The following is a 111,731-nucleotide window of genomic DNA, read 5'->3' on the forward strand; positions in this document are numbered from 1 at the left end:
TCTGATCGTCACTTATGATAACGGTAGAAGAAAGAGGAAGATCTGCCTGCTTGCATTTATGTTTAGGGTTTCTCGATTAAGAGTACTATATATCGTAAACGGTGGAAAACACTTGATATTTAAATTAGTATCGACACAAACTATATTAGTGTCGACACATTATTTAGACATATTCTCTCATAAAACCGGTATAATTGTACCGGTTAGATTGAAAAATTACATATTACATTATACTTTTGGGTTCGATGATTTTGGGATCGACACTTTTTATATATGGATCGACACTTTATGGGTGCACCTTGTTTTCCATTCATTCTGGGAAAAAAGTATCGACACAAACTATATTAGTGTCGACACATTATTTAGACATATTCTCTCATAAAACCGGTATAATTGTACCAGTTAGATTGAAAATTACATATTACATTATACTTTTGGGTTCGATGATTTTGGGATCGACACTTTTTATATATGGATCGACACTTTATGGGTGCACCTTGTTTTCCATTCATTCTGGGAAAAAGTATCGACACAAACTATATTAGTGTCGACACATTATTTAGACATATTCTCTCATAAAACCGGTATAATTGTACCGGTTAGATTGAAAAATTACATATTACATTATACTTTTGGGTTCGATGATTTTGGGATCGACACTTTTTATATATGGATCGATACTTTATGGGTGCACCTTGTTTTCCATTCATTCTGGGAAAAAAGTATCGACACAAACTATATTAGTGTCGACACATTATTTAGACATATTCTCTCATAAAACCGGTATAATTGTACCGGTTAGATTGAAAAATTACATATTACATTATACTTTTGGGTTCGATGATTTTGGGATTGACACTTTTTTATATATGGATCGACACTTTATGGGTGCACCCTGTTGGCCATATTGTAAATTTGCCTTTTACTTCCAAGTATCGACATGACCCTTAATGTGTATAAGAAACATGTACAACAACATACTGCTAACTTTTCTCATCTCATTCATAATTATATTCACATACAAAAATATAAATCGTATACAAAATTATAAATCTTATACAAAATTAACTCGACATTTACATCATTGCATCCTTTTGTTATTCTTATGTAATATTGCAGCTTTTGTTATCTCCTGTCTTCGTTCATTTTGATTGTGGCTTACGAGATCGTTTAATACTCGCGATCGATCCCAGTCTCCAACAACCTATATTCAAATTGTCAGAACGTTAAGTATTGTCAACTACAGCATTCAATCTACGACTTTTAACAATTTTACCAAAAACAATTTTTTCTATCCACTTACAAAATCACCAGTTACCCCTGTAGAACCGATCGATTCCATCCACATCATCACATACATGCCGCAATCATATCTGTTACAAAATTTGAAAACCACACATGTCAATTATGATGAATACTGCATAAATTAAGCTTTCTATTTGTGATAACATCTCATACCCATTCAATTGCTTATTCTTCTTATGCTCCACAAATTTGAAATTTTTCAAGGGATACTTTCCTAGAGATCCACATGACTCAACCCAAATGCGTTTCTTATTATAAGAATCTAATATTTTAATCTGCATTAAAATAGAAGAAGTTATGCACCAAAAAAATTATGCATTATAATTTACATAATGTCCTTTCATACAGACATACATACCAATCTCTTAGCATCCTTCACTCTCTGTTTAGCTGCTTCAGTTGTAAACATACTATCATATATTGTTACAACATGATCTACCATATCCAACACCAACAGATACCAATGTGAATTATGGTAGTTTATTGTGATCATTATCTGCAACAAATTTCACACCCAATTTGACAAAATTCAACATTCTATATCCGAAAACATCATTTGCAATTGGTATGGTGTCTTACCTTCTCACAGTCGGTGAATTTCACATAGTTATCCAATATGACACCCCAGAAGGTAGAAATATTCTCAACACTTTCTTTGTTGTTGGCTTCCAACGCCTGTTGCTGTAATTACGCAACAAACATTATTAATTTACCGTCTATAACACTACTTTTCAATATTTATTAATTTAACTCACCACTAAGAGGTATGGAAGGTAGCCAATCCTCCGGTGTGACTTTTGAGAATCGTAGCATATGGTCCAGGCGAGCAAATCGATAACCTAACAAAATTAATTACACAATCAGAACATATTCAATAAGTTTTATTTATTTTCTACTTTCTACTTACCACACCGCCAACCCATTCCGTAGGCTTCAACGTTGCAACGTCGTATACAGTAGCGAATTGATTTCCCATTGATATTACAGAATATCTGTATGAATCATTAGGATTAATATCTTGTCATGAAATATTTAAATATCACTCACAAAACAATATATTTCACTTACCCCGATTCTAACTCGCTATTCCATAAATAATCACAAATTGCAGCTTCGATGTCATCAATTCCGGTTGGAATATCCGCTTTTTCAACCTACAATTTTGCATACAAATTTTTGTCACAACAACATAATAAAAATCAAATTAAGTATTCTTTTATTAAACTTACCTTCTGCTTCTTCTTCTGGGGTGCAGGACATTCCGAATCCAAAACTGCTGCTATAACACTCTCCGGTGTATAAATGACATCGACTTCCTTCCTCCTCATTTCTTCCATCTCTTCTTCTTCCTCCTCCCTCTTTTCTTCTTCATATTTTTTCAGTTCATCGTACTTTTTTTCTACATAGCTCTTCATATCTTTTATTTCACCCTTCAATTGAGCTCCTTCATCCGAGTATTTATCAACCACCCCCTTCACCCCCGTAAGTTCACTCCTCAAATCAACAACCTCCTTCACCACTCCCTCAAATTTTTCTCCCGTCACCATCTTAATATCACCCCTTAACACCCCAACTTCTTTCACCACTTCACCCCTCAACACCTCTACTTCTTTCACCACTCCATCTATTTTTCCTTCCACTACCCCCTTATTCCTCTCGAGTGTATCTTCGACTCTCTCGAGTTTCTCTACGACTTGATCAAGTTTCTCTTCGACTCTTGATTGTCTTTGCATGATTTCAAATTGGATTTTTTTGATATCAGCCAATTCAGACATCAAAATGTCGAAGTTACTCTGTTTTGCTTCACCGTCGTCCCACTCACCTTCATCCCCCAATACAACCATCCCTCCTTTCTTCTCCTCTGCCTCCACTGCCTCCTCTACATCCTTGCCAATAACCTTCAAAAAATTAAATTACAATATTAAGACATTGATTATATTCTTAATATTATTTAATTACATTTATTACCATTTCTTGCTTCTTCTCTCTATCCAACTTCAACTTCACCATCACTCTAACCACCTCTTCCTTCCCCCATGCACGGATGCGTGCCACTCCGGTTCTTTCATAAGCCGGCACTGCCTCACAGCCCGACCAAAAATCGAACAGTGCAACCTGCATTTATAATAAAATTTATATTTTTATATAAAAACACAAAAAAGTGATTCAACTCATTTACCTCTAAGATTGCTATGCACCCTTTGAGGTATCTCTGGCTGCCCTTTTTAAAGGTGATTATTGATTCAATCAATCTCGAATGGATATATTCAGCCCAATTGAATTCACCCTTCAAGCCTTCATCGCAAATGAGCTTCATATATTCCTTGTTCGTTGACGTATCACCCGTTGGACAAAGAAATATCCCGACAAGGTACAATAGAACTCGGGCCTTCAGCTCATCCCCAAAGTAAGATCCACTTTTGATATCCTCTTCAACTTCAGTATATGTCACCTTATGATTCAAACCATATTTGGAGGCAAGTGCTTTCCAGTTCTTACTCCTACAGACTTCTATAACACTTTTGCCTTTGTTTTGTACCCCCAATACGGCTGCAGCAGTCGATACCCCCAGAGGGAATGAATAATCACCATACTTAGCCATACATTGACTGACGTCAAATTGTGCCATCAAGGATCGACACAATTCCCTCCGAATAGGTCGATCCCTTACTCCGATCAACGATCCAAAACCTATTTCTCCCAGCACATTCAACTGACCCTTCTCCTTAAGGTGTTTAATTAATAAATTCACCCTTTTAATGCTGCATCTTGTCGACACTTCCTATATTTTTTAACAATATATAATGTTATAGTTCTTATATATTTTGTATCAACGTATTTACAAGTTTAATGAATACCTTATTTTCATGTGCTTTCCTCCGTTCTTTGTATTCTTTACTATCATTCCTTGACTGTGTGATGTAAGGTTCCTTTTCAGCATCACTCATTGAATTCCATTTGGACCTCACATCTTTTTTCACCTAATATTAAACATAAACGTTTCTTAATCAATACATTAACACTAAATACTAATACTACTCAATGTCAATTTCATTTTACATACCGAACCGCTCTGTGTGCCATCTCCCTTCATCCTTTTGCATTCGGCCATACTGTTAACATTTAAAATTTGTAATCAATTTAAAGTTTATCGATACTTTAATCCAATTACCATTTCAACAATAATAACAAAAAGACATTGATACTTACTAGAAGTACATATATCCACCCTTTGGTTGCTTTCGAGTCTCGGCCTCAATTTCAAAGTCATCTGCTCCACCAACAATTTTCCAACCCATTGACTCCATTTTTCCTTCATATATCAGTTTACGCAAATCAAATTATTTTGTTACATACACTTTTCAATATACAAATATAGATAACTACTCTTGTGGTAAAACAGTTTTCTTCAAAAGAATTTGAATGGCCACACCAAAATGTGCCGGCACATTTATACAATCTATAATATCATTTTATACCTATAATATTTAATAAAAGTATCGACATTTATATTTTTCCTTGAATATCTATTCCTACCTGCAATCGGTCCCAAATGCTTCCTTACTCCAAAACCCCAAACAACACATAAAAAACCCTATCGCGATTACTGTAATAATAAAAATTAGGGTTTCGACAACATACTTTTCGATTCGACTGCAGCAACAAACAAACAAACTTCGCTTTAGAAACGCCTTCTGAAATGCAGCAACAATTACTCTTCGATTTCAAAACTCGTCCGTTCTATCTTTTTTCAGAGGATATTTAGCTATGGCCTTTATATTTTCATCGGATATGTTATTTATATTTAATCGATACAAATACAAAAGTGTCGATACTTTTATGTCAGGTGTCGATACTTTTGAAAGGATAATTACCTATTTCTTTGAAAGTGTCGATAATTTATTACACGTACTTACGAAAGTGTCGACACTTTCAATATATCCGGTATCATTTTACCGGTTTTATCATTTTGTTACCGGTTTTATCATATTTTTACCTGTTATATCGTTGTGGATCGATATATTTTTTAAAGTATCGACACATTATAGGCGCTATAACTGCTTCTCTTTTAAATTCACAAAGTGTCGATCCTTATATAACGTATCGACACTTTTAAATTTACCGGTTTTATCATTTTGTTACCGGTTTTATCATATTTTTACCTGGTATATCGTTTTGGATCGATATATTTTTTAAAAGTATCGACACTTTTTAGGATTTAAAACTGCTTTTAAAGTTATGTAATTTATGTTTCAATTTATTTAATAGTGTTTCATGTTTTCCACCTACAATATTAATTTAATAATTTAATTTACACAAATTATATTTGATTGTTTTGATATTTTATAAAATATTATTTAGAATTTAAATTTAACAATATTAACCAAATATAATAATAAATATGTTTTCAACAGTGAAATAAGTATGGACACTTTTATAAAAATGATATATACTTTTTTGAAAGTTATGTAATTTATGTTTCAATTTTTTTAATAGTGTTTCATGTTTTCCACCTACAATATTAATTTAATAATTTCATTTACACAAAAAATTATTTGATTGTTTTGATATTTTATAAAATATTATTTAGATTTTAAATTTAACAATATTAACTAAAGATAATAATAAATATATTTTCACAGTGAAATAAGTATGGACACTTTTATAAAAAGGATAGATAATTTACAATATAACAGGTAAAAATATGACAAAACCAGATTCATTATGACAAAACCGGTAAAATTTACTTGATATGTTAAACGTATGGACACTTTTATAAAAAGGATAGATACTTACCGATAACCAAAGTTTACCGGTTACCAAATTTTTTAATAGTTTTTCATATTTTCTACCTAAAACATTATTAGTTGTCAACATAATAGGTACCGCTAAACCGAATTTATTAAATACATTTTAATGTATCCGGTAATGCTGTATATTAGCCGTATATTAACCCGCCTTTCCTGAGACAATCCCGACACATGTTGTGTTAGGTTATTTTGATTATTGGACTCTAATCAGGTCAGGTCAGGTTCAGATAAAATCAGTTCGGGTCATTTTTTATATTGATTAGACATAAATTCAATTCGGGTTTAGATTGGGTTAATTTCAATTCGGATTAATATCAGTTTAGGTCAAAACGGTTCATGGCCGAAATAGTTAAACACCAGGTTAATTCAGATTCGGATGGACTTTATTCAGATCTCGTTAGGGATGGCAACGGGCCGGGTTCGGGCCGGGTATTGGTCCCCCCGTCCCCGTCCCCGTTTAAAAAACCGGTACCCGTCCCCGTTTAAAAAACCGTGGGGATTTAAACGGGGATCCCCGTCGGGTAATCGGGGAAAACCGCGGGGAAACGGGTATCCCCGTTTAGCACAAACGATTATTTAAACGGGTATTGGGCCAAGTATTGGGTCGGGTATTGGGTCGGTATTGGGCTGGGAATCGGGCCGGGTATATATATATTTAAATTAAATATATATTTTTTATTTAAATTAAATTTATTAATATTATATATATATATAAATAATTATTTTTAATATTTATCGGGTCGGGTATCGGGGCGGGTAATCGGGGCGGGGATTACCAAACCCGTCCCCGTCCCCGTCCCCGTCCCCGTTTAAAATAAATGGGTTTTCCCCGTCCCCGTCCCCGTCCCCGTTTAAAATAAATGGGTTTTCCCCGTCCCCGTCCCCGTCCCCGTTTATTATCCCCGAACCCGACCCGTTTAATTCGGTTTTCGGTTTTCCCCGTCGGGTTCGGGTTTTTTTGCCATCCCTAGATCTCGTTCAAATCAGGTCACATCATTGATAGATAAAATTCAGGTCGGATCTTTACCGGATACGGATTAACTTCAGGTCAGGTCATTTTCTATTTTTGGATTAATTATTTTTCGCCTTTCGTAAATGTTTAATAGAAATTTGTAATTTAATATGATTTATAGTAAATTACTAAAAATATAAATAATTATGGATCAATTTTGATAAAAATATGATTTTAAGGATAAAATTGAACCAATATGAAATTAAAAAAATTAAATAAATTAAACAACATGCATTGACGAGGGACAAAATCAAAATAATTTTAAAATGTGAGGTTGAAATTAATATAAAAAAATACTAGATTATACCCATTTAAAAAGTTATGGGTCAATGACAAAAATATAAATAAGTAATAAGTATGGGCCAATTTCATATACAAATATAATTTTAAGGACTAAATTGAATAAATATGAAATTAAAAATAAAAATTTAAATAAATTAAACAACACAAAGGGATCATATCAAAATAATTATAAAATGTGAAGAAAATATGTAAAATAGACTAAATTACATTCATTTCAAAAGTTAAGAAAAAAATTAAAACAATTATAATATATTAATTTATAATTATACATAAATATATATAAATATAAACTATATAGTTTATACTTATATACTACTATGCATAAACTATATACTACTATGTATAAACTATATATGGTTTAGGGTTAATTTATATAATTATTTATAGTTTATACATAGTAGTGTATAAAATATATATAAACCATATATACTATATATATAATAGGGATGGCCATGGTACCCGAACCCGATGGGTTCCGACCCGATCCAACCCGATTAGGTCAAGTTTTAAAAAAATCGGGTTTGGGTCAAGTTAGGTTAGGTTTTTTTAAAGGTGATGTAGTGGTCGGGTCAGATTCTGGTTTAGGGTGAAAAATACCGACCTGACCGACCAAAATAAATATAATTTTATCTTATATATTTAGGAATAATTACAATAATAACACTCTATATATATTTTCAATTAAATCATTGTTTTTATTGAATAAAAATAATATTTTTTATTATTTTAGGTTGGGCCGGATCGGGTTCAGATTTTATCTAAAAAAACATGTCGGGTTAGGGTCAGGTGGAGGGTATGTATATATTTTTCGGGACGGATCGGGTGAAGGATGTAAAATTTTTGGGCCAGGTTGGGTTGACTGAAACCCGACCCAAGCCTATCCCTAATATAAACTATATATATATGAGTTATATATATAAACTAATGAACTATATAAATTATATATAAACTAAATAAATTATATAGTTTACATATGAATTATATATATAAACTAATGAACTATATAAATTATATCTAAACTATATATGAAATATATATAAACTAATGAACTATATAAATTATATCTAAACTATATATGAAATATATATAAACTGTATAGTTTATATTTATATACTATATATAATTATAAATTATATATACTATGTATAAGTTATATTATTTATTAACATAAACCATATATACTATATGTAAACTATATATATAAACTATATATACTATATAGTTTATATATGAACTATATATAAAAATTATATATATAAACTATATATTATAGTTTATATATATATAATATAGTTTATATTTATATAATATATATATATACATATATAATATAAGTATACATTATAAATATATACATATAGTGCTACCCCAAATTTTGACTAGTGACTAAAATGTAAGTTTTGAAAGTTTAAGGGCTAAAGTATAAACTTCATAAAAGTTTAGGAACCAAAATTATAATTTTAAAAGTTATATATTTCAGCCCCTAAATTAACAGTTTGTCCTAAAATAATGATTTTTGTGGGAATCCGATTTTTAGTACAGGATTTGTGTTAAAAGCTATAAAGCGATAAAGTTCGGTATTGAAATCGGATAATCGAATCGAACAATAATTTTATGAAAATTTGAAGGATTTTATAAAATGGTTGGAAATATTTTGTCCATATTTTATATTAAGTAATTTTAGCTTAGAACGATGTAACTTTTTAGATTTGGTTAAACATTGAAAAATTAGTGACTAAAATGAAATTTTCAGAATTTGCATGGCTAAAGTAAAAAGTCAAAGCCAAGTTGATTCATCTTTTACTAAGGAATATTTTATTGGAAGAAGATGCAACGGCATTTGGTAATTTTCAAGTTTCATTAATGGTATTTTTGGAAATTCTCATTAATTGAATTTTAAATTCAATTATTTTATAAAAATGTCAAGTGTACAAGTTATTAAATACTAGAATAATGTAGATAAATCAAAATTTTCAGATTGTTATTTTCTCTTGGCCGAAACCTACATGACTATCAAGGTATGATCTTTAATTTGATTTTTGAAGCTTTATGGTTGATTTTTGGATTAAGCTATTAGATAGAGAATTAATCTACATGAAATTCTCTATCATTTGGTATAAATATTACAAGGTATTCATGCTTATTTCATGAGATTTGGAAATTAATGTTTATGTAAGGTTTAGGAATTTTGAAGAATTGATGAAGGATTTTTATGTTTTTCATGTTAGTGATTAATCCTAAGGTATGTATTATGATTAAAATTAATTGTACATGCTTATATGATGTTTGGCCATGCTAAGGTTTTAGAGAGTGATTGGATTTTGATGTAATTTGATGCTATTGTGATTGGAATAGCATGGATTTGATGTTAGAAAGTTGAATTCATGTTTGAAATTGAATAAAAATCATGCCTAAAGCTACTTGAAATATTCGGCCATATGAAGAAATTAGGGTAAAATTATGGAAAAAATTCCTATGGCCTAGAAATGTTATTAGAAGTATTCTATGAGACTTGTAGACCAATTTGGAAGCTTGAGTTGGTAAAAAGGGCTAATATACAAGTCAAATTGTGGGACATTATTGCAAGAATGTAATATTTGAAGGGTTAATGCTAATTTTTTATAGTTGAAAATGCTGGAAATTTAAGTTGGAAAGTTGTTTGGAACCAAATTGCAAAATTGATAAATTTGAGGGTGGAATTTGAAAAGTCTCAATATTATGGGGACTTAATTTTTAAGTTTATTAAATGTGGAAGTATCATTTGAGTAAATTATTGTAATGCTGGAAATTTATTTAATATGCTGATTTTTGGGTTTAATTCTTAAGTTGAGATTTAATTTCAAGTTTATCAAGTTGTGTGGTTGAATTTGGAAAGTTTAGGATGAAATTGCAAGCTTCTGAATGTTTAATTGTTGATTTGAATATTTTATTGAGGTGCTGTAAATTTTAATGTGAAATGACAATAATGGTGAAGGTCCATTACGGATTGAATAGGAAAGTTGATACGAATTCTAAAAGGAATTCATAATTAGTGGTTGGATTATGAAATTAGTAAAAGTTGAAGAGTTGATAGTGAAACGAAATATTCATGGAATTTAAGGAATATTTTGAGAAGTTTGAAATTACAATGGAAGTAAGATTTAATTTTATATCAATTTAAGTATCAAATTTATTTTTATCGAAATTTATATTTAAGTTTAGATTATGTTAGTTCGATACTAACGAATAGTTTGAATATTCTATGTTACTATATGACGTCTCAATACACGATAAATTTAGTGATTCAAGTAGCTTAAAAGGGAAGGAAAAATTGTGGGATCAAGAAGATTATCATGGAGAAGATTCGATAATGAGGCAAAGGTGAGTGCATTTCATTTGTATATATGTTTCAACCAAACATTGGCTTGCGATGAGCCAGTGTCGGAGTTATGTTAAGAAGTGACTCGTAGTGTTATGTGAAGTGTAGTTCAAGTTTATATGTTTATTTAGTAAGCTAATAGAATCAGTGAATAAGTCAAGGACACTAGTTGGTAAAATCTGCATAGAAATTATGTTTTGAATAGTAAGTTTAGAAAATCATCAGAAATTCTTAAAAAATGATTAGATGATGAATCTTATACCATTGGATTTTTCTATCAGTCTAGTTTCGTTTAGAACAAACGAAAACTAATTTAGAAAAGTACACAAAAAGATATGAATCTATAATCAGTGATAGGTCAGAAAACATAATAGCAAATTTTGTCTAAAACAACTTCTATTAGTCAAATTTGAAAATTCGCTATAAATTGCACAAGTGGAACTAAACGAAGTGCCTTATATGGTTAGATTTTTATTCAAGTATAGTTTTTAGTGGTGCAAATATAATAATTTTTAAATATAAATATTAATACATAATAATATTTCTTTAAAGGTAATGCAAATTATCATAATATGAAATTTCAATAAATTGTGTAGTGAAAGCAATTTTTTTAAGCTTAGCGGGGCTTATAATTGATTTATAAGTAAATTGTTCAAATGAGTCTAATTTATTTATTTAATTACTCTGATCGATGATGACTTGCGATAAGTTAACCTCATTTTATTTTCTATTATGATTTATAAATTTCCAATATGGAATATTTCTATAATATTTTTTTATCAAGTTTTATGAATGATTTTGGGTATGAACTGCCCAAGAATAATATTTATGATAATGAATTCTATATGTTTACAATTATTAGACATTTCATAGTTATAAGATATTTATAGTTATTAGATGATTTTCAGTTATCAGATATTTATAGTTATTAGATGATTTTCAGTTATCATATATTTACAGTTATGAGATGATTTCCAGTTATCATATGTTTACAGTTATTGGATGTTTTATAGTTATCAGACTTAGATTAATAAATGATTTTATGATGATAAATATAAGCTCATTGTTTGTTGAATTGAGAGTCGTAGGTACATTTGACATGCTATTAAGTGAGTTCTTATTAGTTATTAATTATCAATTATCAGTTCAGCTTTGGTACATTCGTGTACCAATGTTCAGCACCGTTGGTGCTCAGATTATGATTGCACTAAAGTGCATCATATTATAGTTTCAGTTATGATTCGACATTATATTGTGCATAATGCGCACTTTATACTCATGTACGTTGTATTCTCTTCCATATACATTGGGCTATAACAGTAAATGTGAAAGTTATGATAGTATATGAAAGAAAGAAATATATAATTAAAAAGAAAGTTCTGAAATATGTTCGAATGAAAAGAATAAAAGTTATTTATGATGTTTGATGATGAGTTATATGATTTTTGATAAAATCATGAGATGATGATTTTCAGGTTTTCAGAAGGGAAACGACTTGACTTGATCGGTTTGAAGTTTTAATGTTTTTATTTAAATTACAGTTTATTGCCTATATTTTATGAAATTTATGTTTTATATATTCTTTTGCCTCACTAAGTTTCACTTAGTGCGTGATGATTTTTATGCGTAGATTCGAATAAAGTAGTGGACATGAAGTGAGGAGCTTGTCAGCATCTTGTGAAAATCAAACTTACCGGCTGTATCAATAAGACATCTTAACTTTAACTTATTAGTGGCATGTACATTATATCCTTTGGGTTGTTTTATTAAAAGTTATATTAAAAAGGGTCTGAAATAGCAATTTAGAACTATTTTAATGTTTGGTTCATTTTAGTTATAATCATATTTATAAATGAATATTTTAACTGGTATTAAATGGTTTTTAAATTAATCAGTATTTAGGCAGTGCTATATATATTTATGAACAGTTCTGAACTGTCTGCTTATTGATTGAAAATTGATTTGTTTTTAATGATTAAATTTATTTTACGATTTCATATAAATAAGATTAAAGTTTTTAAATTGAAACAGAGAAAGTTAAAAAACTTTAAAATGAGATTTTAAATATTTATGCTCATTAAATATTTGTTAAGTTGATGTGACGTCTATGACTCGTATATCGAGACATATATGGGCTATGAGTGTTACAATATATATAATTATATTTTAAATGTATATATATGTGTGTAAACTTATATATACATATATAATATAAGTATACATTATACTTATAAGTATATAATATATAAGTATAAAGTACATATACATAGGACTAAATAAATAAGTATAATACACACACACACATATATATATATATATGCATAGGACAAAATTAAATAAATACAAAATTTCAAGCTGAAATTAAAAGCAATTAAATAAGATAAAGGATTAAATTATAGCTGAAATTAAAAGCAATTAAAATAAGATAAAGGAATAAATTGAAATAATTTAAACTTAAGAGACAAGACTATCGTCTCCATAGAAGTGCTGGCCTAGAAGCCTGAATTAAAATGTAATATAAATACAATTTTTACTATTTTCAATTATAATTTTCTCATTTTCTGAATTCTCTCTCTAAATTATTTCTCTCGAAAAAATTTCTCCCCTCTCTAGAAAAACATATTTTTTCCATATTTCAAATTTTTTTAGATTAAACACCTAAAACTCATCAGTGTTCTTCATTTGTTCTTCCAAAAAAAACCTATCCGAGCCAGAAAAACAAAAGCTTTCATTATTTTTTGTGTTTTTTTGGATCAAAACACAAATTCATTCATCAGTTCTTCATTATTTTTTCCGGTCCAAAACAACATAAAAATCGTTCATTTCTTATTTTTTTTAGATCTAACGCATAAAATAAGCATTGTTCATCAGGAAAAAAACTCTGGAATCCTTCACCTTCTCGACTCCTCATCTTCGAAAAAAAATCGTTAATTTCTTTTTTTAGATCTAACCCAAAAAATAAGCATTGTTCATCCGGAAAAAAATTCTCTAGAATCTTCTACCTTCTTGACTCCTCATCTTCTATAGTTCCATTATTCATAAAACCCAGAAAAGAAAAAAAAAACAATTATTCATCCCAAAAATAAATAACTATATTTTTCAATCGAATCATTTCATATTTTAGGGTTCAATGGATTCTCATTCGTATGAGATAAATTTCATAGGCAAAAGACATATTTTTTACTTTTTATTTTATGTTTTTAAGGTTCTAACAAATAAATAACTATATTTTTTTCTCATACAGGAAACCTACAAAAAAATCAAAATGATCAACTAGCAGAAGGAGGTAAAAAACCACAATGTTTTATTTTTTATTTGATTTTTGTTTTCTGTTTTTTATTATTTCTTTTCGCTTTCTGTTTTTTAGTGTATGTTTTGTTTTATGCTATATGTTTTCTGTTATTTATTATTTGTTTTGAATTATTCGTTTTTAATTCTGAGTTGTTATGTTAAAATGTAATTTCAGGTTGTTATGGGATCCGATTCAATGTGTTTGTGCTACGAGTCAGTTTGTTTTAACTTAATTGGCCTATTGGTTCAATTGATTTAATTTGATAGTTCAATCTTATTAAAAAAAATAGAAAACATAAATTAATAAAACAATGAAAATGTTCTAAACTAATAAAATTTGACAAATCTAATATTAGTAATTTAATATATGATACTACGAGAAGTTTAAGCCTTTGAACCAGTCACTTCCAAAACTTATCAATTGACATAAAACAATAACACTACACAAAAGCTATCCAGGAACTAGGAATTCAACTAAAGTTAATAAAATCTCAAGTAGAACACAAACATGCAGGACCATAAACTTAAAAGAAAATAAAACAGGGAAAATATACTATATGATAATCATTTTTTATATATGTCGAAATTATGTGCATACTTTAAAAAATACTAATATGTTACTTAAAATTTCTTAAATATCTGTAAACCTCAAAAAATTAAAGAAATTTGATCTTTTTTATTTGTTTTCTGTTTTCGTTTTTTTATATATATATATTATGTTCTAACAAATGATTATTCGTTTTTTTCCTTTATGGTATTCGTTTTATTTATTTTTTATTTTTTAAGGTTGTAACTAACTAATGACTATGTTTTTTTCTCTTTGTTTCTCATGTAGGGGACCTACAAAAAGATCAAAATGACCAACAATCCCAAAACGTAAAAAACTAATGTTTATTATTTGTTTTTCTATTTGCTAATTGTTTATTGGTTTTTATATGTTTTTTATTTTCTATTTTCTTATTGTTTTTTGTATGCATTATATGTTTTTATTTTATATTTTCTGTTTTTATATTTTATTTGTTTTTTATTTTTTTTATTTTCTATTTGTTTTTTTATAAGTTCAATCATATTTTCTATTTTTTTTTTGTTTTTTACTTGTTTTATGTTTTTATTTATTTTTCATTCTTATGTTAATGTGAAGGACTTTGAATTAGCTGATTCTTATATTGTTTTATGTTTTTATTTGTTGATGGGAAGGATATTAGTTGATTCTTATATTGTTTTCTGTTTTTATTTGTTGATGTGAAGGATATTGGTTGATTCTTAATGTTAATGTGAATGATATTAGTTGATTCTTATGTTAATATGAATGACTTTGAATTAGCTAATTATTATATTGTTTTTTGTTTTTGTTTTTTATTTTTTTTATTATTTAGTTTCTATTTTTTTATTTTTTTGTTATTTATTTATTTTATGTTTTCTGTTATTTATTTATTTATTTATTTATTTTTGTTTATATTTACTGTTTTAACAAATGATTATTTTTTTTGAAGAGGATTTCAATGATCAACAATATGTTGCAGTTGATGACATTATTTCCTTTAAGAGGAAGGCTTCATCAGAATTTGGGAGAAGAACTTCTCTTGTTTGAGACCATTATACCTTTATCAAGTCTCTCGAATGTGGTCTCTATGCCAAATGTAAGTATTGCAAAATCAAAAGGTATAAAGTTGATTATTATATTAGTACATCTAACCGTAAAAGACATACTGATAAATGTCAAGCTTAGAAGGATTTCCTGGCTGAAAATCCTAATATGGTAAGTTTTTTTATTTATTTATCAAAATAGATATTGTGAATTATTTGTTGAGGCTATTCTATGTCATGGTTATGCTTTGTGTATGGTTGAGCACGATAAACTTAGGGCTTTACATCATTACCTTAAGGGGGTGTTTGGTTCAAGGATTCACATTTCCATGTTTGGTTGACCGTGAATCTCATTCCCGGTAATGTTTTATTACCAATAGTAGATTTTTTGAGGTATATTACCGGGAATGTCATTACCTCCATTCCCTTAGGTATTGTAACATTCTAGGCGTTTTGGACTAAAATGCCCTTAAATTTTTATTTTTTTCTCAAAAATATCCTTCTTCTGTCATCGAATAATAAAAATTCTACGAAGGTTAAATTACAAATTTATCCTTAAATTATTTTAGATTTACAAAAAAAGTCTATAATTAAAATTTTATATGAAGTTCAGGGGTTAAAAAAATTTACCCTTTCATTAAACCTTTTTTTATATTTTTAATTTTATAAAAAAAAATTATATAAATATTATGAATTTAATTTTTAAAGAAAATATATAAATATTTTACAATTTGTAATATTATACAAATATATAATAAGGACAATTTGGTCAAATATACATTCCAATAATCTTTTATTCCTTTAACCAAACACGGTAATCTTAAATTCCTGCTAAACCAACCAAACACAAAATACAACATTCTCAGTAATCCTATTCCCTGATAATCTTTTATTCCCACTGGTAATCTTACATTCCGTGAACCAAACGCACCCTAATGTTAATGTGAAGGATAGTTCGAGGTATACTATTACTAAGTTTTGCATGTTACAACATGAAAAGCAAAAGAAATACCTATTTGATTCAATGTATTTTGTTTCAATTGGTATTAAAAAGGACCAAAACTGATAGTTTATATACTAAATGCGTTAAGTTTTTAATGGCATGATACTAAAATGAAACAAAAACTAAACGTTAGGCATGGTTTTGATTTTGATTTTTTTTTAAAATTTTAGGAACTAAAACGGATCAAAACTGATAGTTTTGGTATTAAATGTGTAGTTTACCCTTGATTTTAAAAATAAATGTCTCCATTTATATATGACTTGATTCTAGTTTAGGTACTAAATGTGTGGTTTAGCCTTATCCAAAGCTCAACCTACATTTTTAGATGAAAACTCACATTCATAAATAAATATATATATATATTAATTATTTATAGTAGGTAAAATAAGGACCTAAATAAATAATAATAACAATACAAAATTGATATTATTGTAATTATCTATAAATTTATAAGTAATAATTATAATATTATATTAGATCGAGTCGAGTCAAGTCCTTTTTTTAAGCAAAAACTCAAACCTAACCCTAATTATAGATATATAAAATGAATCATTTGGGTCGAACGAGGTTGGAACTAATTGGGCTCGGGTTATGACCATAGTAAAATTAATTAATTTTAATGATATTGTTTGTGTGGTCTAATAAGATAATTTTATAAATTTTAATTAAATTCAGTAAAGATTATCTTTATAATTACTTTCCAATTTTGATCCTAATTTTGTCCCTGATTGTAGATTATTGTTAAGTATAATATTATAATTAGTATTTATACTCGTGTAATATATAAATTAATTAAATTTAATAAAATTCTAATGTTATTTAATTAGTTTTTTATTTAAAAAATTAAAGATTTCATTAATATTATAATTAAGAAATTAAAAACTCGAAATATTAAATTTATTAAAAAATATAAGTGAAAATAGAATGAAAACAAAATTATCGAGAAAATAATCGATTAGACTCATTCTCGACCCAAATTAATCTGAAGATCCAAATATGGACCTAAATTGAAAATTAACTAATCTAATATTAACCCGATTCGAAAATAAATTGATCGATATGATGTTTAACCGATTCTATTATTAACGTGACCCGACTTACCATAGACCCAGACTAAATTTAAATCAAAATAACCTTACCCGAATTAAACCTAAATCGAATAAAATCCAGACTCAAAATGACCCAACCTGAACGACTTGATTATCATTTATATTTATAATTCTAACTGAACTTGGTGTCATTGGTTAATTGGCTACCAATTCAGTCAAAAATATTAATATATATATATATATATATATATATATATATATATATTTATAAAAATAATTAATATTATATAATGATATTTTTATATAATTTCTTATTACTTCACCTACTTTCATTATTGAATGTTGTTTTTTTTAATGAAAAATTATTAAATTTTTTATAGAAATATTGTTTTTAATATAAAATATATCTTTCATATCCTTTATCAATGTGACAAAATCTAATTAATTTGTATGACATTATGTGTGGCCTAATAAAATAACTCCTTAACTTCTAATTAAGTAATCCCATGAGGATTTTTATTTTATTTTATGAATTTAACTTAATTTTTTAAATTTAATCGAGTTTATAAAATTCGAGTTTCTCATTAAATTTAACTGTATATATTAGTTTCAATTTAAATAATTTTTTCTGATCATATAAAATAAACATATACATTTCTTAAAAAATAAATCACATGTGTAAGTAAGATTTATAATATTATTTAATAAATCAAGTAATATTTAAAATTATAAAAACATGGTTGTGATATTATTTTTAAATAAGACATTTTTGTGGACAAATTATTGATAAAAGTATAAAGGCGTCAAATAACTGATGGACAAAAAATTCACAAAAGGTCAATCAAAGGATTAAATTAAATAAAATAGGACTAAATTGAAAAATATATATTATTAATAATAAAAATTAAAATTAAAAAATAGAAAATTACTTTTCAAAAATGAATTGAAGTTATATATGTATTCTATAATGATTTAGAAATGTGTAATTCAAATTTAATAAAAAAACTAAAATAAAAATATCATTTTGATTGAAATATATATGTTTAACTTTTTCATATAAGTTTTAAAAAGATAGAACTTAAAATTAAGAGAAAATAATTTAAGTGACCGAAAATGTCTTATGATATACGATTTTAACCAATTTTTTTTGGATTTGCAAAAATAACCAACGAATTCGCAACGCGATTTCAAATTCGCAACACGAACTCCAATTTCGCAACATAGTTTCCAAATTCGCAAATCAGCTTTCAAATTCACAATTCGAATTCGGATTTCGCAACTCAATTACCGATATAGGTGAACACGGTTGCGAAATTGGGTTGCGAAATTGGCGAATTCGAGTTGCGGATTTTTCCTACAGTGTTTCCCCTATATCAGTAATTGAGTCGCGAAATTGACGAATTCGAGTTGCGGATTTTTTCTACCGTGTTTACCTATATCGGTAATTGAGTTGCGAAATCCGAATTTGAGTTGCGAATTTGAAAACTGAATTGCGAATTTGAGAAATTCGCGTTGCGAATTTGAGAAATTCGCGTTGCGAATTCATTGGTTATTTTTGCAAATCCAAAAAAAGTTGGTTAAAATCGTATATTATAAGGTATTTTCGGTCACTAAAGTTATTTTCTCTAAAGTTATTTTCTCTAAAATTAAAAAATACTTTAATACTAAATATATAAAAATATATTTTGGGTACTTATTTTAATAAAAATATTATAAATATTTATTTTTACTAAAATAATAACTTTAAATATTTAATTTAATGAATATTATTTTAAATACCTAAATAAAAATAATATATTTTAAATATTTATTTATAATATAAACTTGTACAAAATAAGGCGTAATATTTTATGCTTCGTTTTCTTGTTTCTAGAATGGAATAACCGAATTATTGAAATCCGACAAATTGAACACCGTATCAAGACCGTTGATGTATTTTATTATGCTTATCGTATTTACAAAATGCCCCTCTTGACTTTTTGATTTTTCGTTTCGGGCCATAATGGAAAAGGTTATTCTCATTCACACCCTTTAAAGATCTCTATAATTTAGATTGGTAATTTAAATACTTAATTATTGAATTTTAGACGATATTTTGTTTATATCATTGAACTTTTGATTATTTTTAAGTTTTAAATTAAATTTTAATTTGAACTTCAATTATGTTATTGGACTGGTAAAATCCAAACATCACGATGACATGGACAAAACGACATCGTTTTAGTACAAATATTGATGTTTGAAACTACGTCGTTTTTAGGCATTGAACTTCAAGGGTGTATTAATTTTGTCATCAATTTTTTTAAATGGTTACGAAACACGGCGGGGACATGTGGAGGCCATGACCCTCCAAAATTTAATTTTAGACCCTTAAAATTTTCAAAAAAAAAAAGTTTTATTAAGCTTTAAAATTTTTGAATGTACTTAATTAAACCTCTCCCATAATTTTTTAAAAATTCACATTAGGCCTCTCAAATTAAAAAAAACAATTAGACCCCAATTTTTTTTGTGAAAATCTAAATTGAACTATTCAAAGTTCTTAAAAATTTAAATTTAAAGCTCTAATTTTTTTTATAAAATTTTAATTTGACCCCCAAAATTCTACCTCCAAATTCCATCACTGATGAATATAATCTGACCATTGAATAGAAAAATCGTGGCCAAACGAAAAGGTAATCAAAATTGGCGGGTCATTAACCGAAATACGGAGAAAATAAGGTGCAAGGACTGAAAAAAATCATTGTATGACCACGGCGGCTGGTAAGAAAACGAGAGCAGACCATTAAGACAAAGGACAGTTGGTGAAGAACACAAGAGAGCCGATACAAATACTGCTTCACGAGTCATAAACTCAACACCAAACTCATACCGAACCCCCTTTCTCTGCAATTCCCCAGGCTTCAAGGTATGTTGGATTCGAATTCTGGGTTTGTTTTTTTATTGGATTTCGATTTCAAAGCCTGTTTATTCATGGTGATCCATCCATGCAATGAATTTTTTTTTGTTTGATATGTTTTGTCTTGCATGTTATCGATCAATCCGTTGAATGCTAAAGAAACCTTCGATTTTCATGTCTTTATCCAGCTCTCTCACATTTCCTTGAATTCAGATCATGCAAGAACCAAGACAGAACATCTGAACATGTTCTTGTTGACTTTAATTTCATTGATTTTCTCGTTTGATATGAATTCTGTGTCGGGTTTTTAGGTTTTAGTTTGAAGTTCCCATTTTTTTTTCTTTTTCTGAATGCAGATCATATTAGAAAATGGGATCAGGTGAATGGTGCCTTCAAAAAAGAGAGAGTATTAGGAACGATTCGTTTTCGGGCACCGAGAATGTGCCCGAAATCGGGTGCCTCTCGATTATCGTTCTCGGTGCCTCTGGTGATCTTGCCAAGAAGAAGACTTTCCCTGCTCTGTTTCATCTTTATTGCCAGGTTGAATTTTTGGATTCATTTGATCAATTTTTCTTCTGTGGGGGCTAAGTAACCTTACATGGTAATGTTATGTTTGCAGGGATTTCTACCGCCGGACGAGGTGCACGTTTTCGGCTATGCGAGGACTAAGATTTCGGATGATGAGTTGAGAAATCGCATTCAAGGGTGAGACGTCGGTTACTCTTTTGGCCAAATGCATTGATTTTGAATAATGTCAATGGTATGGCTTGACAGATTGTAATCGAAATGACAGATATCTTGTGAGCGAAAGGAGTACTTCGCGTTGGAAGATGTATCGAAGTTCTTACAGCTGGTCGGTACAAGCCTAGTTAGTTATACAGGGATTTCTACCGCCGGACGAGGTGCACGTTTTCGGCTATGCGAGGACTAAGATTTCGGATGATGAGTTGAGAAATCGCATTCAAGGGTGAGACGTCGGTTACTCTTTGGCCAAATTGCATTGATTTATGAATAATGTCAATGGTAGGCTTGACAGATATGTAATCGAAATGACAGATATCTTGTGAGCGAAAGGAGTACTTCGCCGTTGGAAGATGTATCGAAGTTCTTACAGCTGGTCGGTACAAGCCTAGTTAGTTATACTTTAACATGCTTCAGTCCTATTATTTTAACTGTCAATTGTTATTGTTTTTAGATTAAATATGTAAGCGGGACGTATGATGCGTCGGAGACTCTTTTATCTTGCACTCCCACCGTCGGTGTATCCGTCTGTTTGCAGGATGATCAGGAAATATTGCATGAATAAATGTAGGTTACTTATGCTTCATGAACAATGGTGCTGGAATTTATCATTTTCACATGATATATTATAAGGCCTTTTTCAGGAAATAATTTTATTTTCTGTGCTTTCTTCATATTTGTTTCGTTATTCACCGAACTGCGTAAATTTTCCATTCTATATTCTCATGATCAGAAGCTTTAAATGGTTCTGTCCCGGACTTTTTATTGAGGGACACAATATCTTGTCTATTGGAAGACAATATCTTATGTATTTCGGGTTTTTCCCCAGCGGATCTTGGTGGATGGACTCGAATTGTTGTTGAGAAACCATTCGGCAAAGATTTAGGCTCTGCGGAAGAATTGAGTTCTCAGATCGGAGAGTTGTTTGACGAACCACAAATTTACCGCATTGATCACTACTTGGGAAAGGAATTGGTCCAGAACCTGGTAATCAATGTGTAAACAGGGTGATTTGTATTTCCTGATTTCTTTTTCGGCTCGGCTCATATCTGGCTTTATGTTACTTGCAGTTGGTTCTTCGTTTTGCTAATCGCTTCTTCTTGCCCCTTTGGAATCGTGACAACATTGATAATGTACAGGTTAGTATCCTTCTTTTGCAGATGTTTGGAAATCATAGAGTGCTACAGGGTGTTGATTAGTTTACGATTTATGTGGATGTTTATCGTTATTGGACTGGTCTTCGATTCTTCTGGCAGATTGTATTCAGAGAGGATTTCGGAACCGAAGGTCGTGGTGGATATTTTGATGAATACGGGTACGTTCCGTAGCACTTATTTCCGATCCACATTCTATAGGAAAGCTTATCAAGAATCACTTTGTATGTGATTTGAACGTTGAATATTCGATTCTTAGTTCCTTTTCCTTTTGTGCAGCATTATCCGCGATATTATCCAAAATCACCTGCTACAGGTAATTGCTATAAACCGAGCGAAAACAAGCTGTAGGAAGAACATGCTACGTACCATTAGCCTACTCGAGTTATTTATCGAGTTCATACCAATTGCAGGTTCTTTGTCTTGTTGCCATGGAGAAGCCTGTCTCTCTTAAACCCGAGCACATACGCGATGAAAAAGTGAAGGTGCACGTCTTTTCACTACACACTTTAGGAAGTGACTACTAGTTGTTTCGTATCTATTCCCGCTAAACAGACCGATTAAGTTTCGATCTATTTCGTAGTGTATGGTTGATGCAATACCCACCTTTTAAGTTCTTATTTTCCTTCTACTTTAGGTGCTCTTAGTCAGCCCTTTCTTTACTATATGCTGATTATGAAATCCAGGTTCTTCAATCGGTACTTCCGATTAAAGACGAAGAGGTTGTACTCGGACAGTATGAAGGTTACCGAGATGATCCGACAGTTCCCGATCACTCAAATACCCCGACGTTCGCAACTGTTGTTCTGCATATACATAACGAAAGATGGGAAGGTGTCCCATTTATACTAAAGGCTGGGAAAGCATTGAATTCGAGAAAGGCCGAGATACGTGTTCAGTTTAAGGACGTTCCCGGTGATATATTCAAATGTATGACAATAGAACTTTAAGATTCTTTATAATTTTGCATATACAATAGCTTGGTTCTTCGATTAAATCATGATGAAATGCGATGATCTTCTGTTTAGCTAAAAAGCAAGGGAGAAATGAGTTTGTCATACGCTTGCAACCTTCCGAAGCCATGTATATGAAGCTAACGGTGAGTTTGCTAATCTTATCGTGTCGTCTAAAATCTATTAGAACTAGAATAACAACGACCGAGGATCTTCGTGATGGTGATTTCGGATGTTTCGTTTATGTTTATAAATTTTCAGTGGGACGAAAACTGCAGACGTGTTTGTTTGCTGAAATTATGAGATCTTTGTGCTTGCATATTGACTTGCAATTCGTCTCCGATGCAGGTGAAGCAGCCCGGACTGGAGATGTCAACTGTGCAAAGTGAGCTAGACTTGTCGTACGGGCAACGCTATCAAGGTGTTACGATCCCGGAGGCTTATGAACGTCTTATTCTCGACACGTATGATCCTTTCCCTTGCTCCGATCCTTGAAATATTAATGTCTGCAATGCATACTATTAAGGCTAGTCGGTCCGGTTATGCGGATCAGAACTATGATAACTAGTTTCGCTTTTGGTCATGTAGGATAAGAGGTGATCAGCAGCATTTTGTTCGTAGAGACGAGTTGAAGGTAAGAATTCGTATTTACTCAAGAAGACGATAACTCATAGGGGATTCGAACTAATGTTCGTGTTGCTTCATACATCAGGCGGCATGGGAGATTTTCACGCCTCTTCTACATAGAATCGATAACGGTGAAATGAAGCCAATTCCGTACCGACCAGGTAGCCGCGGACCGGAAGAAGCAGACGAGCTTTTGGCTAAAGCCGGTTACGTTCAAACACATGGATACATCTGGGTTCCTCCCACCTTGTAGAATCTTGCGGCAGTCCGTCATGGTCGCCATGTAAGTCGAGTTTTCGTTAAAGGCCTGCGTGTAACACATCGAATAACCAGGCCTGCCGGTTATAGCTAGTTAAGGTAAGTCCGAGAGCTTGTATTTGGAAAGTTTGTTGTGGTTACGTTTTCGATTTCGACTTCGGTTTCGGTTTCGGTGTTTTCGATTTCGACTTCGGTTTCGGATTTTTCGATTGGCATGAATCGGGTTGGCTTGATCGTGGAATAAAATCGGTATATGAACCATCTTCTTTACATTTATTTATATACACTGTTTCATTCACCCTCCTGTGATCAAAATCATGACATAAGTACTAAATCGATGTCTCTTGTTATATAGGACCTAACCTTTTAAAATGATCAAATAAAGGCCAACTATTTTTAAATTTACTCAAATAAAGGTTTAAACTTTCAAAAAAGTCGAATAAGGGTCTAATGTTTTGGAGTCTAATCAAACAAGGATTAAATGAGTTTTTATCTGAAATCGTTTTAAAAAAGTTTGACCTTTATTTAAGCAAATTCGAAAATGTTATGCACTTATTTGACGGTTTTAAAAGGTTGTACTTTTATTTGAGCATATATGAAATATTAAGTCCTTATTTGAGCATTTAGCCAAAAATAGAAAATCAATTTTGAATTTCATTTTCCTCTAATTTTAAAATTGGAAATTAAATTTTGTATTTTATATTTATCTTTGGTTTTTTAGGATAAAGTACACAAATGATCTTCCGACTATAAGGTATTGCTTTATTATTAATCTTCTCGGCTATTAAAAGTTACAAAATGTTCATCCGACTATAAAGTGTTGCTTTGTTGAGTCAAATAAGTCAAATTCAAATCAAATAAGTCAAAGCTTGGATAATTGTACAATCCTCAAATTATGGGAAAATTCTATCGTTCGACACTCTTAATATAAGTTTAAGGTAAGGCGTTATCGGTTTTGTTATTATTTTTTTAACAAAACCGGTAAAAATTATCTAAAACATTATTATTTTTACCTAAAACATTAATGTTTTTACCTAAAACATTAATTTTTTTAACATTTCCGGTAAAGTGCCCAATAATAACAAAACCGTTACTGCTTTACCGGATATGTTAACAAAACCGGTAAAACGCCTAATAATAACAAACCCAGTAGAAATAATAATGTTTCCGATAATTTTTTCCGATTTTGTTAAAAAAAATAATAATAAAACCCGTAGCGCCTTACCTTAACCTTATATTAAGGGTGTCACACGTGAGACTTTCCTCAAGTTATGATAAGAATAGAATTAAATTATAATATATATTATTGAATTTGATCTTCTTTTTAAATAAATTATAAAATATAAATTTAATTATTAATAATTTAAATTATTAAATCATTCTAATGATAACTTTTTATTTTCTTGCACTAAACTTTTAGGAAAATTGTTTTTTTAATTGTGTAAGAATGAAATCATTACCAGTTTTATTATGGTTTCGTGGGGAAATTCTAGAATGCATGCCGATTCACCACTAATTTTATAGGGTAAAATCTACATATGGTCATTAAACTATATCAAAATTATCCTTTTGAACATTTAACTTTTAAAAGTTACATAATGAATATTAAATTTTAATTTTATTATAGAGAAAATAACTTCAGTGACCAAAAATCCCAGATAATATACGATTTTGACCAACTTTTATTGGATTTGCGAAAATGACCAACAAAATCGCAATGCGATCTCTAATTCGCATTGCAATCTCCACTATCGCAAATTCGCGTTGCATTTCGCGTTGCGATAGTTGGAAATCGCGTTGCGATTTTCCATTTCGCGTTGCGATAGTTGAAAATCGCGTTGCGATTTTTCATTTCGCGTTGCGATTTTCCATTTCGCATTGCTATAGTTGAAAATCTTCCATTTCGCGTTGCGATAGTTGAAAATCGCGTTGCGATTTTCCATTTCGCATTGCGATAGTCTACAATGTCGTTGCGATTTTCCAAATTCGTTGCGATAGTCTACAGTTGTCGTTGCGAAAGTTAAAAAAAAAGATTTTGTTTCTTAAGAATTTTTTCTAAAAAGATAGTATCCGCACGGACGTGTCGAAGACACGTATTACCACGACCACGACCACGACCCGACCCGACCCGAGACGAGACGGACGGACTGCGGCGGCGGCGCGCGAGAGTCCCTCTTGTTCTCTATCACTCAACAAAGAAGTGGGAAAGCCAAGCCTTAAATACCATTCCCAATAGTGTTTCCAATACTATGTGGGATTTGAGTATTACCAACACTTGTTCCCAATACTATGTGGGATTGAGCCTTAAATAGTGATATTATTTTTGAATGTTTTGCTTAAAATTGCAATAATCGCGATTGATTGTAGATTGACTTTTAATTATGACATATTTAATCGTATAATACTAATGCAATTGGTTGCTGATTCAGTTGTTTTAAGGTGCATGATTGTTAATTGTTTCCTGAATAATCACATTGTATTGGAAACAAGTGTTGGTAATACTCAATCCCACATAGTATTGGAAACACTATTGAGAATGGTATTTAAGGCTTGGCTTTCCCACTTCCTTGTTGAGTGATAGAGAACAAGGGGGACTCTCGCGAGCCGTCGCCGCCGTCTCGTCTCGTCTCGGGTCGTGTCGTGGTCGTGGTCGTGGTCGTGGTCATACGTGTCTTCGACACGTCCGCGCGGATACTATCTTTTTAGAGAAAATTCTTAAGAAACAAAATCTTTTTTTTTAACTATCACAACGAATTTTCGCAACGAATTTGGAAAATCGCAACGACAACTGTAGACTACCGCAACACGATTTTCAACTATCGCAACGCGATTTTCAACTATCGCAACACGAACTGGAAAATCGCAACGCGAAATGAAAAATCGCAACGCGATTTTCTGGAAAATCGCAACGACAATTGTAGACTATCGCAACGAATTTGGAAAATCGCAACGACAACTGTAGACTATCGCAACGCGATTTTCAATTATCGCAACGCGAAATGCAACGCGAATTTGCGATAGTGGAGATCGCAATGCGAATTAGAGATCGCATTGCGATTTTGTTGGTCATTTTCGCAAATCCAAAAAAAGTTGATCAAAATCGTATATTATCCGAGATTTTTGGTCACTGAAATGATTTTCTCTTTATTATAAAATAGACACAAAATCATTAAGAAATATCTCATTTGACCCTTCAATTATAATTAAAATCTAATTTTACTTTTAATTTTAATTTAATTAATTCTGAGTAGGTTCGTAGAATTAAAAAAATAGATATAGATTAAATACATATCATCTTTAAATTTTATATTATAAATATTAAATTTGTACCATATAAATTAAAAATTATTTGATATGATATTATAAAATTATGGATGTATAGTTTTTAAATTACATTTAAATTTATTAAATAAAATTTAAATGCTTAAATCACATCATTAATAAAAAATAATTTTATTATTTCATTGTTTGATAATTGAATTTTTTGAAAAATATTTTTTAATTTCAAAAAAAATTATTTTCATATATTTTAAAAAAATCTAAAATTTCTAATTTTTTAGAATTACTATTTAAAAATGTTGAAAAATATTAAAATGAAATTTTGGTTATAATTGAGGGCCTAAATAAAATTATTTTTCATTAATTTAGTATGTTATTGACCCCTTAATAACATTTAAAGATTGTTATTTATTTTTTTAACGAAGTTCAAATTTTAATGTCTATTTTGTAATTTTTAAAATTTCAATGATAAATAAAATCAATTTAAAATGTTTTGTGACTATTTATAAATTTTACCCTATTTATTTTAGCGATGCATTTCAATAAATGTCACTCATTGTAGTCTTATTCCGCTTTCATCTTTATAAAATAAGAATATTGATTTATCTTTTTTCGTTAAAACGATTAAACATATTAATATATAACATTTAATTGAATTAAACATATATAATTTATGAAAAGTTAAATATAAATTAAATGATTTATAATATGGATTATTTGTAATAATAATTTGTTTTAAAAGGTCTTAAAAATTAAATCCTGACTTTCTAAAAAAAATTCAAGAGCTTAAAAAATAGAATATTTTTAAAAGGTGACTAGTTAAATTTTCAGTACCTTTAAAAATAAATTAATTTTTTTAGAATATCACGAGTTCGATTTTTAGGACTTTTAAAAAATCAATAAAGTTGACATCACATTAATAGAAGGATCAAAATGGAATGATACTGATAATTGTAGGACTGATATAGAATTTTTTAAATTTTATTGATCAATTTAGAATGAATGTCATAGTTTGAGGATTGATATATCATGTTTAAAAAGTTTGGAACTAATTCAGAATGTGAGTCATATTTTAGGGACCTGATGTGAAGTTAACTCATACAATTAAGATGAAAATTCTCTTTGAAATTGAGTTGGCCTTATTTAAGAACAGTACTCTCCCCTTCATTTGTTGTTGCCGCCATTGTTAAGCTCTCTGTTTATCTTCAAAGATTTCATTTGTTTTCAACAAGAACACGAATCCATGGAGAACGGAGAAATCCCAGAAAACGCTAATGAACGTATGCTTCTCCCCCTTTTTTTTAGTCAAAATTTTGAGGATTTTTTTGGTCGATTTATTAATCTTCTTGATTTCTGTTCAGATTGTCCGGGTCCTCAATCGGATTCCGCTGGTAAATCCGATGCATGCGAAGGTTGCCCTAATCAAGAAGCTTGTGCCACCGCCCCCAAGGGCCCTGACCCAGGTTTCTTCTTCCCCATATCTTCATTATATTTTTTGGGTTTAGTTTTTTTATTTTCTATTTCATTAAGTATTACTTTCATGGTGATTTTGTGAACTGTTTTTTGACGGCTAGAATTAAAATTTTAGGTTTCTTTGGCCTTTGAAGCTTTACTCGTGAAGCTAGCTGCGCTTAATATTAATGGGGATGTAATTTTCATGTTTTGAATGATACGTTAGCTCAGGGTGAGCAAAACTCGACTTGACATGAAAAACTGATCTTTTAAACTTGAATCGTCTCTAAAAAACTAACTCCGATTAATTTTGAATCGCAATTTCATAAACTTAACTTGGTTAAGAAAAAATTTAAATTCAAGTCGAGATATAAAATAGAACTCGGATAATAACTTGAATTAGTGAATTGATTTTTAAGTAGGGGTCTAGTCTCTCGTCTCCGTATGATATACAGTGGCAGATGCAAGGTTTGTCTAGGGTGGGCACAAATTTCTTTGTATTAGTTGTTCCTTTTACTATTTGTGTTCACCCTGAAATTTTATTTCTGCCTTCCCATTCGAAAAATTTCTATTATTAATATATATGTGTCTATTTTAAAATATATTTCTGGATCCGTCATTGATGATATGTGTATATCATATATTAAAAATATGAATAAATATATATATTTATTGTATATGGTTATAGAAAATTGTTTAAATTATAATCAAATAGTACCATAATAATATAAATGTTTACGATTAAATTTAAACATAAACTCGAAAACTCGACTAAAAAAATTTCAAATTCAAGTCAAGTTATAAAATATGACTTGTCAACTTGAATAACTCGAAATTTTTTGACTCTTGAACTCTCACCCCTAAGGTAATGCCTCAAAAGTTCTAGTATTTTATGTTAAGGAAGCTTACTCATGATGCGGGTTGAATAGAATGGTACCTTAACCGGACTTTTGAGTAGGAAGCTGAAACTTCTAGCAGATGGTTTTGAATATTGAGTCGTTGAAGTTGTTATGCTATGATTGTAGTTCAATGGTTCCCTAGTATAGAGTTGCGGAGGGTTTTGAATTTTGACTCGGGTTATTACCCTTTAACTGTCCGGTGTTTTGGTTGTCCTTGTAATTTCTTATTATTTTTAGTGCTTGTTTTAAATTTTGATAATGATCTTTATGAAAATGATCTTTCTCAATTGCTTTGTCTAAAATTTATCTGTGTTAATGATGCATTTTGATTAGTTGAGTTAGATTTTACCTCATATCTTAATGAGTAAAATTGTTTGTGGTGAACATATCTGGCATAAATGAGAAGTGATGAATACTTTTGGGCCATGTAATATGCCTCTCTCCATTTTGGTTTTAATGTTGCTTTTTTCTTTTCCATGTGTTCAAATTTATATATGGCATATTTTGGGTTGATTATATTCGTATGTTTAAACGCACATTCATTCGGCTTGACCGTGTTATCCGGCATATGAGTCTATTATCTGACATAGTAATTATTCAATCCGTTGCATTCTGCAGATTTGGTTGCAATTGCAGAGAGAATGGCTACTGTTAAGCATAAGATACTAGTTTTGTCGGGGAAGGGTGGAGTTGGCAAAAGCACTTTCTCTGCCCAACTCTCATTTGCACTAGCAGCTAAGGATTTCCAGGTGGGTCTACTGGACATTGATATTTGCGGCCCAAGTATTCCAAAAATGCTTGGCTTAGAAGGTCAAGACATTCACCAGAGCAACCTTGGCTGGTCTCCAGTTTATGTTGAGTCCAACCTTGGGGTAATGTCGATTGGATTCATGCTTCCCGATCCTGACGAGGCTGTCATTTGGAGAGGACCGCGTAAAAACGGGCTCATCAAACAATTCCTCAAAGATGTATACTGGGGCGAGCTCGATTTTCTGGTTGTTGATGCCCCTCCCGGGACCTCTGATGAGCACATCTCAATTGTTCAGTTCCTACAGGCTACCGGAATAGATGGAGCAATCATCGTCACTACGCCACAGCAAGTCTCTTTGATTGATGTGCGTAAAGAAGTTAGTTTCTGCAAAAAAGTCGGAGTACCCGTTCTTGGTGTTGTCGAGAACATGAGTGGTTTGTGTCAGCCATTGAAAGATTTCAGGTTTTTGAAGGCGACAGAGAACGGTAAACATACCGATCTCACGGAGAAGGTCATTGAGTATTTGAGGGAGAAAGCACCTGAAATGCTAGATCTCGTCGCTGCCACTGAAGTCTTTGATAGCAGCGGTGGTGGTGCAGCAAAAATGTGTACAGAAATGGGAGTACCATTCCTGGGAAAGGTGCCATTGGATCCACAGCTTTGCAAGGCAGCTGAAGAAGGCAAATCTTGTTTTGCTGAAATGAAGTGTCTTACTAGTGCTGCTGCATTGAAGAATATTGTTGAGAAACTGATGACAAATTATTGGCTTGAAGAAATGCATGTGGAACAGTAGCCTAGGGTGAACTGATGTTCAGCTTTACTTGGATATCTGTGTTACAGAGATTTGTTTGCATGTTATGTAATCTTATAATTATGCCCAAGTTTTAGGAATTTTCTGTGTGGTACAATACTTGAGTTATAGAAGTTCAATACCCTCTGTTTCTGAACACTGAAAACTTACAAATCAGGACTGTAATCTTTTTGTTAATTGTGATTTTATTTTTCGAAATGTATGCTCAACTCCTCTATTATACTGTTGAATCAGGAGGGACTGGGGGTTGACATGTTAACATGCATCAATCCCCAACTGTCCTTATGGAGAGTTGGATTGATGTCGATGACCTTTGCAGATGCTTTGAGGAGTCTTGTGTAAACGGTTACATGCTCTTATTCGACATGAAATTCTTCATCATTCGGCTTACAGCAGGTTATCAGTCAACAGATAACCTCTGCTACAGCTTGTGAAGTTCATCTGGGGCATGAAGAGGACCCCTGGAGAGGGATGCTTCCTGTTTTTAATCCAAGTAAGAATTTCTAGGATTTCTTCTCTCCTTTTCACTTTTCTTTTTGGAACTTGATCAGAATTTCAAATTGTGGTTGTAGTCAGTTTTTTGTTGCTATGCTTCATTTCCTGGTTTTATAATGTGGTTGTGGACTGTTTTTACTTGCTTTTGTTAAAGCTATTTTTCTTATCAAGATGAACATCTGATTCATGTCATGATTCTAAGATCAACTCAGCTTATATAACAAATATTATTACATAGTATTTAATCGAGTTGAGCTCAAATAGTAACAAATTCAAACTATAACTCGATTTTGAGCTCAGAGTTCAATTTTGATCATCATTTTCTATGATTGAGTTTAGTTCAAGATGTAATCAAACTACTTTTGATCATTTGTATGGTTGAGCTTTATTAGGCTTGCAAACTGCTTGAATCGGGTATCACGGCATTTGATCCGACTCGTCCAAGCTGCTCGAGACCTAACTCCACTCAATAATTATCGAATCAATCGAAATTCCTTCAGGTATCAACTAGTTAACACCAATAATGATTCAACTAATTCCTCTGAAGAATTCTATTAGCAATAAGAAACCAAGCACACGTGTAGGATTAAGGAGTAGCTGGATTTACTTAGGATCTAACTCTAATATCCATATGTTCCCCAACTGAACATCCAAAAACCAGACATGTTCCTCAAAAACTTTATTTATACTTGGACACAAGACGCTTTAGAACATCAGAAAGTACCCATCGACGATGCAAGAGATATTCCGAATTCACAACCAATTGAGCCTCCTTCCATGTCATAAGTTCCTGCAACAACATGAAGGCAAAACAAAAGCAGAACCAGTGAACCAGCGGTAAAAAAACCGTAGTCGATCTATCAGCGTAAGGCCCGAATCATGAAATGAAGTATCAGACATACAGCCTTCCATGAGGGTACGTACCATAATCACGTGAGCCTACATCAATTTTAGGAGGGCAGATGACTGCAGGCATTCATACTTCTATGCTACTAGGATTCACTCGAGGAAAAGCACATGACATTCGTCGGTTATTAGGGTATCAAACAGAATATTCAGGTATCGTAGTTGGTTAACACAGGAGATTATCGAGTAAAGATTATAAGAAAAGAAGTAATGATCACAGTAAATGACATGCAAAATATATAGGAATTGCAGGAGGAACTTACCATCATGGCCTAGACGGATTCATAGCGAGAAGCATGTTTTGCCCACAGGGAATGTATGCCACATTAGGTGTCCTAGCAAGAGTAGCAGCGATTTCCCTCGATGCCTCTATCCTCCTCAGCTCGATCAGCCCCATACCAGCAGTCGGGGTGGCTTCAGAAATCAACTTCGCAGCCTAACTTTCACCTTCTGCTCGGATAACAGCGGTGCGCTTCTCCTGTTCAGCTTTTGTCACAACGTACCTCGACCGCTCCGCCTCCTGTTGTGCCACCTGCTTCTGCTCCACCGCTCTCGAGAATTCAGCACCATAAGACAAGTGCGTAATCCCCACATCGGCTAGCTCGATGTTAAAGTCTCTGGCGCGCTGTGTTAGTGAATTCCGGACCAATGCCGACACTTGGGGGCGTTCGGTGAGAAGCTGATCGGCATTGAACTGTGCGACCACAGCTTCAGGACCTCGTTTCCAATGGAGGGAAGAACCTTCTCATCGTACTCGAGACCGAGGCGTTGATAGATTTCAGGAAGCTTATCCACCTTTTTTCACAAACAAACACCAACGATTAAACGCTAATCTTTGAAGAACAAAACCAAACCCCTAACATTCATCATACATACATACATACATACATACAAACCATACATACATTCATCAGGCATACATACATACATAATCAGGCATACATACATACATACATACATACATACATACATACATGCATACATATCATTTCATAAATTCATCCAAAAATGACATTTGAAATCAAAATTTAGTTGTTCTTATATGAAAAAGAAAACCCATTTACCTTGGGTTTAGAAAGGACACGAAGAGTAAGGTTAACCATCTGGAGATCCTTAGTTCCAGAAATGGAGGAGAACGTGTGAGGCTTCATACGAATATCATAGATGAAGGGCTTTCGAAGCCATGGAACCAAAAAGTGAGTCCCTTCCTCCGCCGTTTTATCCAACACTCCCCTCAAACGATCAAAGATCACAGCTCTTTCGCCGCCGTCCACCGTGTACATTGAGGCGTTGAGGACGGTCGCGGCGGCTCCGAGCCCAAAGGCGGCGCGTGCGACGTTGGTTAAGAAAGAAACCGCCGCTTGACTGCTTCCCATTTCCTTGGAGCTCCTTGTTTGATTAATTTTGTTTTCACTAACGAGGGTATTTGATTTCTTTTGGGAGAATGAGGGTTTTTAGTTCAAGGGTTTATGTAAAGTTTTATCTTTATTTTTAAGGGTTAACTACATATATGGTAATTTATCCTTGTGTTTTGTCCACTTTTTGTCACTGATTTCAAAAATTATAAGATATAATCACTTTTGTTTTTATTTAATTAAGAAATAGTCATTTATAATTTTATTTAATTAAGATGTGGTCATCCCGAGTTAATTTTCGTTAACAACAATTAAATATTTTTTATATAATCACACATTTGGTCTCTGTTATTTACATATTCTATCAATTTAGTCATACTTTTAATAAATTAAAATAAATTTAATCTTCGAATTGAACGATATCACAAGTCATGCCAGTAAGATTGTAAAAAAATACCCGACCCGATTGAGCTGACCCGTCAACCTGTTGACCCATTTAAAAAATATCAGGTTTTTATAATAAAAATATCGATTTTTCGGGTCGGATACCCAGTAGGGTTTTTGGGTCGAACATGGTCACAAAATGTTAGTTAAGCAGGTACCCTCCGACCTAGTATATGTGACTATAAGATAATATCTATTTAAAGATTTTTAAGCCTTTGATAATGATTGCTCATATCCTTGTATACGTGACTCAAATATGAGACTTTAAAAAGTAACAAAAAAATACCTTAACCACTAAGGTCGTTTAGTTTGTACATCAAATTATATTTTTTTTTATTAAGCTAAGGTGATTACAAAGTATTATATGTTCTAAATATACTCTCAACCATTTGACAATGAACACTCAATCACCCTGCTGCAGCCCCTGATGCTCCAACCCGTGACCTTTAAAAACAATAATAATTCCTTTAACCACTAAGTTAAGTTGATTTGTACTGTAACATCCTCAATACCGGGTTAGTGACTAAATTGTAAAGTCTCATAATTTGGTGATTAAAATTGAATGATTGAATAGTATAAAGATTTATTTGTAAATTATTGTATGGATTTAAATTGAAAGGAAGAAGGAATATAAGGGCAAAGAGGTCATTTCTAAGGGAATAAGAAAAGAAGGGTTATATATGTATCCACGTGGGTTGAAGAGGGGAGAACACAAAGACTTCCAGAGTTCTTTTCTTCTTCTTTCTTCCTTGTACGTGTAAAGCAAAACAAAGGTGAGTTTTCTGATTTTTGAGTTTCTTGTTAAATTTAAGATTGGGTTTTGATTATTAGATGATAACTAAGCTTAAGGAAAGCTTAGGTTATCTTAAAATCAAAGGATGATGGAGTTAGAATAGATTAAAGATTAGAGGTTCTTGAATGAAATCTTGGAATAGAGTTCACATCTAGAATTGGAAGTTAAATTTGACTTGTCATCAATCTAGTTAAGACATATTAAGGGTTAGAAGTGGAATTAAATCATGTTGCAAAGTTGGTATAATTCTTGGATTTCACAAGGATGATAGAATTCTGAGGTTTAAGATGAAATAAATGAGTATAGATTGGTTTAAGTATGTGTACTGGAGTTAAGAATATAAAAGGGGATGAAACATGAAAGATTTAAGCTAAAATGGATAAGTTTTCGGGTTCAAGAAATGAATTCTGGGCAGAGTGCATCGGTGCACATTCAACGTGTACCGATGCATCAAGAGAAAATCCCAGAATTTGTTGTAGGTGCATCGATGCACATGGAGTGTATCGATGCACTCATTTAAAATAAATGAACATCGAATGCCATTAGTGCATCGATACACCTGCTTAAAATACAAACATCGAATAGGATTTATGCACCGATGCATGGGTAGTGCATCGATGCACCCGTCAAGGGATGCGTCGATACATGGTGTAGTACATCGATGCATACCTTCAGTAAGAGATGGAAATAGCTTTCTTTTAGCCTAAGGATTAATAGTTTGGAATATATCAATTCGTATGCTGATAAGTATCAATGTATTACTATGTAGATTTAGAGTGTAATCTTATTCCAGAACAATCGAAGGATTAGAATCGAATCAAAGCTAGGCTAAGGTGAGTGCATTTTATAGTTAAAGTGTATAGAGACAAGACTTGTGATAAGTCTATCTCTGATAGTTGAATTAATGATTTCATACCCATGTATATGCATACATATACTATTGTAATAGTGATTGCATGCATAATTCATTATATGTTCATATGACATTGAATGAACGAATATCATTGCCAGAGAATATAATCCAGGTATGTGAAATAATGGAAAAGATTATGTGTTTATATGAAAAGTGATGAAAGAGATATGAAATGAGAAATGTATTCATATTAAAGCCCATGTTATATGATACGAGAGCTATAGGTATAGTTGGCATGTCAAGAGTCGAGGGTATATTAGTCCTTTGGGACGTATCCAGTGGTCCTTCGGGACGTATCCAGTGGTCCTTCCGGACATAATGGTCCTTCGAGACAAATACTGAACAAATGTTCAGTGCCCCATGAGGGAATTTATTGAGCTGTGGTGACAGCATTAGTGCACAACCTCAATGTACTCAAATACCTCTGTTCTCAATAATGTACATGGGAAATTGAAAGATAAATTAAGGTGAAAGTGATACAATAAGATAAGTTTCATATGTAAATGACATGATTATATCGGTTATAGTGAAATGTGTACATGCATATTGAAATGTCATGATCAAATGGTAAGAATGCATATTCATGAATCTATAGCTATATGTTTATTTATTACCTCACCAAGTCTATGACTTAGCGTGTAAGTGATTTACACGTAGGTACCAGGAAACAAGAAGAGCAGTACTAGAAGTGGCAAGAATAGCATCACTATTAAAAGATCAGATCAGAAGTAATTGGCAAAGTAGGTATTTTGGGTTATGTATAGAGTGTTGGCATGTAATAAGTTGTTAATTACGAATGCTCTGGTCGATTTTGTATTTCGTGATCTCTTTATGTAAATTAACGTATTTTGTTTTAATGAAGTTTAAAATTTCCATGTTTTTCTTTAAGTGGCAAAGTTTGAAAAGTCAATGTGACACATCGGACTCATATTCGAGTCGGATACGGGTTAGGGATGTTACATGTACCATCACATTATATTTTTAATTGAAATGGTAAAGGAAGTAACGTGATATACAAAATGAAAATTAAATAGTCAAATAGACTTAGGGATGGCAACATGTTGGGTTAGAGTCGGGTTTTTTATCAACTCGACCCAATCTGAAAATATGTATATTCCACTCGAACTCAACCCGATCAAAAAATTATATATCTTTCATTCGACCCGACCCAACCAAAAATATATATATCCTCTACTGGTCCAACCCGAATTTTTAGAGTATAAATTCGACTTGACTTGACCCGATCCAATATAAAATATGGACTTAATTAAAAAAATAACTTTTTAAAGAAATTACATTATTATCCTCAGGTCAGGTCAGAGTTTTTTCACCCTCAAAACCAACCCGACCTCACCCCTTTAAAAATCCAACCCAAACCCGAATTTAAAAAAAAATATATAATCATATTAGATCGAATTGGGTCGAAACCCATCAATTTCGGATTAAATCTCCATCCTTAAATAAAATTAAAGATAATAAAAGGATTAAAGTGGAATTTCCACTATAATATAGAGTCAACATGTCCATCCGCATGGACATGATGGACATGTTTAGGGAGCTGGATACGTTGATTGTTACCGTATGGTACGAAAATTGGGTTTGTGGTTTGTGGATACCCTTATCTATTGATGCCAAGAGATAATGTACGTCATAGATATTGCATTCAAGGGTGTTGTGTACAATGCATAGATTTCGAGCCTCATCCTCAGTAAATTAGAGGGATGCGAGAGCTCCGGGATATAAAAATCTCTGAGTTGTACTATAATATTTATCATAGAGTAGAGAGTGAGTATACGAATATGCTCACTATATTATTTTATCAGTTGTTTGAGCATATTAATGAACTCATGTTAGTATGATTCTGCTTCGAATTGCTTTTTCAGAAAGATTTCTTTTTTTCCCACATCAGCAGGACGTTGATGTGTTCTTTTCCTTTTTTACCTTTCCTATGATAAATTGTTGGATTTGATTTTTTACTAGACAAGAAGACGTTACAGGTGGCCAGGGGTGCTTATTGAGTTAGTCGATTGCGATTGGACAATGCTCGACTCGTGCTCATTAAAAAAATTTGTTGCTCGACTCGACTCGTTGCCCGTTAAGCTCGTTAAAATTTTGTTCGACTCGTGCTCGTTAACTCGTTGCTCGTTAAGCTCATCACTAGCCTCGTCGCTCGTTAAACTCATCGAAATTTTTATTTTATTTTTTTAAGTATAGATAAAATCTACTAATACTATATAGAGCTTAATATAAACATAGATTAATAAATTTAACCAAAACAATTATCAAAAGAGAGTATGAAACAAATTCAAAGTCTAAACATTCAAAATAACAATCCACAAATACATTAAGATAAATTTCTTGATCATTCAAAATTTTTATTTGCTTTAATTTTGGATTTATGACTAAATTGAATAAATGTCAATTTTGAAATTACTTTCTAGAAACTTCTAAAAGTCTAAGGACTTTCCTTGTATTTTAACCAACTTACTTTGTTTGGAGTTCCTTTTCATCAAAACCACGAGTTTAAAATTTGATTTGAAATTAAATTTTTATTTTATAAATCCTTTAAAATCATTATTTCCATAAAGAAGAGTTTTATTTTATTTTTAATTTATATTTTGCATACCACTTATTTTAGAGCTGATCATTAAATAGGATTTATATCTATATCTCTATTTTAATTTAATTTAATCTTATCAATTTATAAAATATATTTTATTTTTTCTAAATCCTATATATTACCACGAAATACAAAAATAACAAATTTATCTTCTCTCTTATTTTACGTTTCAAATTCTACGACTATAAATTTAGTTAGTTTTTCTAAAATCGTATGGTCTCTATCTATTAAGCCTTCGATTGAAGATTCTGATCGCAAAAGTCTTTGCTTGTTAGTATATTTATTATTTAGGGTTTAGGATTAGAAAAAATGTCTTGTTAGTATATTCATAATTTATGATATGCATTCGGACAATGTGAAAATGTAAATTTTACATTTGGATTGGATCGAGAATCGGATATATGTTATGTTATCATGTCACACTGGGTTAGGATTGATGGGGAAGTTAAGTGTAATCACCCAACGGGGTGAATTTCACTCCAGATTCAATGGCTCATGTATTTGTGACGGATCCCACTTTGGATGGTTCTAGTAGAGAATGGGGGAACCTATTATTCGATCGGCATAAGGTGTATTATCCATTTTCATTTGCATATTTATTTCTCCATTTTATATATTTCAGAATGTTAGGATCGGATCGACATATCGAGTATCAAAGTTTCAAATTTAAATTACATTTTTTTACAAAAATTATTTTATGCAAAGTGATAATAATTGTATAAATTATTTGAAAATATGATTTCAAATCTGTTAAAATTTTTTAATTAATTTTTGGATCACTTTAGTGATCAATGTAACCTTCTAGATTTTGTTGTAACATTTAGGTCAGATTTGGGGTTATAGTGGTTCAATTAAAATGAACTTGAAGAAATTCACCTTATTTATTGTAATTATGAGCTATTGTAAAAACTCTTAATTATTTCATAGTTCAGATTTGGGTGATTTATGTTGAGATAGACTTGATGAAATAACATACGTAAGTGAGAAGGATTAGCCACCCTCTATGAAAAACGTTGAGTCGTTTTTCTAATACACTTACTATAATCCTGAAGAAAGAGGACTATATATATACATTAGTATATATACTTTGTAGACTCATTGGGTACTTCGTTGGATAAAGAGGTTAGTTGTGCGTTATGAGTTCATCCTAATCTTTGAATGTTCAAGATTTGTTCACTTATCTAAGAGAAGAATTACTCGTCATCACTATGTATCATATACATTCACTTGTGCTCAGGGCCGTGGTTGGGTTTTTGGGGGCCCTGTACAAATTCTTATAAAGGGGCCCCTATTTTCTAGATATATTCGATTTCGGGGCAACAATAGTGGCATCTTTTGACAAACGCCGCGATAGATCCATCTATAATGGCGTTTTATCAATAAAGCCACAACAATAGTGGCAATTTTTTATAACGTCGCTATAGATCCATCTATAGTGACGTTTATTGGAAAAACGCCACTATATATATACTTTTTTGGGGCCATTTTTTGGGGGCCCTGCGCGGTTGCGCAGTTCGCGCCGCCTCATCCACGGCCATGCTTGTGCTTAAGCAACTAATCTCGGTATTGTTCTTATTGTGTTTTAACTTCAATGCTCATTTTTAACGAAAGAATTATTCCACTATTAGGGGAGAAGAAAATGACTTTTATCTTAATCTTTTCTTCGCTCTTTAAAAGCTCTATTATTTCTGAGTTTTGAGAAGAGAGTAATACCTCCTAAGTTCACTCTATTTTTCGGGAGTACGGAATTTGGAGAGTCGTGTTAACTCCGAAAGGTCATTAGTCTATTGTAGCGATTACAAACATCGGGACGAATTCACTTCTAAGACAGTGGTTCGAACCACAACACATCATTCTATTTGTTCACTATTTATTCTTATCCTACCGTTGATAATTTAATTCATTCCACGTAATAACAATTGGAACAAATTGAATATTAGAGAGAACAATTTGATTCGAATTCGATAATTTTTTTCATCTCCCCTAATTCAATAATGTTGATTTTTTGTTGTTGAAAAATATAAAATATAATAGGGTTTATAAAGAGTGAGGTCAGGTCGTATTCGAGTTTAGGATGAATTTTTTTACCTTACTTGACCCATGATAATAGTATAACTTTTATCTATATATTTAGAGATAATCGTTATAATATTCTCATCCTTGTGATTTTTTAATTAGGTCTCTATTTTTCTAAGTAAAAATAAAATTTATTTTATATATTTGTATCGAGTCGAGCCATGAATCAAGTCGGATTTAGATTTTACCTTAAAATTTAGGTTTCAAGTCAGATAAGACCTCCCTATACTCAAGCCTGATTTGGGCTACGAGGTATGTTTTTCGGATCGGGCTAGATTGCTCAAAAACTCAACCCAAGTTGACATTGTCGTCATCCCTACTAAATATCAATTGGTCAAGTGAGACGAGATGTCAATCCCTTAATCAAGATCAATGGTTTCAACCCAAAATTTTAAACGAAGAAATTGAGTTAGGATGACAATCTCTATAATGGATCTTTCTAATATCTAATTCGAATTAGTCATCATTAGATCGCATACCAAAAGAACTATTAGGATAAATTTTAAATAAAGTTTTCGATTGTTATTTTTTTGTTTATTGCAAATGAAGTAAATAAAGTAATAAACAAAGAAGAGCTGACTAAAGGTTACATGGAGGATAAAATCAACGACTTGGATTGAATTTTAGTGTCCAAATTGCAAAGTTTCAAAGATTTGATTTGGCCAATTTGAGTCGTAAAGTTATCAAACACAATATATTTTTAATTCGATAACGGATTGCATAAAACGTTTCACTTTCAAAATCTTTCCATTTTATATATTATTTCAGGGTAAAGTACACAAATGGTTTCCCGACTACAAGGTGTTGTTTTATTAAGTTCCTCGACTTTTAAAAGTTACAAAATGATCCTTCGACTATAGAATATATCTTTATTTAGTCGCTCGACTATTAAAAGTTACAAAATAGTCACTCGGCTATTCATTATGTTCCAAACTTGTTTTGTTTGTTTGTTAAAAACGGTTGTTGTATGAGCTAAACGTTAATATGATGACTGGGATATGAGAGCCGTTTGAGATTTTTGGATCAGATTTTACCATAGCATAGTCAATATGTTAGCTTTTAGCTTGGACTGTCATCAATTTTTAATGGAAAATGATGAGTTTGGAATATAATGAATAATCGAGTGACCATTTTGTAACTTTTAAAAGTCGGGGGAGTCAACAAAACATCACCCCATAATCGAGGGACCATTTGTATACTTTACCTATTATTTTAATATCTAATCGAAGTTAATTGATTGAATAATAAATTGAGTGTACGATTGAATTGATCTCCTGTTTAATTTTTTTAATATTGGATGTAGATGCGGAACGTAGTCGCGGATCCAATAAGGCGTGAGAGTGAATAAATGTCTATTCTGAAATCTAATTTTTTTTAGTTAATTATCAAACTAAGTATTTAACGTCTCGATAAACAAAATGTTATAAATCAATAACATAAGTGATCGAAATATAATAAATAAATAATTTATACGATTAGAATGTTATTTTTTAAATTCAATGACAAAAAATAAATACGTATGAAATGCTCAATTTATAGCTTATCTTTAAAGATTATTGAAATGTTTACGTTATGAATTGTTTACTATTTAAAAATGTGGAATTTTGTCAAAAAATACTCATTAACTATTTTCGTCTAAGATGTGGCCATTCCTATCCATACAATTCTCTTCATTAAAAAAAAGTCAACTTCAATATGAATTAATATTTAATACCTTCATCTTTCTCTTATTACAAATTGGTCCAATTATATATATGATAGGATCTTGTTACATAATAAAAAATGCTTGTAGTTTTACACATATTTAGGACCGTTGGATGAGTGAAAATAGATTGTTGAGATTAAAAGTAGGAAATGTGAAGATTTTCAATGAAAAAAGAACAAGAAGTCAATCAAAGCCGTCTATTTTCACTCACACAATGGTCCTAAATCTGTGTAAAACTAAAGATTTTGTATTATGTAAGTGGATCACAACCTTGTGTGTGTGTATATATAGGGGTGTGCAAATCCCGGTCGGTGATTTCTCGGCCTGTGTCCCGACCCGGATGTTGCGGGTACCCGATAATCAGGTACCCGGTTTTATTCATTTTCAAATTATTAATTTTAAAAAAAATATACACAAATTTAAATGTTCGAAACTTCAAATTACATACTCCAACATCCGAACATAAAATTTAAAAGTTTGAAATATAAAATCTAATAATTCATAATATAAATAATTCATTATTTATATATATAATAAAAAAAAATAAAAACTAACCGGGTTCTAGGGTAACTGGGTACCTGGAAAAACACAATTTTGTGACCCGGGCCCGACCCGGGAAATGTCAGGTAGGGTACCCGACCCGGTCGGGTAATTTTTTTAAGAAATTTTTTTAATGTTTGGGTTGGCGAGTCGGGTCAACAGGGTCAAATATTTTTGCACACGTATATATATATGCGTGTGTGTGGAAAGTGGATATTATGAATATTTATTATTATAAGTTTATAACACATGGTTTTGGTTCAATTCTTAGATATGATATTTTTTAAGAGGAATTGTAATGAATTTTATATCCTAAATTCTAAACAAATACGAAATATTAAAAATATGATGTGAACTATAAATTCTATTATTGAAGTTTAGTGACATAATAAAATAATATCGTTAATTAATTAGTGACATAATAGCAAACAAATAAAATAATGTCAGACTGAGAAATTAAATTACATTTTTTAAAAAAGTTTAGTGATCAAAATAAGAATATTATTAAAATTGAGTGATGAAAATTTGAATTTACCCCTAAAAATAAATATGTTTTGCTGAATTTTCCTAGACCACGGCATTAAACGAGTCCCACACTCCACTATTAGTGTGAGAACATGGAAGATTCGACCCATAATCTGAACGCAAACATTTGAGTTTTTCCTACTTCATGCTTCCGTTGACCGTTCACATCAAAGACCATATGATATTAATATTTTTTTAATTAATCACTAGTATTCGATCTATTGACCGACTAATCCAGATCGGGTACTGCAGAGGCGAGAGCGACCCTCCCAACCCAGTTTTCTCCGTTCGCAAACGCCATAATTCGAGCCTCTGACTGTACTTAAAGATCTAATACTTCATCTCACTAAACCAACTGGTTGTCAATATAAAAAAATATAAAATAAGATTTCAGGAAGAGAGAAAGAATATTAAATTGATTTTTTAATAATATACAAAAAGTCAAACTTTGCCCAGTCGACAACTTTCCAGCATTATTGCTTTTTATATAATCAATTTTGGACAGCTAAACATTCAAAATCAAAGAAAATAAAGGAAATATAAGTTCTCTCTCAATATTTTTGTATTTTATTCTTCTTTTCTTTTGATTTTTGTTTACTCGGTAGATATATCAGTCAACAAATTAACGTTTAGCTCAAATTACCATCAATTTTTTTAACGAAAAGGGACGTGTTTGGAATATATGAATAGTCGACGACAATTTTGTAACTTTGAATAATCTGGAGACTCAATAAAATATCACCCTATAGTCGTGGATCATTTGTGTGCTTTACCCTAAAATTTTTAGTTTTACACTTTTTAGTATTGGTGAACGAATGAAAACGAGGTTAATAATAGGAAATGAAAATATATTCCAAGGAAAGAAGAACAAGAAGATAATCCCGACCATTTATTTGTGCCGATCTTACCATCCTAATAAAGTACAAAAACAACGAAATAATCTCAGCCTTTTAAAACGTATAAAAACTATATTTTTTATAATATATAAACCGCCTAAAATATCGAATGTTTAAACATATTTGATTACACGTCTTACAGATAACGATATCGATCGAATTAAACTCGATTAATATAAACATGATATTTTTTAAACTTGGATAAAGTGTGAGGGCGTTCTTAAATTATACAGGAACATCAAACTGTTGGAACTTTCTTGTTTTTATTTGGGCTATTTGATTACGAAATGTTTTTTTTTATCTATTCTTTGATATTTTGACTATTTTAGTGCAATTTTAATTGGTCCAACCCAGCAGAATAATTTGAATAAACACTACACATTGGTGACTGTAAGAGAGTTGAAAATTCTTGTATGGAAAGTGGGGAAAAAATTAGGCTTCGTTTAGTCTTAGAAAATAGGGTAAAGTACGTAAATGATCCTCCGACTATAGGATATTATTTTATTAAGTCCTTCGATTATTGAAAGATACAAAATGGTCCTCCAAATTTACGGTGTTGCTTTGTTGGGTCCCTCGACTATTAAAAGTTAAAAAACTGTCACCCGACTATTCATTATATTCCAAACTCATCATTTTCTGTTAAAAAATTGAAGGTCGATTGATATGGATGTTAACTCATTTTGTTCCAAACTCGTCATTTTCTGTTAAAAAATTGGAGGTCGTCTGATATGGATGTTAACATAATGATTGGGTTATGATAGTCGTTTGACATTGAACGCTCACACCCCTTGTATTTCTGGTGCTCGAACCCAATACTTCAAGGAATTATTTTGTTATTAATATATATGTGTCAACCCTAAAAAATATTTATGGATGTGTGAGCGTGTGTGAACGCTTTGACATTCAACAATGTTTTATTAATAGAAGTTAAACCTGCCATTGAATCAATATACACATATATAATACGTAAGCTGCATTGAAAAAACCGGTTTTAGCCAATCGAATTTGTAATTAGGGTAAACTACATAAATGGTCCCCTGGCTATAGAGTAGTGCTTTGTTGAGTCATCAGATTATTAAAAGTTATAAAATGATCCCTCGACTATAGTTACTACTTTGTTGAGTCCTCCGACTATTAAACGTTACAAAATGGTCACTCAACTATTCATGTCTCTAACTCGTTCTTTTCCAATAAAAAATTGACGGTCGTCTAAGTTGTACGTAAACCTGTTGACTTGGATAAATAAAGTATGATCCCATAATCGTTTGTGTTGTGTAGTTGTTTGAGATTATGGGATGAAATTTTATTATATCCAGACAACAGGTCAACGTCCAGCTCAGATACTACAACAATTTTTTAACAAAAAATGACGAGTTTGGAACATATGAATAGTTGAATGCCCACTTCATAACTTTTAATAGTTGGAGACTCGACAAAAGAATGTCCTATCGTTGGAGGACCATTTTATAACTTTTAGTAGTCGGATGAAAGAACCGATGTTTAAAAGAACTTCGAATCCACTAACGATCAGTTGGTCTAGTGGAATGAAACAAATTGGGTTGAAAATAAATCGGAATCCTACACTCAAACTTGATTCACAACCCCTATCCAGCTAAGAGGGCAGTCAGGAAAAAAAATATCTATTTTTTCATGTTCCTGTAACAAAGACTTATAAAGTCAAACAAAAACAACAGCTGAAACATCGTCTTCAAGAACTCCACAAGCCTCTCGTTTTTATCGTTTATAAATTCTACAACCAAACCACTTGCAATTTTGTGCAGTGTTTGAGTTTCTTTCTAGCTTTGGTTCTGTCTTATTTTTCTGGCATTTCAAGACATGGGGACTGAAGCTTCTTCAGACAGAGATTATGGCAGAAACAACAACAACAGTGTAAGTAAAATTCTTTCATCTTTTTATGCATGTACCGTTTTGTCTTCATTTCTTCTCAGTAAAATTCTTTAGTTTTCAGTAATTTTTCAAACTGACCAATAAATTTCATGAATATATATATGATTATGATCTATTTATACAGTGTAACACTCGTTTAGTTTTACGTAGATTTAAGATTTGGGTTAGTCTAAAGCTTGAAAGAAAGATAATCATGGTTCAATGGTTTTCAATTTCATATCAAGGGTTCGTCATTTTCTAAAAACATGACTATCTTATTCAGATAAAAATTAAGGAAAAACTACATGTTTAGTACGTAAACTATTACTTGTGCTTTGTTTTGGTACTCAAACTTCATTCCCCCCCCCCAAAAAAAACCATACCTAACATTTAGTTTATGTTTCATTTTAGTAGTCCTCCATTAAAAACTTAACGAGGATGCTGATGTGTCATCATAATATGATGTCACATTATCATTGAAAAAAGTAAAAAAATATATCACGTCAGTAGTTATGTTAAGTTTAAAACAACGGGGGTACCAAATTGAAACTAAAACTAAATGTTAGGTATGGTTTTGAAAAAAAATAAAATTTGAATACCGAAACAGAATAAAAGTAATAGTTTAGGTACTAAACATGTAATTTACCCCAAAAATTAATTACTTTTTTCATATGATATTTAGTCTTAAAAGTTAAAACTTGAATAATCACACTTGGTTATCTAAGAAATTGAAATTATTATTTTAATTGTTGAACCAATTTGCATTTATTTTCTTTCTTCATACATTTAAAATCGATTTTATTTTAATTTTTGAGTGTTAAATCATGAATGAAATAGTAATATGATACTCGATTATATTGGTATAGACGACATAAATTCATGTTCCATTCACGTCATTTCGTTTTTCCCCCTCTTTTATTTTCTTCATCCAAAAATGAAAGTTTTATAGTTTCATATATACGTGTTACGTTAGCGTTGTAATTACCATCATTCTACATCTTCTTCGACCACTTAAGATACAAAGAAACTCTTTTTATCGTCTCTTGCCACTCTATCAACGTCATTTAATCAACGTAAAATTAAGATATACAACTCAATATTGAGGTTTGAAAGAATATACTTTATCGGCGATAAACTAAAAAAATTCTAAAACCAATGATTTTTTATGGAAAATAAAGAATGTTTAGGGGTGTATTTCATTATTTTTAAAGAGAAATATATAATCATAATATTTTTAAATATTTAATGTCAAAACGATTAAAATAGGAACGAATAGAAAGTTCATCGAATAAATTAAAAGTTTTTAAATTTTTAATAACCAAAATAAGTGTGAGAAGTAAATTGAATTTTTGAAATTTATAATTTATCATTGAATTTAGGGTAATTACATGTTTAGTTCTTAAACTATCAGTTTCGGTCTATTTTACACTTTTAATATCTAAACTTTAAAAAAAATCAAAATCACACTTAATTTTTCAAATCCATGTCTAAGGTTTAGGTATTAAAATAAACTAAAACTGATAGTTTATATATTAACCTCGTAATTTACCCTTGAATTTATTATTGTCTAAGGTTAAGATTTAGGGTTTTGTGTTTATATTAAATCTAGTTTACAACTTGGCTTGGATTTATTATGGTAGAGCACAAGATTCTTAATCTTGAGGTCGTGGGATCGAGTCCCATGGAGGGCATTTCATAATTCGGAGGTCTCCTACGGAAGCTGCTCTCAACCTAGTGTTGCGGGCAACCTACTATCTTAACTCCTCCTTACCCCATTACATATGGGAACGAGGGACAACCATTTCTTTGGAAAAAACCAAAAGCATGTAGTTGTAATTGTCTATATTCTACGAAAAATTTAATTACAGATCCAGAAATATTTTTTAGAGTGGGTACATATAGACTGTTAATAAAAAAAATGATTGGGTCGGTACAATTAAAATTTTAGGATAGACACAAATAAAATTTCAGGATAGGCGCGATCAATAAAATAAGAAACTAATTAAAAAAATTTCAGATTTCAGATGGGCACGTGCCCACCCTAAACCCTATATAGCCCTGCCACTAGATGAAACAAGAGATGATTTTGTTATCGAGTTTCGGATTCAAGTATATTGAATGTCAATGGTATTTGACTATTTATTGTCAAATGAGTTGAGAGAATTTTAAACGTATAGTGACTTATAGTCGCCCTTATATTAATTAAAAAACAAGAGTTGATAGTTCACAGTTATTTTTAAAATAATATTTAAGTCGGAATTATATTTAAAAATAAGATAAATTACACGTTTAACACCTAAATAATTAGTTTTGTTCTATTTTAGTACCCCAAGCTTTATTTATTTTTTAAATCATACTTAACTTTTAGTTTATGTTTCATTGTGGTGCCCGCCATTAAAAATTAACAATGATATTAACATGTCACCATAAGATAATGTTACGTCATCATTGAAAAATAAATAAAAAAATATTTCTTCTATTAATTTTTTAATGTCAGTGTATCAAATTAAAATCTAAAATAAATGCTAGATATAATTTTGATAAATAATAAAGTTTGGGTACCAAAATAGAATAAAATAATATTTAGATATTAAATATGTAGTTTATTCTTAAAAATATATCAAAACATATTAAAAAGATAGTAGATGAAATTTCATATATTTTAGATTTTTAATGTATTTTATTAAAAATTTGTTATCGGGCCGGAATTTTGTATGCAGTATAACGACGAGCAATTAGCAAAGCAGAAAGCAATTGATGATTGGCTGCCAATCACTTCATCAAGAAATGCAAAATGGTGGTATTCAGCTTTCCACAACGTCACCGCCATGGTTGGAGCTGGTGTACTCAGTCTTCCTTACGCAATGTCAGAACTCGGATGGTATGCTCACCAACTGTTCACTCAAATTCCCCAAGCAAATATGAAACAGAGAAACTCAACGTCCCCCCCCCTTTTTTTGTTTGGTTTCAGGGGTCCCGGTGTGGTTGTTCTAGTCCTATCATGGATTATTACCTTCTATACGCTATGGCAGATGGTCGAAATGCACGAAATGGTACCCGGGAGACGTTTCGATAGATATCATGAACTGGGTCAATATGCCTTTGGTGAAAAGCTCGGCCTTTACATCGTGGTGCCTCAGCAACTTATCGTTGAAGTCGGTGTCTGCATTGTTTATATGGTTACGGAGGCAGATCGTTGAAGAAGTTCCATGACACTGTCTGCAGTACGTGCAAAGACATCAAACTAACATTTTTCATCATGATCTTTGCCTCTGTTCACTTTGTGCTGTCTCACCTTCCCAACTTCAACTCCATCTCGGGTGTCTCCTTGGCCGCCGCAGTCATGTCTTTGAGGTTTCAAATAGTTTAAATTGTCATTTCCGATAAATTAAATCGATCTCGATGTTAATGTTTGATGGTTGCCTTGACATACAGTTATTCTACTATTGCTTGGGGAGCTTCAGTGGACAAGGGAGTTCAGCCAGACGTGCAATATGGGTACCTAGCTAAGACTACAGCAGGAACAGTTTTCAACTTCTTCAGTGCTTTGGGGGATGTTGCTTTCGCCTATGCTGGGCACAACGTAGTCTTGGAAATCCAAGCTACCATCCCTTCTACGCCCGAGAAACCGTCGAAGGGACCGATGTGGAGAGGCGTTATCGTTGCCTATATAGTTGTGGCCTTGTGCTACTTCCCTGTCGCTTTAGTCGGGTATTGGATGTTCGGCAATTCAGTCAAAGACAACATCCTCATTTCATTGGAGAAACCAGCATGGCTTATTGCTATGGCTAACATGTTTGTTGTTGTTCATGTTATCGGAAGCTACCAGGTTTGTATTGACCATTTCCATTGAAGATTTCGTACTCATCTCCTACAAGATAGTTGATTAGATTTTGGGTTTGACTCGAGTCTTTGGCTATGCAGATATATGCGATGCCGGTTTTCGACATGATGGAAACCGTATTAGTTAAGAAGTTGAACTTCAAGCCGAGTAGAACACTTCGATTCATCGTCCGCAACTTTTACGTCGGTAAGTGAAATTCTTCTTATATTTCATCATGCTGCAACTGAAATTCATCGGCATTTTTATTTATGTATCGAATCTTCATTGCAGCAATCACGATGTTCATTGGCATCTGTTTCCCTTTCTTCGGAGGTCTTCTCGGATTTTTCGGAGGATTTGCTTTTGCACCAACAACATACTTTGTAAGCCATATTATTTTTCATACCATTTCATATCTTTCAAGAGAATGCATTTCTCTTTGAAGGATGTAAACTCATTTTCACTGGGTTGATTTTGTTCTTTAGCTCCCTTGCATCATGTGGCTTGCCATTTACAAACCAAGAAGGTTTGGCTTATCTTGGTGGACTAACTGGGTATGTAAAACTTGATTTAGATTCTATTAACCTTATCGTCTCGATGTGTTTCGAATCGGCTTTTATTTGGCTTTCCTTTTTCTTTCTGCAGATCTGCATTGTACTAGGTGTTCTATTGATGATTGTATCACCAATTGGAGGGTTGAGGCAAATCATCCTCCAAGCCAAGGACTATGAATTTTTCTCATAGGTGTGATCTACTTGATCAAGAATGACATGAAGTGCAACAAATTGCAGAGTAACAACAAATGAAGAACATGATAGTTATAGTTCGTCTGATGAGGACGTTGACGACCTCGGAAAATCGAAGTTGCAACCTTAAACCATGTATAAATACAAAATAGTTTTTCCTTTGTTTTCAGTTGTTTTGCTGCTTGTGAGAAGAAAAAAAAACTGTTACTACAGTTATATAATGGTCGTCACTTAAAAGTGTATTGGCTTCATCTTTTTGGTCAAGATTCATAGGAAATGGTAGCAAAACCCAAGTTTAGACATGGAAAGCTAAGCACATACAGATATAAGATGCCTGTCAAACTCAAAGTTGAACCTCAAATACCAAACCGAAAAATCGTGTCCGATGTATGTTCAAAATGTATATAGGATATAACACTTCAGGAACTTTCAGATAGACAAGAAATGAAAATGCCTACATTGAACATATGCTTGTATCTAACTCACATGCAAGTTCGAATGATATAGCCTTGAATCGTGGCCAATAATCCTAAATTTAATTATTACAAACTATGTAATAAGGATAAGTCGAAGTTGCATACGCTGAGATGATGATGATGATGATAAAACCCTGTACTTTCTCTACACTTAATTACACCCTTAACCTCTAGCTTATAATTAAACAAGCTCCTAACCTTCTATTTCACCTTAAGATAAGGGCTGACCTGGATACAACACAAAGGATAAAAGTCTTACTTGAGTGTTGGAAAAGTATAGGGGCCTATTTAAATATCAAACTGGTATTTCTTGAATCTATGTTGTTCAAGTACATGTTTGTGGCACCTGTGTCCCAAAAATATTCAGACATGAATATGGTATATATATGAAGGACGGAACTAAGATCAAACATTGAGAGAAACCATATTTGGTCGATATTTCAACTCAAAAAAATTACTACTACAACAAAAAATTTGGGAGGGGCAACCGCCGTTCCCACGTCCTAAATGGCTTCGTCCCTGTACACATACTCGCATTACTCGTATCCGACACGTCCGAGTTCGTGTAACATAGCTTTGAATCATAACCAGTAATATGCAGACAGTAACAAGAGCTGTTAATGTCAAATGATTGAAGCTTTGATAAGTATAAATTGGGGAAATGTATTAGAAGTAAAACTAAATCAAACCACACAAGAGACTAATGTTATAACATAAATCATCCAATGAGTAAAACCAAAACTTCGTTGCGAAAAAGTAATCAATTCTGATCTCAAATTCCTCATCAAAGAACAAAGATGAAATATTAATCCCCCTCTTCAAGCACCTTCTAAAGATCACAATTCCTTCTCCAATTTACCCTTTTTCTCTCTAAACAATTCAACCCACAAGTTAGAAATCCACAAGATGCTAACACCAATGGCGGAAGCAACAACGAACATCCAAGAATCCAAATCTGGGGATGACATCATCAGCTCCCATTAATGTAAAACACCCCATTTGGTACATGAAAAGGGCCCAAAATTCCCCTAACAACGCTGTAAAAGGCGTAGAAATAAGGGGACAAGAAGGAGTAAACCTTTGCGGCCAGCTGGTTGTCGTGTCTCCGAGCAGTCGCCAGAGTCCAAACGTTCTGGCAAAAGCTGGTGACCTCCGCTAGAATCAAGAGGGAGAGTATCGAGAACGAGCCGTGGTAGACGACGTAGCGGCACGTGACGAAACGAAGAGAGTCGCCAAATGATGAGCGATGAAGAGGACGTCTGAAGGCAAGAAGACAAGGTAGTGCAGTAGATCTGTGAGGAAATAAGCGATGCTGTAATCCAAAACCAAATTCTGGGTTCTTGTGTTCGGCGAAGAAAACCCAACGTTCGGGTCGGAAAAGATGGCGAAAGCGGCTAAGAAAACGGCCGGCGTGCCATGGAAGAGAGAGATGAAGCAAGAAGAAGCTTCGGGCCGGATCTTGGGACTCCAGCTACGGAAAACAATGAAGTAAGCAATCAAATATAGGATAAAAAACATGGAGAAAACAAAGGGAGATTGGGATTGAGGAGAAACGGGAATTTCCATCGAAATTTAGCTTTTCCCCCCCGTCTTTTTCGTTTTCTTTCTGGGTTGGGTAGGAAATCGAAAGGAAATGGAAAATTTCTAAGAATCCTGGAGACGGGTATGATTTGATTTTGGGGAAATTTTGGTGAAACGGTAGTGTTGACGAAAAGAATATCAAACCGAATTAGACCTAATTTTAACTCGAAAAGAATATTAAATCGAATCTAAATCGAATACTATATAATATATAATATCATTTATAAATATATCTAAAATTATATTATTAAAAATAACAGGTATTATTATTATTATTTTAAATTTAATAAAAATATTATATTATAATCAAACATTAATATTGAATTTAAATTTTTAATTGATAATAAAAATTATAATTATAATTTTTATTTTTTTAATTAAATAAATCGTACAACAAACTTTTCGGTCTGGATAAATAAAAAAATACCACAAATTCTAATATACATTATAGGACAAGTTTGAGTTAAATTATAAACCTGACAATTGAATTTGATTGAAATTGTACTCAAATAATAAAATTTAAAAAATACATGTTTTATGAAAAATATCAATAATTCTATATATACTCAATTTGACTCATATTTAACTCAACTTGAATTGACACGAACATCTAAAGTTGACCCAAGCTGAAAATAATTGATCGGATATTGACCCAACCCAAAAATCAATCGATCTGATTTATCATACCCGAAATCAATCGATCTGATATTGACCATATACGATACCCAAATCGACCCGACTTATTATAGATCCAAATAAAACCAAATCCGGAATGACCCGACCCGACTTACTATAGACTCGAATAAAGCTAAAACTGAAATGAATCGAACCCATCCCGAATTAAGACTAAACCTAAAATAACCTAAACCGAAAAAAAAAAACCAGAATGTTTATATTTTGGGATCAAAATGTAAAAAAAAAAAGTATAGCGGCAAGCTAAATATGAGCATACATTTTATCTTATACTAAACTTTATTCTTTTTTACATTTTAATCCATTCACTTTCATTTATTGTATTATATCCCAAAAGAGAAAAGAAGAAGAAGAAAGTGAACAAAGTTTACACAAAACATCAATTCTAAAACCCTAAACCTTGAAAACACAAACTCTTAACCCTAAATAAAATACAAGTCGCATTAAAGTTTACACAACTTATATATCACATAATTTTTCATATCTATCAAAAAATGTTTGGATATCGAGTCCATAATTGATAAGGGTGCCGTTTTTCAAAGAGTTAATTGGATTACATGTTCTCATATTATGATTCTCATTCTAAATTAATCCCTAAACTTTTAACATTCTAATTTCATCCTTAAACTATGATCATCGTTCTAAATTAGTCCTCAAACTTTTGAACATTTCAATTCCTTCCCCAAACTATGGCCTTCATTCTAAATTAGTTCCCAAACTTTTTAAATATTTTAAAATAAAATTTAGATTAAATTATGGTTGAAACTAATATATATTTGAATGAAATAGTGAAATTAATATTCAAAAGTTTGGGGACCAATTTAAAATTCGGGCCATGGTTTGGAAATGAAATTGGAATGTTCAAAAGTTTAAGGACTAATTTAAATGAAAATCATAATTTTTAAATGAAAATGGAATATCCAATAGTTTAACGACAAATTAAATCCAAAATTTAATTTAATTCATTCATAGATTCAACTTTAATAAACATCACTCAATCAATTTTAAGGCCTACTTGCTTATACATACATACATACATACATACATACATACATACATATATACATATATACATACATACATACATATTTAATATTATAAAAAATATTATAAAAAGCGAACGATAGCTTTTATAGTTGGTTATACAGAATTACATATTCATAAATTTTGAAAGTAAAAAAAATGAATAAATGCAATTAAGGATGGATTTTATGATGAGTGTGTAAAAATTTAGAAATAGCATAAATTTATGAGGGGCAAAAATTAAAAACTTATGGCGCATAAAACAAATCATTAATAGAAAATAGAAAAGAAAATAATTGTACTATATGAGAATATAAAATTTTCAAGAAAAACGACCGTCCCAACCCTATCGTTGAATGTAACGTGCTCGATAGATATGATATTGAAAATGTGATGTAACAAAGAGAGCTAAAGCTAATTAGACTTGAACTAATGTTAGCAATCACTAAGTAGGCCTTAAAAACATGTTCAAATATTTTAACCCAAATTTACATGCATAAGCCTTTGTTTTGTCATTTGGTAAGGTTTGAATGATGTTTCGACCAAAACCTCAACTCTCAAGCCTTGACAATTATTCAACACGACCTTTTTCACAATCCCCTAAGGTCAATACTTACCATGCTTCTTCATGCGGTCACGCGCGCATACATATATATATATATATTCATACATACATGCCAGCTTTCGTTCTTTTCTTTTTGGACCTTTGATGTCGAACGGCCCTCGATTAGAAAACCTAGACATAAGAAGAAGAAAGAAACTGTTAGAAGTTATAGAGGTTTAGGGTTCATTGGATAGTGGATAAGCTCAATTATGTATGCATGTATGGATAGTGGATAAGCTCAATTATGTATGCATGTATGGATAGTGGATAAGCTAAATTATGTCTGCATGTATGGATAGTGGATAAGCTCAAGTATGCGTTCATGGAAGGATGGATAAGCTCAATTGTATGCATACATGCATGGGTAGTGGATAAGCTCAAGTATGTGTGCATGCACGGATAGTGGATAAACTCAAGTATGTGTTCATGGAAGGATGATCGGTAAGCTTAAATATTTATGCATACATGAATTGGTAGCAGTGGATATGTATGCATGCATGGGAAGTGGATAAACTCAATTAGTGTGCATGCACGGATAGTGGATAAACTCAAGTATTTGTTCACGCTAGTGTAATGGATAAGCGCAATTATGTGTGCATGCAGGTTATAGTGGATATGAATGCATAATGCATGCATGTAGAGTGGATAAGCTCAATTATGTATGCAAGCATGGAATACTAGATAAGCTTAATTATTCTTATCCAACCACATGTATTCATGCCATCCAACACAGCGCGTTTGCACTTCGATGCGCTTAAATGCTTACATCCTCAGTTAGAGATTCTAGTATATTAATAGTAAATATGCTCATTGTTAGTGGTCCAACATCATGCATGCATTCCACAACCTATAAGCTAACGATACTACATACATTCATGCATGTCAGTGAATATAAACATTCCATATCAATCCTCAAACTGTAAACATATATTCTGATCCTCTCATTAACATGTCGTTAAATCTATTGGTTCGAAAATTTAATGTTTTTGAAGGTCTTGAGAATTAAACACGTGACCATTTGAAAAACTTCCAGACCTTCAGCCATATAGTATTAAATTCTTAGATTGCCACAAGGTCAATTTCCAATAAATTCGAACATATATGATTTTTTTAAAATGGTTGCTAGTTCAATTTTCATGACCTTAAAATACTAATAGAGTTAACGACATGTTAACATAAGGATCAAATTGAAACGATATTGATAACTTGAGAATGATGTAGATTGTTCTAAAATTTAGGGACTAATATAAGTTATGAGTCATAGTTTAGGGACTAATAAAGAATATTTTAAAACTCAGGGACTAGTTTAAAGACCTTGTGTAATTAATCGTAAGAAATTATTGCCCAAATGAACATGCATACTATTCAAGCTACTACTATACGTGAATGAACTAATCCACTTAGATGCCAAACCGATCATAGTACTAGAAATCTTTACGGAAAAACAATACATACGAAGGGTGTAATCATGTTATTGAATTTACTGTGTACTTAAAATTTTGTTCATGTTGGACTAAAATTTAGAAAAAAACGGATTTTTTTTAACGATCAAAGCTATATTACTAATAATATTAGCTTCGAAATTCGAATTTTTAATTCTTTTCTAAAGGTATAATGTATTTTATCAAATATGGTCCTAGCTCTAGGGTGCATGCCTCAAAAACTCAACCCAAGCATAAAGATAAAAATATCTTGAACTCAAGGCAGTGAGTCATAAAGATAAAAATATCTTGATCTCTAAGGTTGATATCTTGAACTCTAAGGCATTGAGTCATAAAGAAAAATATCTTGAACTCAAGGCATTGAGTCATAAGATAAAAATATCTTGAATCAAGGCATTGAGTCAAAAGCCCAATCCTCATATCATACCACAACTACGTGCCAAAAACAACATACACCAACAAAAACATTACACATCAACCCATTGCTATTTTTCAATATCTCTCTGTCTATCTATCTATATTATTTATATCTTGATTAACACATAGATAGATATATTAATAGGGACGAACGTGATTTTATATTAGGAGGTAAACTAGAATTTTTTAAAACTTCAATGGATTGAATATGAACTTATAAAATTTCAGTAATAAAATTTAAAAAATAATAAAAAAATCTAAAATCTAAAATCTAAAATATAAGATATTTTTAAAATGTTAGGGTGACTTCCCCCACTCCCTCAGCCGCCGCCGCCACCTTGCACTTAGATATTAACTCTAGAAACTAGACAAAATAAAGCTAAAATCCAAGAGGTTAGAGTTCTTAAGAATATTGTGTAGAGTTCTCTTGTTTATGGTAAAATAAAGAGTATGCGTTACTGATTATTCCACTACTTGGCCTCGTTTTCCCATTTATTTACTTGTTTGAATCCTCATCTGCCCTTACCGGACGAGACTGAGAGCAGCCACGACGTCCAGCCGCCACGCGAAACCACCGTCCATTTTCCAGACATCACACGGCAGCGTTCTCGAAAGCTTCTCCTTGTTCCACATGTACTGCAACCTTACCTTGCACGAAAATGCAGTGCAAAACCTAGGCATTTCTTGTTTCAACACAAGCCGCACCGTTATCTCGGTGGTGGGGATGGCGGCTCGCCGCTTCATTCGCTTCCCTACTGCCATCAGCATCTTCTTGTAAGCTCGTTAACCACTGGACCCTATACAATCCATCGATATGAATCCGGACACGTGTCGGCCTCCAGATTCTTTATCCTTTCCATGTCCGTTCTGCCCAACTTCCTACCATGCAACCGTCCGTCACGCACTCCACCGTCACCCACGACTCCATTTCCACCGCCGTTGCCTTTCTCCTTTGATTCATCAGAACCGTTCGATCAGGTTCTTCAACAATATCAATCCAACGGTTGTTGAAGTTCAAGTCCAGAACTCTACCGTTTTGATTGTTAAACGATCCGTCCCCTTCAGCTTTCTCGGTAGCAACTGCAGAGTAACAATATTTTCACGATTCTTAGAAAGCTTCATCATGATGAATTGGATCTAATTCCGATGATGATCTTTTCTTTCTCCTGATATTATTCTTTCGAACGCTAACGTACTTTCTTTTAGCTCTCGGCGCACAAAGCAACAAGCTCTTGTTATCAATCATATCCCATCGGATACGACACGTCGGTAACCGGTTTCGGAGCTATCGGCCGGAATCTTAACATTATCGGAGTGATCACCGTTTATTATGTGCGCCACCTGTGTAACCAACCTTGCTACCTTCCCATCAAATCGTTCATCTCTCCGCCTCCGCCGCTTGAACCTCCGCCTCCAGATAGATAAAAAAATCGAAGCTCCTCTTACTTCTTTGTCCCTTCAAGCTCATAAATCTCTCATCCTAACTTTCCGGGGATGAGGGTTTTGTAAGGGAGGCGATAAACAAAGCGGCGGATAGGGTTTTGATTGGCTGAATGTTTGATAGGTGGGACCCATATGAAAAGCAGATGGGCCTACCCTGAAGCGATTGTCCAGCACCGCGAAAGAGCATAAAATGAAGGTTCGAGAAATGGACACGTGGTCATATCTCATTAGCTTGTGACATGTAAATTTAACGCTGCGATTCTCCGCATCCCGCCGTGACATTCACCTTCCAGTTATCCATACCAGCAAAGTTGTTGGAAAATAACATAAAAATACATTTAAAAATAAATTGATTATTATATATATAATTTATTGTATATATATACAGTACTAGTAAATCGTGATTTTCATTTCTAAAATATAGTAAATGAAGGTTCAAGTGGGAACATGGCGCGTGTAAAAGATGATAATGAAAGGGAACAAAGAAAGTGGGAAGGACGCGTGGCGGATCGATAAGCATGTGGGTGTAGATTTCTGACGTCATCGGATTTGATTTAAAGGTATTTTTGGATCTTGGGATGAAAAATTATTGATAGACCGATTCATCACGTTTCAATAAATTTTAAAATAACATTTAAATAATTATATATATTTATTTATACGTAAAAAATAAGTAAAAGTTCATCTTAAAAAATAATATGAATAAAATTATTAGTTAGAATCATAAATGACGTAATGAATCAGACGTTAAATCTTAAATTTTAAAATATACATACGTTGTTTCAATCTGAAAAGTACGTGCCCTCATTATCTAAACAAAGCTTACAGTATATTGTTATTATTTATCAGATTTATAAATGTTTATATGATTTTTAAATAGAAATTTATTATTTTTTTATATATTTAACCCTATTAGTGTATATATATATAAGTATGAAACCTACAACGTTATTCTTTTTAAACCCCTATAGTTATCTATTTTGTTTCGAAAAAATGTAGAGAGCTGAGATTACCTGAAATGGCTCACCATTGATAGAGTCCCAAGCTTAGGGCTGGAGTCGGTGAAGGTCTCCACCGACGCCCGCTCTCCGGGACCGTAACGCTCGTCCCGGCGGGGTCATCATCAACGCCACCGTCTGATCCGATACCTTATCGCTTCGTGATCTGCCGCAACTCTTCCCTCCAACTTCGAGCACGGCGATGGAGGATCCGTCGGGCGAGACCACGATCAAGAATCGTTGATCTGTCATGATCAACGCTCTCCGTCCATCTTCTTTCCTCCTCCTCCTCTTAGTATTTTTCTCACAAACACTAACGTATTTTCTCTTCACTCTCTCGCTTGTAACCCCCGAGTTCTTGTTGCCGAACGTCGCATCACCGGAAACTGGATCTCCGTCCACCGGTTTCGGAGCAATCGGCCTGAATCTGCATTATCCGGTTGATTATCGTCTTACCTTGTGCACCGCAAGCGCATTTTAACATCCACCAAGCATCTCCGGCCTCCATTTCCCGTCTTAAAGATATTGAAAAAATACTAACAACCCCTCTCCTTGTTTCATTTGCATTTTTTCCCCCAAAGGGCAATGGCTTCACCGGAGGTGAAGCGATAATAGCGGCAGCAAACGTGTCCTTCGTCAGAGCAGTCCACGTGTTCGGTAAAAGATGGGTACACGTGGTTGAGCCTCGGGAGGCGGCATACATATTCTGTTTTGAAGTGGAGCAGCCGAGCAGCTATTTTTTAGTTATTTATTTTACGTATAATAATTATTCTGAATTTATTTATATCTATTTCATTTAAAAATTTTATATTATTAATATATATTAAACAATATTTTTGTACCTATCACTAATTAAACGGAGGTAAGAGCACGTTGGTTCAGGTGACAAAGGGACTGCCAAGAAGGAAGTACATCTTTGGTTGGGTTAAAGAGACCCTGTACCGCAGACTTGTATTCATATTTATTTTCTAAAGTGTCTTATATGAAAAATGGTGAGTTACTCGAGATCGATTCAGTCAAGGTTCAATAAATACTCGAATCGAATAGACTCGATTCGAGCTCGAGCTCAACTCGAATTCTTAACGATTAGAAATGAGCTATTTGATACTCGACTCGAAAAACTCGTGAGTACCTCGAAAATAATATATTAAAATTTTATTTGTTTAAAATTAAATTATTAATATATTAACATTTATGTGTTGAATTTTTATAAAAAAATACAGTAAGACTTTTATGTTTTAAGGTTCTAGTTCGAGTTTGAGGGTTCAATCTAGTTAAGTTTAATATTTTTTTTTTATTTCAGCTTTTTCAAACTTCTCACGAGCTTCAATTCCGGATTTCGAGTTCGAGTCGAGCTTAAAAAATAATATATTAAAATTTTATTTGTTTAAAATAAATTATTAATAATATTAATTTATGTGTTGAATTTTTTATAAAAAAATACAGTAAGACTTTTATGTATTTAAGGTTCTAGTTCGAGTTTGAGGGTTCAATCTAGTTAAGTTTAATATTTTTTTTTTATTTCGAGCTTTTTCAAACTTCTCACGAGCTTCAATTCCGGATTTCGAGTTCGAGTCGAGCTTAAAAATTTTAAGCTCGCGAGTTTTCAAGTTAGAGCTGCATTTCAGAGTTTTCGAATCGAGTCGAGCTCAGCGATACTCGAACTCGACTCGGCTCATTTACACCCCTATTCGTAATATACATCTAAAAATAAGTTATCGGTTTTTTTTATTCTTTAAATAATAAATAAGATAAAAAAATTATTTAAAACATTATTATTTTACATAAAACATCAATTTTTTTTAATATTTTCGATAAAATTTCTTAACAATAACAAATCGGTACAAAAATAACAAAATCGGTAAGCGCTATTGGTTTGTTAACAAATCGATATAAAGAAATAATAATGTTTCCGATATTTTTTTTATCAGTTTTGTTATTTAAATAATAACAAACGATAGTATCTTTTTTTAATCATATTTAAAATTTTCGTACGTGATCATGCCCTGAAAAATGGGTTAAGTTTTAAAAAAGGGCTAGATGTAAATTTACATGTCATGTCCAAGCTAAAAAAAATTCAAAACCAAATTAAAATCAAATTAATGCCTAGTTAACTAAATAAAATTTTAAAAAAATGAGTGATTAAATTAAAAAGATAAATATGATCAAAGTTGAGTGACAAACTATGTCAAAACTCTAAACCTTCTTTTTAAATACACAGTTTGATAATGTTGAAAAAAATCTTAAATTAAATCCAAATTTAATTTAATCAATTCATAGAATCAACTTCAAGAAATATCACTCGACATCAAATTTATATCAAATTATGCAATTTTGGGGCCAAAGTATATCATCTCTTGAAGTTATATATTCGAATATCAATGATTTTAATAAGATATTAAAAATACATAAAATATTATAAAAAGGCAAAACTATAACTTTTATAGTTAGTTTACATATTCATGAATTTTGAAGTAAAAATTAACGACGTAAGATTTTATGTTGAGAGTGTAAAATTTTAGAAAGAGCATAAATCTATGAGGTGCGGAAATCAAAATTTTATGGGGTGCAAAGCAGATTATCAATAGAAAATAAAAAAAAAGTATATATACTATACGAGAATATATAATTTTAAGAGGAACGACCGTCCCAGCACCTGTAATTGAAATAATGTGCTTGTATATAAGATATATTGTTAAAAGTTGTTGATGTAGCTAAAGCTAATTTACATGCATAAGCCTTTACTCTGTAATTTGGTGAGGGTCGAATGATGTTTCGACCAAAAGTCTCAACCCTCAAGCCTCTAACATTATTCAACACGACCCTATGCTCAATACTTACCATGCTTCCTGCATGCATATATTTCTTATCATATGCACTTGCCAACTTTTGTTCTTTCCTTTTTGGTCCCTTGATGTCGAACGGCCTCATTCAGAAACCTAGACATAAGAAGAAGAAAGAAAGCTAGAAGTTATAGAGGTTTAGGGTTCCTTGGATAGTGGATAAGCTCAATTATGTGTGCATGCCTGGATAGTATAAGCTTAATTGTGTATGCATGCATGGATAGTGGATAAACTCAAGTATGTGTTCATGGAGGCAAATGGATAAGCTCAATATGTGTGTGCATGCATGGATAGTGGATATGTACTGCATAATGCATGCATGTAGAGTGGATAAGCTCGTTATGCATGCATGGATACTGGATACTGGATACGCTCAATTATGCATGCATGGATAGTGGATAAGCTCAATTATGCATGCATGGATAGTGGATAAGCTCGATTATTCTCATCCAACCACATGTAATCATGCCATCGAATGCAGTTGCGTTTACATATGTGCGTAAATTCTTAATATGCAGTTAGAGATACTAAGTATATTAGTAGTAAATATGCTCATAGTTAATGGTTCAACATCATGCGTGTATTCCACAACCTATAGGCTATATACTACATTTATGATGTATGTGAATATAAAACATTCTATATCAATCCTCAAATTATAAGTATATTCTATTCTGATCCCCTCATTAACAAGTCGTTAAATCTATTAGACTCATTCATTCATTATCGTTGACAGCAGATTTAATTTCTAATTCTTATATCTAATTAACATGTATAGTAAACTAAACAGTCTGCATTACCTGATTAGTCTACGAATTCGCCTCGTCTTTCCCCTTTATTAATCGTTTGAATCATCATTCCTCCCGGCCGAGACTGAGAGCAGCATCGACGTCCAGCCGCCATGCGAAACCACCGTCGATTTTCCAGACATCACACGGCAACGTTCTCGAGAGCTTCTCCTTGTTCCACATATACTGCAACCTTACCTTGCATGAAAATACAGTTGAAAACATAGGCATTTCTTGTTTCAACAAAGCCGCACAGTATCTCCGGCGGTGGGAAAGGCGGCTCGCCGCCGTCTTCGCTTCCCCTACCACCATCAGCATCTTCTTGTAAGCTTCGTTAACCCACTGGACCCTATTCAAACCATCCGATATAAATCCCGGACACGTGTCGGCCTCCAGATTCTTATCCTTTCCACGTCCGTACTGCCTAATTCCCTTACTTCCGTGCAATTGTCTGTGACGCTCTCCACCGTCACCCACGACTCCAGTTCAGCCCGTTTCCTTCCTCCTTTGATTGATCATCAGCACCGTGTGATCAGGTTCTTCGACAACATCAATCCAACGGTTGTCGGAGTTCAAGTTAGATAAGAAGGTACCGTGATTCTCATCCAAACCCTACCGTTTTGATTGTTAACCGATCCTTCCCCTTCAGTTTTCTCCGGTAACAACTGCAGAGTAACAATATTTTCACGATTCTTAGAAGCTTCATCATGATGAATTGGATCTGATTCCAACGATGATCTTTTCTTTCTTTCTCCTGATATTATTCTTTCGAGCCCTAACGTACTTTCTTTTAGCTCTCGGCGCACAAAGCACAAGCTCTTGTTATCAATCTCACCCCCACCGGATCCCGACTCGCCGGAAACCGGTTTCGGAGCTATCGCCGGAATCCTAGCATTATCTGACTGATCACCGTTTTATCATGTGCACCACCTGTGTAGCCAACCTTACTCCACTTCTCATCACAACCGTTCATCTCTCCGCCTCCGCCGCCGCCGCTTGAACCGCCGCCGCCAGATAAATAAAAATCGAAGCTCCTCTTATCTTCTTTTCCACTCCAAATACAGAAATCTTTCATCCCTATCTTTTTGGGAACAAGGGTTCTGTTCAAAAGAGGCGATAAACAAAGCGGCAGATAAACATATGATCAACGCGTGCTAGCGTTTTTGATTGGTTGAAAGTTTAAGATATAGGACCCACGCATATAAATGAATTATTGTTTTTCGTTTAGCACTACGAAAATGAAATTTTGAACGTCCAATGTTAATAGTTAAAATTTAATTTATGAATTAGCATAAGTTAAATCGGGTCAGATTTTGGACTCATTTGATCTGTCTCGAAATTATAAATTTTTAGTATGATTCGAAAAATATACATCTTTTATAACCCAAAGTCAACTCAATTTTTTTAAGATAAAATCTAATTTATCTTACCCAAATAATATATTTTTAAAGATATTATTTTTACTCAATAAAAATAAGAATTTAATTAAAAAAATAATGTATAGAGGATATTAATATAATCATCGCTAAATATATAAGATAAAATTATAATTTTTTAGGATCAGGTTGAGTTTGGTATATTTCATCCTAAACTCAACTTTATCTGACTTAAACATAACCTTAAAAGAACTCGACCCGATCTTAAATTTTAAAAAAATCGATCTGATTAGATAGGATCAGATCGAAAGCCGTCAGATTCGAATATCATGTCTATCCCTAATTATATTTAAACAAATATGTTTTGTACTTACTAATATTAATCGGAAAAAAGAGATGGCCCCATATAAAGTAATGGGCCCAAGTCGAGTCAGCACTGCCAAAAGGGTAGACACGTGGCAAAGTCTTGAGGGTGGAGTATCATTCACAGTTGAATGAAATAAAAAATAGCATATAAAGGGGGGCCGTTGAGGAAACGAACACGGTCCTTTTCATTAGCCCGTGGAATCTAATTGAACGCTACAACTCTCCATACCCCGCCGTGAACTTCACCTTCCAAATATTCATACTCGCAAAATTGGTGGGATATAACATGAAACTATATATTTTAAAAACAATGGATAATTTTTTATATATGATAAATTAGAAATTGGCCGTAAATTATTCGAGTAATAAGGGTGTAAAATTATATAAAGAAAAGTAATAGTAATCGTGATTTTCGTTTCTAAAATATAGTAATGAAGGTTCACGTGAACATGGCGCGTGGAGGTGATGATCTAACGAAAGGAAACAAAGAAAGAAGGAAGGGGACGTGGCGGATTCGATAAGTATGTGGGTGTAGATTTCTGGGCGTCGCCTGATATTTTTAAAGGTGTTTTGATTGTGGATTCGGACGTTGCCCTCTTTTCAATATATCTTTAATAATTAATAATATTTAAATTGTAAAAGAGATATTTTAAAAAGAAACAAATAGGCCAAGGTGTTGCACAAAAAGGAGCAGCCTAACGAACCTCGCCATCCAATGTTTCACCCAAATCCACATGATACACCGTCCAATCCATATCCGTTCATATCCATCTTCTCCTGTCGCGTTAGGCGATGTAAGACATTGTCCAAGATTGTTGTTGGTGGCAGAATTGTTTTGACACAATTAAATTGTCGTAGCACACGATCAACAGTTGAAGTATACATTGTAATAACACTGTCATTGTAAGGTTCACATGAACGATAATATTTTTTACACTATATTAGAAAAACTCGAATAAAAATTATAAAATTGATTACATCGTTTGTCATCTTATCAATCGACAATTTAAAATCACGCAGAGTGTAACATACTTATATTTTTGTCATTTGTCAAAATTTGGGGTATTACATATATCTTATTAGATGTTCGGACAAGATAGCTCCCGAAGTGAAGCGGGAGATGATAGATTAGCTGAGAGCATTAATTCACCTACCCTGATCAGGCAAGGTGAATGACAGACACCTTCTGGAGTGCATGTACAAGACCAAGACGTCTTCTTCAGGACATTGGACGCTATTTTAACGTGTTTCTAACCTCTTGCCTCCTCAACTCAGAGGACTAACATAGCTAAAGAGTTAAAAAGATTATGAGCTCCTGAGTTTAAAGGCGAAGCCGAAGAAGGTCCTGTTGCGGTAGACCTTTGGCTCAACTATGTAAAGATCATGTTAGAGGGACTCCACTATTCTAATGTGGAGAAGTTAGACGGGGTAGTCTCCTTGTTTCATGGACAAGCGATAATTTATTGGACAAATGTGACTTTGAGGATGACAAATGATCAAGTAACATGGTATTTGTTTTTGTAGAGTTTAGGCAAAAGTACAAGAAAATCAATTCATAAAACAAATGAAGCAAGAATTCTTGAACCTAAAGCAAATGAACTGCAATGTGTATAAATACGAGTGCGAGTTCAACAAGTTAAGTCGTCTTGTGGCTGAGTTGATTCCAACAGAGATGAAGCATGTGAATGGTTTGTTGAGGGCTTGCGCCCGAGGTTGAAGGAAATGTTGATCGTCTTGGGAGCAATGATCCCAACCGTCTGAAGAACTGGGGCTACATCAAGTTTTTGCACCACCTAAGAGAAGCAGAGATATATGTTTTCGGTCTCAGGCAAGGTCTAAATCGGTGGCATCCTCCGCTAGAGGATCAAATCAGATGAGAGATAGACAGACTCAATCAGTAGAGTCTGGTGATGGAAGATCACAGCAGAGACACTGTCAGACTTGTGGAAGATATCACGTGGAACATGTAGAGTTAAATCTGGAGCTTGTTTACGATGTGGGGAAACATGACATTTCATGAAAGATTGTCCATTGAGAGACATAAGAGTACAGTCGGAGCGATATGATTCGATTTCTCAAAGAGGAAGAGGTAGAAGAAGAGGCAGAAGTCAACCATAATCCTCTACTCAACAAAAAAATTCGCTCCACTGCTTGAGTGTATACCTCAAGACCATGAAGACCGGGATGATTCAGATATAATCGCATGTACTTCTATATTGTATGATAAATGTTTATGAGGTTGATTAATTTGGGGCTTGAATACTTATATATTAGTAAATTGGTGAGAGAATTGAGAATTCAATTAGAAGTTACTAGTAGGGCATAGTGCTTGACTAAATAAGATGCGTCGAGTGTATTCCATTGGAATTTAAGGATTTGAAGTAATAATGGGAATGGATTTGTTAAAACGCTATCATGCAAATGTTGAATGTGGAGTAAAAGGATAACGCTAATCATTTTAGACGGATTGGAAATTACAGTGTTAAAGGATTTGTATGTTGACGGAAGTTAAAGATTGACAGGAAATTTAAGATGATATAAAGGTATAAGTATTTTGTGATTTCAATAAGGATTTTACAAAGAATAAAGTTTGTGCAAAAAGTGTTAACTATCAGAGTTATGAAAATCCGAGGAGTGTTGTTTAAGGATAATTATAAGTGATATGAAAGGTTTATGGGAGCATAAGGAAAAAATATGATCTAGGACAATGAGATATTGATTTATGAAGAATTAAATAGATAGAGAAATTGAATGAAAAAAAGTATCGAGTGTGGATTATAAGTTGATAGAGTAAGGAAAAGGTGTAAAGTGTGGTGAAAAGGTGTTTGATTTAGGGAAGTGTATGTCTTAATCATCTATGATGAAGATTTAAGATTGTGATTCTTAGTTAAATAGACGTAGTCAAGAGATAAAGAAATTTGTTATATTAAGAAAGTTTAAAATATAATTGAAGGATTATTTTCTCTTTGGTTTCAGTATTAAAGGACGGGTGTGTTTTCTTAAATGATATGGATGAATAAAAGGAAAAGGTAATATTTGAATATGAATAGGAAATGTGTATATAATATCTTCTTCTAGGATTGTAAGTGAAAATCCGAGGACGGATTTCTTAAAGGAGAGGAGATTTGTAACATCTTCAATATCGGGTTAGTGATTAAATTGAAATATTTCAGGATTTGTTGGTCAAAGTAAATAAATTAAAAGTTTGGGGACTTATATTGTAAATTTTGTATAGGATTAAATATCAAAGAATGAGAAATGGAAGGGAAAAATGGTCATTTGACCTATAAATGAATTAAAAATGAATATGGAGGATATATATACACATGGAAAATGAGGATTAAAAGTCTCCAGAAAACTCTTCCTTCTTCTTTCTCTTCACCGTGAAACCCAAGGCATAGGTGAGTTTCCATGTTCGTTGGTTATTTGTTGAATTCAAGGTTGGTTTATGATCCTTAGGTGATACTTAAGCTTAAGGAAAGCTTAAGTTGTCTTAAACCATAAGGTGAAGGAGTGAGAGAGATTAAGATAATGAGTTTTTAAATGAAATTATAGGAAAAAGTTGTAAGTGGATTTTGAAACTAAATTTTACTTGTCAATTGTTGAATTAAGAGATATGAAGTGATAGAATTTAATTTAGAATAAATAGAAAATTTGGTATGATTCTTGAATTCCATATGGAGAATGAGAGTTTGAGGATAAATATGTGTTAAATGTCTAGGAATTTGTTTGAGTATGTATCCTTGAGTTAAGGGTATTAAAGTAGTTAAGTTATGAAGAATTAGTTAGAATGAAGTAATTTTTGGCTTGAAAAGTGATTTTCTGGGCAAGGGGTACCGGTACCCATTCATCATGTACCGATACCTCAAGAGTAAAAACAAAGAAGACATTTAAAGGGCATTAGATACCTGGGAAGGTGGTACTGATACCATAGGTACCCATACCATAAAGGATATCGATACCAGGGAAATATCAAATGTAATTTAGGTACCGATACTCGTCTTGGTACCGATACCTCAACTAGGAGTAGTATCGATAGCCTATAGGGGTACGATACCACTTCAAAGGGACATGAAATAGTTATTCTTTCAGTTTAAGATATGAGAAATCATAATATGTTATTTAGAATACTGATATGTATGATGTTTAATCATGTAGACATCGAGGGTAAGCAAGTTCCGGAACGACCACCAGTTAGGAATTCGGTTAAAAGAAAGGAAGTCATAGGAGTAAAATTGATAGCAAGTGAGGCCAATGTGAGTGTATATTAGTGATGTATGATGAATGGAAATAAGACTCACGATGAGTCTATTTCCTATAATAGTATACATGAATCATGAATATGAGCATGCGATTGATATGATGATATGTGATTATATATTATACATGATTGTGTGAACATATTTAATGTATGGAATCTATGACATGATAAATGACAATAGAGACATAAGGAATTGTATAAATGGGTGGTATGTGACTTTATAGACTAAATGGTATATGATAACATAAGAGGACAAATTATAAACTACATGATAGGATATAAGTAACTTCCTAATAATAAATTATAATTTAGGAAATATTAACATAGATGAGTATATGAATAAGTCAGATAAATTTTATAGGAAGTTCTTTGGTAAATGGAATTATGATATAAAATATGTAGGGTCCTTATTGATAAAATATAGTACAAATGATATAGGAAATCATATGAGAAGGTTATAGGAATTGAGCAATACAATAAGTTATAAGAATAACTGGAAAAGTAAAATAATAAAGGACATGGCCGTAAATTATATTATGGATCAGTGATATAAGAATATGATACAAATTGTGCCATAAGAACTTATGTGTTATATGATATGAGATAATATATATATATATATTTACATAAGACGATATAATATTAAATGACTATGAGAATATGAATGTGAATCATATGAAAATGCTCTATATGGAAATGAACCATATGTCCTTATGAGTATGTGGAAATAAGTGATATTATTACATGATGTACAAAATATAAGCTTGTTAAAGAGACATGTGGTTACATGAAAGTATGATATGAGTTATGTGATGTGAATAGATGAATATGTGAATATGTTGAAATTAAAAGATAATGCCCATGATATGAGTTATGAGAGCTATAGGTATAGTTGGCATGCCAAGAGTCGAGGGTTACCTATGTCCTTTGGGACATGGACAGTTACTTATGTTATTCGGATGGATGTCATTCGGACATAGATTTCATATGCCACTTAGTGAATTTTATACGAGCTGTAGTGACAGCATATGTGTGCACAACCTCAAGTAATCATGTACCTTGAGTCATCGATAATATACATGGGCTTATAAAGGAATTAAAGAATTTGTGCATGATTTTATCTTAATACAATATTATCATTACATTGATTCATATATGGTATGATTAATTTGTGATATGTTGAGCATAATTGCATTTGGATAGTAGACTGTATGTTCATATTTATAGAAATTCTTATTTATATTTTATGCCTCACTAAGTCTATGACATAGCGTGTAAATGATTTACACGTAGGTGCATGAGAACAAAGAAATCAGCCCTAGGAGCAGTAGAGCAACATATCTCAGTGTGACGATCAGATCAGAATACTTACACAGTTTGTTTATGTAATAATGTGTTGACATGTAAATAGAGTCGTATAATACACACACCTTAAAATATATAATTATATTAATTATATATAATAATATTTTTAAACATCTTAAAATAAATTAACAAAGATATACCATAAAAACCATGGTTATCAAAATCGGACCGGTCCGACCGGTTCAACCGGTTGAACCGTGAACCGGTAGCCTGTCCGGTCCGGTTATCTCACAAAACCAGTCTGGCAATGAACCACTGAAAACCGGTAGAATCGACTGAAAAACCGGTAAAACCGTGGTGAACCGGCTAAACCGACAAAACCGGTTTAAAACCGCCGATTCACTTTTTTCTTTAAAAAAAATTAAACCAAACACGTCGTTTTTTCAACGACCAAGTCAAATTCGAGTATTGATGAGCTTGACTCGAACTCAAAACTTTAAAATAAGCTCAACTCGACTCAAAAACTCACGAGCTAAAATTATCAAGTTCAACTTGAACTCGAAATATAATTTAAACTTGAACTCGAAAAGGCTCGAACTCAAAAATTAGAAGTTCGATTGAAGCCTAAAATTTGAGCTCAATTGAAGAAATAGTTTCACTCTGTGCTTACCAAAATGCTCCATGATTTTGAATGTCAAATTACCTTTATTATTTATAGAGTAAGTTGGGATGCTCTTCTATGTTTCTTAGTCATGTGAGATTGTTTTGTTCTCATATTTTTACTCTTTAAACTTTTGGGATGCTCTTCTATGTTTCTTAGTCATGTGAGATTGTTTTTTTTTCTATAAAAAAAATTAAACCAAATGACATCATTGTTATGATTTTTTAAGCCCAAATTTTATTTTTTTTTTGTTATAGTTATATAATTATATTTATTATTTAATATGTTTTACCTTAAATATTACGTTGTAGTTGATTTGAATCATTTTGTTTCACTTGATTTTATGGTTTTTAATTTATATATGTTATGACTTGTGATATTTTTATATCTTTTAATATTATAAACTTAAAAAAAATGTTACATATATATTAACATTGCTTTGAATATTATGTAAAATTAAAAAAAATATTATTTTATATAAAATCCGGTTCAACCGCGGTTGAACCCAGTTAAACAAGTGAATCAGTACCTTCAACGGTTCAATGTCCGGTCCGGTTTTAAAAACATTGCTAAAAACTAATATCGGTCTGATAAATAACCCTACTTTACAAAACTCATTTTAATCCATTTAAACTTTAGGATAAATTACAAATTTAGTATATAAAACTATTAATTTTAGTCAATTTTAGTATTTAAACTTTAAATTTTTTAAAATCATACTTAAAATTTATTTTTTATTTCACTTTAATACCTATTCAAATTTTAATATTAAGTTTTAAAAAACAAAAGTTGTTTAGATATTAAAACAGACCAAAACTGATAATTTAATTACTAATCGCATTAAATTTTTAATGATAGATATTAAAATGAGACAAAAACTTACCATTAAGTATAATTTAAAAAAAAATAAAAGTTTAAATATTATAAGAGACCAACACTTATAGTTTCTAAACTTTAATTGAAAAATAATCTTATAAAATTATATCAAATTAAACCGTGTTAAATCAGCACGCCAAAAATTGACGGCTTAGACTGATCTTAAATCTAACCGTCCGATCATTTTTATACTTTAATCCAGCGGTCATAATTTCTCTTAGGGAAGCAAAAAGCCCTTTTAAATGGCGAGAAGAAGACCGACGGCCGGCTGTTTTGCTTATCTCGCTAATAATTGTTTTCTCGATCCAATTTTTTTTTAATTTCCAATAAAAAAATTGTTCCTTTTTCTATTTTTAATAATATTAATAGTTAATTGGTCTAGGGTTTCTGGATCTACAGCCCTTTTGTTTCATTCTCCTGCGTGTCTCTGTGCTGTTTTTTTTGTTGTATTTCTTTTACTTCGTCGCCGAAATGATTTAAGGAATTGAAGAAAGGGTTTCCGACATTGGAGGAACAGTGAGCGAGCACTGCTATACTGGTAATTGGTACTGGTTTCTTCTCTTTTTTTTAAAAAAAAAAATTGGATCTAGTTTTGGGTTTCTCTTGTAGAATGAGGGGTTTTCATATTGGATTAGGGTTTTGTTATATCAATCTTCTTCTGATGTAAAGATTTGGGCTATTGTCTATTTAATGTTTCTTAATTTTCTCAAAAAGTTAAATCAGCAAGCTAGTTTTTCTTTACTTTCAATTTTAATTTTCCATGCATGATTGAAAAATTATTAAATGTGAATTTCGGGGTTATTTTTCTTTTTGGCGTTTTATGTGGTTTAATCTGTTGGATTTGTGGTTCTTAAGGATGGGTAGTGTAAATAGTTTAACGAGATGGGTAAAATTCAGTATTTGGGTAAATGCATGCTGGAGCTGCTTTAATTCAACTATGAATAAGTTCAATTTCTTTTCCATCGTTGGAAAAGCTTTACATCCAGATGTATTCGCTGTTTAGTCCGACAATTTTGATTCCCATAAATGTTTTCTAGGGTTTGTTCTTGCGAATTTAGGTATTTCAAAAGATAAATAGTTAAAGGAAGTAGACAAAATGGTCAAGAGATTTTATATTTGGGTAAATTGCTGAGAAGAGTTAATCTAAACTTGCTTGATAAAACTTTTACCAACCTTTACTCTTGTAGTTGAAGTTAAAAGGTGGCTGTATAGTTGCTGTAGAAATCAATTTGGATAATTTTACTCTATGGTTGTTATATTCAGAGTGCGGTGATTAAATCAGCAGCTCCTTTTCACTGAATAAAGGGATACAAAAAGAAGTGGTGTTTTGGCTAAGATGTTGGCAAAGGGAGATACGTTTGCAGGACAGTATTATTGTGGTCCATATGAGCCTCCAGGTGAATCAGAGGGATCTGGTAGCTCGGGACGAATTGATGCTGAGATTACTGCTTCAGAAGGGTCAAGTGCTCCAAAGAGAAAATGTAGCAGTTTGAACCCTGATAAAAACGACACTTTAGGTGTCAGTATGCAGGTTCTTTCGTTGTCAAAAATGTCAGAGTCTGAAAGAAAGGGATTGATACATAGGTTGAAACATGAATTGGAACAGATTCGGATGTTTCAGAAGAAAGTTGAGTTGCAAAGGACAAATGGGGTCACTGTGTCATCTTCTAGTAATATTCTTAGTTGCAGCAATGGACAGGTTTTACCTCATGCACAGGATTTTCAGAAATCGATGGCTTCTGGATCCAGGAAGAAGGGGAATCCTTTGAGTGGAAAGGCACGTGGTCTTAAACGGCCTTTTCCTGGGACATCTGAGTTGGCAAAGCATGCTTCAGCAGTAAACACCTCAAATATTATGTTGATGAAGCAGTGTGAGGGTCTTCTAAAACGACTGATGGGCCATCAGTACGGGTGGGTTTTCAACCAACCGGTAGATATAGTCAAGTTGAATATTCCAGATTACTTTAATGTGATAAAGCACCCGATGGATCTAGGAACAGTTAAAAAGAAGATAGCATCAGGTGCCTATGGAATCCCCTTGGAGTTTCATGATGACGTGAAGCTTACTTTCAGTAATGCAATGACCTATAACCCCCCTGGAAATGATGTCCACATTATGGCTGATACCCTTAACAAGTTTTTTGAGGTAAGGTGGAAAAACATTGATAAGAAATTACCTGTTATTGGTTCCCAGTTTGTACAAAGTAAAGCCCCTTCTGAGGACTTGGAGACTTCTAAGTCGGCGCCTCCTGCAAAAAAGAGAAAGACAACCTCAGTGGCCCAAGAAATTGTAAAGGAACCGGCAAAGAGAATGACGGATGAGGAAAAACACGATATAGGCAGACAACTGGAATCTTTGCTCTCTGAAATGCCTACACATATCATCGATTTCTTGAGAGAGCACAGATCAAATGGAAATGAATATGGAGAAGAAGAAATTGAGATCGATATTGATGTCCTCAGTGATGATAGCTTGTTACATTGAAGAGACTTTTAGATGACCATTTGCAAGAAAAACAGAAAACCCAAGTTGGAGGTGATCCTTGTGAAATTGAGGTACATATCCATAACTTATAAGGCCTCAAATTTTGAACCGGTGCTTGGTTTTGACCCAATATGTATATGTATGAAAGCAAAGTAGTCAAGTACTTCTAAATCTTATTTACTTTTGTTTGCTTTTTGGGAAATTTTCTGATTCAGGTAATGAATGAGTCTGCTCCAAGTAATTCATCCATGCAACAAGGCAAAGGTCATCTTTCAAATCATTGTTCTTAATAATTAACCAGCCTTCTGAGCTGTTTTCCTTCTCACTTGTTTTCTGTCCTTCTCATTTGCAGGGAATGACCAAGCTTATGAGGATGTTGACATTGGGGAAATGAGCCTCCCTATCAAGCTATCCACCTGTGGAGATAGAGAAAGATACAGACCATAGAAGTGCGAAGTCTGTCGATTCAAGCAGCTCTAGAGGTAATCACACCTTCCCTTTTTCCTTTGGTATGCATCGTGTAATTTGTCTTCCTAAGTAAATAATGAATCGTCAGTTCCCGCATTGTTTTGGATCCAATTTCTCTGTTCTCCATGCAGCTGAGTTACCAACCAACCAACATATGGTAAACATAATTGTTGGAAAAACTAGACTTGGAAAGTTTTCAGCTAGAGAATTGGTCTTTACATTTATGCTTTTGTATGTTATCTGCTGTTCTAGTCACTTTTGGTTGCTTGTGCTGAAATTTGGTTAGGTAAATAACTTATTTTTAACTCCCCCACCCCTGAAAAGAGAGGTAGATTAAATGCCTGTTGCCATTTCCATGGCTGCTTATTTTATTTTATCTTTGCAGATTCAGACTCTGGCAGTTCAGATAGTGAATCTGATGGTGCTAAAGCATCAAGTTTGGTGGATGCAGTGAAGGTGTGTGCTAGTTCTATTTAGTTTTAAATGATAATTCGGAGTTGTTTGACCTTCTAATTCTATGTTTGATCCAATTTAAAGTTTAACCTTGTCCCAAGGAGTTTCGGATGGCCTGGATTACCTTTTTAACTAGCATCTTACTTTGCATTACCCCTTCAGGTACCGGATACTATGGATTCTGGGGCTCAATTAGACGAAAAGACTGGTGCTGACAATCTTCTTGTTAAGAATCGTGAGTGACCAAGTTTTAATGTTTATATTTTTTTCATGAGCATCGAAGGAGAAATATTCCAATACGTATCTTCTTGCTTGAATGGCAAAGCCATGAAATCATATATACTCCTTTTAATGTAAGTTTTGTCAATCCGTATTCTATATGCAGAATGCTTGAGTGGGTTAGATCAGCTTGAGCAGACTTCTCGGCCAAAGCCAAGTTCTGTTGAGTCGGACGGTTGCCAAGATGGTAAGCTCAATGAAAATTATGAGAGTAAAAAAAAAAAAAAGAAAAAATGTATTATATTAGAGTTGTGTCTTACTGTCTTTCCAATTAAAAATATAGGGGACAGTGCTCCGACTGAGAGACAGATTTCTCCTGAGAAGCTCTATAGGGCTGCTTTATTGAAAAACGATTTGCTGATACCATTATAAAAGCTCGAGAAAAGGCACTTCCACAGGTTAGTTGAAAGGTTGGGTGCCTGGAACTTACGGTATTGCATACGTATTCTTTTCTGAGCACTTTTTGTCATGGATCAGGGAGATGTGGGGGACCCGGAAAAATTGCGTCTGGAAAGAGAGGAACTGGAACAACGAAGGAAGAAAGGTTTGAACTGAGTGTATTTGTTGTGTGTTCAACTTGCAATTTTTCGCAAGTTAATACATATATTTCCAAAATGGACAAGTCCACATATTTACAATCTTTGCATATTTTGATGTTGACCAGAGAAGGCACGATTGCAAGCAGAAGCCGAGGCTGCAGAAGATGCTCGAAGACGAGCTGAAGCAGAAGCTGCAGCAGAGGCGAGACGGAAGAGGGAGCTTGAGCGAGAGAAGCACGGCTGGCATTGCTGAAGGTGGTAGAAGAATGCATTGTATCAATATTTTCTTTAAAAAAAATATGGCATCCTTTTCAATTGTGGACTCAATATCCAAACATTTTCTGATGTTCTGTAGATGGAGAAGACTATCGAAATAAATGAGAATAGTAAGTTTCTCGAAGACTTAGAAATGCTTAGCACCACCCCGGTCGAGAATTTACCAAGCTCGGTGGATGGAGCATGCTCGGATCACAACCTGGAAGCGCTGGGTAGCTTTAAGTTTGGGGGCAGCAACCCCTTGGAGCAGCTGGGGTTGTACATGAAGGATGATGAAGAGGAAGACGAAGGTGAGCCTACCGGCGTTCCGAATCGAATAAACGATGCAGAGGAGGGTGAAATAGATTGAAATTTGCTCATGTACTCTCAACAATGTAATCCTTTTTTTTTTGGGTAGTATTTTTGTAATTACAATCACAAGCTTAAAAGAGTTTCAATTTTGTGTCTGTAATGTAGCTTAAGAGGCTTCCATTAAACATGACTTGCTTAAGAAACATTTTAACGAATTGCCTAAACCCTATTATTCCCTTAACAGCATAAACCCTATTATTTATGTTTTAGGATTTAGGGTTTAAAATTTAAGTTTCTAAGAATTTAATTTTCTCTAAAAATATGCCTATCGTCTTGTACGTTATACTGTACCATATTCTTTAAACTTATATTTCATTAAACTTATGTGCAATTTTAATGGTAAAGAGAGTATATTATTCTTAGGGATGGGTATAGGATCTGAACCCAACAGATTTTGACTCGACCCAATTAGACCGGATATTTTTTTTTAAAAAAAATTAGATTCGGATCGGATTAGATTCAAATTTAGGATAAAAAATATCTGACCCGACTCAAAAAAATATATTTTTACCTTATATATTTAGAAATAATTACAATAATACACATCTATATATTAATTTTTCAATTAAATCACTATTTTTATTGAATAAAAATAAAATTTTATTATTATTTCGGATCGAGTCAGATTTAGATTTTATCTAAAAAAATCGGATCAAGTTCGGGTGGAGGATATATATTTTTCACGGGTCAAGACGGGTGGAAAATGTAAAATTTTAGGATCGTTTCGGATTGGCTGAAACCCGACCCGTGCCCATCCCTAATTATTCTCCTTAGATAACTTGGATTCGAACAAACTTATCTGCAACAGATACGTAAGTAAATGACATCTTAATCTGCACCGAGAACAATAAGAAATATAGAATCTGAAAAGAGATGTAAAAGAAATTTAAGTCTTTGAGCAAAAATGAATGTTGATGTGCGTCGAGTAGCTTATTTCCTCTCAACCCAAAAAGCCGAGACTCGTTTAGGTTATCCATCACCACCAATAGGTCATATGGCAGAAACCTAGAACGTCTCCACAAGCGATTATTTTTTAAACAAATCCGAGAAAAACACATTAACAGTTTAACATTGAGAGAAACCGAAAGATGGCGGCTAGTTGACGACGTCAACGACCAGCTTGCGAGATTTGAGAACGGACCACCTCAAGCGGCGGTAGTAGCCGGCTTGGAGCAGTGCCAGCGACAATACGAATATCCATTTAAAGCCCATCTGCGTTAGAACACGGAAACATCAGGAATTAATCTGTTAAAACGAGGCATCTTTAGATGAAATGATACGCACCAGCTTCCTTTCTTCCATTTCCGGCTCTGCTGCCCATGACAAAAATGTCACCACATCTTTCCCCATCTACACCATATGACAATAATATGCAAATGATTAGGAAGGTTCTTGATCCCGTTGGAAAAATGACTGAAACAGAAGGCAGAGACCAACCTGAGCTTCAGTTGCAGGGGTGCCGTCTTCGTACTCCAAAGCACCATCAATAAGCATTTTAGGCATGGCAATTGCTCCCCCGGGAAAGTAAGGGTTATAGTGTAACCCGTCACGAATCTACAATATTGAGAAACAAGGACTTTAGGTATTAATCTCGACAAAGAATATTCAGTCGGGGCAAACCATCTGTAGCCTGCTATTAACGTCAAAGCGATGTATGTACCTACCACACATGCATACAAAAGCTACTGAACAAAAAAGAACTACTGTTCATGGTTAAATCAATGCTTAAATTATGAACTATAACGCTACAAAAAGACATCGGCCTTGCATTTAAAATGGGCCGTTTTCACAAGACAGAAACTCGCTGAAAAACGACAGTTAAAATGACAAAATTCGAAGAGTTACAAAAAATTCCATCCTAACTTCAGACCCACCACATTGTCTCTTCGGTTGCATACTCCCAATTGCCAAATATAATACATATGTAGTATCTTTGCACAAAGCTTAATTCCAAATTAGATGTTTGAACATAGTGAGAAACCGAATTTTACCGAAACACCAGCGGGAGGATCACGATAACCAGTTAGAAGCGCAAATACATAATTCTGACCATTATGACGAGCCTGAAAAAAATAACAAAGTATGAATCTCAAGGATCTATAAAAAAAAACTTCCACAGTAATCCAAATGAAAGTCAGGAATTACTTTGGTAATGAGACTTAAATCAGGAGGATAAGCCCCTCCATTTGCAAACCTAGCTGCTTGTTCGTTTGCATATGGCTGAGGGAAGCGGTCACTGAGCTTACCCGGACGAGTAAACAACTCGCCCTCATCATTAGGACCATCAGTCACCTCAATCTCAGCTGCCATAGCCTTCGTCTCCTCTTCTGTATATGCAACCCCCACCAAATCACGGTACGATATTAGAGACATAGAGTGGCAGGATGCGCATACTTGCTGGTAAACCTGGTGACCACGGCGAATCCTGATCATGCAAAATTATTCTCACATTACTACGGTAGCAAAGTATTAAAGTATCAGCAATGGTTAACCTAACATTACAACTAAAGTGCAAGTGTCTAAATAGATTCTCCCCATTCGCAGAATGGAACTTGTAAAGAGTAGAAATCAATAGGATCCAAAATGAAAGAAACCGTTCCTGGCTCCGGTTATATATCCAGGAATCATTGATGCTCGTACTAGGATCACGTTTTTAAATAAAGCTTAATCACTTTTGTGCATGCAACCAAAAAGTAAGGACAAACATAACTCACGAAGCATGGTCGTATGAACTGAGGATGCCTTCGTGAGGCCAAGGATAATTTGGAACTCCTAACCCGTGTTCTGCCTCATCAGCAGAGGCCACTGTTGCGAAACCTAGTAAACCGGTAACACCGGCTCCAAGGAGTGCGACAGTCCTCATACCAGCAGAACCAGCATCGTCGTTAGCTTTCCTCGACGTAAACCATGATAAGGCTTGAACCTGAACAACAATGCATAACAAATATCGACATCGGGTAGAAAATTAAATCCTAAAGAAACATTTCATTATCGTTCAAAGATGAAAAAGCATCAGAACTTGACAAAAATTCAGGAAAGTGGAAAATCCAAGAAAATCCAGAAAGAACTGTGTACCAAATCCATAGTAGATGAGCATAATATCAATGAAGGAAAAACTATGAACGAATCTTACAGCAGATCGAGATTGAAAATTCTTCCTCAAAACCTGGCGGATTAATCCTCCAGCCATTTCAATTAATATCCTGAAAAAAATGAGCACTTTAATGAGAAAAAAAAACATATTTACAAATAAAAATCCGACCAAATGAGATTAAACAGAGAATTCGTATTATATACATTCTAACTACTCCAAAAAATCTATCTTTTTAGCCAGAAAAATCATTAATTCTCGAAAAGGAAGAAAGCTTTAGTGTGTTCAAACAATTGGGTACTCATGAAATCAAAGGATAAACGTAAAAACACGAACGCCGGTCAGATTTTTCGCATAAAGCCACTTTGAAAAACAGCACAAAAAAACCAGAAAAGGTGGAGCTGTAGTTGAAAAAGGATGAACGAGGAAACCCTAAAATAGGGGATCGGGGTGGCAGATCCGACAACTATGGAGGAGAAATAAATAAATAAACCCAGAGATGAAAAGAGAACGAACTTGGGGGATAGATTGAAGATTGATCTCAGAGAGATGGAGATCAAAGGAACCGGTGGCTGCTTCAGAGATCCAGAGGAAAATAGAGGAACAGCTGAAAAAAAAAAAGATAGAGCAGAAGATGGATAAGTGATTGAAGATTGATTTAGTCAGTGAGTAGGTTTTGGGCCAATGAAAATCGGCCATTTGAGTGACTGAAGAACAGCCCATTGATGAAATGGCTCAAGAAAAAGGGCCCAGTTTTTGCTGAGACAACAACCCAAAGCAACTACCCATAGACCTTAAAAACAAATGGTCCGTATTAGTTTGTTGAGTTCATCGACTATTAAAATTTATAAAATGATGTTGTTTTGTTGAGTCTCGGACTAGTAAAAGTTACAAAATGACCACCTAACTATTCATATGTTCCAAACTCGTCATTTTCTGTTGAAAAATCGACGGTGGTTTGAATTGGACGTTAACAAGTTCACTGAGATATAATAAAATCTGGTCCCGAAATTGTTTGACTTGTATTTTGTGGATAAATTCTTCATTTACATTTGTCGTCAAGCTAATACTTAAAATATTATGTTGTCCATACATCATTAAAATATAATTTTATCATTATGATTAATTGACATGTTGATGTGACATAACTCTAGTAGATGAATGACCAATCTGAATGGTGGACCACAAGAGAACGACGAGTTAACCAACATAATCCAATTCAAGGCCCATTGGAAGATGGTCAATGGAGATCGGAGGATGAATAAATGAAAGAGTCAATCGTCGATTTGTGAAGATTAAGGCATTTCCCAACAAAACGAAGTTCATAATTACGTTTAGGGATTGAAAAAGTGCAGGCTAAAAAGTATGGACTTCATCGGCCCACAGATATAACAACCGATGATTGTAGACGCGGCGACCGACGAGCCCATCTTTTCTTTTCCATAAATGCCATCTTTTCCTTTCCTTTTTTGACACGTCAGAATTGCTCGATGTGCATAAATTGGCCTTTACATCATATATCCGAGTTAGCATTTAAGCCTAACCTAATGACTACGCTAATGGAAGGATCTGATTGATACGATCTTGATACTTTGAATACTCAATTAGAATGTTTTGAGATTCGGAACTAATTTAGAAATCGGCTCGTAATTTAGGGACATCTCATGCAATTAACCCTTTTCAAGTCATTATCACTAAACTTAGAGTTCATATTTACCTACACAAGTTCTTCAAATTTCTCTGGGCAACTGAAGAAGCATACGTAGGGAAATAAAAGGCATGGTATATATAGAATGCGTAACGATTTGACTCGTCAAGGAATTGAGTCGAGTTTGAATCAATCAACTTGATTCTAGCATTAATCGAGTCTAACTTAATTGGTCTATGCTCAACTCAATTAGTACTCCAAGATAGTATAAATAAAAAGGCATGATACCAAAAATAACCCTCAACGTTTATTAAAATAATCATTTTGGCCTAGATTATTTGTTTTAGCATTTTAGCCCCCTATTGTTTCTCTTTGGGGCAAAAGCTTTCTCTATAGGTGAAAACCATTAGTTAACACACAATTAACGCTCCAAAATAGGAGCCTTTTTAACATAAAATGAAATGTTGAGGGCTAAAATGCCACAAAAAAATAAAGGATAAAATGATTATTTTATCAAATGTTAGGAGCATTTTCCCCTAAAATGAAACATTGGGAACCAAAATCTTCCAAAAAATAGAATTGGAGATAAAATGATTATTTTAGTAAACACTGAGGACTAATTTTGATATTATGCCAAATAAAAATGAAAAATAAGATATTGATATAGATTCATTGATTTAGGGGGAAATCCAATATTTAAATTTTCATTGGCTGATTTAGATTTATTTAATAATATAAATTCAATTACATTAATAAAGGAATCAACAATTTAAATCACATTACATATTATATCAAAGTATACATTTTGCATTTGACATTTTAAAAATATAAACATATATATACCAAAAACGATAGGCATAATGCCACAAATAGTCCCCCAATGTTTACCACAATGGTCATTTTATTGTATATTTTATTCTTTTGTAGTATTTTGGGCTCCAACGTTTAATTTTAGGGCAAAAAAACCTAATATTTGACAAAATAATCATTTTGTCCCTTATTTTTTTTCTAGGTCATTTTAGCCCTCAACATTTCATTTTAAATTAAAAATGCTCATACTTTAGAGAGTTAATTGTGTGTTAACTGATGATTTTCATCCATGAAGGGAGATTTTTTCCCTAAAATAATACGTTGTTGGTTAAAATGCTAAAAAAAGGAATAAGGGTTAAAATTACCATTTTAATAAATGTTAGGGGCTATTTTTAGTATTATGTCAAAACTATATTATTCGAATTTTAATTTTCAATGAATAAACTATCAGAATTTGCACGTGGTAGAAAAAAATTTCCAAACATGTTTTCGTAGCAAACTTTTTGAAATTGTAATGAAAAGGCTTAATTCACTTTTAGTATTAAATTATACTTTAAATTACTTTCCGTGTCTAAATAATTTTTTTTTGTTAAAATAGGTGTTTAATATTTTTTTCTTATAATTTTGGGTGTTTAGCGTTGAAAAACCGTTAAGTGACACGTGTCACAATTTTTTAAAAAAATTAAAATATTATTTTTTTTTCAAAAATCTAAAAATGACACTTGTCATTTAATGGTTTTTAAAAGGTAGACACATAGGGATGACATGAGACCTGAACTTGATGGGTTTTGACTCGACCTGATCGTTTTTTTTTAAATTTTGGATTCTTGTCAGGTCGAGAAAACTTTTATAGATTATGTTCTGGTCGGGTCGAGTTTTTTAGAGGTTAGGTTTGGGTCAGGTCAGGTTCAGATTTAGGGTGAAAAATATTCGATCCTACCCGAAAAATTGTAATTTTATCTTACATATTTAGGGATAATTGCAATAATACCCCTCTATATAATTTTTCCAATTAAATTCCTATTTTTATTGAATAAAAGTATTTTTTTAAATAAATATATTATTTCGTGTTGGGTCGAGTAAGATTTTTTCTCAAAAAGACGGATCCATTTCGGGTTGGATGAAAAGTGCATTTTTTCGGATTGGGTGGAGGATGTATAATTTTTGGTTCGGTTCGGGTGGACCGAGACCCGACCCGACCGTTGCCCTTCCTTATAAACATCTAAAAATGTGGACCGAGACCCGACTCGACCGTTGCCCTTCCTTATAAACATCTAAAAATGTAAAGGAAAAAACATTATACACCTATTTTTAACGAAAAATTCTCAAAAAAAAAACCAATTTAAAGTATAATTTAATCACCGAAAATTATATTAAACCTATTAAAAACATGTAATCATAACAAATTATAAAAAACAATCACGTAATGTACTTTTAAGAATACAATGAATCCAGACTATATTCCATGAAAGATCACCACGAATCTGATTCTACCTAATTTGCAGTTTGAGAATTCAGCAAAGAAATCCGATTGAAGAATATGAGAATAGTTGTGCGTGTGTGTGTGTATATATATATATATATATAAACCCTAGCTACCTGTAGAACCCTAAGCAAAACATACATATACTCTTGAAATTTCCGGAGAGTGAGAGACAATGGATCAAAGGTGGGAACCAAAGCCGGCAGCCCTGCCGTTGTCGAAGGGACAACTGAAAGCCTTGTTCCGGCGATTCGACGGCGACAGAGACGGGCGTCTGAGCAAGTCGGAGCTGAAGAAAGCATTCAATGAGATGGGGTCGCGAGTGGCGGCGTTTCGAGCTCTTGGCGCTCTTCAGCATGCCGATGACAACGGAGATAAGCTCATTAGCGGTGACGAGTTCGAAGATCTTCTTCAATATGCTGTTGCTCTTGGTTATACAATCAAGTCAAAATAAAGCTTTACTTCTTCTGCAATATATATATATATATATATCAGCTTGGTATCGTCTGATTATGTCTACTTTGTATATAATAATAATATGTAATAATTCTTCAAGAATAAATAATTTGAATTTAAATTCAATATATATATCAACAAGATTAATTCATATGATAAGTAATTTGAGTTTAAATCATTATGTGCTTAGAAAATCTCTGTATAAATATGTAATACTATAGTTTTATTATCATATAATTACAATGAATTCCAACCACCCAAACACCCAGTCCTCACATTTTCCCCATATGAATTGAAAAGTGTAAATGAGCTTCTAATTACCCCAATAAATAAAATTTATAAATTATAAAGATTGGTTAAGTATGTCACATTTATATAAGGGTAAATCACATCATTCCTCACTGAATTATACTCTTTCTCCTTTTTTACTTGTCGTATTTTCAATTTTTCTAATTTACTAACAGAACTTTCGAATTATTTCTGTTTTGATCAATCCAAATTATTTTTTTATTATTTTCGTATTATGTGGCATTTTTCATTATTTAATATAAAATAAATTAAAATATAAAATAAAAACAAAAGGTTTTGGGACACCACTACCGACCGCCGTATATTGTGGTCGTTCGGTCCCAATTTTTATGGGTCGGTTTGCCTTGAGTCTGAATCCGGGCTCCATTTTTTTGGAACTTACTCCAAAGTCCATGAATTAGAGATGGAAAGTGAGAAAACTAAAATATTTCAGTACGGGTTTTGGGACATTTTTCGGTGATCCACTAGATTTAAACTCGGGGTGTTGAGACGAACTGGCTCATAAAATTTGGGACCGAACGATCACCATCTACGGCGATAGTCAATTTTTATTTTATGTTTTCAGTTATTTAATATTAAATAGTAATAAAAAATATCATGTCATACTAAAATAATAATAAAATAGTCCAGAGTTCCGATCACTAATGCCATGCCATATCATATTTTAATAAAATAATGCTTACACTAAATTATTTTTAACTTTTTTTTACTGTAATTTGCTTTATTCTTAGTGTGATGATGAAGAAAAACAATGTTTACATTTTCCTTTAACTTTTCAAAGGTAAAAAGCATTCAACAAGGGACATGCTTTAACTCCCTTGATCCTTTGCCATCTATTTGAAGATAAGAAGTTGGAGTTCCGATTTATACGATCACGAACGAACGCAAGATCTTATATTAGAGGAGGTGAGCTTATAAAACAGTGACTGGTTGCGAACTTGGTGATAAACTGAACTGGCGTTGCGAAAGGTGGTGGCCTCGATGGCGGGCGCACTTAGTCCGAAACTATTTCAGCAAGCCTTGGGCTGTCACTACATTTTATGGTTTTATCATGTTTGTTCTCACACTATGGCAAACATACATAAAAGAGGACTGATCTAGGGGAGTTCTTTAATGTGTTGAATGTGCACCTACTCTTCCTTTCTTATAAATTACATGTAATAGTCTTAAGAGGTTTTCAACATATACAACATACAAAAGTTGCAATTGCAAGTAACAGTAGAGGTTTGCAAGAGCTTTGAACAGATTGATGTATGATCCATCCACTGATCTCGATAACTTGTCGATCAATCCATCCACCGATCTTAACCGAGGGTACTTTCCACTTTTCCCGCACTGGAAATAAAGCATTCTGATTAATTTGTAAAGAATTTAGAGCTAAGATCAGATGGTTTACTCTACAAAAGATGAAGGAACCTTGCCGGTTGCCAGCTGAAAATCGAACCCTTTTTCTCTTTCTTTTTGTGCCTTTACAGTGCATAAGGGCAATCAAATGATGTAGTAATGTAACACTTTTAGGGCATGGAATCTTGAATGACTCAGGCTGAAGCAAGGGATCAGTATTCTAATCTTGAAATAAGAACTTGGTTGTATTATTTTCAAGCATTATAATCTTGAAAAGATCTCCTTCAGCAGGCTTGTAAATGGCAGCAGCAAGGGAAAGATCGAGTGAAATCGTTATAATCGATGTAGGATCGTTGGCTTCTCTGAAGGATGAACTGAGGGATGCTTGTTCATCTATGCCCCAAAGCTACTGCATCTTCAACATCCCGACCATACTCTTCCGGCACAACAAAAACTCTTTTCTTCCCAATTGTTTCTCCATTGGGCCAATGCACCATGGCAAGAAGCACTTGGTAGCCACTGAGAAAATCACAATGAAGTACTTGAAAGCTTGCTTTTCCAGGGTGATTACAAGTCGTCACGGGTCGATGTCCCGAGAATCCAAGGAGGTTGAAGAACAGAAAGTTTTATCTGATTTGATTAATGCTGTTAAGTCGATCGAGAAACAGGCCAGTGCTTGCTATGCAGGCCATGATTTTGCTGCGGAATTGGGCGATGAATTCATTAAAACGATGCTGCTCGATGGTGTCTTCGTTACTGAGATGTTCCCGTAAAGATGCCAAAAAGGACAAGGAGCATTGTGACCCGATTTTCGCCATGTCATGTATGCTGCAATATCTGCACCATGATCTGATCTTGCTTGAGAATCAAATCCCCTGGTTAGTGCTTGAACTGTTGTTTGAAAAAACCAGTCTCCCTAATGAAACCGAGTCCTTGATTGAACTTGCCCTTAAGTTCTTTGCTAATACCTTCACTTCTCATCCACCTCCGGTACAAACATGTCAAGTCAAAGATCAAGATATCAAGCATATTCTTGATCTGTTAAGATTGTCATTGGTGTTACCATTCCAAGAAATCAAAAACAAACCGACAAACCGATGGCAACCAATTCGTTCCGTCACAAGGCTCAAAGAAGCTGGAGTAAAATTCAAGAAAGGCACGGCGGATAGCGTCTTGGACATTAAGTTCAATGACGGTTGTCTCGAAATCCCGTCGTTGCTTATCCAAGAGACAACCGAACCGATCTTCCGGAACCTGATCGCGTACGAGCGGTGTTTCGGTCATTGCCAAGCTCCTGGATAACCTTATCGACACCAACAATGGCATGGAGATACTATGCAAGAATGAGATCATCGATAACTGGCTGAGTCTCGAAGATTCAACCCAGTTTTTCAGTAATCTTTACAATGATACTTATATCAAGGAATTCTATTATTCAGAACTTAGCGATAAACTCGATAGTCATTGCAAAAGTTGTTGGCCTCGATGGCGAGCGGCCTATGTGCACAACTATTTCACAAAGCCTTGGGCAGTTGGGCTATTGCTGCTCAAATTTATGCTGTTATCATGCTTCTTCTCACAGTGTGGCAAACCTATATCAAAAAGGATACCCCAGTTCAACACTAAATACCATAAATTACCAATTTTTTCTTTTAAATTGAAGGGTGAAGGATCCTGCTAAGGCCCCTGCAATATTGTTCCGGCATTCGATCAAGCAGATTAAAAATGCTGGTTGGGAGAAATATTCTGATGCTACAATTTGTTTCCTATGTTTGTTTGATGAATTCTTCTGTTAAGAAAACATGTGTTTATCTGTTATGAATGTTGGGTTACTTGAAGCATGGCAAACATCCATTTAGACAAATCCCCGGAATTACGATATCATTTCTATGCCGATTTAATCCGGTGCATTATTGCAAATTATAGCGAAGAGCATAGAAGATGATCATAGCTGTTCGGTGTCTTTCCGGAACAGAATGGTCAATACTGCAACCAGGTTGTGGAACGATAGCGGTTCTGCCGACGTGGGGTGTTAAGTTCAACTTTGATGTCACCTACCAACTTTGTTCATCTGCTAAAGCACTATCCATGCACTCCCTTAGTTCATCTGCATTTTCTGACTGCAATACAGCCTTGATTTTCTCCGAAAGCCAGACATTCCCTTTTCCCTTCTTATCAGGTCTGCTTATCGGTGTTTGTCCGGATAAAGTCTCGAGCAAAACTATCTCGTAAGCAAAAATGTCGATCGCTGGGGAAATCGCACCTTGGTGAAGATATTCAGGAGCTAGATAACCCAAGTGTTGGTAATGCTCTATCTCACATAGAATTGTAAATACTATTGAGAATGGTATTTAAGGTTTGGCTTTCCCACTTCCTTGTTGAGTGATAGAGAATAAGAAGGACTCTCGCGTACCGCCGCCGCCGTCCGTCTCGTCTCGACACGGCTCGGCTCGTGGTCGTGGTCGTTGATTTCCAGCTTTGTACAGAGGAGACAAGCTGTTAATATCAGGAGTTATTTGATTTAATTCCAGGGGTTACATGATATAATTTCAGGAGTTATAACAGCTGAATAATGATGCAATGAAATCAGGAGTTATTTAATTTAATTTCAGGGGTTACATGAAATAATTTCAGGAGTTATAACAGCTGAATAATGATGCAATGAACTTGGACTATTTTTTAGTCAGGTTCATCTAGACGTTTCAGCTGTTACAAAAGAAAAGATTTAATCTTGAAATTTTATGGACGATATTAACCATATTTCTAGCCTATAAATAGAGAGCTATATTCAGCTTCTCAACTCACTCTCAAACATTCACAATTCACTTACAAAAGTGTTTTCTACAGTTCTCTCTGTGAGTTCTCTCTGAGTGCTTTCCAATCAGAAGAGCAATACCACCAGCAGTCCACTCCGATTTCGGGTGTACGGAATTCGGAGCGACTGTGTTAACCTCTGGGGACGGTCCGCCTACTGCAGCGATTACACACATCGGGACAAATTCGTTTCTAAGACAGTGATTTTTACCACGACACGGTTTACGAATCTGTTTCTTTTTAATTACTGTTTATATTTCCAGTCAGTGCTAACGGTGTTATTTTGCAGTTCATATATCCAATACCAAGCTCCAAATGGCAGGGTTAGTTGAAAGATCAGGGTACTTGGTATTAGGGGTGAGCAACGAAACCGAAAAAATCGAAAAACCGACACGAATCGAGTAAAACGGTTCGGTTCGGTTTGGCTTTAAACGGTTCGGTTCGGATTTTTCATATGGAACCCATTTGTTCCATATTGAACCGAATATGCATTTTTTGTAAAAAAAAGTTTTTTTCATTGAAAAATCGATAAACCGAACCGAAAAAATCGGTTTCAGTTTTTTCGATTTTTTAACTATTCGGTTTTGGTTTAAATATTGAAAAACCGTTTATTTCGGTTCGATTCAATTTTTGATAAAAAACCTAACCTAACCGAACCGAACCGAATACACCCCTACTTTGTATCATCTTCGACACAACTTGACATACCGGAGTTCCCGATCTTTGCGTTGAAATCTTCATCGAGGAAGATGTTCCGGCTCTTGACATCTCTATGAACATAGCTTGGATTCATAATCTGGTGCATATACTGTAATGCCACTGCTACATCAAGATAGATCCTCAGCCTTTGGTTCCAAGTCAAGAAGCAGTAACAGGATGCTATGAACTGGTTTTTCATTGCTAATCCACCACGTAGCCATGTCTAATGTCTGGTAGTGAGAGAACAAGAAGACAAAAAAGGAAATAGATAGTTTGTAATGATTTGTGACTTCTGGTCGAATTTCAGCCATGTGTCATGCTTCGTGGTTCGTTCATATTCTAATCTAAATCCTCAGTGTATGTGTTGATTGACAGCACAAAACTTGCATGGTTTTACATCATTCCCTCAATTATTTATAGAACATCCCAGTTTGATTGATTGTTTCAGATTTTGGATTTTTTTCTTCCCTAGTCCCTACCCCTCTACCCTTTCATTTCTTAACCCTCCTACCATCCAATGTGTTGCAATTTAGACATCAGGCTGAATTCAATATAAACAAAACGGTAAATTACAAATTTCATCACTTTACTCTCTCTCATATTTTATTCACTAAACTTTAAAAGTTTTTAATTTTTTCACTAAACTTAATACATTCGGTTTTTCTGTCACTTAACTTTATTATCTCTTCTATTCTGGTTACTCTGTCGTTAAATAGTTAAAGGCGTTAAAAACAACACCGTTAATTTTTTTTACCAAAACGACGTCGTTTTGCATCTATATAACTATTCATTTTAACGATGTTAACTATTTAACTGTCGAGTGGCCAAAAAACTCAATGTATTAAGTTCAGTGAGGAAATTGAAAATGTTTAAAGTACAATGAGTGAAATAGAAGTGAGTAAAATTTAGTTACCAAATTTATAATTTACCCTGAATAAAAAAACTTAAGGGTCATTTTTTTCCTTAGTAGTCTCAATCTATCATTTTTCGTCCTTATTTAATTGCATCAATATTTAAAATATTTATTATTGTTTAGGGTTTTAAGTTAGAATTTAAGGTCCAAGGTTTAGAATTTAGAGTTCAGAGACTAAAACTTAGGATTCAAGGTTTGAGGTTTATGTTTTAGGGTTTAGAATGATATAATTAAATAATTTTGAGGACTAAATTGATATAAAAATATTATATAGATAAAAATGATAAAGACCCTAACCTAAAAAAGAAAAGCATATCTAAATTCACTCCATCATTGTTCATATAAACTACACTTACAAACATTAAATAATTGATAATAAAATTTACATATAATTCACACAAAATGAAATTTGATATCTTCAACCCTATACTAAATTTGACCAAATATATTTCCAAAAGTCATGATTAGTAGGTGAATTGCAAAAGTAGGTAATATATAGTCTTTTTACTTAATGCAAGAGTAGGTATAGCATTTCATATAAATTGAGACCCTACGGTTAGGGTTGTAAATGAGACGAGACAGATCGTGAGCTATTTGAGATTGACTCGATCAAAGCTCGATCAATACTCGAATCGAATGAACTCAACTCGAGCTCGAACTCGACTCAAATTCTTGACGAGCTACTTAATACTCGACTTGAAAAGCTCGCGAGCTACTCGAAAAAAACTGTTATATTATAATTTTAGTTTTTTTAAAATTACATTATTAAAATATATTAAAAATACATTATTGATAATTATAATTTTTAAAAAATATATTTTAAATATAATATAAGATTTTTGTAGGTTCAAATTCGAGTTTGAGTTCGAGCTTCAATCGAGCTCAAGTCTCGAGCTTCAATCGAGCTCCTGAATTTTTTTTTGAGTTTGAGCTTTTTCGAGTTCGAGTCGAGTTTCAATATTATATTTCGAGTTCGAGCTAAGCTTGATAATTTTTAGCTCGTGAGTTTTTAAATCGAGTTGAGCCTAATTTTAAACTTTTCGAGTTCGAGTCGAGCTCAACAATACTCATGCTTGACTCGGCTCGTTTACAACCCTACCCACGGGATCTATCTAACCACTGAAGTCGATGAGGAAATTTTTTTATCTTTAAATTTGATAATATAGTCTATTTTGGTATTTAAATTTTATGAATAGTTTAATATAATTATAAAATTATAATTTAACCCTTTTAAAAATTAATTTCAATTTTAACTCCTCAACACATTTTCTGCATTCCTTCCTGTACAAAATGGAGCTAAGGTGGAATAAACTCTATTTTTATTTAAATGAATAAATTGTTTATTTTAAAAATCACAAATAGTATGAAATCATGCTTACATTTCTTGAATTTCTTCTGCTAGAGGGGATTAATCCAAGTTTAGATAAAAGGGTAAAGTACACTAAAGGTCTTTAAATTATATTTAAATGACCGTTTTGACTACAAAACTTTTAGAAGTTATAAAATGATCATTAGATTCATCGAACTATCATAAAATGATCAGTGCAACATTGTAATGATTGAAAAAGTTCAATAAAATTTCATGACTATTTTGTAACAAAATAAGAAATTTAATGATCATTCTATAATTTTTAGAAGTCAATAGCTCATAAATCAATAAAATAATATAATAAGGGTCCGCTTAAAATTTATTTAGAATTTAATGTATTATTTTTATTAATTTCTGAAAATAATAATATTTTGTTCATTGAATATTTACATATGATGTTTTACCTTAATATTAAATATTACTATAATTTCTAATTTATTAATTAATTTAAAAATTACAAGTGAAACATTTTATTGCTTGTTGGGCAAAATTTATATATGTATTTTCGTACAATTTTCTTTTGAGATAAAATTTTATAATTTTATAATATTTTTCTTTTCATTCATCTTAATCCTAATCAATGTATCATTGTCACATAAATAAAAATACATGTTTTAGATAATACAAATGATCTGACTATAGCTGTAAATGAATTTAGCCGAACTCGATCATTGTTGAGTTCGGCCCGACTCAAAAGGTTTATAGTTAAAATTATTAAATTATATTTGAATTCAAAATCAAAAATTAAAGTTTGACTCGACTGGAAAGCTTACGAGCTACTTGATACTCGAACTCAAAATAAAAATTTGAAGCTGGACTAGAGATCGAAAAAAAATTGAACTCGAAACATTCTCAGACTTAGTTTGATTGAAACTCGAACTCGAACCTTAAGTACTTTAAAACATTATATTATATATTAAAAAAACCAACATATACATGTTAGTATTATTAATATTTAATTTAAAAATAAAAAAAATCAATATGTTATTTTTTCCGATTTGCTAGATAGTTTTTCGAGTCAAATATCAAGTAGCTCGCTTGAGTTTAATTCGAGTTTAAGTTTGAACTTGAATTCATATAATTTGAGTATTCATCGAGCTTTAACTGAATCAAATTCAAATAACTTACGATTAATCTAGTCCTATTTAGAGTCTGACATGCCATTTTACACTAATCTAAGTTAGTTGTAAGATAATATTTGTCTAAAGATAACTCTCAATTATTTAACATTGAACGTTTATATCGAACATTTATTAGGGTCAAACCTGGGAATTTAAATAATATTTTAATAAATAAAATCGTAAAAAGTAGTTGTTTTTTTGATGCACTGCTTGCTAAATGGTAATGCCAGTGCTATCATCCCTTTCATTTCAGTGGCAAATCTGGTCTCTCTATCTCTCTAACTCAAAGTAACCATTTTCGTTTCCAACTCCTTTAACATAACGCCAAAGGAACGCTCTCTCTGCTCCATCTCGCTTCCATTTTCCTTTGCCTCTGCCTGTTTGGTTGCTGAGAGAAAAAAAGTAGAAAGTTTCATCCTTTTTCCATTGCTCTGAGATTGGCTGATGTCGCAGCTCTAAAGAAAAGAGATAAAGATGGGTTCATGTGTTTCAGTTCATAGGAGTCCTGGAGAGTCACCAATGAAGCTTGAACTTTCTTTTCAGTCTAAAACAGATAGCCTCCTCATCCCACCTTCACCTGTTAAGGAGAAACCTTCTTCCAATCCTCACTTTGCTCTCAAATCTCCTTATTCTTTCAAATATTTTGGTAAATTCCATTCCTTTTTCGTTTCTGTTTCTGGTGACAATCTATTTGGTTCATATTTTCCTTCAATGGAGTGTAGAAGTATCTATTCTATTTGGTTGTTGATCTTCTCTCTGTTTTTGGTTTTGGATTATGTTTCAGTGTTATGATGTCAGATCTGAAATGAGTATTTGGTTTGTCAATTAATTAGTTTTTTGTTTGATGAATGATGATGCTCCAAAGTATTGATTTTTAGGGTTGTTTATATAAGAACACAGACAACATATACAGAGGGATGAACTCGGAATTTTATGTTAGGAGTCGAAAACATATTATTAACCAAAATATAAATAAAATATTTAAATTATATGAGAATTTTGAAATTTTCAGGCGGCGGCGACTCCCACCCACCCCGCGGTCCATCCTAGCAAGGAGGAGCACACTCTTGTGCTCCAAACTAAATCTCACCTGCAATTGCTTGTAGAGTTTGTTTTGCTTTTTGTTAACAAAATGGAAATGCAATTTTAACCCCTCCTTGTCTTGCAAGAAAAGTCATTGGCTGTTCGGAATTTGTTAGTTTACACGAAAACGACGTCGATGATTGCCGAAACTAGCAGAACATGAGATGAAGTTAATCTTTCTCATGTATGGTAGTGTTGAATTTGAAGTTGAGAACCTAACTTTAGCCTGATTGAGTATACAGACAAGTCAGCAAGTAGCAATCTTGTTCCTGTATGAATCTATGTTTTAAACTATGCGTCCTTGTGGAGGGGACCTTGATGATGGATGGACCACTCTTAAATAGTAGGAAGCTGCAAACAGTTTTAAGAGCTTATCGTCTTTTAACTGTCGAAATTCGACATTAATGGAGATAAAAGAACACAGACAACTTGAGGATTATGTTGTGGTCCTTACTACATGTAGAATTTATGTCACAATACAGTACACTTGGGTACATATTCATTTCAACAGGGGTAATGCAGAGGTTGCTTCTTTAAGGATTCTGAATGATAGGTCAATCCGCGTCGAGTTAAGTCGTGTATTTGCACTTTTTCCCGAGATGTTCGATCTATTGTCGTATAATAGTAACGTTCGACGTCGTGTTGATGTAGTTTGTATATGTACTCTATGGTATAAGCATATCAATATGTCTTTGCTCATACATTAACGACATTCTTTTCAGCTATATAAATGCCTTAGGCTGAATCGATCTTTTCGTTCTGCAGGTAGTAAAGAGGAAACCTTTTTCGATTCCGGGGCATATCTAGAATCGGATTGTGAAGATGATTTTTTCAGTGTCAATGGTGGTAAGATGATTTTAACTGTTCGAATTAACTCGTCTAGCAAGCTGATCGTTTTCGAGTTAAGTACTTGTTTTTTTGTCTAGTACAAGTTGTTATATCATCCAAATGTTGTACATTCATGTGCAGATTTTACTCCGTCTCGTGGTAATACCCCCGTTCATCATAGCTTCTCCGTGGGGACCCCTCGAGTTAACAAGGGTACCGTGGATCGATCGCCATTGTTGGTTTCCGAAACATCCCCGACAGGAAAGAAAAGGAAACTCCTCGAACTGTTTCAGGAGAGCGTTAGAGAAAACGGGGACGACAATAACGAGCTAAACACCTCGAGCAACCAGGATATATCCAATGAAACCCCTCATGTGTCTGGAGCTAACTCTCTTTGCAGTAGCGAAAGGACTCCTAATGGAGATAAGACTACGTTCAAGGAGAAGCCATTCAAGTCCATGCAGTGTTGCATTCCAAGCTTTGTTTCATGCAGTAGTTTTAATGGGAGGAAGAAGAAGATGAGCCCTGCGATATCTGTAAATGATGAGTCCTAATATCCATCAATTTACCGACGCATAGGTCGATGAAGAAGGGTTCCGGACTTCCCTGCACATAGGTCGATGAAGCCTAAGCCCTAAAACATGTGGGTAGTTATGCGGTGCGGCGCCTAAAAAAGGCTAATATACGGCGTGAACGGTTAAACAATTGACCAGTTAAAATTTATACCGGTTATGTTATATTATTTAACCGGAAATATTATAAAGTACAATAACATACTAGGTAGCGCTTATATAATGTAATAGGTAGCGCTTATATTTACCTATTTTATAAGTAAACCGGTATATTTATACCGATAGTATTACAAATTTACCTATTACATTATATTATATTGAAAGTGTCCATACTTTTTATAAAAAGGATCGATACTTCTTTTAAAGTTATGTAATTTATGTTTCAATTTTTTTTAATAGTGTTTCATGTTTTCCACCTACAATATTAATTTAATAATTTCATTTGCACAAAAAATTATTTGATTATTTGATATTTTATAAAATATTATTTAGAATTTTTAATTTAATAATAATATATATCGTAACGTAAAAAATAAATCATTAGACGCCTATAATTACTAAATTAATATCTTAAAACTCACTCAAAAGATAACCTTAAATTAATGTTTTCCACAGTGAAAAAAGTATGGACACTTTTATAAAAAGGATAGACACTTTACAATATAACCACTACCTATTACATTATATAAACGATACCTATTACATTATATAAGCGCTACCTATTACATCATATGTTTACCTATTATATTGAAAGTGTCCATACTTTTATAAAAGGATCGATACTTCTTTTAAAGTTATGTAATTTATGTTTCAATTTTTTTTAATAGTGTTTCATGTTTTCCACCTACAATATTAATTTAATAATTTCATTTGCACAAAAAATTATTTGATTATTTGATATTTTATAAAATATTTAGAATTTTTAATTTAATAATAATATATATCGTAACGTAAAAAATAAATCATTAGACGCCTATAATTACTAAATTAATATCTTAAAACTCACTCAAAAGATAACCTTAAATTAATGTTTTCCACATTGGAAAAAGTATAGACACTTTTATAAAAAGGATAGACACTTTACAATATAACCACTACCTATTACATTATATAAACGATACCTATTACATTATATAAGCGCTACCTATTACATCATTTGTTTACCTATTATATTGAAAGTGTTCATACTTTTTATAAAAAGGATCGATACTTCTTTTAAAGTTATGTAATTTATGTTTCAATTTTTTTAATAGTGTTTCATGTTTTCCACCTACAATATTAATTTAATAATTTCATTTGCACAAAAAATTATTTGATTTTTTATAAAATATTATTTAGAATTTTTAATTTAACAACATTAACCAAAGATAATAATAAATATGTAATATATATGTTTATTGTTTTTAATTTAATAATAATATATACAACATCAAACACATTCCAAGCTATAAATTACAAGCTAATGACACTTGAAGAAGCAAGAGAACAACTATCCAAGCAATCAAAAACGAGAAAATCCCAACATGATAACAACTGAACATATCATATCAATGTTCAAACTCAAGTTGTAGATTTTGATTTCCTTTTGCTTGGCATCATATGAGATTTGAATTTTGATTTCCTTTTGCTTGGCACCATATGAGCTTTGGATTTTGATGAGCATCGGAAGTATTTCGGACTTATGATTTGGGTGGTACTCAGAAGCATTTCGGACTTATGATTTTAGTTGCTATTTGTTTACCACCCAGATCATACGCCCGAAACGTTTCTGACGCTTTAAAGTTGACCAAAAAATACAATGGTCGGGATTTCCCTCGCGTTTAAACGTTGGAAAAAAAACAATGGAAATTAGGAATAATCAATGTTATCATGCATATTGGCTTGGGCTAATATTTATAGTGGAGCCGAAATATATATTGAAATTCAAACTCAAATTGAAATTTAAATTCAAACTCCAATTACATATGAAATGAATTTGAAATGCAGTGTTAAATTAAACATGAAAATTGCATAATTGATTCATACTGTTCAAGTAACATGCTTTATGAACCATCAAGCTAAAAGACAATATTGATTGAGTTCAAAGCTGAGTTGTGAGTTGATGGAGTTGTCACACTTGTCACATGGTTGGAATAAAGTAATTTGATTTAATAATTTTATTTGCACAAAAATTATTTGATTGTTTTGATATTTTATAAAATAATATTTAGAATTTTTAATTTAATAATAATATATCGCAACGTAAAAATAAATCATTAGACGCCTATAATTACTAAATTAATATCTTAAAACTCACTCAAAAGATAACCTTAAATTAATGTTTTCCACAGTGAAAAAAGTATGGACACTTTTATAAAAAGGATAGATACTTTACAATATAACCACTACCTATTACATTATATAAACGATACCTATTACATTATATAAGCGCTACCTATTACATCATATGTTTACCTATTATATTGAAAGTGTCCATACTTTTATAAAAAGGATCGATACTTTTTTTAAAAGTTATGTAATTTATGTTTCAATTTTTTAACAGTGTTTCATGTTTTCCACCTACAATATTAATTTAATAATTTCATTTACACAAAAAATTATTTGATTGTTTTGATATTTTATAAAATAATATTTATAATTTAAATTTAACAACATTAACCAAAGATAATAATAAATATGTAATATATGTTTATTGTTTTTAATTTAATAATAATATATACCGTAACGTAAAAAATAAATCATTAGACTCCTATAATTACTAAATTAATATCTTAAAACTCACTCAAAAGATGTATATACCTAAATATGTAGTTAACAAACATACCTAAATATGTAGTTATTGTACATACCTAAATTTAATGATAATATATACTTGTAATTATTGTACATACCTAAATATGTACTGCGAATTTAATGTTGTACCCACCCTTTAACTACCACTACCAATGCCACATCATAGTGAAAGCAGCACGACTGAAACATGTTCAAAATGAACCTTTGCTTACATCTCCATCAACTCCTGGAGCACTGAACTTGCACAACAAAATTTTTGCCATGGATAATACTGATGTAGACAATGTTAAGCCAACCGAGGAATGCTATGAAGTACATAATGTTGATGAATCTGACAGATTGGTTGGTCAGCTCTTCTGTTCACGTGATCAAGCTTGGCACTTTTACAAGGGATTCGCACGGGAACATGGGTTTAGTGCACGTAAGGGAACAACACGGCTTGACGTGGAAGGGAATGTGAAGACACAAGAATTTTGTTGTTCCAAAGAAGGGTTTCGAGTATCAAAAGTCAATACTGTTGATCATCAACGTGCTTATACGCCAGTCACAAGAACAGGATGTAAGGCTAGAGTCGTAGTTACAGCAACAAATACAAACGATCAGTGGGTTATAAGTAAGTCTGATCAGAAACATAATCATGCATTGTGCACATCTGCTATGACACCATTTATGCGTTCTAATAGAGCTGTAAGTAAGGCTGATATCGATGAGGCAACAACATTGAAAGAGGTCGGTGTTGGCACGTCACAAGTAATGAACTATTTAACGCAGCAGGCAGGGGGCTATCATAATGTTGGATTTACACATAAAGACCTCTACAATGCACTTCAAAGAGGTAAAGCAAAGGAAATCGTCGATGGGGATGTGAATGCGCTTATTGCCTACTTTGATTATAAGAAACATGATGATCCCGGGTTTTTTATGACATACTCGGTAGACAAATCGGAGGCATTGTATAATCTTATTTGGTCGGATTCTACATCGAGATCGGATTACACATGCTTCGGTGATGTAATTGCGTTCGACACAACGTACAAAGATAATTTGTATGGTCGACCAATTATGCCTATTGTTGGTGTCAATCATCACCATAACATAATTGTGTTTGCCACTGCCATAATCGCTGACGAGACGTCTCAATCTTTCGAGTGGGTTCTACAGAATTTTTTAGAAGCCATGATGAATAAATCACCTATTTCCGTTGTAACCGATGGGGATAGGGCAATGCAGAGGGCTATCAAATCTGTTATCCCTTATGCTAAGCACAGATTATGTTCTTGGCATCTTTCTCGCAATGCACAAGCTAACATTGGTGACCCAAAGTTTACAGCAGCATTCTCAAAATGCATGGCTTCCTGGTGGACAACCAAGGAATTTGATATTCAATGGCGTTCGATTGTTTCAGAATTCAACGTCCAAAAGCATCCATGGGTGATTGAGAAGGGAAATACACGACACTTATGGGCACAAGCATATCTAACGGTCATTTCTTTTCCAATATTCGCTCAACACAAAGGTGCGAGTCTATGAATGCTTCACTAGCTATTGCACTGAAACACAAGAAGACATATTTAGATGTTGTTCGTGCAATTGAAGATGGAATTAGTAGAATGCGTATGAACGAGTTGAAAGCGGATTACTTAAGTTCCCATACGAAGCCCTTCCAGATCACAAAACTGGTCGACCTTGAAAGCCATGCCGCTGCGATTTTTACCCGCGAATCTTTTCGTGTGTTCCAAGATGAACTTATACGGGAGACATTGTACCGGATTGAGGCAGAGATTAAGTCCTTATCAGATGAATGTCAACATTATATTTTGTCAAAGTACGCAGAAAAAAATAGGAAATTTGAAATTAGTTTTGATTCTCGTACGAAAACTCTAATTTGCTCCTGCAAAAAATTCGAGACCGTTGGACTTCCGTGTCGCCATCAACTTCACATTTTGAAGCAATTGGACTACACATATTTGCCCGGGACTTTGATTCAAAGTAGGTGGACTAATGATGCGAAGGCTTCTGCACCCAGCTATGTTGATTTGAATGTGTCTCCAGAAGTGATGCAAATGGCAAGGTTCGCTGCTCTACGTTCAACGTCAAGTAGGTTATGCTACATTGCATCAAACAGACGAGTCTTTCAAACCGCAAGAGATGAGATGAAAAACTAATAGAAGAATTAGAAAACTCGTTTGGTTTGAATCATTCAGTCAACCAGAGCATTATAGTAAACAATGTTCGTGACCCTCAACGAAAACAACGCAAGCGAAAAGAAGTGCCGAAGAACAAGATCGAGAAGAAAATTAGGCGATGTGGGTACTGCAACGGTGAGGGGCATAACAAACTAACATGTCCTCAAGTCAAGCTCAGTTTGAGTACAAGCACACAGCCTACATCAACTGATTTTTTCGAAGACGGAATGGAATGACAACGATCTCCATATAATATATCGTAAGTATCAACATGACTCCTATTGTATGTACATATAAATATTTTGAATGAAGGAAGAAAACCGCGTTACTTAAAATTACCGACACTTTTTTAAATGGTATCGACACATTTTTCTTCCAATCTGGACATAAAGTACCGACACAATATTATAAAGTGTCGATATAGGTTTAGACCTATTCGCTCATAAAACCGGTATATTTATACCGGTTATATTACAAAATTATCTATTACATTATAAATCTGGGTTCCGATGTGTAAATGTCGATACTTTTTTAAATCGTATCGACACATTTTTCTTCCAATATGGACATAAGTACCGACACAATATTAAAAAGTGTCGATATAGGTTGTAGACCTATTCGCACATAAAACCGGTATATTTATACCGGTTATATTACAAATTATCTATTACATTATAATTATGGGTTCCGATGTGTAAATGTCGACACTTTTTAACAATGTATCGACACATTTTTCTTCCAATCTGGACATAAAGTACCGACACAAGATTAAAAAGTGTCGATATAGGTTGTAGACCTATTCGCGCATAAAACCGGTATATTTATACCGATAGCATTGCAATTTACCTATTTTATTATAATATTTGAAAGTGTCCATACTTTTTATAAAAGGATCGATACTTTTTTTAAAGATATGTAATTTATGTTTCAATTTTTTTTAAGTATGTTTCATGTTTTCCACCTACAATATTAATTTAATAATTTCATTTGCACAAAAATTAGTTGATTGTTTTGATATTTTATAAAATAATATTAAGAATTTTTAATTTAATAATATATATACCGTAACGTAAAAATAAATCATTAGACGCCTATAATTACTAAATTAATATCTTAAAACTCACTCAAAATATAACCTTAAATTAATGTTTTCCACAGTGGAAAAAGTATAGACACTTTTATAAAAAGGATAGATACTTTACAATATATTAAAAAAGTATAGACACTCAAATATATATGTACACATAGAAGCAAATATGGAATAATTAATGAAAATATACACACAATATAATCACACCAAAATAAATACACAAGAATGTTCAAATAATGTACCGACAAACAAAATTAATCCGATGAAAAAGGGTTGTTTCTAACAAAGTCCGGAACATTAGAGGCCTTCAACAAATTTTCCAAATACTCTCGTATGTTTCCGCCTTTTTCTGAGGACATACATAAATAATTTCAATTATCAAACTAATGAGGTGCAATTTTACTAACAATAAATTAAATTCGCATAAGCATGAATAAATTTCTGTCATACCTAGAGCTTTGTCGTTCGAATTGGAAGCAGCGTCAAAGGTATGTGGACATATGTAATTGTATTTCTATATAAACACATAAGTTGTTAAAATAATCAATGTCTGAACACCTGTTCAACTGGAAAAACATATTGCATAAATGTAACTTACCGGATTATAAATCATTTTTTCCGCTGAATCATCGACCAAAAGTGTATTTAGCTCATTAAAATCTGGACACGCGTTCCAAACATCATTGAGATCTTTACAGTAGGTAACAGAATCGTATGTTTTGCATTTTTTTTGATCCTGTTCACAAACAGTCGAACATAAATATGTAGGAATCATAGACAACGAAAAGTCAGCAAACTGTAATGACATTCATCTTACCCACACGAATAGAAAATGCTCGGAAAATACAGGTAGTTTCTCAAGTACACGGTCGACGTTATGCCTGAGATTGTAATCAAGTTTGAATGTTAACATTCAAATGTATATTAACGATTTTGACTACAGTAATTCAATTGCCTCAAACATGTTCTAACCTCATCTTTGAAGACCAAAGGGCAACAACAAAATTGTCGACACAAAATTGCATAAATTCAAATAATCCTCTTATGAGGACAACATCTACAACATGAAGAAAATGAGATTAAAGTTCTACGCTTATATGTTAAAATAATGGATACAAAAGAATAGAATTAAAACCTGCCGGCAGTCTTGGGATGTAGGCAAGGACACCATTGAGATCAAAAATTAAAAGTTTTCTTGAAGGCGGCGTTGCAGACACGATATACTTGTTTGGATCATCATCTTCATCATCATCATCGTCATCATCTTCATCGCCAGCTTCATCGTCATCATCATCGTCATCTTCATCGTCAGCTTCATCTTCTGCGACCGCTTGGTTGTCCACATCTGTTAAAAGAAAATAAAATAAAGTTCAGAACGTGTAAATGTTAAGAAACATAGATAATGAATTACCTAACTCGTTTGATGTCGTTGACGTAATTCGTTACGCAACATGGAGACTTCACGTTGCAATGATGAAATATCGGATCGCATTCCACTCACAAGGGAATCAATATGCTCCCGAAAATTGACCATGTATTCCATCACGGTCTTAATTGTGACATCCTCTGCAACTGGAGCTTCTTCCATCATTGCGTCTCCACTTGGTTGCTCTTCTTCATAGCCAACGGGGTCCATTTCCTCCCTCTCTTGATCTAATCCGACCTCCTTGACACGCTTCCAACCGAGTTTTTCAACAAAATCATATCCCGCTTTTTTAATAAATACCATGTCAATCTTGCGGGTTAATCGAACAGGGGCGTCATGCGAAAAATCAACTTCCTTCTTCTTCAACAGATGGGTGATGACACATCCATATGGTAGTGTAGTTGAAATTGTTGCTCCCTTTGTGACCATATATACAATTGTATTAAATATGAGTTTTGCAATGTTTGGAGCCGTTTTGGATTTATACTTTGCTATCCACCAATAATCGCTGTCTCGAAGCGTTGAATGTTTTCCCCCACTAGGCTGGATATACCATGTGAGCATTTTGTGAAACACTCTCGACTCTACATCGAGGTGAATTGGGCTATTTCTAGTAACCCGTTTAATTGTAGACCAATCTACACCATTTTCATCTGAAGTCCCTGTATTCGCTACACCTAAACCCTTCGCAATAGTTTCTGGAGATATATATATCCTTCCCCATGACATGTGTATTAATTCCTATTATATTAGTCTTATTAGGCTCGTGCTGTAAGGAAGCATTGTTGTAGAAGACTCTAACTAGGTTGGGATAATATCTTGGTTCTACACCAAGGAATTCAAGCCAACCCCAAGATGTAAATGTGAATTTAAAACTAAATGCATATTTATCATCAAACAAGAAACCCAGGTCAATGACACGTTCGGGACGAATCTTCCTTACTTTAAAACTCGTCTGCCATCTTTGTTTCTCCATGTCGGATCTAAAGTTCAGAGTTTCGAAGGACCTAATTTCCTCAGAAGAATCGTTTGTTACAGAAGGAGGTGATTGAGAAGAACTGGGTTGAGAAGAGCTTTGAGAAAGACCTCGCTTCTGACGCTGACGTTTTGGAGCCATTTTGGTTGGATGCTACCCCTATTACAATGGAACACAAACACATTCAGGATAAAAACTCCAATATAGAAATCAATCAAACCCATAAAATATCGATAAATTTACCTGAATATCTGATCGTCACTTATGATAACGGTAGAAGAAAGAGGAAGATCTGCCTGCTTGCCTTTATGTTCAGGGTTTCTCGATTAAGAGTACTATATATCGTAAACGGTGGAAAAACACTTGATATTTAAATTAGTATCGACACAAACTATAACGTGTCGACACATTATTTAGACATATTCTCTCATAAAACCGGTATACTTGTACCGGTTAGATTGAAAAATTACATATTACATTATACTTTTGGGTTCGATGATTTTGGGATCGACACTTTTTATATATGGATCGACACTTTATGGGTACACCATGTTTTCCATTCATTCTGGGAAAAAAATATCGACACAAACTATATTAGTGTCGACACATTATTTAGACATATTACATTATACTTTTGGGTTCGATGATTTTGGGATCGACACTTTTTATTAATGGATCGACACTTTATGAGTGCACCCTGTTTTCCATTCATTCTGGAAAAAAAATATCGACACAAACTATATTAGTGTCGACACATTATTTAGACATATTCTCTCATAAAACCGGTATAATTGTACCGATTAGATTGAAAAATTACATATTACATTATACTTTTGGGTTCGATGATTTTGGGATCGACACTTTTTATATATGGATCGACACTTTATGGTGCACCATGTTTTCCATTCATTCTGGAAAAAAATATCGACACAAACTATATTAGTGTCGACACATTATTTATACATATTATCTCATAAAAACCGGTATAATTGTACCGGTTAGATTGAAAAATTACATATTACATTATACTTTTGGGTTCGATGATTTTGGGATCGACACTTTTTATATATGGATCGACACTTTATGGGTGCACCCTGTTTTCCATTCATTCTGGAAAAAAAATATCGACACAAACTATATTAGTGTCGACACATTATTTATACATATTCTCTCATAAAACCGGTATAATTGTACCAGTTAGATTGAAAAATTACATATTACATTATACTTTTGGGTTCGATGATTTTGGGATCGACACTTTTTATATATGGATCGACACTTTATGGGTGCACCCTATTTTCCATTCATTCTGGAAAAAAAATATCGACACAAACTATATTAGTGTCGACACATTATTTAGACATATTCTCTCATAAAACCGGTAGACTTGTACCGGTTAGATTGAAAAATTACATATTACATTATACTTTTGGTTTTCGATGTTTTTGGGATTGACACTTTTATATGGATCGACACTTTATGGGTGCACCCTGTTGGCCATATTGTAAATTTGCCTTTTACTTCAAAGTATCAACATGACCCTTAATGTGTATAAGAAACATGTACAACAACATACTGCTAACTTTTCTCATCTCATTCATAATTATATTCACATACAAAATATAAATCGTATACAAAATTATAAATCTTATACAAAATTAACCCTACATTTACATCATTGCATCCTTTGTTATTCTTATGTAATATTGCAGCTTTGTTATCTCCTGTCTTCGTTCATTTTGATTGTGGCTTACGAGATCGTTTAATATTCGCGATCGATCCCAGTCTCCAACAACCTATATTCAAATTGTCAGAACGTTAAGTATTGTCAACTACAGCATTCAATCTACGACTTTTAACAATTTTACCACAAACGATTTTTTCTATCCACTTACAAAATCACCAGTTGCCCCTGTAGAACCGATCGATTCCATCCACATCATCACATACATGCCGCAATCATATCTGTTACAAAATTTGAAAACCACACATGTCAATTATGATGAATACTGCATAAATTAAGCTTTCTATTTGTGATAACATCTCATACCCATTCAATTGCTTATTCTTCTTATGCTCCACAAATTTGAAATTTTTCAAGGGATACTTTCCTAGAGATCCACAGGACTCAACCCAAATGCGTTTCTTATTATAAGAATCTAATATTTTAATCTGCATTAAAATAGAAGAAGTTATGCACCAAAAAATTATGCATTATAATTTACATAATGTCCTTTCATACATACATACATACCAATCTCTTAGCATCCTTCACTCTCTGTTTAGCTGCTTCAGTTGTAAACATACTATCATATATTGTTACAACACGATCTACCATATCCAACACCAATAGATACCAATGTGAATTATGGTAGTTTATTGTGATCATGATCTGCAACAAATTTCACACCCAATTTGACAAAATTCAACATTCTATATCCGAAAACATCATTTGCAATTGGTATGGTGTCTTACCTTCTCACAGTCGGTGAATTTCACATAGTTATCCAATATGACACCCCAGAAGGTAGAAATACTCTCAACACTTTCTTTGTTGTTGGCATCCAACGCCTGTTGCTATAATTACGCAACAAACATTATTAATTTACCGTCTATAACACTACTTTTCAATATTTATTAATTTAACTCACCACTAAGAGGTATGGAAGGTAGCCAATCCTCCGGAGTGACTTTTGAGAATCGTAGCATATGGTCCAGGCGAGCAAATCGATAACCTAACAAAATTAATTACACAATCAGAACATATTCAATAAGTTTTAACATTTTCTACTTTCTACTTACCACACCGCCAACCCATTCCGTAGGCTTCAACGTTGCAACGTCGTATACAGTAGCGAATTGATTTCCCATTGAGATTACAGAATATCTGTATGAATCATTAGGATTAATATGTTGTCATGAAATGTTTAAATATCACTCACAAAATAATATATTTCACTTACCCCGATTCTAACTCACTATTCCATAAATAATCACAAATTGCAGCTTCGATGTCATCAATTCCGCTTGGAATATCCGCTTTTTCAACCTACAATTTTGCATACAAATTTTTGTCACAACACATAATAAAAATCAAATTAAGTATTCTTTATTAAACTTACCTTCTGCTTCTTCTTCTGGGGTGCAGGACATTCCGAATCCAAAACTACTGCTATAACACTCTCCGGTGTATAAATGACATCGACTTCCTTCCTCCTCATTTCTTCCATCTCTTCTTCTTCCTCCTCCCTATTTTCTTCTTCATATTTTTTCAGTTCATCGTACTTTTTTTTCTACATAGCTCTTCATCTCTTTTATTTCACCCTTCAATTGAGCTCCTTCATCCGAGTATTTATCAACCACCCCCTTCACCCCGTAAGTTCACTCCTCAAATCCACAACCTCCTTCACCACTCCCTCAAATTTTTCTCCCGTCACCATCTTAATATCACCCTTAACACCCCAACTTCTTTCACCACTTCACCCCTCAACACCTCTACTTCTTTCACCACTCCATCTATTTTTCCTTCCACTACCCCCTTATGCCTCTCAAGTGTATCTTCGACTCTCTCGAGTTTCTCTACGACTCGATCAAGTTTCTCTTCGACTCTTGATTGTCTTTGCATGATTTCAAATTGGATTTTTTTGATATCAGCCAATTCAGACATCAAAATGTCGAAGTTACTATGTTTTCCCTCACCGTCGTCCCACTCACCGTCATCCCCCAATACAACCATCCCTCCTTTCTTCTCCTCTGCCTCCACTGCCTCCTCTACATCCTTGCCAATAACCTTCAAAATTAAATTACAATATTAAGACATTGATTATATTCTTAATATTATTTAATTACATTATTACCATTTCTTGCTTCTTCCCTCTATCCAACTTCAACTTCACCATCACTCTAACCACTCTTCCTTCCCCCATGCACGGATGCGTGCCACTCCGGTTCTTTCATAAGCCGGCACTGCCTCACAGCCCGACCAAAATCGAACAGTGCAACCTGCATTTATAATAATTTATATTTTTATATAAAAACACAAAAAAGTGATTCAACTCATTTACCTCTAAGATTGCTATGCACCCTTTGAGGTATCTCTGACTGCCCTTTTTAAAGGTGATTATTGATTCAATCAATCTCGAATGGATATATTCAGCCCAATTGAATTCACCCTTCAAGCCTTCATCGCAAATGAGCTTCATATATTCCTTGTTCATTGACGTATCACCCGTTGGACAAAGAAATATCCCGACAAGGTACAATAGAACTCGGGCCTTCAGCTCATCCCCCCAGTAAGATCCACTTTTGATATCCTCTTCAACTTCAGCATATGTCACCTTATGATTCAAACTATATTTGGAGGCAAGTGCTTTCCAGTTCTTACTCCTACAGACTTCTATAACACTTTTACCTTTGTTTTGTACCCCCAAGACGGCTGCAGCAGTCGATACCCCCAGAGGGAATGAATAATCACCATACTTAGCCATACATTGACTGACGTCAAATTGTGCCATCAAGGATCGACACAATTCCCTCCGAATAGGTCGATCCCTTACTCCGATCAACGATCCAAAACCTATTTCTCCCAGCACATTCAACTGACCCTTCTCCTTAAGGTGTTTAATTAATAAATTCACCCTTTTAATGTTGCATCTTGTCGACACTTCCTACATTTTTTAACAATATATAATGTTATAGTTCTTATATATTTTGTATCAACGTATTTACAAGTTTAATGAATACCTTATTTTCATGTGCTTTCCTCCGTTCTTTGTATTCTTTACTATCATTCCTTGACTGTGTGATGTAAGGTTCCTTTTCAGCATCACTCATTGAATTCCATTTGGACCTCACATCTTTTTTCACCTAATATTAAACATAAACGTTTCTGAATCAATACATTAACACTAAATACTAATACTACTCAATGTCAATTTCATTTTACATACCGAACCGCTCTGTGTGCCATCTCCCTTCATCCTTTTGCATTCGGCCATACTGTTAACATTTAAAATTTGTAATCAATTTAAAGTTTATCGATACTTTAATCCAATTACCATTTCAACAATAATAACAAAAGGACATTGATACTTACTAGAAGTACATATATCCCCCTTTGGTTGCTTTCGAGTCTCGGCCTCAATTCAAAGTCATCTGCTCCATCAACAATTTTCCAACCCATTGACTCCATTTTTCCTTCATATATCAGTTTACGCAATCAAATTATTTTGTTACATACACTTATTCAATATACAAATATAGATAACTACTCTTGTGGTAAAACGGTTTTCTTCAAAAGAATTTGAATGGCCACACCAAAATGTGTCGGCACATTTATACACCTATAATATCATTTCTACTATAATATTTAATAAAAGTATCGACATTTATATTTTCCTTGAATATCTATTTCTACCTGCAATCGGTCCCAAATGCTTCCTTACTCCAAAACCCCAAACAACACATAAAAAAACCCTATCGCGATTACTGTAATAATAAAAAATTAGGGTTTTGACAACATACTTTTCGATTCGACTGCAGCAACAAACAAACAAACTTCGCTTTAGAAACGCCTTCTGAAATGCAGCAACAATCGCTTCGATTTCAAAAACTCGCCCGTTCTATCTTTTTTCAGAGGATATTTAGCTATGGCCTTTATATTTCATCGATATGTTATTTATATTAATCGATACAAATACAAAAGTGTCGATACTTTTATGTCAGGTGTCGATACTTCGAAAGGATAATTACCTATTTCTTTGAAAGTGTCGATAATTTATTACACGTACTTACGAAAGTATCGACACCGGTTTGTTGTGGATCGATATTTTTTTAAAGCATCGACACATTATAGGCGCTATAACTGCTTCTCTTTTAAATTCACAAAGTGTCGATCCTTATATAAGTATCGACACTTTTAATATATCCGATAACGTTTTACGGTTTTATCATTTTGTTACCGGTTTTATCATATTTTTACCTGGTATATCGTTTTGGATCGATACATTTTTAAAAGTATCGACACTTTATAGGATTTAAAACTGCTTCTCTTTTAAATTCACGAAGTGTCGATCCTTATATTAAAGTACCGACACTTTAAATGTATCGGTAGCGCTTGACCGGTTTTATCATTTCTATACCGGTTTTGTCATAGTTTTACATGTTATATCGTTTTGGATCGACACATTTTTAATTTGGATCGACACGAACTGGTAGCACAATTTTTTAATATTTCTTCATGACTTAGACCTACTTTTAAGTATGGACACTTTTATAAAAATGATATATACTTTTTTTAAAGTTATGTAATTTATGTTTCAATTTATTTAATAGGTTTCATGTTTTCCACCTACAATATTAATTTAATAATTTAATTTACACAAAATTTATTTGATTGTTTTGATATTTTATAAAATATTATTAGAATTTAAATTTAACAATATTAACCAAATATAATAATAAATATGTTTTCAACAGTGAAATAAGTATGGACACTTTTATAAAATGATATATACTTTTTTGAAAGTTATGTAATTTATGTTTCAATTTTTTTAATAGTGTTCATGTTTTCCACTACAATATAATTTAATAATTTCATTTACACAAAAAATTTATTGTTTTGATATTTTATAAAATTATTTAGATTTTAAATTTAACAATATTAACTAAAGATAAATAATATATTTTCACAGTGAAATAAGTATGGACACTTTTATAAAAAGGATAAATAATTTACAATATAACAGGTAAAAATATGACAAAACCAGATTCATTATGACAAAACCGGTAAAATTTACTTGATATGTTAAAAGTATGAACACTTTTATAAAAAGGATAGATACTTACCGATAACCAAAGTTTACCGGTTACCAAATTTTTTAATAGTTTTTCATATTTTCTACCTAAAACATTATTAGTTGTCAACATAATAGGTACCGCTAAACCGAATTTATTAAATACATTTTAATGTATCCGGTAATGCTGTATATTAGCCGTATATTAACCCGCCTTTCCTGAGACATTCTCAAAACATGTTATTTTCTTTTCCGCTTACAAATTTTTAACAGATCTACTATAACATGTTGGACCCTAAATTAGAAGCCTACTAGGTTTAAGCTTCTTGAGACCTAAAACAAAAACGTGTAGACCAAGTCCAATAGGCTCAACAGAACGAAATGTTTAGAGCTCGTCACCACGAAAACCAGAAGTCTAGAAAAATGTGAGACATGGTACCATAAATATTTGTATCAGATTTATTAATCGATCAAATGATTAAAGATATTTATGTTATTTTATTTTACGTAAGTTTGAATTCCGACGTTTATCTTAAAGATGTAATACTTCATCTATTTAATATGAGAAACGTGTGTATCAATGCATGGTTTTGCAGGTTTAAACAAACTTTTACACGTGCATGGCGCATGAATTGAAACCCAAACTTTTAGTTACCTG

The 111,731-nt window shown here is 32.9% G+C and overlaps 4 protein-coding genes and 6 pseudogenes across 5 annotated transcripts; 6 read left to right on the top strand and 4 right to left on the bottom strand.

The window, feature by feature from the left end:
* The first annotated feature begins 20,529 nt into the window (after positions 1 to 20,529).
* LOC120123569 lies at positions 20,530 to 24,372 on the top strand (annotated as a pseudogene).
* Positions 24,373 to 28,783: 4,411 nt separating this feature from the next.
* LOC120123647 (cytosolic Fe-S cluster assembly factor NBP35-like) lies at positions 28,784 to 31,928 on the top strand. The gene is made up of 3 exons (XM_039142489.1): positions 28,784 to 28,907; positions 28,989 to 29,090; positions 30,597 to 31,928. The coding sequence occupies exons 1-3, from the start codon at positions 28,871 to 28,873 to the stop codon at positions 31,520 to 31,522; spliced, it is 1,065 nt and encodes a 354-aa protein (XP_038998420.1). The 5' UTR covers positions 28,784 to 28,870; the 3' UTR covers positions 31,523 to 31,928.
* Positions 31,929 to 33,206: 1,278 nt separating this feature from the next.
* Positions 33,207 to 34,336, bottom strand: LOC120123616 (annotated as a pseudogene).
* Positions 34,337 to 46,567: 12,231 nt separating this feature from the next.
* Positions 46,568 to 51,404, top strand: LOC120123640 (annotated as a pseudogene).
* A 1,065-nt stretch (positions 51,405 to 52,469) lies between these two features.
* Positions 52,470 to 53,448, bottom strand: LOC120123670 (annotated as a pseudogene).
* A 19,273-nt stretch (positions 53,449 to 72,721) lies between these two features.
* LOC120123570 lies at positions 72,722 to 77,274 on the top strand (annotated as a pseudogene).
* Positions 77,275 to 78,123: 849 nt separating this feature from the next.
* LOC120123571 (cytochrome c1-2, heme protein, mitochondrial) lies at positions 78,124 to 80,973 on the bottom strand. Its single transcript, XM_039142418.1, has 8 exons — positions 80,876 to 80,973; positions 80,402 to 80,471; positions 79,983 to 80,191; positions 79,414 to 79,693; positions 79,260 to 79,331; positions 78,706 to 78,822; positions 78,553 to 78,618; positions 78,124 to 78,480 (listed from the first exon to the last, which is right to left on the bottom strand). The coding sequence occupies exons 2-8, from the start codon at positions 80,456 to 80,458 to the stop codon at positions 78,364 to 78,366; spliced, it is 918 nt and encodes a 305-aa protein (XP_038998349.1). The 5' UTR covers positions 80,459 to 80,471; positions 80,876 to 80,973; the 3' UTR covers positions 78,124 to 78,363.
* Positions 80,974 to 86,672: 5,699 nt separating this feature from the next.
* Positions 86,673 to 88,035, top strand: LOC120123694 (annotated as a pseudogene).
* Positions 88,036 to 88,463: 428 nt separating this feature from the next.
* On the bottom strand, positions 88,464 to 90,135 carry LOC120123695 (protein LYK2-like). Its single transcript, XM_039142526.1, has 3 exons — positions 89,901 to 90,135; positions 89,533 to 89,568; positions 88,464 to 88,707 (listed from the first exon to the last, which is right to left on the bottom strand). The coding sequence occupies exons 1-3, from the start codon at positions 90,119 to 90,121 to the stop codon at positions 88,464 to 88,466; spliced, it is 501 nt and encodes a 166-aa protein (XP_038998457.1). The 5' UTR covers positions 90,122 to 90,135.
* A 3,442-nt stretch (positions 90,136 to 93,577) lies between these two features.
* Positions 93,578 to 95,948, top strand: LOC120123572 (uncharacterized protein At3g27210-like). 2 transcript variants are annotated; one of them, XM_039142419.1, is made up of 3 exons: positions 93,578 to 93,971; positions 95,174 to 95,301; positions 95,341 to 95,948. In XM_039142419.1, the coding sequence occupies exons 1-3, from the start codon at positions 93,800 to 93,802 to the stop codon at positions 95,788 to 95,790; spliced, it is 750 nt and encodes a 249-aa protein (XP_038998350.1). In that variant the 5' UTR covers positions 93,578 to 93,799; the 3' UTR covers positions 95,791 to 95,948. The 2 variants fall into 2 exon arrangements, with proteins under 2 accessions (XP_038998350.1, XP_038998351.1); XM_039142420.1 differs by having other exon boundaries at positions 93,588 to 93,971; positions 95,174 to 95,254; positions 95,378 to 95,921.
* The last annotated feature ends 15,783 nt before the right edge of the window (positions 95,949 to 111,731 follow it).

Source organism: Hibiscus syriacus, unplaced genomic scaffold, assembly GCF_006381635.1.
Source record: "Hibiscus syriacus cultivar Baekdansim isolate YM2019G1 unplaced genomic scaffold, ASM638163v2 tig00110402_pilon, whole genome shotgun sequence".
Lineage (NCBI taxonomy): Eukaryota > Viridiplantae > Streptophyta > Magnoliopsida > Malvales > Malvaceae > Hibiscus > Hibiscus syriacus.

Bases quoted from the DNA above. Each gene is read 5' to 3' on its own strand.
- LOC120123647 (XM_039142489.1), top strand. From the start codon at position 28,871: ATGGAGAACGGAGAAATCCCAGAAAACGCTAATGAAC. The intron at 28,908-28,988 runs GTATGCTTCTCC...ATTTCTGTTCAG, and splicing joins CCCAGAAAACGCTAATGAAC to ATTGTCCGGGTCCTCAATCG. The intron at 29,091-30,596 runs GTTTCTTCTTCC...TGCATTCTGCAG, and splicing joins CCCCAAGGGCCCTGACCCAG to ATTTGGTTGCAATTGCAGAG.
- LOC120123571 (XM_039142418.1), bottom strand. From the start codon at position 80,458: ATGGCTGGAGGATTAATCCGCCAGGTTTTGAGGAAGAATTTTCAATCT. The intron at 80,192-80,401 runs GTAAGATTCGTT...ATTGTTGTTCAG, and splicing joins ATTTTCAATCTCGATCTGCT to GTTCAAGCCTTATCATGGTT. The intron at 79,332-79,413 runs GTAATTCCTGAC...TATTTTTTTCAG, and splicing joins ATTTAAGTCTCATTACCAAA to GCTCGTCATAATGGTCAGAA.
- LOC120123695 (XM_039142526.1), bottom strand. From the start codon at position 90,121: ATGAAAAACCAGTTCATAGCATCCTGTTACTGCTTCTTGACTTGGAAC. The intron at 89,569-89,900 runs GTAGGGGTGTAT...CCCTAATACCAA, and splicing joins TGTGTCGAAGATGATACAAA to GTACCCTGATCTTTCAACTA. The intron at 88,708-89,532 runs CTTGGTATTGGA...GCATTACCAACA, and splicing joins ACTAACCCTGCCATTTGGAG to CTTGGGTTATCTAGCTCCTG.
- LOC120123572 (XM_039142419.1), top strand. From the start codon at position 93,800: ATGGGTTCATGTGTTTCAGTTCATAGGAGTCCTGGAGAGTCACCAATG. The intron at 93,972-95,173 runs GTAAATTCCATT...TTCGTTCTGCAG, and splicing joins TTATTCTTTCAAATATTTTG to GTAGTAAAGAGGAAACCTTT. The intron at 95,302-95,340 runs GTTTTCGAGTTA...GTCTAGTACAAG, and splicing joins ACTCGTCTAGCAAGCTGATC to TTGTTATATCATCCAAATGT.